We start from the raw sequence: 116,812 nt of genomic DNA on the forward strand, positions 1-116,812 counted from the left end.
GCTAGAACATAAATTGCACATTGCACATGCTAGTGATGTTCGTCATGAAGCCCCTGCGCTCATGTTAGGCTGCCAGTGCCCACTACTGCCAGTGGTTCCTGGGATCAGTGCCCAGCAGCTCTAGTTCTCTGCTCTTCTGCACAGCTAGTGCAGAGGATTCCTCAACAAGTCACTTCCTGAGACTCTGCTTCCCATCTTAACCTTTCTCCAACTTACTTAAGAGAAACACTGTAAGCCAGAATAGACATAATAATAGACAAAATCCTAAAGTTACCAGACTTTTTTGCTGTTAATTTTATTACTGAATAATATTAATATATACATATTTATAGAAAAACATCTGATGACCAAAGTTGATTCATTTTGCCTTAGAGTTTCATTTTTACTGCTCTCTATATATGTCCATATATATGGACATATATGTGTGTCTATATATATATACTTCAGATAAAAGGTAAAAACCAAAATCGAAACCTGTAACTAGCAGGTGATTTTAATTATTTTGTCGAACTTATTATATAAACCCTCGATTTGCCAATATAATAAAATATTATATATTTTATATATTTGCCAATATAATAAAATATTTATTATATTTTCAAGGAATTTGCCTAGGTTTTTTTCCATTTGCATGAGCCTTAAATTATAAAGTAGAAACTTTGTCATAATTCTCATATCCCAAACTCATGAGTTGAATACAATTTATGTTGATTCTTTTTTTTAAATCATTGGACTTTTCTTTACTAGTGAAGTCTCTTCTTTCTAGGATATGTTGTTGACTGACATTATCTGTGCCTGTTCATTCATTTAATTATTGTAGTTTTTTGTTTTAATATTTGTTAGAGCTTTTCCTCACTACCTTTCTCTCACCAACCCCCTACTGTCCTTTTGCAGAATCTTATGTATCTCCACCTATTTGTTCTTCCTATTTTTTGAAATCCAAAAACTATTCTCTTTATAGTTTTACTAAACTTGCACTCACATAGTTTGATATGAATTGACACGTTTACGGTATTTTATCTAAGAACATAGGATGTCTGCACATATTTATTGGAATTATAGCTAATTTTGGTTACTGTAATCCATTTTGGTTCAACTTGATGGCTAGTGGGTCAGAATACGATCTTCAGATTCAACAAAGTGAAGCTCCTGTTACATAACTGGCAATTTCACATTGAAGACATTATACCCATTTTATAAATGAGAACGTTGAATGAAAGAGTCTTGCCCTAACTCATGTAACTGATAAATTATTGGACTAACAATCACTGATCTTCCTACCTTCCTTATTAGAATTAAGATCGACTTTGGGCGGTGCCTGTGGCTCAGTGAGTAGGGCGCCAGCCCCATATACCAAGGGTAATGGGTTCAAATCCAGCCCCGGCCAAACTGCAACAAAAAAATAGCCAGGCGTTGTGGTGGGTGCCTGTAGTCCCAGCTGCTTGGGAGGCTGAGGCAAGAGAATCGTGTAAGCCCAAGAGCTAGAGGTTGCTGTGAGCCGTGTGACATCATGGCACTCACCAAGGGCCGTAAAATGAGACTCTGTCTCCACCAAAAAATAAATAAATAAATAAATAAAAATAATTAAGATCGACTACATATAAAAGAACCAAAATCACAGTGGTTTCCATAAGATAGAGGTCCAGGGTATGCGTTCCAGGACTGGTAAGGTGGTTCCATGGTCGTCAAGACCCGAGACTAGCCTCTAAAGACATAAAACATTTTATAACTTCCCAAATATAATTTTTTAATGTGAGCTCATTGTCTCCTAGATGTTGTGAGCAGAGGTGGACAATAATTTATTTTAATCAATGGTTTCTTAAAATTATTTTTCTCTTGACCTCCCAAAACCTTATCTTGAGGAAACAACTTAAAGTTTACATCATCTGAGCAGATTTTATGGGCTAGTTAAAATAAGAACAAATTTTCTTCTCTAAAAAAAATCTTTAATTTTACACTTGCATAAAATTCTAAGAAGCAAAAGACCAGTTATAAAAGTTATTAATAAAGAAGATAGCAGAGCACAGTGGCTCATGCCTGTAAATCCCTGCACTCTAGGGGGCTGAGGCAGGCAGTGGGCTCACAAGTTCGAGACCAGCCTAAGTATGAGTGAGACCCCTATCTCTAAAAATAGCCAGGCGTTGTGGCAGGCACCTGTAGTCCCAGCTACTTGGGAGTCTGAGGCAAGAGAATCTGTTTAAGCCCACGAGTTTGAGGTTGCTGTGAGCTGTAATACCACAGCACTCTACTGAGGGTGAGAGTGAGACTCTATCTCAAAAAAAGAAAGAAAGAAATGAACTAGTTTAGAATAAATATTTAGAGTGTTATTTCTTGGGAGACTTCCCTCATTTCTGAGTGCCTTTAGAAAAGATAACCTTTTTCATTTTCTTTAGGCAACTTCAAAGCACTCACTGGAAGATCAGTTTCTACTAGAGATTCACTTAACCTACTGGAATTCACCTCTCCTTACTCAGAAATAAGCAAATACTCACTTATGCTCCACCCAGGAATTCTTCATCTTTTATGTGTTTCTCATGATATGATTGTTCCATTTCTAAGTGTGATTTAAGTATTTAAAAAGGTGTCATTTTCTGTAAAACATAGTCCCCTAAACTTCTCAACCTTTTACACGTGGGGCACATTAAAAGAGATAGTATGCAGCTGAGCAAGAGTGAGACCCACTCTAACTAAAAATAGGAATCATTAGCCAGACCTTGTTGTAGGCATCTGTAGTCCCAGCTACTTAGGAGGCTGAAGCAGGAGGATTTGCTTGAGCCCAGGAGTTTGAGCTTGCTGTGAGCTAGGCTGAGGCCAGAGGACTCTAGCCTGATAGAGTGAGACTCTGCCTCAAAGGAGACAAAAAAGTATGCTGTGGTAAATAAGAGGAGGATGTTTCTGGTGAGAGATAGGTTGCCTGAAGGGCTAGGGAAATCTGTCTCAGGGTTCTTGTAATCCATTCATCACAGAATTTCATACAGTCCAGGTGCTATGGCTCAGGCTTGTAATCTTAACACTCTGGGAGACCTGTGGGAGGCCAAGGCGAGTAGATCACCTGAGATCAAGAGTTCAAGACCAGCCCAAGCAAGAGCAACCCTGTCTCTACTAAAAATTTGAGGTTGCGGGAGTCATGACTCCACAGCACTCTACCCAGGACAACAGAGGTTGAGACTCTTATTTCAAAAAAAAAAGGAATCCCGGGTGGCACCTGTGGCTCAGTGAGTAGGGCGCTGGCCCCATATACTGAGGGTGATGGGTTCAAACCCAGCCCTGGCCAAACTGCAACAAAAAAATAGCCGGGCGTTGTGGCGGGCACCTGTAGTCCAGCTACTTGGGAGGCTGAGGCAAGAGACTCGCCTAAGCCCAGGAGTTGGAGGTTGCTGTGGGCTGTGACGCCATGGCACTCTACTGAGGGTGATAAAGTGAGACTCTGTCTCAAAAGAAAAAAAGAATCCCACTGGATTGGTGGGAAGACTGCCCTCAGCACAGAGGCCAATTACTGTACCTTGTGCCCAACCTAGAACAACCATTTACAGTTAAAGGGAGAAATGCTTATATTAGACTTTTAACTGATAAACTTTTGTGATAGTTTAACAGTTTTCAGCCTGGAAATTTCTTATAGAATGTTTAAGTATAATTATTTTCCTAAAGAAAAAGAAAATTATGTTTTGAAATATATGACCTATATAGGAGAGTATGTAACATATATGAATCCTTAGAGAAGAATGATTAAATGAAAACATGAACCCACCACAGAGTTGAAAACTAAAACAAATTTTCTGTACCTATTTTAAATAATACTACAGTCAACCAAAGATAATAGCTGTTTGGCTGGACTTGGTGGCTTATGGCTGTAATTTTAGCACTTGGGGAGGCTGGGGCAGGAGGATAACTTGAGGCCAGGAGTTGGAGACCAGCTTTGGCAACATGGTAAGCCCATCTCTCTGCAAAAAAAAAAAAAAAAATTTAGCCAGGGGTTGTGGTACATGCCTGTATTCCCAGCTACTCAGGGGCCTGGGAGTTCAAGGTTGCAGTGAACTGTAGTAGTGCCAGTTTGGAAACTAAAAAAGTTTCCAAATAGCTGTTTATTCCAGGAATTCCTGTCTAGAAAGATAAAATTGTTAAAGCAACTAAAGCAGCTGGCTCACTAGTAATTTTCTGATAATCATCTTGTCCATTAAGATTTACTTCAAAACACTTGCCTCACTTTGTCTACCAATGCAAAGTTATTATTTTACAAACGCTGCCTAATCCCAAGCAGCTCCACCTTGTACAACCTGCCTTAAAAATCACCCCGCTGCATCCCAAAACTCTGTAAAGACCTTTCCCTAACTTACTGCCTTTGAGAACCTACTAAAATTCTGTTAAGATGGTATTTTTCTTTGCAGCAATATTTAAGGCATGATTAACAGGTTTTTCTGGTGGTATTTTGGAGAAAATTTTATAGAGTCAGGAGAGAACTTCACCGTATTGAAACCACCTTTTATAAAATTAACAAAGGGCCACAAAGTGGGAACTGTGGTAGGGGAAATACATAGATGTGTATAACCCACCACCGTTCCCTCTCTTGCTTTCTTATAATTGCTTTCTACTCAGAAGTCACATAATTGATGATCTTAAAGATTCTTAGCTTCCTTCATTGCTCCTGTAAAGAACATCACCTACCTACATACAAACCTAAGGCTAGTTTTTGAGACATCTTCCAGGCCCTGCATTCCAGTGCAATGGCGGACCCACCCAGACTAGTGACCCATACTAAGGAGCTACCTCAATTAGTATTGTAACCCCCACCCAGGAACAAGCTCACAAAAGAATACAATTTCTATATCTCATTGGTTCTACCCCAAACCCAGCCAATGAGCAGCCCCAATTCCCTATCCCTTTGCCCACAAACTATCTTTAACAAATTGATTACCACTATCAAGCACATTAACTTCCATGTGAGTTGTATTTAACTCACACTAGTTTTGATCCCAGGGCCTTGTGAAGGATATAACTTACATGTCTCTTCACCTAATAAAACACTGAGGCCCCAAGGGAAAAAAATTTTTTTAATGTGGCAGCAAATGTGCAAGTTCACTGCCTGCCCCTCCACTTCAGATCCCACCGTGCCGCTGGCATAGCCTCCATCCTGGTTTTATGTTAAGTCATTTTCTTAATTATCTCTATAGTGTTATGTATGCATAACTTAACATGCTGTATAGTTTCACCTGTTTTGACCTTTATATAATTGGAACCCTAGTATTTCTAGTCTGTTGTAATTTGATGTTTGCAACACTATGTTTCTGAGATTTATCTCCATTGATAGGTATAGTTGTGGCCCCAAGACTCATCCCATTCTTGAACATATTACTATGGTACTGATTCTCCTTCAATTGTTGATTGCCCTTTTTCAACCACCACTCAACCACATGAGATAAATGACGCAGAATAAAAAGGTCCTTGGAAATGGAGTAAACTCTGCATGGAACATGGGTGCCACACACCTTCCAAATCCCTCAGACCATCTCCTGTTACTGATTTATTTTCCAGTAAACGGTTGTCCTCTCACACTGGGAATAATACTCGCCTAGGAAATAACACAAAGGATATTCTCTTGTACACAAATGTTTATGAAGGAAGGGTAATGATTAGCTTTAGCAATTTGGGTGGGAGTAAAGTGAGTAAATGATGTTAGCTTTGGTTAAATGAAATAAGTTGAAGTAAGCTGAACTGCTGGCTCTATTTTTCAAATCCTGTGAAGACCCAAGAAACGGTAAAATATTATCTCTCATCAGTATTTATTGTACATTTGTGGTAGACTCTGTGACCTACTTATATAATAATTGAAACTTTCCAAGTCATTGTCAATGCCAGAATATTATGTATAACCAGTCATTTGAACAATTTTACCATTAAAAGAGCTAAAGCAGTGGTTCTCAACCTGTGGGTCGTGACCCCTTTGGGGGTCTCCTGCATATCAAATATTTACATTACAATTCATAACAGTAGCAAAATTACAGTTATGAAGTAGCAACGAAAATAATTTTATGGTTGGGGTCACCCCAACATTAGGAACTGTATTAAAGAGTCATGGCATTAGGAAGGTTGAGAACCACTGATCTAAAGTTATTAGATCTTTCTGTTATTTATAAAAAGAAAGACATTTAGGAAAATCACAAATTTATTTTACATGGTGAGCACACTATTTACAAATTCAAAGCCTGAATATCAGGACTGCTTGGCAAAACTCAAGCCTTGTGCAATACAAAATGTATGGACTTAACTTTTTTAAAAAATTATTCCATGGTGCTGGCGCAGTGGTAATCCTAGCACTCAGGGAGGCCATTAGGAGGATCCCTTGAACTCAGGAGTTCAAGATCAGCCTGAGAAAGCGAGCCTCCATCTTTACTGAGAATAGAAAAAATAGCTGGGCATTGTGGCAAGTGCCTGTAGACCCAGCTACGTGGCCAGGTGAGGCGGGAAGATCTCTTGAGACCAGGAGTTTAAGGTTGCTGTCAGCTGGGTTGATTCCGGGAGACTCAAGCCTGGGTGATTTCACTATTTCAATGGGCTTTTCCTGGTCCTGTAGACCAGATTTCCCCACCCTACTCTCTCACAGGACTGTGAAACTTCACTGGAGCATTACAGAGTTATAATTCTACATTAGTTATTATTTGGAATCCAGCATAAAGTACAGAGCCTAGAACATAGAAAATAGTCATTATTTGAAAAGAAAAATAAATGTTTTAAGTTTTGCTAAGTTTACTAAATATCCATTTTATGGCTTACTAAGCTATAAGGACACAGAGATGAAACCCAGTTTTATTTTAATGCCAAATCTTAAAACTTAGGAAAACTGCAAGTTAAAAATAAAGGCTATTAAAAATAGGCTAGTTATGGGCGGCGCCTGTGGCTCAAGCAGTAGGGTGCCGGTCCCATATGCCAGAGGTGGCGGGTTCAAATCCTGCCCCGGCCAAAAAAAAAAAAAAAAAATAGGCTAGTTATTTCCTAGTGTATATGAACAATTAAAAAAGGTTGTAACATTTTACCTTCTGGAAATCAATGTTAATATACTCTTGAAATGCACTGTGTCTAAAGGCAGAGCTGTTTATATGGGAATGCTACTTTAAAATATTAACAGGTCTCAGAAAACATAACAAAATGCTACTTAATATATTCCATTCTACTACCAAGGAAAGTATTGAAAAATATCCTTTAAAAATTCACTTGAAATATTTTATACCTGTGTTTAATTAATTAAACCATTCACCTCAGGAGGCAGAAGTTAAAGCTTGACTGTCATCAGCTTTATGACATCTTTTTTGGCTGTTGTTCCCTAATATCTTGAATAAGGTTAGCTTTTACTGATAGTCCTGAAGTTAACACTTTAAATTAACAAGAAAATGTCAAACTCTCGGCTTCTAAAATTATGCCAAATTTCTTTAAGTGTATCTTACAAAACAGGAAAAATGAAAGAATGTCAGTAGCTTTTGTGTTTATCATTGTCAATTTTTTTTTTTTTTTGTAGAGACAGAGTCTCACTTTATGGCCCTCAGTAGAGTGCCGTGGCCTCACACGGCTCACAGCAACCTCCAACTCCTGGGCTTAAGCGATTCTCTTGCCTCAGCCTCCAGAGTAGCTGGGACTACAGGCGCCCGCCACAACGCCCGGCTATTTTTTGGTTGCAGTTTGACCAGCCAGGTTTGAACCCATCACCCTCGGTATATGGGGCCGGCGCCCCACTGACTGAGCCACAGGTGCCGCCCTATCTTTGTCAATTTCAATGCTGCTTCTGAATAATTATAGCAGCTATAGATTTGCCTCTTCTTTTATGTGAGTTATTTCTAAACTAGATAAAGAATATAGTTAATTGTCTGTTTGTGAAAACCTGATATTTATAGAGATCCTGATTTATGGAATTTCACAAACATAGAAAACTGCTTTGCATTTTTCCTGGAATTTGGAGCAAAGACTGACACTCTCCCAATCTTTCCCTGTATTAAAGTATTCCTATTCTTACTTAGGCCTGCTTTCACTATACACCCTCCAAATTAGCACAACTTTGAAACCAATGTCTTTTTAAAGTCAAGTAATAATAGAATATTAGCCTATGTATCAGTATTTATTCCTACTTATAAACGTAATTTTTCAGAATGGATATTCTGTCCAAATAAAATACATTTCCAAAGAACAAATTTTATTTTCCACTTGGCCTTCATTATAAAACTAGTAAGTTGTTCATTTCATAAGTGGAACACATGATCAGACTGAAACTTTGTAGGAAGGAATAAATCCCAGTGTACTGCCCTGGTGAATATTTCTTTACTTTCAGCTGTTGAACTTACATTTCAATAACAAAAATTTCTTCTTTCTCTGGGTTGTGTGGTATTACTCACAATTCCTGTAACTAATTCCTTACTTTTCTCCTTTCTCACTGCTTGAAAAGCAGACTAGGATAAATATAAATCAGCAACACATACCAGAATGACTAAAACAACAAAAAAGGAAAATACCAAGTATTGCTATGGGTATGGAGTAACTGGGACACTCACACTATGTCATGGGAGTGTAAATTTGTACGACTGTTTTAAGAACCTATTTACCCACTAAGCTTAAACATACCAGCAAGTTCCATTCTTGCTATATACCTAAGAGAAATGTGTTTACATAGTTAACAAAATACAGACACCGGAATGATCAAGGAAACACTGTTTACAACAGCCCAATCTTGAAATGACCCAAATGCTCAACAGTAGAATATATACGTGTACATACGTACAGTGGACCACACAGCAGTGAGAATGAATACACTGTAACTACTGCAACTGTGAAGGTACATCTCACAAATAACGTTCAGTCCGATATAGGAGAATACGTAAATGATTCAGACTTAACATACAAAAATGGACAAAACTAATCAAGCCTACTGGAAGTCAGAATAGTGGTTTTCTTTGTGAGATGAAGTGACTGGAAGAAAGCATGAGAGGAGTTTCTAGAAATGGGAATGTTCTGTTTCTTAATCAGGTGCTATTTATATGTATAAGATCAGTTTGTAAAAAATCCCGGAGCTGCCCATGTATGGTGTATGCATATTTTTACATGTAGAGTTCACTAAAAATTCTCTCACTCCCCCACCAAGTAAAAATCTGTTATAGAGCCTTTGCATTATTTCTTTTCTTTTTCTTTTTTTTTTTCTTTGAGACAGAGTCTCACTTTGTCATCCTTAGTTGAGTGTGCGGGCATCATAGCTCACAGCAACCTCAAATTCTTGGGCTCAAGTGATTCTCTTGCCTCAGCCTCCTAAGTAGCTGGGACTACCAGCACGTGATACAATGCCCCGCTATTTTTAGAGATGGGGTCTCACTGTAGCTCAAGCTGGTCTGGAACTCCTACGCTCAGGCAACCCACCTGCCTCAGCCTCCCAGAGTGCTGGGATCGCAGGCATGAGCTACCTCACCTTGGCCCCCTTGCGTTATTTCAACAGTAATTAAATTAATATTTTCTACTTTACCACTTCAGATTTGGGAGACTATGTGCTATGTGTCGTGTTTTATAAAATTTTTGTTAAATGCATCCTTTCAGGATTATTACTCAGATTTGATCGGTAAACCTGTGTTTATCCTAATTATATTTTCATAATTAGCTTAATTATTTTATAGATTTCTAGTATATTCCAAATATCTCCTCCTCTTTCCCACATGTGACTATGTGGACACACACAAATATTATTTCACACACTTCTAAGAAGACATTAGGGCCCAAGTGCCTTATCCAATGTTACCTGGAATTTTAGACACAGGCATCCTGAGGCCTAGTGTAGCAATCTTTTCCCTGTATCTCCATGGCATCAGAAAAGAGCTATGCTGCCTCCTAGGGACTTCTCGATATAAAGGATACCATCGTCATGGTGTAACAACATAGCACTGGTTCCCAGATTGGACCGACGTATAAATCAGTCCTATGGTGGAGAGGTCAAAGAATTCAAGGAAGTTAGATTTGACTTCAAATGGCATTTAAAAATGTTGAAAGTGTTTGACTTCACAGATAATTTCTTTTGTATTCTAAAGGGAATTCTTTCTCTTTTTTTTCTTTTTTTTTTTTTTTTGAGATAGAGTCTCACTGTGTCACCTTCGGTATAGCGCTGTGGTGTCATTGCACACAGCAACCTCAAACTCTTGGGCTCAAACAATCCTCTTGCCGCAGCCTCCCGAGTAGCTGGGACGACAGGCAGCCACCACAACGCCTGGCTATTTTTAGAGACGGGGGTCTGGCTCTTGCTCAGGCTGGTCTAGAACTCGGGAGCTCAGGCCATCTGCCCACCTCGGCCTCCCAGAGTGCTAGGATCGATTACAGGTGTGAGCCACCACGCTTGGTGTTCTAAAGGGAATTCTTCAATTAAAAAAGCATGTATTTGGGGTGGGACACAATTATAAGAGGGACTTTATCTAACAAATGCAAGCAGTGTAACCTAATTCTTTGTACACTCAATGAATCCCAAACAATAAATAAATAAATAAATAAATAGCACGTAATCAACATTTTTAGAATGTCACAAGCCCTTTGAACAAAACTTGGATGCACAGTCAAGGGAGGGACACTTCAACTCTATTTACAGCCGACCCCCCATCCCCATTTTGTTTTGTTTTGTTTTGCCAGTCTCTTGAACTTTAAAAAGAAGTCCCTTCAAGAACCATTCTCTCAGAAGAGCTGTCTGTCCCCAACAAAAAAACAAATAAAAGAAACCATTTTGCAAGCTCACTGAGGATACAGGAATATCGTACAGCATCCATCCCCAACATTTTGGGCACCAGAGACCAGTTACATGGAAGACAATTTTTCCATGGAGGGAGGGGTGGGGGAGCGGTGAGAGGGCTGTTGAGACTGAAACTAATTGATTGCTCTGTGCAGTCAAACCTGCCTGCGATGGAGAAGCACCACCTCAGCCCCTCCTCAGATCGTCAGGCATCAGATTCTCATAAGGTTTACAGCAGCCGTGTGCAGCAGGGCTCGTGAGCCTATGAGAATCCCACAGGAGGCGGAGATTAGGTGGCGATGCAGGTGATGGGGGTGGGGGGTCGGCTGTAAATAGAGTTGAAGTGTCCCTCCCTTAAAAGCTGCTCACCTCGAGATATGCGGTGCGGTTGGTGGCTGGAAACTTGCTGTTGTCTGGGACTCAGGAACGCACACTACTGCCCAGGGCTCCAGAAAGCACCAGGGGAGGGCAAGGGTCTTCAATGCGGCTCAGGCTCACATCGTCTACACTGGCAGATGTGGTCCAATAATTCTCCAGGGGAACCAACACTTTCACCTAATTTGGGGGCTCTGCCAGCCAAAATAGGAGCAGTAATGTTGCCTTGAAATTTCATAATAAATTTAACTTTACAGTAATTTTAACCCTAATATAAATGGTACTATGTGTATAACATGGATTTTTTTTCTCAGAAATGTACCTTTGCTTTCCTTTTAGACCAATATCAAGCATAATTATTTCTGCTCTGTCTTCTTTCTCTTGACATGAGCCTTTTCAAATATTCCCAATAAAATGTCCTGATAGTCTTATGGGATTGGTGATGTTTCCCTTTGAGATAACTGATTCAAAAAGAAATTAGGTGGCTTTAACAAATCACTCAGTGAGAAATGAAGGTTAGCTCTGAAATTCTTCGCACTTCCATCAATGATGTAAAACCCCAACTCCTTATGCAAAAGGAAAGGTAAAGACCTCAGGCGCCTGTGAAGAACCGGCCCCACGGACCATTCATTATAAGCAAAGACACAAAAATCACAAATATAGGTCCGCAAGCTACATCCGTCATCTAAAACTAAATCTGTTCAGTTCAACACTAATTATGGATTACAGGTTTACCATTAGAACTAACAGAACAGAGACCATACACATCAGATGTTCTTCCACCTACCCAGGGATAGCTACACAATTGACGGTTCCATAACTCCTTTTTACTCTTCTAACATTCCCCTTATCCCCACATAAAATCTACATAAAATGTAGATTTCCTGGTTTTCACAAGTGTCCCCCCCCCGACTCCCTCCCCTCCCACACACATATCCTCAACTTTGGCTTAATAAACCCCAGCCATTTATTTGGGTCCACAGTGATGGTCCACAATGTTTTGAATTGTCATCAATCTCTTGACAAGTTTATTCACAGGTCTTTATAAAAAAGAAACCAAGGCTCCAAGTTAAATCCATCCTTCCTTCCTTCCTTCCTTCCTTCCTTCCTTCCTTCCTTCCTTCCCTCCCTCCCTCCCTCCTTCCTTCTCCCTTCCCTTCCCTTCTTTCCTTTCCTTCTTCCATTTCTTTCTTTCTCTCTCTCCCTCTCTCTCTTTCTCTCTCTCTCTCTCCCTCCTTTCCTTCCTTTCTTTTTTTTTTTTTTTGAGACAGTCTTACTCTGTAACCTAAGTGAGAGTGAGAGGGCCCCAGCCTAGCTCACAGCAACCTCAAACTCCTGGGCCCTTCTAATCCTCCTGCCTCAACCTCCCCAGTAGCTGGGACTACAGGCACTGGTCACCATGCCCAGATAATATTTTTTATTTTTAGTACAAATGGGGATCTGGGGGGGGGAGGGATGTCTCACTTTGCTCAGCCTGGTCTTGAACTCCTGGGCCCAAGGGATCCTCCCACCTCAGACTCCCAGAGTGCTAGGATTACTGGTGTGAGCTGCCGCCCTTGCTACTACCTATTATTTCAACAATAGACAACACCAAAGTTTTAATTTATGAGAAAATTGAAGAGTTTTTCCCCAATAAGTAGAGACTTTAAGTTTAGAAATATTATGGTAGAGGAGAAAGAAAAATACCTTTGTATGAGGTCTCCTTGGATAATAATGTCTACTATTAAAAGGAATTTCTGAGTACCCAATTGGGATCAGGAAGATAAGACTGCCACTGTTCTCAAACGATTTCCTACTGTTATGGGTGGGTAGGAAATTAAGTAAACAGAGAGGGAAGACATTTTCTCATTGTAAAATATTACCGAGTTGAAAAGGTTGAAAGTCCAGCTGTGTTCTCAAGAATTTATAACATGGCTAAGCATTTTGATGACCTTTATCAGTTTATCCTCCCTTTAGTTAACAAAGAACCTCAACCATTTCACATTTTATACAGAGCAACTCTTGGAAGAGAGCCTCTCCTGCTCAACTCAGAGACATTCCAGGCACATGTGCCCACAGAATTTTTCAAAACATGAAACCTGATCATACTTAAAATATGACATTTTACTATTAGGAATAGAGGTCCACACCTTGATCCCTTCTTTCTTTGCTATTAGAATTCCTTTATTTCTTTTTTTTTTTTTTCAGATAAAGTCTCACTCTGTTGGCCAGGCTGGGGTGCCGTGGCATCAACCTAGCTACAGCAACCTCAAACTCCTGGGTTCAAACAATCATCCTGCCTCAGCCTCTGGAACAGCTGGAACTACAGCTGGAACTAATTACCTGACTAATTTTTCTATTTTTGGTACAGATGGGAACTCACTTTTGCTCAGGCTGGTCTTGTATTCCTGAACTCAAGGAATCCTTCTCCCACCTCAGCCTCCCAGAGTGCTAAGCTAAGATTACAGGTGTGAGCCTGGCCCATATGGAACAATTCTTAAGCTTGGTGTTTTAAGCCTTACCAAACAAATTGTAAAGGGAATATTAAGTTAACATCAATTTCTACTTGGTTTTAGAGGAGAAGAAAAAAATCTTGGAGATGTTTGAAGAAGGGCTTTTTCCCATTTTCTCCTCAAAATGACCACAAATTGCTCCTAAGTATTCCTTCTAGCCAAATGTGTTTATGAATAATAAATGCAAAGAAACTTCAGGTCAAGCCTTACTTTCATATTCATGATATCGAAATTAACACAAAACAGTTACTAAATATGAATTATCATATGGATATTTGTTCCTTGTTTCTCCTTAACTGGAGATCTCAGATCACTTTGATTCAAAATCCAAAGCCTGAAGAACAGAGACTTAGCCTTAGTGGTGATATAATTGTAGGAGAGCAAAGATTTTCCCTCTACCCTTGGAGAAAGGGTTAACAGTCTCTGAAATAAACTAACCACAGGCAGATTAGCAGGAGAAAAGGTATAGAAATGTATCATGTGTGCAGGCCAGCACAGGAAAGAAAAGCAGATACTCTACAACCCAGTGAGATCTGGGAGCCTATATACCCTCCTCACAGGAGAAAAGAGAGGCGGGATTTAGGTAACTTAGGAGAGAGTACCTGATTTGGGAGAGAGCCCTTGGAAGAACAGATGACAGTTTGTGACTTTCGTCTGAGTGTGACATCAACTTCTAACCTCCTCTTCTGTGATATCTTCTCTGGTTGATGAAACTCCCAGGGAGGGGACGATGGCAACTGAGTTCTTTATAGATGATCTATCTTTAGGCACATGGAGTTCAGAGTAAGTCGCTCCTTGCATTTACTGTTTTTCAAGTGCCTTCGGCTCAAAGAAATTAATCCATATATCAAAGTAGCATATTTGGGAGTGGTATTTCTCAAACTCCATCATGAAAAGCTGGAGAAAAGTGAGAAAATAAAGAGGAATGCTATTGTAGTTAGGTGTAGGTGAAAAGGGAGATCTAGCTGGGTCCGATTTACCTCTACACACTCGCACCCCTGAGGGGATGAATGTTTCTCTCCTCCCTCAACTCTAAGTGTTGCTCTCAAAGATCATCCTTCAGATCAAGTGTTCAGTAATATTTTTCTAGAGTAAAATGAAATTCACACGTGAAAAAAGTGCCAAGAATTTCACCGGAGAATATGGCTCCCTGGTATACTGAGTACTTTGAATTAAAAGTCCTTAGAAAACAATAGACCCTAGAAGGGGCTTTTCCCCTCTCTACACAAAGACTGGACAGACCAGCCCCCAGGAGAAAGACTGCAGTCCCCCCAGCAGAAATTTCATTATCCATTGCAGAAAAGAAGACCAAGAATGTAACCACACCTGAACAGCTTTCACAAGATAATGTCTGTCTCTAAGGACCACTCAGATTCCAAAGAGAACTATTTACAAGCTAATCTCTGTTCCCCATCCGTTCATTTTCTCTCTGGTATTCATTTATTGCCCCACAACGGAGTTCCTCTTCTCCCTCTGGAGACCTATTTTGCCAGGATTTAAGACTCCATCCTTTGTGTGTGTGTGTGTGTTAGACAGAGTCTTACTTTATTGCCCTCGATTGAGTGCTGTAGTGTCATAGCTCACAGCAACCTCAAACTCTTGGGCTCAAGCCATTCTCTTGCCTCGGCCTCCCAAGTAGCTGGGACTACAGGCACCTGCCACAACGTCTGGCTATTTTTTGGTTGCAGCCAGCATTATTGTTTGGCAGGCCCGGGCTGGATTCAAACCCACCAGCTCAAGTGTATGTGGCTGGCACCTTAGCCACTTGAGCCACAGGCGCCGAGCCATAATGTTAGTTTAGTTGTATATATATATATATATATATATATATATTTTTTTTTTTTTTTTTTTTTTTTGCATTTTTTGGCCAGGGCCTGGCTCTTGCTCAGGCTGGTCTCAAACTCCTGAGCTCAAGCAATCCACCTACCTTGGCCTCCCAAGTGCTGGGATTATGGGCATGAGCCACCATACCCGTCCCTCCATTCTTCTTATAATCTTAAAATAGCATATGAGCTTCTGAACCCCATTGGGAAACTGGGCAATCACTCTGTGATTCTCCTCATGTGCACAGTAACAATAAATTTACATGCCTTTTCTCTTATTAATCTGCCTTTTTGGTGAGTTAAATTTTTAGCAAACCTTCCAAGGGCACAGAGGAAGCTTTCCCTTTACCCCTACACAGATAATATTTAAACTTTTGTCTAGCTCTAACCTTTAGCATGAGAGGCTATCAACAAAAGCTGATAATCCTGACACGGTGGCTCATGCCTGCAATCTGAGCACTCTGGGAGCCTGAGACTCTGGATGGCTTGAGGCCAGGAGTTTAAGACCAGCCTAAACAAGACCCCATCTCTACAAAAAATAGAAAAATTGAACAGATACGGTGGCATGCACCTGTACCAGTTACTTGGAAGTCTGATGCGGGAAGATCACCAGAACCCAGAAGTTTGAGGTTACAGTGGGCGACAAAGCAAGACCCTGTTAAAAAAAAAAAAAAAAGAAAGAAAGAAAGAAGAAAAAAAGCTGATAAATCAGTTTAACTCCTTGCACAGCAATCTGCACACCGAAGGGTAGCAGAGTTTTCCACCCTAAAATGTGCCACTTTGGCATAAGGGTTATTTTGAAACGTGCAGAAAGAATAGTGATTGAGCTGGTGTGGCTCACACCTGTAATCCTAGCATTCTGGGAGGCCAAGGTGGGAGGATCACTTGACCTCAGGAGTTTGACTCCAGCCTGAGCAAGTCTCTACTAAAAATAGAAAAATTAGCCAGGTGTGGTGGTAGGCTTCTTTAGTCCCAGCTACTCAGGAGGTTGAGACAGGAGGATCACTTGAACCCAGGAATGTGAGGTTGCTGTGACCTAGACTGATGCCATGGCACTCAAGCATGAGACTCTGTCTCAAAAAATAAAAATTTAAAAAACAGAAAAATGATTGATCATATAGGCTCTTTAAAAGTCTATTTTGCCCCCAAGTGCCCATCGATCCATGAATGGATTAATAAATTGTGTTATATGTACACCATGGAATATTATGCAGCCTTAAAGAAAGATGGAGACTTTACCTCTTTCATGTTTACATGGATGGAGCTAGAACAATTCTTCTTAGTAAAGTATCTCAAGAATGGAAGAAAAAGTACCCAATGTACTCAGCCCTACTATGAAACTAATTTAGGGTTTTCACATGAAAGCTATAACCAGTTACAACCTAAGAATAGGGGGAAGGGGGAAAGGGAGGGGAGGGAGGGGGGAGGTGGGTAAAGGGAAGGGGATTGCTGGGATTACACCAGCGGTGCATCTTACAAGGGTACATGTGAAACTTGGTAAACGGTCTGTGAAGCTAGTGAATGATGCCCCATGAATATATCAATGTACACAGCTATGATTTAATAAAAATAAATAAATAAATAAAAATTTTTTAAAAAGTCTATTTTGCCAGAAGTTTTAATAAGGAATCTCAGACTAGACTTTTAAAAGCCTCTCAAGTCTGGGAAGACGAGCCAAGGACTCACCAACAGACTTCTCTTCTCAAGGTTCCCAAAATATTCTTAGGTTCCTGGGACTGCCAGAAAGTGAACTACCCCCACCCCACCCAGTAAGGCTAGAAGCCCTGTAAACAAGTTACATGGCCCAATTTTTTCCAAGGGGCTTTATTGGCTCTAAAAAAATCAACCATAATTCCCTCAAACTGTCTGCTCTATCTGTCATTTGCAGATATGACATTCATGTCAAAGTCTTAATCGTGTCCTGTTAGAAGGAGAACAAATTCTTATTTAACTTATGCAAATAACTATATTGTCATGAAAACAAGAATAGTCAGTAAGTTTCTAAATTTAACAGTTTAGGGATCAGGTAGGGAGAAAAAAGATAAAAGTTTTTTTTTTTCTTTACAAGTATAGAACCTACCAAATTGCTATACATGCTTGAAAAAAAAAAAGGGTAAAATTTTTCCTAAATCTGGAAAATAAAACATTAAAGAATCAGCAAAGTTTCAAACAAAAAGTCATAAATACTGTGATCATCAGTTCACTTAGTCCCACATGCAATAATAACTCTTGTATTGCTTGATTTAGCAGTTTTATAAATCAGTTTCTCCTTTAGAGTTCTAGAAATTCTTACTTCATGCAATGGTGTATACTAAAGTAACCAGAAACCTGTACTTGTCAGTCTTTTCCATCAATCCCTTGTAAAGAAAGTGCTTTTGGATTATAGTTGCTTGGGAAAACATTCAGGATAGCACCATACTAAAACCAATTAACTGTCCGCACATGGCGAAAGACTTTAAATGGAGGTGGTTAAACATCTAATGAGAGTTCATCATAATTCAATTAACAAGAAAATTTGGTTATTTCTGTGACATATCATTTCAAGATAACTAGAACTATGACTGATAACAGTATCCTAAGACATAATCAGATTTCTAGGAATTTTATACAATTTCTAGAAGACATAATATATACTCATACAAATATGGCATAAAGAAACTTAAGCTCTGCTTCTTAATTTGATAATGCTTCTCATGCAATTTAACTTATCAAATAAGTGTAATTATTTAACATACTTCTTTTTATAGGGATCCCTGTCTGCACATTAACAATTTTTAAAAATATTTTCCATGGGCTGGCCCTCTGGAAAAATCCCAAAATCAGTTCGAGGTTAAACATCTTACATTTAGATTTTTTTTTTTTTTTTTTTTTTTTTTTTGTTGTTGTAGAGACAGAGTCTCACTTTATGGCCCTCGGTAGAGTGCCGTGGCATCACACAGCTCACAGCAACCTCCAACTCCTGGGCTTTAAGCGATTCTCTTGCCTCAGCCTCCCGAGTAGCTGGGACTAGGCGCCCGCCACAATGCCCAGCTATTTTTTGGTTGCAGTTCAGCCGGGGCTGGGTTTGAACCCACTACCCTTGGTATATGGGGCCGGCGCCTTACGGACTGAGCCACAGGCGCCGCCCTTACATTTAGATTTTGATTAGAGGAAGTTTGTCAAAAAACTCAAAAAATTTATTTAAAAGACTTGATTAAAACAGGATCTCAGGTGACTGTGAAACAATACTATTATCCATTCAACCAATGTGACAGTTAAAAGACTACAGATTACAGAAAGTTATAGTTGTAGAAAACCTTACCTCTCAGTTTTCTTAAGTAATCAAAGACCCAATAAAGACAGCATGAAACACAGAAAATTACTTTGGTAAAACAAAATAAATTATTCCCCCCAATCTTTGTTTTCTAGGTAGATTACTTAGAAGGTAAAGAAAAACCTTTTGGGGCGGTGCCTGTGGCTCAATAGGCAGGGAGCCGGCCCCATATACCGAGGGTATCAGGTTCAAACCTGGCCTCAGCCAAACCTGCAAAATAAAAAATAGCTGGGCGTTGGTTGTAGTGGGTGCCTGTACCCCAGCTACTCGGGAGGCTGAGACAAGAGAATTATCTAAGCCCAGGAGTTGGAGGTTGCTGTGAGCTGTGACACTACAGCACTCTACCAAGGGCGATAAAGTGAGACTATGTCTCTAAAAAAAAAAAAAAGAAAGAAACACCTTTCATAATCTCATAACCAGAGTAGACCAATACTCCAAGAAAACTTTGTCATTTTATATGGTACTTTTGATATTAAAGCTAATTATAAGTCCATTCAATTTTTGCCAGCTTGACCACACAAGATTCTGTCTTCCCAGCATTCTATGTCCACTTAGTTTTTGACCTTTATTCCCCTTTTTCATTCTAAAGCAATATTTAAATAACCTCCAAGCTAGAAAAAAAATTACTTTCCTCAACAAAAACTGCTTCATACCTCATACCTTTTCTTACCAAAATACATCCTACTTTCTTTGTATACAGAATTGTTTCCCTTCTTTCTAGTAGCTTTAATTGCATCCATTAATTAGAATTCTTAACCCTTTGTAGCTCTAATTTCTACTGAAAAATACAAAGTAAACAATTGTGTAAAGTATCACAAGAATGGAAAAGCAAGTATCCAATGTACTCCATTCTTTTTTTTTTTTAAGCTTTTTTTGTTTTGTTTTGTTTGTTTGTTTTTGCAGTTTTTGGCTGGGGCTGGGTTTGAACCCACCACCTCCGGCATATGGGACTGGCGCCCCACCCCTTTGAGCCACAGGCACTGCCCAATGTACTGCATTCTAATAGGAAACTAGTAGATGAACAACTACACACTGTGGGTGTGTAGTTCAGAGAAAAACTGAATTAAACTCAAGTGAAGAGGGAAGGAGGGAGGAGGTTTGGCAAGTTCTCACCAAAGGGGCACAAATTAAGAGTATATGGCATACCTCCTGAGTGAAGGGCTCAACTGCAACTTGGACTTTATATAACAAACACCACAAATAATGTAACCTAATCATTTGAACCCTCATATTAATCTGAAATTTAAAAAAAAATTTTTTTAATTGTGAACTATCTGGCACATGTTAACATTCTGTAAATTGGCAGATTTGTGAATATACAATTTCACAATTTCTAGAAACATGATTTTTCATAGTACCATTTTTCAATTTTGCACAGGACATGTTTATTAACAGACCTACATCTTTGGTGCTTCTTCTGGCAAATGAGATGCGTTATCTTTCACCACTAGATTGCTAAAACTTTTTACTAATATTTGTAGGAAAAAACTTAAGTTTTTTTTAATTTGTCTGGTTTGTTTCTAAATAATACTCTCTCTATATATATATTTATATTTTCTTTTTCCTTCTGGTGAGGGTCAGCTCTCCAAACTTTTTATCAATATTTTTAAAAGATAGCTCTCCCCCATCCCAGAGAAGACAGGGCAGAAAATTTATATCTCAAAGGTGTAGAGAAAGGACTTAAGTTTTCTCTGAGAAAGAGTTTTAGGGTATATTTGCCTGTCACCAGAGTTCAATCTTATGACGGGAATGGAATGAAATTAGGTCCAAGACTGAGGAGACATCTAGAGCTGTATGAACGTCTCCAAAGACATCTCTCTATCTCTGAATAGATACATTTATTTCCTATTAGCCTTTTTCTTTTTCAGCCTCAGGTTTTTAGGGGATGGAAGTACTTTACAGGGGCCTAATGAGACTTGCTTAGGGGCAGAAGTGAGGGAAAAAAGGTCTGGCCTGGGTGATCAAGGGATGGAGACATTAAGGGCTTAGAAGGGGACATAACAAGAATTCAAGGGAATGAGACGCAAGGCTGGAGGTGGCAGAAGGAGGGACCAGGAGCAGAGCAAGGGGATGGCAGAGGTCTTAGAGGGGACAGTGGGAGATCTAAGTTTCTTTAAAAAAGACTCATCAAGTTCCAAAATTATCCTCAGAAAAATGGTGCCAACAAGGAGATGGACAGAGTTGATGGAGCACAATAGTCAGTAGGGGCTTGGGAAGAGCGTTTTAGACAACTGAGAACTTCCCATGGAGAGGTCCAACAGAGAGAGCACAGAGGCCTTATAAAAAAAGTGCTCCGATAAGCTCTATCAGAAACTAACTTGAAAGCAAAGATCTCTCTATCAAGGGACACAAGACCAAAACCAAAATCAAAACCAGTGGGTCTTTTTTTTTGAGACAGTCTCACCTCACTCTATTGCCCTGGATCGAGTGCTGTGGCATCATAGCTCACAGCAACTTCAAACTCTTAGGCTCAAGTGATCCTCTTGTTTCAGCCTTCCGAGTAGCTGGTACTACAGGCACCCACCACAAATGCCCAACTAGTTTTTCTATTTTTAATAGAGACGAGATCTTGCTCTTGCTCAGGCTGGTCTTAAACTCCTGAGCTCAAGCAATCCACCCACTCCAGCTTCCCAAAGTGCTAGGATTACAGGCACCACACCCAGCTCCAGTAAGTTTTTTAAGACTTAAACCCAATAAGCCTTTTATAGCTGAACTATGGACACAAGTAGTATCTCCAAAGAGGATACAAAGATACAGCCCTCCCAAGATTCACAGCCACGTCCCTGAGATAGCCAAAAGAAAGACTTGACAATTCCCCAGAGAGCTGTCCACAGTTGTTAAGATGCTTGCTGCAAAGGGGGTACAGCCCCCATCTCTGTCTGCCCTTCTGTCTGCGTGGCTACCTGCACGTGCAAGCCTGATAATCTTCTCGCCCCAATATGCTGAAAGCCAAACCCAGTTCTTAGGACCCAACACAAGCACCAAAGCAGTAGCTGTTTATGGGAGGAAAGCTGAATCCTAATGGGTACCCTAAAACCAGAGTCACAAGCCAAAAAGTAATTTTTAAAACTTTTTTTTTGGGGGGGTGGAGCAAGGTGGCGGCCAAGTAACAGCTTGCTTGCATCTGGGCACCGTGAGTCTGGGGAGATGGGACTCCAGGCATCTCTGGCTGGTGGGATCTGCCTATCATCACCCCTGTGAGGATACAGGGAGTCAGCGAGAGACTTCTGGACCCCAAGAAGAGGACTAAAACAGTGGAAAAATGGCAAGTGGTCGCGTGTGTTCAATCCATCTAAACCCGCCCGCAACTCTAAGTTCAGTAGCAACGAGACTGCAAACCAGAAAGGCCTCACATGTGAACTGTTTTGGTGTCTTTGGACTTGGCACTCAGTTGAACTGCCTTGGGGAGAGCCTGAGCGGGAGTGCGGAGAACTTTGGCCGTTGTCTAGGGCCCCAGTCTGAGCCGCTGAGCCAGACGGAGCTAATAGTGTTTGGCTGTGGGTCACAGGGAGCCACTGTGAGCGATCTGCCCTGGCAAGCTCTGCCCTCAGGGTCGCAGAGCTAGAATCAGGTGGGAGCTGGTAACCCAGTGACCAAGTAGCCTAAGGATGGGGTCTGAGCCTCCTTGCAGCCCTAACCCTCAGGGGCAGAGTGAGACCGGTTTTGGCACACTGGGTAAGTGGATAGCCACTTCAGCAGTGATTCCAGTGACAAGCACTTTCCTGGGAAAGCTTCTGCTCAGCAAGTTTACAAGTTCAAAGTACCTTTTAAGTGGGCTGAAGAGAGATTTAGGGTGTCTACCTGCTGGGGTTTGAGAAATCAGCAGCCTTCAGTCATATCAGAACTGTGATTAACATCTCATACCCCAGAAGACCACGTATTGCCCAGACAATATTCAATAACATATACATACTGCTTTGTTTTTGGTTGTGATTTTTTTGCCTTTTTTTTTTGTTTTTTTTTTTCGGGGGGGGGGGTTGGTTGGGTTTCTTTTTGTTTATTTTGATGTTTTTCATGTTGTTTTGTTTTTTAATTTCAACCTTTTCCATACAGATCCTTTTTCTTTCTCAATTTTTCTAGTTTAATTATAATTTCCCATTGCTGCCTTTTTCAATAACTAGAACTTCATTTTTGCTAGTGTTTGTACCGCTATTATTTGGTTTTTCACCCAACTTTATCCTGTAAAGTTTTCTGTTTGCTTGTTTTGGTTTGATTTATAGCATTTTTGTCTTTCCTCTCTACTTGGTGGAGGTGGGGTACTGTGTCTGATCAGGTTAGCAAAGAGCTGCTGACCTCAAGGGAATCACCCAACTGGGCACCCCCAGAAGGTGGGGTTTTTTTAAGGTTGTGTCAAAGTACCCTACTGCACACCTATATAGCTCTGTCTCCCTCTTTCTGTGCCTCTCTTCTTTTTGTCAATATTCCTTTTACCCACCCCCTTTCCTTTCTCTATTTTTTGTTTTTTTTCTTATCACTCGGTCCTCCTTTCTTTCATCCCTTTTTTGCTCTTCATCCTTCTCACCCTTCTGGTCCTATAACCCTTAGTCCACAGGCACGAGAACTTAAAGAGCAAGAGGAAGTGAAAGGAAAATTAGGGCAAGGAAACAGATAAAATAAATCACTCATGAGGAAGAATCAGCAGAAAACTCAAGGCAACATGAAGAACCAGTCCAGAACAACCCTGCCAAGTGACCATGAGGTAGCTACTGCAGATGATTCCACCTATAAAGAAATGTTAGCAATGACAGAAAGGGAATTTAGAATACACATGTTGAAAACAATGAAAGAAATGATGGAAACAATGAAGGAAACTGCTAATAAAGTGGAAAATAACCAAAAGGAAATCCAAAAACAGAATCAAATAAGAGATGAACGATATGAAGAATATAAAAAGGATATAGCAGAGCTGAAGGAACTGAAATAGTCAATTAGGGAACTTAAAGATGCAATGGAAAGTATCAGCAACAGGTTAGACCATGCAGAAGAAAGAATTTTAGAGGTAGAAGACAAAGTTCTTGAGATAACTCAGATAGTAAAAGAGGCAGAAAAGAAGAGAGAGAAAGCAGAACGTTCACTGTCAGAATTATGGGACTTTATGAAGCGTTCCAACATATGAGTTATAGGAATTCCAGAAGGAGAAGAAGAATGCCCCAGAGGAATGGAAGCCATACTAGAGAATATTATAAAAGAAAATTTCCCAAATATCACCAAAGATTCTGACACACTGCTTTCAGAGGGCTATCGGACCCCAGGTCGCCTCAACTCTAACCGAGCTTCTCCAAGACACATTGTGATGAACCTGTCCAAAGTCAAGACAAAAGAAAAGATTCTGCAAGCTGCCAGGAGTAAGCGCCAGTTGACCTACAGGGGCAAATCCATCAGAGTGACCACAGACTTCTCTAATGACACTTTCCAAGCAAGAAGACAATGGTCATCTACCTTTAATCTACTTAAACAGAACAATTTCCAGCCCAGAATTCTGTACCCTGCTAAGCTAAGCTTCAAAATTGATGGAGAAATCAAATCATTTACAGATATACAAGCACTGAGGAAATGCACCAAAACAAGACCAGCTCTACAGGAAATACTTCAACCTGTTCTGCACACTGACCACCACAATGGATCAGCAGCAAAGTAAGAACTCAGAAATCAAAGGAAAGAACCTAACCTCCACACTGATGCAAAAGATAAAACTAAGCAATGGACTCTCACAAAATAAGACGAATACTACCACACTTATCAATTATCTCAATAAATGTTAATGACTTAAATTCCCCACTGAAGAGACATAGATTGGTTGACTGGATTAAAAAACACAAGCCATCCATTTGCTGTCTGCAAGAAACACACCTGGCTTCAAAAGACAAATTAAAGCTCCGAGTCAAGGGTTGGAAGACAATTTTTCAGGCAAATGGAATTCAGAAGAAAAGAGGAGTTGCAATCTTATTTTCAGATACATGTGGATTTAAAGCAACTAAAGTCAAAAAAGACAAAGATGGTCACTTTATATTGGTCAAGGGAAAAATACAACAAGAAGACATTTCAATTCTAAATATTTATGCACCCAATTTAAATGCTCCAAGATTCTTGAAACAGACCTTACTCAGTCTGAGCAATATGATATCTGATAATACCATCATAACAGGGTACTTTGACAGTCCTCTTACAGAGCTGGACAGATCCTCTAAACAGAAATTAAACAAAGATATAAGAGATTTCAATGAGACCCTAGAACAACTGTGCTCGACAGACGCATATAGGACACTCCACCCCAAAGATAAAGAATATACATTCTTCTCATAACCCCATGGAACATTCTCCAAAATTGATCATATCCTGGGACACAAAACAAATATCAACAGAATCAAAAGAATTGAAATTTTACCTTGTATCTTCTCAGACCATAAGGCACTAAAGGTGGAACTCAACTCTAACAAAAATGCTCCACCCCACCCAAGGCATGGAAATTAAACAATCTTCTGTTGAATAACAGGTGGGTGCAGGAAGAAATAAAACAGGAAATCATTAACTTCCTTGAGCATAACAACAATGAAGACACAAGCTACCAAAACCTGTGGGATACTGCAAAAGCAGTTTTGAGGGGAAAATTCATCGCTTTAGATGCCTACATTTGAAAAACAGAAAGAGAGCGCATCAACAATCTCACAAGAGATCTTATGGAATTGGAAAAAGAAGAACAATCTAAGCCTAAACTCAGTAGAAGAAAAGAAATATCCAAAATCAAATCAGAGATCAATGAAATTGAAAACAAAAGAATCATTCAGAAAATTAATGAAACAAGGAGTTGGTTTTTTGAAAAAATAAATAAAATAGATAAACCATTGGCCAGACTAACTAGAAATAGAAAAGTAAAATCTCTAGTAACCTCAATCAGAAATGACAAAGGGGAAATAACAACTGATCCCACAGAGATACAAGAGATCATCTCTGAATACTACCAGAAACTCTATGCCCAGAAATTTGACAATGTGAAGGAAATGGATCAATATTTGGAATCACACCCTCTCCCTAGACTCAGCCAGGAAGAAATAGAGCTCCTAAACAGACCAATTTCAAGCACTGAGATCAAAGAAACAATAAAAAATCTTCCAACCAAAAAATGCCCTGGTCCAGATGGCTTCACTCCAGAATTCTATCAAACCTTCAAGGAAGAGCTTATTCCTGTACTGCAGAAATTATTCCAAAAAATTGAGGAAGAAGGAATCTTCCCCAACACATTCTATGAAGCAAACATCACCCTGATACCAAAACCAGGAAAAGACCCAAACAAAAAGGAGAATTTCAGACCAATCTCACTCATGAATATAGATGCAAAAATTCTCAACAAAATCCTAGCCAATAGATTACAGCTTATCATCAAAAAAGTCATTCATCATGATCAAGTAGGCTTCATCCCAGGGATGCAAGGCTGGTTTAACATACACAAGTCCATAAACGTTATCCACCATATTAACAGAGGCAAAAATAAAGATCACATGATCCTCTCAATAGATGCAGAAAAAGCTTTTGATAAAATCCAGCATCCATTTCTAATTAGAACACTGAAGAGTATAGGCATAGGTGGCACATTTCTAAAACTGATTGAAACTATCTATGACAAATCCACAGCCAATATTTTACTGAATGTAGTAAAACTGAAAGCTTTTCCTCTTAGAACTGGAACCAGACAAGGTTGTCCTCTGTCACCTTTACTATTCAACGTAGTGCTGGAAGTTCTAGCCAATACAATTAGGCAAGACAAGGAAATAAAGGGAATCCAAATGGGAGCAGAGGAGGTCAAACTCTCCCTCTTTGCTGACGACATGATCTTATACTTAGAGAACCCCAAAGACTCAACCACATGACTCCTAGAAGTCATCAAAAAATACAGTAATGTTTCAGGATATAAAATCAATGTCCACAAGTCAGTAGCCTTTGTATACACCAATAACAGTCAAGATGAGAAGCTAATTAAGGACACAACTCCCTTCACCATAGTTTCAAAGAAAATGAAATACCTAGGAATATACCTAACGAAGGAGGTGAAGGACCTCTATAAAGAAAACTATGAAATCCTCAGAAAGGAAATAGCAGAGGATATTAACAAATGGAAGAACATACCATGCTCATGGATGGGAAGAATCAACATTGTTAAAATGTCTATACTTCCCAAAGCAATCTACCTATTCAATGCCATTCCTATCAAAATACCAACATCGTACTTTCAAGATTTGGAAAAAATGATTCTGCGTTTTGTATGGAACCGGAAAAAAACCCGTATATATAAGGCACTTCTTAGTAATAAAAATAAAGCTGGGGGCATCAGCATACCAGATTTTAGTCTGTACTACAAAGCCATAGTGCTCAAGACAGCATGGTACTGGCACAAAAACAGAGACATAGACACTTGGAATTGAATTGAAAACCAAGAAATGAAACTAACATCTTACAACCACCTAATCTTCGATAAACCAAACAAGAACATACCTTGGGGGAAAGACTCCCTATTCAATAAATGGTGTTGGGAGAACTGGATGTGTACATGTAAAAGACTGAAACTGGACCCACACCTTTCCCCACTCACAAAAATTGATTCAAGATGGATAAAGGACTTAAACTTAAGGCATGAAACAATAAAAATCCTCCAAGAAAGCATAGGAAAAACACTGGAAGATATCGGCCTGGGAAAAGACTTCATGAAGAAGACTGCCATGGCAATTGCAACAACAACAAAAATAAACAACTGGGACTTCATTAAACTGAAAAGCTTCTGTACAGCTAAGGAGACAATAACCAAAGCAAAGAGACAACCTACACAATGGGAAAGGATATTTGCATATTTTCAATCAGACAAAAGCTTGATAACTAGGATCTATAGAGAACTGAAATTAATCCACAGGAAAAAAGCTAACAACCCCATATATCAATGAGCAAGAGACATGAATAGAACTTTCTCTAAAGATGACAGACGAATGGCTAACAAACACATGAAAAAATGTTCATCATCTCTATATATTAGAGAAATGCAAATCAAAACAACCCTGAGATATCATCTAACCCCAGAGAGAATGGCCCACATCTCAAAATCTCAAAACTGCAGATGCTGGCGTGGATGTGGAGAGAAGGGAACACTTTTACACTGCTGGTGGGACTGCAAACTAGTACAACCTTTCTGGAAGGAAGTATGGAGAAACCTCAAAGCACTTAAGCTAGACCTCCCATTTGATCCTGCAATCCCATTACTGGGCATCTACCCAGAAGGAAAAAAATCCTTTTATCATAAGGACACTTGTACTAGACTGTTTACTGCAGCTCAATTTACAATTGCCAAAATGTGGAAACAGCCCAAATGCCCACCAACCCAGGAATGGATTAACAAGCTGTGGTATATGTATACCATGGAATAGTATTCAGCCATTAAAAAAAATGGAGACTTTACATCCTTCGTATTAACCTGGATGGAAGTGGAAGACATTATTCTTAGTAAAGCATCACAAGAATGGAGGAGCATGAATCCTATGTACTCAAATTTGATATGAGGACAATTGATGACAATTAAGGTTATGGGGGGGGAAGCAGAAAGAGGGACGGAGGGAGGGGGGTGGGGCCTTGGTGTGTGTCACACTTTATGGGGGCAAGACATGATTGCAAGAGGGACTTTACCTAACAATTGCAATCAGTGTAACCTGGCTTATTGTACCCTCAATGAATCCCCAACAATAAAAAAAATACAAAAAAACTTTTTTTGGTTGTTTTTGTTTTTGCTAATGCAGATTTAGAAAGGAAGGTAAGGGAAGAAATGTTGGCTTTTTTCTCTCAAGCAAGTACTACAGATAAAGACCTGGGAGTGCTGGCTTTGGGAAGAAATCTTCCCCTTTGCTGGCTTCTACCTGTTTTCCCAGGTCCCATCTGCAGGACCAGGAGCAAGTGGGGGTGTCCTAGAAGTCCCTTCGCAGTTTCCAGAACTGTAGGAGAGGAAAAATAATTTTCTCGCCATACTTTCTATTTCTTAGTTGGGATTAAATAGAAAAAAACTAAGAGAAGTTTAATAAAACGTATAGTTCATGTGTACATGGGAGATACTCATGCTAAATGAGTGAATCTGTAAGAAGTGGCTTTGAGTTCTGGAAATGCCATGTTCAAGTGAATGGGTGGGTGGGGGTGGGGAAATAATGAGGAATTATCAGGGAATTATCTTCTTCCTCTATCAAGAAGAATTTCCAGGGAATTGGAGTCAACCTCCTCCTGATCAGAGAAGGAGACTCCCTTAAAAATGGAGATTTTTCTTTCTTTTTTTTTTATAAATTTCAGATTAACATGGGTGTACAAATGATTAGGTTACATTGTTTCTTAGGTAAAGTTCAAGTTGTCATGCAGCCCTTCACCCAGGGGTGTGCTGTACATCCTGACATTGTGCCCATTAGAGGTGAGTTTACCAATCCTCCTCCTGCTGTCCCTCTCCCTCACTTGAATTTAATCCTGTTTTTCTCTCATGTATGCGTGTAGTTGTTTATCTATTGGTTTTATATTAACATTGAGTACATTGGATACTTGCATTTCTATCCTTGTGATACTTTTCTAAGGAACATGTTCTTTAACTCCATCTAGGTTAACACAAAAGATGTGAAGTCTCCATCTTTTTTATGGCTGAGTAGTATTCCACGGTATACATATACCACACTTTATTTAAAATTCATTCATGTGTTGATGAGATTTTCTTTATAAATTTCTCTCATAAACAGTAACTTCTATTTTGTCTTCAGAACTTCTGTTTCTGTTGTTTCCCAAATAAGCAGTTCAATGTAATCCTTATGCCAAAGAGGCATATTTATAGTGGCAGATTCTGATCTCCTGTAGTAATACTTTGGAGTGGTTATGTCCTGAACCCCATCAAAAGTATCATGGAAGGGTGGCGCCTGTGGCTCAGTCGGTAAGGCGCCAGCCCCATATACCGAGGGTGGCGGGTTCAAACCCGGCCCCCGCCAAACTGCAACCAAAAAGTGGCCGGGCGTTGTGGCGGGCGCCTGTAGTCCCAGCTACTCGGGAGGCTGAAGCAAGAGAATCGCTTAAGCCCAGGAGTTGGAGGTTGCTGTGAGCTGTGTGAGGCCACGGCACTCTACCGAGGGCCATAAAGTGAGACTCTGTCTCTACAAAAAAAAAAATAAATAAATAAATAAAAATTAAAAAAAAAAAAGTATCATGGAAAACAGGAGAATACCAATAAACGACACTGTAAAATAAGCAACAAGAACAAATATGACGAGTAGCTACTGAATTTGACACAAATGAGATCTCTTGCTGAGAACTGATAATGCATTTAGGTGGAAAGCCTTACTGTAATGAATTGGTGGTAATCAAGCAGTACGGAAGCAAAAACATCAAATGTAGATTACTGTTTTTTCAAATCAGCTGACAGCTAAGGGAGATAGAGATCAGTAGAAGATAAGGCACCATTGAGGAAGAGTAAACAACTGAACAACCAATCGAGTAAGATTCCTGAGGACAAGGATGGGGGGGGCTATCATTGCATGGAGACGTAATAACCACTGAGAACGGGGACCAGAGGTACACAGAGCAGGGAGGATGCAGAATTGTTTATGGGGGCCCTAGTCATCCTCTACTGCCGTGTAACAAACGCCCACAAATGTAACAACTTAAAACAACACCCTTTATTAACTCACGTTTCTGTAGATCAGAAACATAATGTGCCTCTGAAGAATGACAAGGTTTATACAGCTAGAAAGGAGAGCTTGGTTTTTCCTAAAGAGTTGCAGCCTGCTGGGTAATCATCCTGATAGGTTGGGAAGCAATAGCCTTGGGCAGAAGAGAGAAAGGCTGTGGGAAGAGGAATTTAAGCTGAGGAGGGTGAGTGAATGTACACCTTTAACAAGGTATGGAAGGAGTCATCAATATTATTAAAGGAGAAATATCCACATGTGCAATTCTGTTCCATGCCCCTTCATACAGAAAAACGGCATGGTGGCTCATGCTTATAATCCTAGCAGTCTAGGAGGCCAAGGTGGTGGGATCACTTGAGCTCAGGAGTTCGAGACCAGTCTGAATAAGAGCAAGACCCCGTCTCTACTAGAAATAGAAAAATTGGCCAGCATCATGGGACGATAGTCCCAGTTACTCTGGAGGCTGAGACGGGAGGTTGGCTTGAGCCCAGGATATTGAGGTTGCTGTGAACTACGATGATGCCCCTGCACTCTAACTACACTAGCTGGGGCAACAGAGTGAGACTCTCTCTCACTCCCTTTCTCTCTCTCTCTCTCTCAAAAAAAGCAGCATTCGCATGACCCAAGGGTGGAGTTTTCAGCCTGTGACATCAACGGGTAAAGCAGAAGACGCTGAGGCCAGCGGTTCCCTTGAGCCCAGCAGTTTGAGGTTGCCGTGAGCTAGGCTGACACCATGGCACTCTAGCTTGGGCAACAGAGTGAGACACTGGCTCAGAAGTGGGGGGGGGGGCACAGAAACCTTTTGTGTGCAGCCTCCAGAGACTGGCCATGGTCAGGGGCCCCTTGTCAGAAAGGAAAGCTGGTCAGTTGTACCAAAACCACAAAAAGAAAGGAGCAGAATTAGGTGGATGATTGAAATCAGTGGAGGAAGTCTTTTCAAAAGGCTGGTTCTGTTAAATCCTTAGGAAAGGGGGTTATTGAGAGAAAGGGTATGACAAAGTGTGTCGGACCTCACATCCCACCATGGCCAGGAACTCAGTTTTAAGGTTTTGCTATGGCCCCCTTTGCCAAAAAGGGTCTGTTCAGTTGGCTTGGGGCTTAGAATTTTATTTTTCATTTTTACTGGTTGCTCTGGTGTCTCACAGGGTGAAATCAGGGTGTTGGTCAGATTGTAGTTCTCAAATGGGGACTGGGAAGCACTTCCAAGTCCTTTTAAGTTGTCGGCAGAATTCATGTCCTTGCAACTGAAGAGCTAAGGACCCATTCTTTGGCTGCTTATTGGTTGGGGGCCACTCTCAACTCCTATGGGCCTCCTGCAGTTCCTTGCAAGTAACTTACAACCCAGAAGTTTGCTTCCGTGTAAGGCAGCCAGAGTACATCTAGCTGATCTCTTCAGTGACAACTGAGAAAAGTCTCTGCTTTGAAAAGGCTCACCTGCTTACGTTAGATCCACCAAAGACAATTTCCCTATCTTAAAGTCAACTGATTAGGGGGCTTAAACACATTGGCAAAATCCCTTTTGCTATTGCGAAAAAACAAAAACTAGACAAGAAAGGACACCATTTTATTCAGGCTATTACAATAGGCAAAATACCCCAGATCTAAAAATTAGAGTATCTCTGCAGGTGGTTTGGCCTTGGAGTTCAGAGAGAGGGGTAAACAAGTTGCAGTTAAAGTGATTGATATTTGAAGTTGTTTACAAGGAGGGAAAGTCTCAGTCCATAAGCTGAACAGAAAATATTTTTCTGTCTTGTTGTCCTGGGGACAAACAATTCTCATTTCATTATCATTCATCTCAGTTAATTAATAATGAGACAAAACCCCAAGAAATTTGTGGATCTGGGTTTGGTCTTGTTGATAAGTTCATGCAAAGGGAGAAAGGTCTGTGTTTGGTCTTGACAGAGTTAAATAACAGGGTCATGGCTGGGCACGGTGGCTCATGCCTGTTATCCTGGCTCTCTGGGAGGCTGAGGTGGGAGAATCAATTGAGCTCAGGAGTTTGAGATCAGCCTAAGCAAGGATGAGACCCCCTGTCTCTACTAAAAATAGAAAATTAGCCGGGCATCATCATTATAGTCCCAGAGATTGAAGCACGGGGATCACTTGAACCCAGCAGTCTGAGGTTGCTATGATCTAGGCTGATGGGCAGCAGAGTAAGACTCTGTCTCAAAAAATTAAAAAAAAAAGAAAGCAGAGTTACACTCTAGTCTTACAGGAATCATAAGAAGGGTTATTCTTTACAGTAACCCCTTTCCTGGAGCACAGAGTTTAGGAGTAGAGGGTGCTTAACTGTTGCTGTTCTCCAAGAGCACCAAGTCTCAGGTAAAGTTCAACATGGTCAGCCTTTTGTTCAAAATAAATGAATATAATTTGCACTGAACAACTCAGAAGGGAGAGTAAACCTTCTGTATGGGGTCAAGCAGACTCTAAGAAAGTCTCTCGAGGATCCTTATTGGTGCTATTTCTGTAAAGTCAGTTGGATTATCTATGGAGAGGTGGTAAAGAAAGGTCAGTTGTTTCAGAGTCATTAGACATCAGACATCTTAAAAGAGGGTGCGTACAATGAAAAAGAGAAACAGTAATATGAAGTATGTACTGAAGTAAATACCCTCAGGAGTTGAAGCAGGCTAACCAGTCCAGTGAATTCCAAGAGGTTGGTGGAACTCAGTGAGTTTCTTTTCTTTTTTCTTTTTAGCTAAGAAGCTGATGTTCTTGGTGATGTGGTAAGCATGATCAATATTTTGCCTTCTTCGTGGCCCTCACGGCGACTTGTTCAGGAAGACATCCATGACTAGTCTGCTATGGTGATGAGTCCTTGAGACCTTCAAGGTTTACATGAAGTCATTGGTTTTCAACTCATAGATCCTGAAGAGAAAGGCTGATGCAGCATCTGAAAGGGGTCTGGGTGGTCAGGTTTTAGTACTGGATGCTGAGCAACAACAGGGGTAAAATCAGAAGGCTTTGTTTAGAAAGTTCTAGAGAGATATTGAAAGAAACTAGAAGACTTGAACATTTGCTGAGTGTTGATAATTTGTACAAGGTAACAGGATCCAATCCAAATTACAGATAGCTACCTAAACCCATTTTTCCACAAAGAGGGTGGGGTGAGGTATCGGGGGAGTTTGCATATCCGTCAATTACCTGCAATTTACAGAATACAAATAGCTCAAAGGCAATAACACTATTGCAATTTAGTACTAGAGGCAGAAGTATGGGTCAAAGTGCTGTAGTTTTCCACTGAAACACAAAATCGCTTTCAGGTCTCTCCCCTCTTTAATCAAAGATAATCTTGAAGTTAATCCACATTCTTGGTGTGGAAAGTGGCTCACACCTGTTATCCCAACATTTTAAGAGGCCTAGGTGAGAAGATTGATTGAGGCCAGGAGTTCTAGACTAACCTGAGCAAGAGTGAGACCATGTCTCCATGGATAAATAAATATATAAATGAAAAAAGTTTTAAAAATTATTCTTGATTGGGTGGCGCCTGTGGCTCAGTGAGTAGGGCGCTGGCCCCCTATATCGAGGGTGTTGGGTTCAAACCCAGCCTGGCCAAACTGGAACAAAAAAAATAGCACCTGTAGTCCCAGCAAGAGAATCGCCTAAACCCAGGAGTTGGAGGTTGCTGTGAGCTGTGATGCCACAACACTCTACCGAGGGTGAGAAAGTGAGACTCTGTCTCTAAAAAAAAAAAAATTATTCTTGATCACAAATAAAATTGGTCTCATTGGATTTGACCTGATTATTTATCTAGGTGCAACAAAAATTGTAATATATAATCCTTCTTAAAATTGCTTTCTTGAGAGTTTCATAAGAAATGTCAGGCTGTGCACAGTGGCTCACACCTTGTAATCCTAGCACTTTGGGAGGCCAAGGCAGGAGGTTAACTTGAGCTTTGGAGTTTGAGACTAGCCTGAATAAGAGCAAGACCCCCATTTCTACAGAAAACAGAAAAATTAGCTGGGCCTACCATCTACCCACGAATGGACTAGCAAATTGTGGTACATGTATACCATGGAATATTATGCAGCCCTAAAGAAACTTTCCCTCTTTCATGTTTACATGGATGGAGCTGGAACATATTCTTCTTAGCAAAGTATCTCAGGAATGGAAGAAAAAGTATCCAATGTACTCAGCTCTACTATGAAGCTAAATTATAGCTTTCACATGAAGGGTATAACCCAACTATAGCACAAGACTATGAGGAAAGAGCCAAGGAAGGGGAAAGGGGGAGGGAGGTTAGAGTGGAGGGAGGCTACTGGGTGGGGCCACACCTACAGTGCATCTTAGAATGGGTACAGGCGAAATTTACTAAAGGCAGAATACAAATGTCTACATACAATAACTAAGAAAATGCCATGAAGGCTACATTGAACAGTTTGATGAGAATATTCCAGATTGTATATGAAACCAGCACATTGTACCCCTTGATTGCACTAATGTGCACAGTTATGATTTAACAATAAAAAAAAAATTAGCTGGGCCTAGTGATGCGCACCTGTAGTCCCAACTACTGGGGAGACTAAGGCAGGAGGATCAAATAACATACCATATACTGAGCATTTAGTTAGAGAAGAATGTATTAAGTTTATCAATGAATTTGGGGTAGGTCTTAAACATCTGTTTCAGCCCAAGAGGTTGAGGTTGCTGTGAGCGAGGCTGCCATCATGGCATTCTAGTCTGGGCAACGGAGCAAGACTTTGTCTAAAAAAAAAAAAAGGAAAGAGTCAGGTAGGGCATTTGAAAGCCTTTGAAGCCTGGTGTCGTGGCTCATCCCTGTAGTCTCAACCACTGGGGAGGCTGAGGTGGGAGGACCACACAAGCCCAAGAGTTTGAGACCAGTCTAAACAACATAGCAAGACCTCATCTCAAAAAAAAAAAAAATCCTCTTGAGCTTGGAACCCAAGCCAAGAACTACCAACAGATTTCACCTATGTTACCTATAAATTTTCATGAATTCCTCCGTTTTCACAGCCTATAAAATAACCTAAGATTCCTTGGCCTGCTGGGAAGTGACATTCTCTACTCACCCTGTAAACCAGATACCAGTCCAGTTTTCCTAAGCATGCTTTGGAACCATTAGGACCATAAAATTGATCATATTTCCTTGAAAGTGTCAGGTCATAGCTGATGAAATGTCAAATATGACATCTCATGCAAGGCCTTGGTTGCATAACCAATGTTTCTAATGAAGTCTTATTAACAAGAAAGACAGACTGTTATTGACATTGTGCAAATAACTATATTGTCATAAAAATAAGAATACTCACAAAGTTTCCAAATTCTGGAGGGATCCAGCAGGGAGAAAAAGATAAATGTTTTATTTCTATGTACAAAAGCTTAGATTACTACATTATCATTTGTTACAGATACCTCAGAAGAAAAGAGAAAGGAGTTCCTTGTAATCAGAAAATACAACATCAAACATCAACAATATTCCAAACAAACCCCACAATTATCTACCAGTTTATCCAGTCATATGTAACTAATTCTTGTTCCACTTAATCTTGGGTTATTTCAGGAGCTTTTCTGCTTCTGGACTAGAGTTCTGGAAATTCTGACTCAGCTCATTGGTATAAACTCAAAGTTGTTTAAACAATGTCATAAGTAGCCTGTGCCCAAGTGAAGCTGGTCATAGGGCTTTTTTTCCATAGGGCTTGGAAACAGTCTTTGTTAACTCACTCTGGCCTGTGGCTGATTGCAAGTGCTTTATGAGATGCATCAGACTAAAACAAAAAACTATAGATGACAAAAGACTTGAAATGGCTATAGTTATTGCTGATAACTTTCCAAAGCAAAAGATCTCATGAGAGTTTATTATAATAACAATGCCGCTGGCAAAGGAATGTTTCTATGATCTGAAAACAAAAATAATGTCAGCCAAAAAACGTTGTAGACAAAATATGTACAGACATAGTGATTAATCCTATGTTCAAATAACATACCATGAATATACTAAGCATTTAGTTAGAGAAGAATGTGTTCAGTTTATCAAGTAAAGAGACTCAGTAAATTTGGGGTAGGTCTTAAACATCTGTATATTAACGAAACGCTATATGATATTAATCCCCACTTGAAAATCACTGAACAACAGGATGCTAGATTTAAATTAAAGAAAGATGATTGGCTGGGTGCAATGGCTCATGCCTGTAATTTTTTTTTGAGATCACATCTCACTCTGTGGCCTTAGGTCAGCGGTTCTCAACCTGTGGGTCGTGATCCACAGGAACTGTATTAAAGGGCCGCGGCATTAGGAAGGTTGAGAACCACTGCCTTAGGTAGTATGCTTGGCATCATCATAGCTCGCAGCAGCCTCAAACTCTTGGCCTTGAGCAATCCTCCTACCTCAGCCTCCCAAGTAGTTGGGACTACATACGCCCACCACTTCCCCTGGCTAGTTTTTCTAGTTTTAGTAGAGACAGGGTCTCACTATTGCTCAGGCTGGTCTCAAACTCCTGAGCTCAAGCCATGCACCCACCTTCGCCTCCCAGTATACTAGGATTACAAGCATGAGCCACTGTGCCCAGCCAATCAATCCTAACACTCTTGGGAGCCTGAGACTGGAGCTTGAAACCAGCCTGAGGAAGAGCAAGATCCCATCTCTACTGAAAAAAAAAAAAAAAAAAAAAACTAGAAAAAATTAGCTGGGCATTGTGGCAGGTGCTATAGTTCCCACTGATAAGCGGCTGAGAGGCAGAAGGATCCCTTGAAACCAGGAGTTTGAAGTTGCTGTGAGCTAGGCTGAGGCTAGGCATTCTATCCTTGGCAACAGAGAATGACTTTGTCTCAAAAAAAAAAAAAAAGATCAACTTAACATTTAAAAAAATCACTCAAATTATGACCAGTATACTTTTGTTATCAAATATCTGGCAAAGCAGTGCTGAGACTCTGATAAATAGGAACATAACATGGACAGTGAAGACCCTGACAAATCTCTAGGAATTTCTTATATAAGCATATAATTTCTGAAATATTTATATTAATAGCTTTTTATCCATACAAATTTAGCCTAGGGAAGGTAAACACGTCCTCTGATTTGAGGGACCTTGTTGCCTGGGTGAGCTAAACGGGCAACCTGCCTGAAACTCTGAGAGGACAAAACACAATAACTAAACAAGTAAGAATTGATTTTATTCAAGTCATTGCAACAGGAAGAGCACCCTAGGGGCAAGGATCAGAGTGTCTCTACAGGTGGTTATGCCTTAGGCTTTTTATAGGGAAGGGTAAACAAGCTACAGATGGATGATTCACACTTGAAGTTCTTTTGTAATGTGGGAAATTTCAGTGGGTTAGGTGATTTTTTTTTTTTTTTTTTGAGACAGTCTAGAAGCCCAGGCTAGAGTGCCATGACCTTAGTTAGCCTAGTTCACAGCAACCTCAAACTCCTGGGTTCAAGTGATCTTCCTGCTCAACCTCCCAAGTAGCTGGGACTACAGGAAAATGCCACCAGGCCCAGCCAATTTTTCATTTCTTTAAGTAGACACCTAGTCTCACTTTACTTAGGCTGGTCTCGAACTCCTCAGCTCAAGGGATCTCCCCACCTTGGCCTCCCAGAGTGTTATGATTATGGGCTTGAGCCACCATGCCTGCCCTTGGCTAGGCGATTTTTCTGTGGATAACTAGTTTCAGGGAGAAAAACAGTATTAGTCTCAGCTAGCCGATCATCAGGCAAAGACTGGAAGTTGGAGGGTCTGTATCTACCCTTTGAGCAGATTGGTGTATGCTAAGGAGCTTGCCATAGGTAAACAATGGAGTTACTGGAGACTTTCATGGGAACCACAAGAAAGTTAGCAAGTCTGATTTAAGTTGGATACAGGAAAGTGGTTGTGTGATAAACCCAAAGAAATGGGATAATTTTGGAAAACAAAAGGACGTGGGGATTTCTTAAGTATCACTGTCTTCCCGGACACAAGGCTCAAGTAAATTTCTATGTTGTCACTACATCTCATAACTTGATCACAGGCATGAGCACAGGGGTGGCGATCAGGAGACTGTCTTAGAATTCTTTCTGCCTGCACAGGAGTAGTGCAAGAAACCAAGAAAGTGGTTGCCTGATAACTTCGGTTTTCTCTTAGAGGTATGTATGTGAGGGGATGGTTGACATAAGGGGGTTGAGGAGATTGGTGAAGGTTAGAAATGAACATGTGAAGAATAGAGAGAAATGACTGAAGATACCAAAGATCACCATGAGGTAGATATTTAATATTGAAGACCATAAATTTGCAATGGCTTTAATCCACTAAACTGTGTGATTCTGTAGTTTTCTCCAGAATCCTCATCAGAAGGGTTCCTTGAGCTCATGAGTTCAAGACCAACCTGAGCAAAAGGAAGACCCTATCTCTACTAAAAATAGAAAAATAGCTGGTCATTATAGCTGGTGCCTGTAGTCCCAGCTACTTGGGCAGCTGAGGCAGGATGATCCCTTGAACCCAGGAGTTTGAGGCTGCTGTGAGTCAGGCTCATGCATACCTCAGGCAACTCAGATGCCGTGGCGTTGTAGCCTGTGTGACAGAGTGCAACTCTGTCTCAAAAAGAAAAATAAAAGTTTTCTTCTGAAAGTTTTTTTTTTTTTTTTTTTTTTTTTTTTTTTTGTAGAGACAGAGTCTCACTGTACCGCCCTCGGGTAGAGTGCCGTGGCATCACACGGCTCACAGCAACCTCTTAACTCTTGGGCTTACGCGATTCTCTTGCCTCAGCCTCCCGAGCAGCTGGGACTACAGGCGCCCGCCACAACGCCCGGCTATTTTTTGGTTGCAGTTTGGCCGGGGCTGGGCTTGAACCCGCCACCCTCGGCATATGGGGCTGGCGCCCTACTCACTGAGCCACAGGCGCCGCCCCTCTTCTGAAAGTTTTATAGTTAAAAATAATAAAAGTTTTATAGTTTGTATCTGTTTTATAATTAAAGCTATGATTCATTTTTGAGCTAATTTTTATGCAAAGTATCAAGTAGGTTCATTTTTTTCTTCCTATTATTATTTATTTATTTATTTATTTTGTAGAGACAGAGTCTCACTACTTTTATGGCCCTCAGTAGAGTGCCTTGGCATCAAACAGCTCACAGCAACCTCCAACTCCTGGGCTTAAGTGATCCTCCTGCCTCAGCCTCCCGAGTAGCTGGGACTACAGGCGCCCGCCACAACGCCCAGCTATTTTTTGGTTGCAGTTTGGCCGGGGCCGGGTCTGAACCCGCCACCCTCGGCATATGGGGCCGGCGCCTTACCGACTGAGCCACAGGCGCCGCCCTATTTATTTATTTTTGTAGAGACAAAGCAAGTAGGTTCATTTTTGCATTTCGATGTTCAGTTGAACCCCTGAGTCTAATGATTTGTTGAAAAGAGCATATTTTCTCCATTAAATTGACTTTGTGCCTTTGTCAAAAACCAGTAGACTATCTATATCTATTTTGGACTCTGTTCTGCTCCACTGATCATGTATATGGTTTTGTTGGTGTCATACTGTCTTGATTACTATTGCTTTATAATGATTCTTAAAATTGGGTACTGTGTGCTCTCTAACTTTGTTCTTCAAATATTTTTCTCTAAACTAATTTCATTCTCCTTTCCTTCTGGTAACTCCAGTGATGTGAATGTTAGGCTATCTGATATTGTCCCCCAGTTCCCTGAGGCTCTGTTCAATTTTTAAAAATATTTCTTGGGCGGTGCCTGTGGCTCAAAGAGCAGGGCACTGGTCCCATATGCCGGAGGTGGCAGGTTCAAACCCAGCCCCAGCCAAAAAAAAATATATATATTTCTTTCTGTGGTTCAGACCAGATAATTTCTATTGATCTTCAAATTCACAGACGATTTTCTTTTTTCCTTGAGTCTTGGTCTGAAAGTTATACAAGATACAATTTACTGTATATACCGTATATATACAAGATAATCTGAGTTATCTTGACCTGGGGTTTGTTGTTTTTTCCCGTGAGTTGCTGCAATTTTCCTGTTTTTGTTTCTGTTGTTTTTTTCGCTTACTGAGCAATTTTGCATTGTGTTCTGGATGTTTTAATTATGTTATGAGACTCTAAGTCCTGTTAAAATCCTCTGGGAAATGGTGGGGATTTTCCTTTGTTTTGTTTTAACAAACAGTAGTCCTGGTTATGTTCAGGCCAGAAGTCTTGGCCTGCCTTCTGCGGGTCATGGTTTAAGTATAATTTCCGTTTTCAAGCTTTTGCTGAGTATTGGATCTCTTCTATGAGTATTTCCCCAACCAGCTAGATGGGACCTGGACAGTGGTCTACACCACACATCAATGTTTGACTTCTTTGGTCTTGAAGGAGTTTGGGATATGCCCCTTCAAAATATACTGCTGTGCTGTATTGACCATTTTGAGCTAAAGATAAGTCGTGACAAACAACAAATGCAAGGAGAGGCTTCCTCTGCACTCCCCTTCACTGCCTAAAGACAGCTCCTCCAAAAGGAGCTCAATGTCATCAATCCCCTCCCAGGTTTCATCAACGGGGCAGACTGACTGTTATCACAAGAGGGGAAAATAGATCTCATCCCCAGACAAACTTTGTCTCAAACTGTTGTATCTCCCATCTATTCATCTAGGGTTGCCTAAATTCCCTCTCTCCTTCCCCTTGTAAAGATGGTACATAAGCTCCCTAATCTCACTACTTTCTTGGGTATTCACTTTTTTCCCTGTGATGTCCCCAGGCATGGAATAAATGTATGTATTCTTTCTCCACTTGATCTTCCAGTTGTCAGTCTATTTCATAGACCTTGCTATCTAACCTAGAAGGATAAAGTCTTTCCTCCCCTGAAGTCTTCTACTTCAAATTACTTTCACATATGAACACCTTGGGGGTGATGGTAGGGCTTCAACCCTTGGTGGGGTTGAATATTCCCTGGCTCTCTGGTCCTCTGACCCAAATATCTGGCTCTTAGCTTTCCTGTGCTGTCAGACCTCTCTCAGAATGGGCTCTCTATCTGCTGTGCTTTGAATGTTGTTGTCCCCCTTTTTCTTTTTCTTGGGTGGAGCCCTCATGAAGGGGACAGCATCCTCTATAAGAAGCTTGAAGGGAGCCCCTCCAACTATGTGAGGACACAGAAGGCACCATCTATGAGGAACAGGCTCTCACCAGACATTGGACAGTGCCTTGATCTTGAACTTGCCAGCCTCCAGGACTGTAAGCGATAAGTTCTGCTGTTTATAAATTAGCCAGTCTAAGATATTTTATTATAGCAGCCCAAAGAGACTAAGGCAATCTTCAAAGCAAATCAGCAAGCTCAGGGGAAGTGCAGCCTTAGAACTGGGGCCCTACAAAGCAAATAGAGGAAAATAAAATTAAAAAACAGGATATTTCCCATTCTCCTTATTCTTTAGAAGGTCCTCTTTCCAGTCCTCTTACTAAAGAGAGAGGTTATCTCTTGGCTATGCCTTTTGTAGTGTTCCAGAATTTGGATTGACTTGAGATAATAGAGGGAAAAAATATTAAACTCACCATTTTGTTGGTCTTTCTTTGAGTTTGATTTCTCCCCTAATTTGTCTGTTAGTATTTACTTTATTACTTTTATTATTTACTATACTAATCTCAGTATTCTGCTCCATGTATTCTGGCCAGGGTTTTGTTGTAGTTATTGGGAGAAAGAAATAGGATACAGTAGGTTATGGCATCTTAACCAGAGCTAGAAACTGTATGTTTTGAAATAGTTAAAATTTATTATATTGGTGTGAGCTATTGAAATACACGTCAAGTTTATGTTACATAGCTCTATTGCTTTAAGTATATTTGAATCAGAAGTTATCTAGCTTAAAAGTAATATCCTGTGGTAAAAGACACTTTCATTTTTATAAGTTTTTATAAACTGCTTAGCTTTTTCATAAATTATGGCAATGCTTTAAGTCATATGATAGACATTCTCTCTGCATTATATCATAGAATCAAGTTGTGGTACACAGGAACAGGCAGCAAAAATTATTATCCTGGTCTTCAGTTTAAAACAGCTGAACTCAATCCTGAATATGTAAAGAGCTGTTTTGTTATGTGACTATATTTAATAGAATTATTTCACAACTGTGCCTGCTGGGAGACTATTGTCTTAAACTGCTACGATGAGCACATAGGTTTCTGGGTAGTATAAAACATTGCTGCTGGGTGGTGCCTGTGGCTCAAGGAGTAGGGCGCCAGTCCCATATGCTGGAGGTGGCGGGTTCAAACCTAGCCCTGGCCAAAAACCAAAAAAAAAAAAACATTGCTGCTTTAATTGGGTGCTCCTTTTCTTTCTTTTCTTTTTCTTTCTTTTTTTTTTTTTTTTGAGACAGAGTCTCCCTTGGATGCCCTCAGTAGAGTGCCATCGTGTCATAGCTCACAGCAACCTCAAACTCTTTGGGCACAAGTGATCCTCTTGCCTCAGCCTCCCAAGTAGCTGGGACTACAGAGACCACCATAACACCCGGCTATTTTTAGAGACAAGGTCTCTAAAATATACCAGCTCAGGCTGGTCTTGAACTCCTGAGCTCAAGCAATCCATCTGCCTCGGCCTCCCAGAGTGCTAGGATTACAGGTGTGAGCCACTGTGTCCAGCCTTCTTTCTTTTCTTAATTGCTATTGGACTCTCTATTTCCTACACTCTGTGTGTGTCTTGCAGAGTTCATTTTATTAAACAACTTCAAGTTGGTTAAAATCAGGTATGTTGGATAATTTTTTGTCTACTCTCACTTGAAAGGAACCACAGTGTTACATAAAACCAACTTACATTGACCTTATGTTTTCCAACTTGCTGACAATAAAGGAAAGAGAGAAATAAATACAATTTTAAAATCATAATCTTAGTTTCTGTTTGAATTGTTAGCTTATTCCATGAGCATTTTGGGCACTTTCCTATCAGCTTTCCGGCCAGTCTGGGTCATTGGTTAGTAGATGAAGCACTTTGATTCTCCGCACTTGTCATTCTCTTTGATGTCCAGCTAATGATACCAAGCAGTTTGCCAAACCTCTATCCCAGTGGAATGACAATATAAAATCTAGCTTAAAAGCACGGGTAATTTTCATGACCTTGGATTTGGCAATAAGAGTTTACTATCCAGAATATATATAGAAGCCTTACAAGTTAACAACAAAAAAACAACCCAATTCAAGAATGGGCAAAGGACTAGCATATGCATTTCTCCAAAGAAGATATAGAGATGACCAATAAGCACATGAAAAGATACTCAACATCATTAGTCTTTAGGGAAATGCAAATCAAAACCACAATTAGTGTTCAGGCATTTGTCTGAGTTCTCAGTTCTTGGTGAGCTCTTGGCTGAACAATGACCAGACCCACCAAAATCAAGGCAAGTGTGAAGCAAAGTTCATTGAGGAAGAGAAAGATAGGTTTGTAGAATAAGAGGAAGACCATAAGTTTACAGAGCAAGTTATTTTCACCTAGACAGAGTATGGGCCCCTGTGGAGCAACAAAAAAAGCTCTGCTAATGGTTTGGGGTCCTGTTTTATGCTGTCTGGATTGGGCCCTCTTTATGGTTCAGATGTCACTATGGAACTGCTTTGATGAACAGTTAAGGTGATGGACACCTTCTTCCCAGGTGAGGCAATCGCTTGAGGCAGCACCAAGACAAAGCACCTACTATGTCCCTTAGATCTATTATAATCTACCTAACACAATGAGGGCCAGGTGTGGTGGCTTAGTCCTGCAATCCCAGCCCTGTGGGATGAGGCCAAAGTGGGAGGATTACTTGTGGCCAGGAGTTTGAGAGCAGCCTAGGCAACATAATGAGACCCCAACTTTACAAAAAATAAAGAAAATTAGCTGGATGTGACAGTAAGTACCTGTAGTCCTAGCTACTTTGGAGGCTAAGGCAGGATTGCTTGAGTCCAGGAATTCAAGGCTTCAGTGAGCTATGATTGTATCCCTGCACTCCAGCCCGGATGACAGAGAAGAGCCCTGTTTCAAAAAACCCATACCAAATCACGATGAAATATCATTTCTCACTTACTAGGATAGCTATAATAAAAAAGGATGGAAAATAACAAATGATGGTGAGAAGGTGAAGAAATTGGAACTCTTGTACATTGATGGTGAGAATGTAAAATGTACAGCCATTTGGGAAAAGTTTGGCAACTCTTTAAAAATTAAACATAATATTACTTTATGGTCCAGCAATTTCACTCCTAGACATATTCCCAAAAGAATTGAAAACAATGACTCAAACAGATACTTGTATATAAATGTTCACAGCAACATTTATCCACAATACTCAAAGGGTGGAAACAACTCAAATGTCTACTGATGGATAGCGGATAAATAAAATGTGGTATATAGCCATACAATGGAATATTGTTCAGCGTAAAAAGGAATGTAGAACTGGTCAGTGGCAAGATATCGCGAGGTCCTACTACTGTGGGTGTTGGGAATATCCTTTGAATTAGATGCTAATTCTTCTGTCTAGAAGGGATTTCCCAATTCATTGCTCTCTAGGTTACTTGACTTTCTGGGAGAGAGTCCTTCCTATATCACCTTTTTTAGTGATATTGGAAGTAGACATTAGAGAATATGTCCTCTTTGGAGACTAAACAATGTCCCGAGCTCATTACCTGTTTATAGAGGGCTGGAGACGAGGGAGATACGTTAAGTCTTATCCAGACTCTTGGTTCCTTTGGCAGCACAATTGTCAAGATTACTGGCTTCTTATCTATTTGATTACAATCAGCTTCCTGTACCAGTACTCACACCCATAGTTTTTTCCTTGATTCATCTCTGTTTATCTATCTATAGTACTTAATTCCTGGTACCTTGAGACCATCAAGCTTAGTGAAAGAACAATCCCATTATTCTATTGTTAATGAGCCATTTCATCAAATTTAAAGGTCTTACTGGGTGACATTTCAATCCATTTAGAGATTTTAAAGACATAAAGGAATGACAGAGATATGCTTGATTTGGTCTTTAACTATGGGCCTCGTTCTAAGAGTTTTTTTTTCTGTTTAAAGGCCTCTATTTGAAAAGCATTTGCCACACTCTTGCCCTGCAAGTTCCTGAATTTCTATGTTCTCTTACTCTTTTCCATTCTTGCTTACAAATTAGTCAATTCTTTTTTATTTTTTTATTTACCACTATACTAATGAGGATAGTCAATTATTTTTTGAATACTTATCTTTCATGATATGTCTTGTCAAATACAGCCAACATTAACCTACATGTGCCAGTAACATTTTGTTTTCTAATTCTTCTCCTGGAGCTGCAAGCTTACTTGGTTCATTTATTTTATTTAACTTTCAAGTTATTGCAGGTCTTACTTTTTTGTTTTGTTTTGTTTTATTTTGAGAGTCTGCTCTGTTGCCCTGGCTAGAGTGCAATGGCTCATCATAGCTCACTGCAACCTCAAACTCCTGGGTTCAAGGAACCCTCCTGCCTCAGACACCCAGATATCTGGGACTATAGGTGTGTGCCACCACACTTGGCTAAGTTTTCTATTTTTTGTAAAGATAGGATCTCTCTCTTGCTCAGGCTGGTGTTAAACTTCTGATCTCAAGCTATCCTCTGGGCCTTAGGTCATAGTTACCCATAGCTAGCATAACATGGATTATCATTCTTCCAGTTTCTATTAATAAAATCAATTTACTATTTACTTGACACCTATGTCAATGCCATAAAAGTCATGTTTTTATTAAAATACGTTCATCTCTAGCTATCAGCTTCTAAATTAATCAACATCTACTCACTTTTGTCCAAATCTCAGTGACATAAATAAATAATAAAAACATATTTCTTGTTCATGCTGTGTGTTTATTGGATGTTACTGGCGGTCTTCTCCTTCTCTCTCCTCATTCTAGGATACAATTTGATGAAGCAATCATAGTCATGCACATTGCCAGACTCAATGGCAGAGAGAAAGAGAATTCTGGACAGCACAAATTGGCAATTTAATGCTCTGGCCCAGAGGTGACACATATCACCAAATTTGAGACTCTGTCTGAAAACAAAACAAAATATCATAATTCACAGGCCAGAACTAATCATGTGGTCCCACCAACCATAAGAGAGCCAGGAAGTGCAACCTACTTTAGGAAGTGCCCTAAGGTAGAGAGTGTTAAATAATTGGTGAACAGCGCAATCCAATTGCATATGAACTTCATAATCAAACGTATTCTAAGACTGGTGAATAGAAGCCCACCTTTGTTAGAGTTGCAGGCACCATCCCCACATATTCCGGGACTTAAGAGGTCCTTTTACCAGCACAAGTACATACTGTACATATTGTGCGCTTTTCTCTTAGTCTTCCACACAGGAACCTTGGTCTTTTTGTCAGGTTATTGCACAAGATAAAGGGGAATCCCCAATGCTTTCATTTATATTTAACCCCGACGCTGAGATAAAACCAACTCATTGGTACTTGGTAGCAACAGACTTAGAGCTTCAAGTGAGAACTGAAGCTTTGATCAGGATCAACCAGCCCCACAGGGAAGCAGTCATACAGAGTAATTTCCCCAGTTTCTGAAAGTACAGAGGAAGAGAGAACCTCCCTTCCCTGAAAATATCCCGTGGGCCCCAACTTTAAAAATCAGTCTATTATAATAGGAAAAGCCATGTAGAAACCACTGAAGTACCCTTCTTTGGCCAAAGGAGAAAATGAATAAGAAGTAAGTTCATTTAAAATCTGTAGATGCTCTATAGAGTGTTAAACTCTAAGATCCATCTTTGAATGAAAAGATCACATGGCAGTTGGAAGTAACCTCATTCAACTCCTCTTGGAAGCAAATGATGGACAGGCAGATAATCCTTGGCAATCCTTTCCAGCCTGGTTTATGTCTAGGTTCCTTTCCCTGAAGAACAAGACCAAGCCAGATTCAACTAGTGTAATTTGGCAGCCTAAAACATCAGACTGGTTTTTCCTGCTCATGAGCTGTAATTTCAACTCAATAGTTTTAAGAACTATAATAGTATAGGAACAAAATATTTGGTAAAGTGATAAGTGGGAACCTGAGGCTCAATTCTCTAAGAACTGAATTTTGGGGTTTTTGACCATTTTGGATAGAAAGCCTTTACAAAGGACTGACACCATAGTCCCTGCCTCTTTCTTTCTTCTGTGTTGTCTTGTCTTTATTTCCTGCTGGGTCTTCTAACAACCTCTTACCTAAAGCCATTCAACTCCCTAAACTACCAGCCTTGGCTCTGCCTGAAGATACCAATCTGGGGAATGTCATTTTGTATGCATAATGCTTGCAGTGTAAACTTTACCAAATACTGTATACTTTGATTTGGTCTTAATTTCTCTTGGGTACCATAGGGAACCCCCATTATTATAATGCATTCATGGCTTCCATAGGGTTGTCAGATTTACTAAATAAAAATATAGGACATTCAGAATTAGAATTTCTGATAATCAATGAATTTTTAAGTATATTGCATACAAAACAATTATTCATTGTTCATTTGAAATTCAAATTTAACAGGTCTTCTGTATTTCACTAGCAACCCTAAGGAGGTATCACTGACATACATAGTTCTGTTAGGCTCTTGTGAGCCCTTAGACTGATCTCTTGATCTCATTTATCTGTATCTCTTTTCTTTCCCTTCCCTTTCAAGATGGGTCTCACTACATTACCCAGACTGGAGTGCAGTGGCCACTCACAAGTACAATCATAGCACCCTGCGGCACCAGATTCCTGGGCTCAAGCTATCTTCCTGCCTCAGCCTCTGAAAGTAACTGGAACTACACACATGCACCATCATGTCCAGCTTTGGCTGTGTTTTTTTTTTTTTTTGAGACAGAGCCTCAAGCTATGGCCCTGGGTATAGTGCTGTGGCGTCACAGCTCACAGCAACCTCAAACTCCTGGGCTTAAGCGATTCTCTTGCCTCAGCCTCCTGAGCAGCTGAAACTACAGGTGCCCACCACAACGTCCAGCTATTTTTTTGGTTGTAGTTGTCATCGTTTGGCAGGCCTGGGCCAGATTTGAACCTGACAGCTGCTTGAGCTGTGCCAAGCAAGGCGGTGCCTTAGCCGCTTGAGCTACAGGCGCCACCAGCTTTGGCTATCTTCAGAGTGTCAAAATTTTACCTTTAAAATCTGTTGTGATAGAGAAGCCAAAACTAGTCCTCTGACTGGTGTCCCAGATTGCTGTTTTTCTCTTTTCCTTCATGGTTGCCTCTGTTCTTCACTGATACTTCTTACCTCTATTGCTACTTTCTTTTTTTCTTTTCTCCTCTTCTCTCCCCTCTCCTCTTCTTTCTACCCCTTCCCTCCCCGCTCCTCCCCTCCTCTCCTCTCCTCAAGTCTCACTTTGTAGCCCAGGCTAGAGTGCTGTGGTGTCAGCCTAACCCACAGCAATCTAAAACTCCTGTTTCAAGCAATCCTCTTGACTCAGCCTCCTGAGTAGCTGGGACTACAGACACCTGTCACAATGCCCTGCTGATTTTTCTATTTTTTGTAGTGATGGGGTCTTGCTCTTGCTCAGGTTGCTTTTGAACTCCTGAGCTCAAGGGATCCTGAGGTCTCAGCCTCCCAGAGTGCTAGGATTACAGGTGTGAGCCACTGCACTCAGCCATGTCTACTACATTTCTGTATATTATGCTCTTTCCTCTTCTGTCCCATGTTTTCTTCCTTTGACAGCTAAGTGTGGTGCTTAAAATATGCACTTTAAAGGGAGACAAAAATTTTAACCTAGGCTTATCTTTCATATAAGGAACATATGGGAAACACAGTAAGTTATTTAATGTCTGTAAACCTCAATTTCATTTTCTGTAAAATTCAGGTACTAAGCTCACTTTATAGGACTGATGTTTGAGTTAATTGAGATAATGTAGGCTAACTACTAAGGGTGATAGGATTGTTATTATCAATAGAGCTTCAGACTGTGGATACTGACTTGAGATGCTGGACGTCCAGATTTACAGTTCAGGCTCAGCTGAAATTCTTGCCCTGGTGAGCATTTGTAGTGTCTGTTGTCTCATCATTACCACCCAGTCTAGTTCACTTCAGGAAATTTTTATTGAGTTTCTAACATGTGCTAGGAGCTAGAGAGCCAAAGATAAATATGATAGCACTGACCTCAAGGAAAGTATTGGGAGGAGAGGGTAAATACAAAACAGAATCACAATACAATGAAGTAAGTACAACTACCTAGATACACGTGGATGCCTCTATATGCTATGGGAATGCAGAGTGGAGTTCAGAGGAAGGAGACAAAAAAGAATGTTTCAAGTCTGGGATGATATCTGAGCAGAGAATTAACAGTTGAGTGGGGCCTGCTATGACAATTATGAAGGAGTAGTGGCAAAGTATTCTACACTTTTTCAACAGCGTGAGGAAAGGAATGGAACTATGAATGGTATATACAGGGAAACTCAAAGCAGTTCAGTATTATCGAAGGATAAATTATAAAGCTGGGAAAGGCTAATGAAAGTACTACTTTATTTTAGTCCTCGCCTTTGGGGCTCATGTTTTTATTTAACATTATCAGTTGTGGTTTGTATATGCTTGGCCTTTTGTTTTAATTGTTGTTTTTCTTTGCACAGATTTTTGGTCATTTTCCGTTTCATGCCTGTTCAAGGTACCAAAATGAATGTTATGGTTTTGTAATTATTACAAATTCTAATTTTAATATTTTAGAGCTTTCTGAACAAATTCAAAGGTCTTTCTCTTTTGTAAAGAATATAAACCATAAGATGTATTTTTTTTGCTGGTGTATTTTTAAAATATTTTAAATCTTTCCTTCCCCTTACAACTATATATATTTACTCATTACCTACTATTTTTTAATGTATGTATGTGTACACACACACATTCTCATTTAGGCAATATTGTAGGTTCAATTCCAGACCACCACAACAAAGCAAATATTGCAATAAAACAACTCAAACAAATTTTTGGTTTCACAGTGCATATAAAATTTATGTTTACAGTATACAGTAGTTTATTAAGTGGTCAACTGCATTATGTCTATAACAATGTACACACCTTAATTAAAAATATTTTATTGCCAAAAAAGTGCTAATCATTATTCAAGCCTTCAGTAATTCCCCATCATTTTGTTTGACATTAAAAATAGTAACATCAGAGATTACTGGTCACAGAGCACCATAACAGACATAATAATAATGAAAAAGTTTGAATATTGCAAGAATTATAGAATATTGTGTGACAGAGACAGAAAGTGAGCACATGCTGTTCCAAATACGGCACCAAGGTTGCCACAAATCTTCAATTTGTAAGAAAGGCAGCATTTGTGGACCACAACAAAGTCAAGCACAATGAAATGAAGCACAAAAAAATGAGATGTGTCTGTATATAAATGGACCTTAGAATGGTGCCTAGCTGTTATTATCATGTTATCAGGCACATCTAATTTCAAAAAAATTGGACATATATTAAGATCTACTATATATTTCACCATCCAGAAATTTTCTGGAGATCATATTAAAATAAATTTGAAGTTAAAATTAAAATTTAATTTAAAAAATTAAAATTAACTCAGTTAATTGATTTTATTTTTCAACTTTCTCTTTTTCCTAAGTATGTTTCTCTTAAACATGGTTTTAACCATTGCAGTGTAGAAACAGGCATACTTTATAGCAGCATTGTGTTAATAGGAAAGGGATAATCCTGCTCTATTATTTGATGATTCTACTGAACCTAGAATACTAATTTCAGCTTGTCCATCATCAGAATGGATTATAGAAGTTGGAGGGTTTCCAACAAAAGATATTGGAAGGCCTTTAAAGGGTGATGTGTAAGGGATCCGTGAAACCAGGAAGGGGTGGACGCTGGCTCCAGCTTTCTCTTTTTCCCCTCCCTCTCCTGGTTAATGGCCCTAGGCCCATTTGGGGCACCACTTCGGGTTCCCCTCAGTCTCAAGGTCTCAGTCAGGGTGGGAGAAGTGGAAGAAGTCTTCTTGCAGACTACTGGTTGGCAGCCCTTATCAGAGCTAATCTGGTTTGTTTTCAGGTAGGTGTCCTGTTTATGAGCCGGTTCCTTTCCTTTCCAGATCCTCCTCCCAGCTCATCTCTGGGTCCTTTGCCCCAAAGGACTTTGCCCTTCCTTTTGCAGCCGGACACCGTGGCACTCTGTAAACGGACAGCCCCGCAGATTGCCGCGGCAGGAGTCACCCCAAGTGCCTAGCCCTCTCAGGAGGTGTCCAGCAGGAGGCAGTGCCCCAGGCGGTCACCCTCAGGTGGAAGAGGACACCGGGGGCTGCCAGCTGAGCAGCCCAGGTGCGTCCCCTTAGAGACCGAGCTGGTGAGTGCCAAGCTGGGGCAGCCGGAGCCAAGCCGGGAACGGCGTTTGCCCGAGCCGAGGCGGAAGCCGGAGCATTTGGGGGACGGGACCGCGGGAACCCGGAAACGCCTGGGCTGCACCGAGCTGTCGGCAGCGACGGCGGCGGGAACGGGTGGCGCTGCGGGTCAGCGGTCGCGGAGGAGCCGGAGCGCTCGGCAGCCTGGGGCACCCGGCGGAGCTGAGTTGCCGCCCCCGGTGCGCGCAGCCGGAGGCGCTGCGCGGAAGGTGAGTCCGGGGCGTTCCGGGGGAGGGCGGGCGCCCGGAGGCCAGCGGCGGCGGGCGGGTCGGGGCAGCTGCCCGAGGAGGAGGCGTGCATGGGGGCTGCGGTGGGTGAAGGGAACGGCGTCGGAGACCTGGAGTACCGTGCGAGCTAAATTGGAGTGGGAGCAGATGAAGTGACACGTTGTAACTCCGACGGACTGCGTGCGGAATGTGCTAGGTGGAGGAGGAAAAGGGCCTGAGGAGAGGGGTGTGTCAAGAGAGTGAAAACGGCAGTGTGTGTCTCAGTCCCGGGCGGGCAGAGCGAAATGACAGTGGGCAGTCTGGCGGTCGGGCATGCCTCAGGCTCGCCGTGTAATCCTGCGGGAGGCACGGAGCCACCAGATCTGGACCTTGCGCTCCAGAAGGCGCGGGGACTTCGCGAAATAGAAAGGCTGCCCTTGGTAAGGCTAGAAAGAGGGGCGGTCTGCGGTGGGCTGAGATTCCCATCAGAACAGGTGCGTGCGTGCGTGTGTGTGTGTGTGTGTGTGTTGGGGGGGAAGGTTCCAAGTGTTGAGAAAAGACCGATTTTAATTAACATTTATTTAAACCAACTAAAGCACGTCTTAGTTTAGGAAGGCTTGTTTCAAATTAAAGAAGAATATTAAAGGTAGTAATGGGCCTTGCTTTAGTAAACTACTTAGCATTTCCTTGCTTTATAGTAGAAGACTGAATCTCTTTATGTTTTCTTAGTTGCAGTATTTGAAAAGTAAATCTTTTTTTTTTTTAAATCAACACTTGACTTTGGTAAAGATGAAATTTGGTAGTTTCTAACTTAGCTTTTACTCGCTTTCACTGGTAAATTAAGTTTGTTTCCTTTAAGGAATGACTTCTGAATTTACATTTCTGAGCCTACTTTTCCTCCTATGTGTTGATTCTACTCCTTAAGCATTTCAGATTGAGTTCTTCCTTTTTTCATTCTCACTGTCTCTAAGCTAAATAGGCACTTCTTTCCTCATTGTAAGCAGTAGCCATAACTTCCCAACTGGACTTGCTCCCCCTCAGACTGGCCACCTTCCAGTCTCTCCCCTTAACACTGCTTTGTAAAGCCAAAGGTCTTATGCCATTCTTTGGTCATTTTTCTATCAAATACTCAGTGACTCTCTATTGGCTTCAGAATAAATTTTAATTTATTTAGCATTCAGAGCTCTTTAGAATTTGAGACTGTCCATGACTCCAATAAAATCAATATGATCCTTTACTTTTAAAAATTATTATTTTGGGTGGCGCCTGTGGCTCAGTGAGTAGGGCGCCGGCCCCATATGCCGAGGGTGGCAGGTTCAAACCCAGCTCAGGCCAAACTGCAACAAAAAAATAGCCGGGTGTTGTGGCGGGTGCCTGTAGTCCCAGCTGCTCGGGAGGCTGAGGCAGGAGAATCATGTAAGCCCAAGAGTTAGGGGTTGCTGTGAACCGTGTGAGGTTATGGCACTCTACCCGAGGGCGGTACAGCAAGACTCTGTCTCTACAAAAAAATAAAAATAAAAATTATTATTTTATCCATGTGCTGGGCACCAGAGGATTGCTTGAGCCCAGGAATTTGAGGTTGCAGTGAGCTATGATAAGGACAATACACTGTAGCCGGTGTGACAAAACAGGATTCAGTCTCCAAAAATATAAAAATAATAATGTTATTGTTGTTGTTTTGAGACAGAGCCTTGCTTTATTATCCTTGGTAGAGTACTGTGGCATCATAGCTCACAGCAACCTCAAACTCTTGGGGTCAAGTGATCCTCTTGCCTCAGCCTCCCAAGTAGCTGGGGCTAAAGGCACCCGCCACAACACCCAGCTATTTTTATAAACAGGGTCGTGAACTCCTGAGCACAAGCAATCTACCTGCCTCAGCCTCCCAGTGTGTTAGGATTACAGGCGTGAGCCACCGCACCTGGCCAATAATAATAATAAATTATTATTATTTATTCCACATATCCTATTTTTTAGCCAAACTGGAGTTGTTAGTCTGAACTCTTAATTTCTGAACATGCTATATACACATTTGCCTTGGTCTTTACTTACATCCTTTCTTCTTACAAGAAAGGTCTTCCCTACTGTCTTTGTAGAAATTGCATTTACTCTTTAATGCCTTAAATACTACCTCTTTCTTTTGAAGCTTTCTGAAATCTACCATGATCTTTTTCTGTTGTGTTCTGAGCTTTATAAATCTTACAATACTTGTTAAATTTGCATCCTACCATTGTTATTTGGGAGTTTTCTTATCCTTATTAGAATATAAGCTTTCTAGGGAAAGTAATTGTGCCTTTTAAAGTCTTTAGCACATCATGATTTATTAGACTCTTAAAAAACATTTGTTACATTAAATCAGGGGTCCTCAAACTCTGGCCCGCGGGCCACATGAGGTGGTGTGATTGTGATTACTTCAAAAGAAGATATGTGCAGTATGCATAGGAATTTGTTCATAGTTTTTCTTTTAAACTATAGTCCGGCCCTCCAACAGTTTGAGGGACAGTGAATTGGCCCCCTGTTTAAAAAGTTTGAGGATCCCTGCATTAAATCATACAGTGAAACAATCAAAATCTCTTAAAGTGCTCCTGGATCCAAAATTAACTGTTAATTAACTCTTGAGTTGTGGTATAACTTTACTATAGATTTTATTAATAATCTTATATTTCAAAGTGTTTTTCTTTTAGTACCTCATTCCCTCTTATGTATTGAGTCTTTGAGGTAGGACAGTTATTATCACCTCCATTTTATACATTATATTGAAGGTCAAACAAGTCAAATAATTTGTCTTCAGTCCTTCATACACTCCTTAGGCTGCTTCAGTTATTTATGTATACACACAGTGTGTGTATATACTGTCTCTCTCTCTCTGTGTATATATGTGTGTGTATATATATATATATATATATATATATACTTTTTTTTTTTTTTTTTGAGATGAGGTCTTACTATGTAGACATCACCCATGTTGATCTCAGACTCCTGGGCTCAAACTGTCCACCCACCTCAGCTTCCTGAGTAACTGGAATTATGGATGCCCACTAGTGTACCCAATTTGCCTCAACTGTATTCGAAATGGACATGTCTTTTACTTAGTGGGAACTCAATATGTTGAATGAATGACTAGATAAATAATACAATCAATGGAAATAATTTCTGTTGTAAACCTAATCTTATAATTTAGTAGCTATGAAGTGTATCTTTTGCACTTGTTTCCCTTTCCTGAAAATTTTAGAGAGTGAAGTTTCTATTTATGTTAATTAACTGTGTAATTTTTTTGTGTGTGAAATTGCCAGAGATTTAATTAGAGTAAATTCTACAACTGTCTGGGTAACTGAAACAGTGTGAGTATCATCAAACTAGCAATTAGTATGTCATTCGTGGGTAAGAATTTATTATTAAAGTTTGGATCAATATGAATTGATAGCCTAACATTAGATTTTAATCCTCTTAAAAACAAATGCATGCTAATTATATTCAACTTAATTGTCCATTAGTAAAGGAGATAATGGTTATATATTTTTAATCATTATTTTTTAATGTGTTTTGTTATGTAAATCTTAGAGTGTTTGGTATATAAATTTGAAAATGATTTTAGAAACTAGCCTTTCTACCTAGACTGTTTACCCAGAACTCTTACTAGTTTATAATCTGTATTAGAGATACCATCTCAAATGAAACCAAAGAACCAGTTTTAAGATAAGTTGCTGTATGTTTAGAGATAAGAATTTTCATTGAAAAGGTATGCTAGGTCAGGTCTTATAGTAGAAATTAAGAGTTAAGCTGAAGCTGAAACTTTTAGGTCATATCAGATAAAATGCTAGGAAAGTGTCCACATAGGACTCTAGAACTTTATATCTACTCTGCCTAGTTTTTTTTCTGTGAAAGTTGGATAAGAAGGTTTTTTTCTAAATTCATATGTGCTATGAAGTTAATTTAAAACAGCATTTCTGGTAGCTTTTTCTGTCATGAGTAGGTCTTATAAAGGTATTTTATGAATAAGGCATTATGGTATAAAAACCACTTTATCTGATTTATATACTTTATAGTCATCCTGTGAGATACATAAACATCCTCATAACTATCCTATGAGATACATACTATTATTTATCCTCATTTTATAGATGAGGAAAAGAGACACAGGTTAAGTAATTTGCTGCAGTTATTAAGTGGCAGAGACAGAATGTGAACTCAGACTGAGACCAGAGTCATACTCTTATATACTGTGGTGACTGACCCTCTAATACTCAGGCATGCTTAAACCCAGGCTTTACTGCAATAACCATGGATTTTGACCAAGAGAAGTCTTAGTTCATATCTGAGCTCTGCTGTGTTATGCAGGACAACCCATGTGCTTAATATCTTAGAACCTTAGTATCTTAATCTATGGAACAAATGAAACATGTATTTCCTTTTATATATTAAATTAAATTTAAAGAAGATTATGCTTATAATTCAGCTAGCATAGTGTCCATTAAACTTGTAGTGTTAAATTTTCTTTTATTTATTTCTTTTGTGTAGTTATAGTTATTAGAAAACATTTATTGATAACAAGTTTTGGGTTTGCATATGTCTTTTACGTCCTACACAGAGATTTATAAAGAGATCATTCACCCCTTCTGAGGATTTACATATTGTGGAGTTTATCCATTTAGAAATCCAACTTAGAGTAAATGCCTACTGTATGACACGTGCTGGTAAGGAGGTGCAAGAAAAGAAGGAAATGTAGGTATGTCAACAAATTAGTCTGATAAACTTTATGAGCGCTGGTATAAAGGATATTTGCAAGAATGCATGGTAGCTTAGTAGAGGGAAGGATTCAGTCCACTTGGAGGCCTTAGGACACTTCACTAAGAGAATACCTGTGTTTCAAGTCCTGTAAGATATGTAAAAGTCTGAAGCAAACTTTTTTTCCTCTTCTATACATTGGAAGAATAAGAATTGTCTTGGGCCACACATTAAATAACAAACACTAACGAAAGCTGATTAGCAAAAAAAAAAAAAAAAAGGTCTATGCATACTTTTCACAATATCCAACACTATAAGCAAAAAAGTCCTAAAAAAATCAGCATGTGGCCCCCAGGCCTTAGGTAGAGAAGGGAGAAGAGTTTTTTTTTTTTTTAAAGAAATATTTGTTCAGAGAATGCTGGAAAGAATGTGTTTGAGACAGGTAATAGTTTATGGCAGGAAGTTTAGATTAGGACTAGATTATGATGGCTGTTCTATGTGAAGGAGTTTGGACTCTATCTATTTGGTAAGGAGTCAGTTAACTTTACAAACGGAAGGAATATGATTAGATCTATATTTTATTAAGATATCTATTGTATGGAGTATGATTAGAGTTGAGAGTGTCTGAGCCTGTCCCCATCAGGAGGGCAGAGTTCATAAGACTTGAACAATAGGGCGGCGCCTGTGGTTCAGTGAGCAGGGCCCTGGCCCCATATACCAAGGGTGGCAGGTTCAAACCCGACCCTGGCCAAACTGCAACAAAAAATAGCTGGGTGTTGTGGTGGGTGCCTGTAGTACCAGCTACTCAGGAGGCTGAGGCAAGAGAATCGCCTAAGCCAAGAGCTGGAGGTTGCTGTGAGCTGTGATGCCACAGCACTCTACTGAGAGTGACAAAGTGAGACTCTGTCTCTAAAAAAAAAAAAAGACTTGAATAATAAACACTGAATAAGCATAATTAATGTGTATTCTTATTCTACCATATATAGTTTAAGCCGATAGTATATATCACTTTCTAGTAACAGGTTTACCTAGGAGGGGTTGCAAATTCATGTTTAGATAGTATGGTGGTTAAAAAAACAAAACTATACAGCATTTGAATTCTAATATTGGACTCTTGTTCTTAGGGGAGGATAATCTTCCATTAATCATCTAAGTACAACCCACTGCTAGCATTAAAAAAATTTTAAATTCTTGACAGTTTGTCAGATCATAAACCTATAAAAACCTGCTCATTCTATATGTTCTATTAAGTTTCCATGAAATTATTTTCACATTTTCCTAAAATTTTTATCATTTATGAATGCTACCATAAAACATTTTATGGCGCTCAGTTATTAGGTTTGTGCTCAGGCTGAATTAAATAGCTAAATATTATTCTTGATTAACCTTGTATGCTTTAATACCTAAACATTTGAAAAATTGTTGGGAAATGCTGAAACCTACTTATTAATGTTCATGATTGAGGACCAACTCTGTCTTATAGAATGATTATGTTGTGTTTGAATTTCTACATATAAATAGATTTCGGATCACATGTTTTGACTCGTGCAGTATATCTGAGACTGGGCAATAATAAAGGAGTCAATTTGAATAGTCTAGTATGGACAAAAAACTTGAACTTGGGAATTTTTTCTGGCTTATAAGCTTTATATTTGTTTATATGTTATTACTATTTGAAGTTATAAAAACAGATTGTGAAAATAGTGACAATCTGTACATTGTTTTGCTTTTTTTCTTTTTTTGAGACAGGGTCTCACTCTGTTGCTTAGGCATGATTATAACTCACTGCCTTCTCAAACTCCTAGTTCAAGTGATGCTCTTGTATTGGCCTCCTGAGTAGCTAGGACTACAAGGAAGTGCCACCATGCCTAACTAATTTTTCTATTTTTTGTAGGGATGAGGACTTGCTCTTGCTCAGGCCTGTATCAAACTCCTGGCCTCAAATGATCCTCTTGCCTCAGCCTTTCTAAGTGGGAAGATTACAGGTGTTAGCCACCTTTTTATTTATTTATTTATTATTTTTTTTTTTTTGTAGAGACAGAATCTCACTTTATGGCCCTCGGTAGAGTGCCGTGGCCTCACACAGCTCACAGCAACCTCCAACTCCTGGGCTTAAGTGATTCTCTTGCCTCAGCCTCCCGAGTAGCTGGGACTACAGGTGCCCGCGACAAGGCCCGGCTATTTTTTGGTTGCAGTTTGGCCGGGGCCGGGTTTGAACCCGCCACCCTCGGCATATGGGGCTGGCGCCTTACCGACTGAGCCACAGGTGCCGCCCGTGTTAGCCACCTTTTATGGCTTTTTTAATAGCAAAGAAATTGAAGCTTTCTAAAGTAAGCAGTAGAAGTATTACTTTGTGACATTGGTCAAGCCCTTATCTTCCTTATGGAAATATTATTAAACATTTAGCTTTGTGAACAAAGTGGATGGGCTTTGGCTTTAACATTAGAGAGGATTATGAGAGTAATTTCTCACTTATGTGGTATCTTTCTTTTGTTACTGAGTTAGGCATTTACCTAGGAAATATTTTGAGTGCATACTATGTGCAATGATTGTTCTAGGCACTCGTCAGTATAACCCAATTTTCCTAATTGATTTTTTTTTAAGTATGGAAATATAATTTTAACCAGTCTCCCTTTGAAAGGTATTTAATGCTTTCTGCTCAAATAGACATAGGGAACAATTAATTTTTTTTTAATAAAAGCTTATATGAGTTACCTGTGGCTTCTGTAACAAATCACCACAAATTCGGTGGCTTAAAATAACACCAGTTTATTCTTTCATGGTTCTGGAGGCCAGAAATCCAAAATCAGTTATCACTGGGCTGAAATCTAATCATCAGCAGAGCCTCACTCGTTCTGATGGCTCCAGGAGAGTGTCCATTCCTTTCTTCCAGCTACTGATGACTTTGTCACTCTAATATTCAAGGCCAGCATCTTCAGATCTATGCTCTATATTCATATTGCCTTTTTCTCTTATGTATCTGTATTTTCCTCTTAAAAATCTTTTTTCCAGCTTTATTGACATATGATTGATAAAAATTATATGTATGTAGAATGTGATAATTTGAGCTACATATACATTGTGAAATGATTACCTTAATCAAATTAAATAACAAATCCATCTCTACAAATAGTTACTATTTTGTGTGTGTTTCTAGAGGTGTGAGGATGTTTAGCAAATCTCAAGTAAACAATGCAATTATTAACAATTATTAACTATAGTTACTGTCTTAGTTTGATTTTTATTGCTATCCAAGGCTGGGTAATTTATAAAGAAAAGGACCTGTACAAGCATCAGCATCTGCTTCTGGTGAAGGCTTCAGGCTGCATCCACTCATGGCAGAATGTGGAGGGGAGCTGTTTTGTGCAGAGATGGCATGGCAATAGAAGGGGGAGGTGCCAGACTCTTTTTAACAACCAGCTCTTGTGGAAACTGATAGAGCTTGTGGAAGTTCACTCATTACTGTAAGGGCAGCACCAAGTCATTCATGAGGGATCTGCCCCCATGACCCAAACACCTCCCATTAGGCTTCATCTCCAACATTGGGGATGAGATTTTAAGGTGAGATTTGGAGAGATCAGATTTCCAAACCTTAGCAGTTACCATGTTGTGCTACATTCCATGTTGTCTCTTATAAGCACACTTGTGATGGCACTTACAGTCCACCAAGAAAAGCTAGGGTCATCTTCCCATATCAAGATCCTTAATTTTATCTGCAAATTCCCCTTTTTAATAAGGTAATGTTTACATCTATGCTATTACTGTTCAGCATAGTTCAATTCTCAAGTAGATTTTGTTGTACTAGGATACAGAGATTGTAAAAATATGTAGAATATAGGATACTGGGATCCTATAAAATTATTATTATTATTATCATTATTTTATTGAGACAGAGTCTCACTTTGTTGCTCTCGGTAGAGTGCTATGGCATCATAGCTCACAGCAACCTCAAACTCTTGAGCTCAAGTGATTCTCTTACCTCAGCCTCCCGAGTAGCTGGGACTATAGGTGCCTGCCACAATGCCTGGCTATATTTAGTGACAGGGTCTTGCTCTTGCTCAGGCTGGTCTGGAACTTGTGAGCCTCCCAGAGTGCTAGGATTACAGGCGTGAGACACCGCACCCAGCCTATAAAATTATTTAATATAAACTCAATTTGCTTTTTACTTCAGCCTACTGTGGAATCAGACTTTTTTATTTATTGTTGGGAATTCATTGAAGGTACAAAGAACAGGGTTCCACTGCTTGGATTTGTTAGGTAAAGTCCCTTTTTTTTTTTTTTTTTTTTGAGACAGAGTCTCACTCTGTCACCCTGGGTTGAGTGCTATGGCATCATCATAGCTCACAGCAACTTTAAGCTCTTGGGCTCAAGCGATCCTGCCACAACACCCAGTCAGTTTTTCTATTTTTAGTAGAGATGGGGTCTTGCTCTTGCTCATGCTGGTCTCGAACTCCTGAGCTCAAGCAATCCACCTATCTCAGCCTCGCAGAGTGCTAAGATTACAAGTGTGAGCCACCATGCCAGCCTGAATTCAGACTATAGATTTGGTTTTGTTTTAGGGCTGTCATTGAAGCTTTCTGGTTCCTTGCCTGGACCTTGGGCTGTGAATTTTGGGCCTCAATTTCATTATTTTCTTTGTCCAAGTTTTCTATCTAACTAGAAACCTCGAACACCCTTATATCTATTTCCGATAAAATGTCTGTGTGAACAACTATTTGATTGCCCAAATCCTTATATCGATGATAGATGTCTACAAATCCTTATCTCAATTGTAGATATCTACAGGTGAGAATTTACTTAACTTTTACCGCTGCATAATAAACTACCAGGGTTTCCTTTGCCACTGCTAATAGAGTCATTAATGGTTTTAAGTCTAGTCAGATTAGAAAACTGACTACAGATTCCTGTCATTATAATTCTGTTACCCTGGAACCACATTTGGTACCCAGAACTATATCAGGGTTCAATCAGGGTTCAATTCTTATTCAATAATGAATAAGGATTCATCATTGTTATGGAATAAGAGATTTATAATAGGAATAAGACCTTTCACAATTGTGGGGGAAGTAAAGGTCAAAGAGGAGAGTATTGGAAGATTACTGAAAAGTCACTAAACAGCCCTCCTAAAACACTGCTATATGTAAAGTCAGAGCTTTCGAAAGAGAATCTAGGAAGCCAGCCATGTCCTGCTGCTGCTTGAAAAGGACCATGAAACCAAGCTGATGGGAAAGTACATGGAAAGCTGTCACCCTGCATAGCGTCTGTGTTCATGGTCAAGAGTCTTGTGGAAGGTCTATGCCCACTGTTGCTCACTAGAGTCAGCAGTTGTGAAGAGAGAATAAACTGGAACCTGCCAGCACTTTTGTTTCTGTCTCATCACATTTAACCCTGACAGTCTTCAGAGAGTAATGGCTCTTGCTTCACTTCTGCCTTCTAAATCTTGTGCAGATTTTGTTTAGTCAGTTCTAACCCAGCACCGTGCAGAGAAGGGTTTCTGGGAACTATTGTTTGTGCTTAGCCAAGTTGCCTGAGTATAAAGCAGGGTACCATAATTTCCCTTTAATATATTCTTATTGCATCCTGTTTTCCTGTTATAATAGTTGACATGCTTATTACTATTTCTTGAATTATTGGAGTATCTTCTGTAGAGAATAAGCTCTATGAGAAAACAAATTGTCTTATTCATCGTTATGTACCCATTCCTCACCACTGTGCCCTGACTATAGTGTGTCTTAAATGTTTGATGGCTGATTGCCACCTGTAGAGTTGTGTGATATTTGTATTTTTTACTGCTGTTCCCAATCATCTTTGTTTTGAACCTTTACTAATGGTTAGTGCCTGTGATCACTACCCAGCTTTTACCCTAGTCTCATTCTTTGTAGAATACATTTTACTCCTGCCTTTAGCTGTAAGTGGTAGGAAATGACCATACCAGAAAGTGGTAGGGCAGAATAGGGTGGGGCTGGGGAATGGGAGAAAGGGAAGGAATTCATTTTTACGTGGCACAACACCTTGAAAGGGGGTCTTAAAGATATCCCACTAGGGCAGTCCAAATCACTTTCTGTAAAGAGTACGATAATACTGAACAATTTTTATCTAAAAAATAGAAAGCAAATAGGTTTTATATTTGTGAAGAAATATTTGGATACTATTTGTTTTACTTGGAAGTAGGAATGGAAATTGAGTAATCTGAAAGAACAAGTTAAAAATTGACAGTACTGTAACTTATATACAGGTGAAATTGTCTTATATAAACAGACACCTGACACTTTGAGGAAGATTGGAAAGGAGAAACAATGAAAAGTTTAACTTGAATGTAACAGGAACATGTAGGTGGTAAAGTATTAGTTGTTAAGTGTTATTGTGCAAGATTTTGCTTTTCTTAAGCACTTAAGGAAGGAACTAATTTAGTCAAGTTATTGTTGGTATCATAGAAACAGAACTATTGTATAAATTACTTTCTAGTCATTTTTTTCTTATGTGAAAAATAAGATTTTTGTATTTTCCATATGATTATTGTGGATTTCAAGTACAGCATATTCTTTTTCTTGAGTGCTCTACTTCTGAGGTAGTTAGAAAAGAAGATATACATGTATAAATACCAGTGTCAAGAGTAATCCGTTGTGATGAATATAATTTGTCATTATTTAGTGTATAGTTACAGGTTATACTTTTAAAATTTTGGCTTCACATAAGATAATGGGCTAAAAATTGCAACCGGGCTCAGCATTTCTGGATGTATTTTCTTTTTCTGTTCACTTACTTGGAAAATCTTATTTTTTTTTTTTTTTTACAGCAATAGTTATTTCTGACTGGTATATAATGTATATTTGTGTAAAACTTTATAACTTGTGTGTTTTCATACATGTTCTGTCATTAACCTCTAGGAAACTATTATACTAAGAAAGTGTATTTTAAAACATGTTTAGAAACTGTAAATATAGCTCATGCTAAAAATTAAAACTTGGAGATTTATAGCCGGGCGTTGTGGCGGGCTCCTGTAGTCCCAGCTGCTCAGGAGGCTGAGGCAGGAGAATCACTGAAGCCCAAGAGCTAGCGGTTGCTGTGAGTCCTGTGACATCATGGCACTCTACTGAAGGCGGTAAAGTGAGACTCTGTCTCTACAAAAAAAAAAACAACAACTTGGAGATTTAGCCTTTTGTTTTTACAATAGAAGGAAAAATGATTTACAGAAGATCTTTTGAAATATGCATTTTATTACAGTTTTAAAACATTGACTAAGCATTTTTTTTTTTAGTACTTTTAGTGTCTGGAGACATATCAGCAAAATACAAATACTGTCTCAGAATGATAGCCTTCATACGCAGACCCAAAGATTATGTGTATATACTGTACATTGGTAAATCACTGGGAATAAGGGTAGCAATACTGATTTTCAGCCTTTCATACAAGGACCTATTCTGTCTTTGAAAAATAATAATTATTGGATGGAGGGAGGGGGGTGGGGCCTTAGTGTGTGTCACACTTTATGGGGGCAAGACATGATTGCAAGAGGGACTTTACCTAACAATTGCAATCAGTGTAACTGGCTTATTGTACCCTCAATGAATCCCCAACAATAAAAAAAAAAAAAAGAGAAAAAAAAAAAAAGAAAAATAATAATTATTAGCATATGGTGTTTTGAATATTTCAGAACTTAGTATGTACCTATGATGTAATTAATGATGGCTTAAATGACTATTTTCTCAGTTATCCTGATTAATTTGGGGATAAGGGTGGTGGTAGTAGTCTGAATTAATGATACATACATATTATGTAATGTATATTTTTTAAAACATTTGAACTTAGAATTGGCTGATAAAGCCTTGTAAAGTGAGGATCTTTAGGAGCTACTTTAATAAAAATGAGGGTAATTAGCACATAAAATGTATTAAATTATAGTTTCTAATGTTTGAAAACCTTTTTTTCTCAAGACTATTTTTTTTGTTTTTTTTTGAGACAGAGTTTCACATTGTTGCCAAGGCTAGAGTGTCAGCCTAGCCCACAGGAACCTCAAACTCCTGGGCTTAAGAGATCTTCCTGCCTCAGCCTCCCCAGCAGCTGAGACTACAGGTGTCCACCACCAGGTCTGGCTAATTTTTCTATTTTTAGTGTTGATGGGGTATCACTTTTGCTCAGGCTGGTTTTGAACTCCTCAGCTCAAGGGATCCTCCCTCTCCAGCCTCCCAGAGTGCTAAGATTACAGACCACGCTGGCCTGTTTAGTTTTTTTTTTTTTTTTTCAGTGAATGTTAATGATGTTAGTGTTTTGAGTTTGTTTTTTTTTAATTTCATATTGTTATGAACAAAATGTTCATACGATTTTGTTACACAGTTTGCTTTTGTAAGGCTGAAGTCAGAATTATGGGTGTGTCCTTGTCCCATGAAGTGTGAAATACTCCTTTCAATATTTCTTTTATCTTCAAGTAAAGAAAAAAGTCATTGGGGGCAAAGGATCCTTATATATTCATCAGTGGGAAAAAGGTAAATAAAAGGTCCACCCATGTGATGGAACATCATGGGGTTGTTAGCTATGAACTAGGTCCGTAGGTCAACATAGATGTCAAAGCAGTGCTGACTAAAATAAGAAAGATGCCAAATAATATCTACAGTTTGATGCTTTGTATGTTTATTCAAATATTTAGAGCTTATAGGTAAATATAGATACATACATAAAAATTTAAAAAGTTTACCTGAAATATAAACTTTAAATTCATGATAATTGATTTCTCTGAGATAAGAGGAAAAGAACAGGACTTGGAGTTGGGGATTAAGGAGGACTTTGACTTTAGTTGTAATTTTATACTGTCAACCTCAATGATGAGATTCAGGCAATATGATTAAATATTGAGTTTATCTGGGCACAAAGTTTGAGGATAACCACCAGGAGGGCACAGACTTCAAAAAGATGGGATCAGTGCTCTGAAACAGAGAGGTTTGAGGGTTGTCTATACAGGCAAGGTCCAAGCAAAGTTATCAAAATTATGTCAATTTCCATGCATACTTATTACATAATTACAGCAGTCTTCTTGGTTATAAGCAGTGTTTCCTTGTCTGAGAAAGGTATATTTAACATTCACCAATAAGGATATAATAGTCGAGAATTTTTTTTATCTCAGTGTAGGGGGCCTTCTACCTCAGGGCCATCTGATCTGAACTAGGAACAAGGAAATAAGGAAGGAATAATCTATAACAAAAGGTCATTAATTAACAGGTCCAACTCCCTAACTTGGTCTCTAAAGTTAATCTTCTCAGGGGCTAATAACTTTTAAAGGCCCCAAATAGACAAACTATGCTTTTTCTTTCACAAATCTCATTAATATTTTAAGTTTTGTGAATTTTCACATTGAGAATACACTGCTTTTTTTTTGGGACAGAGTCTCACTTTCTTGCGTTGGTAGAGTGCTGTGGAGTCATAACTCACAGCAACCTCAAACTCTGGGGCTCAAGCGATTCTTTTGCCTCAGCCTCCCGAGACTGAGTTGCTGGGACAATAGGCACCTGCCACACCACCTGGCTATTTTTAGAGATGGAGTCTCACTCTGGCTCAGGCTGGTCTCAAACCTGTGAGCTCAGGCAGTTCACCCACCTCAGCCTCCCAGAGTACTAGGATTACAGACGTGAGCCACCTTGCCCAGCCAAGAATACACTACTTTTATTTTATTTATTTATTTATTTTTGGGGGGACAGAGCCTCAAGCTATCGTCATGGATAGAGTGCTGTGGCATCACAGCTCATAGCAACCTCCAGCTCCTGGGCTCAAGCGATTCTCCTGCCTCCGCCTCCCAACTAGCTGGGGCTACAGGCGCTCGCCACAATGCCTGGCTATTTTTGGTTGCAGCCATCATTGTTATTTGGCGGGTCCATGCTGGATTCGAACCGGCCAGCTCAGGTGTATGTGGCTGGCACCTTAGCTGTTTGAGCCACAGGCGCCAAGCCAGAATACACTACTTTTAAAAGTAAATAAAGTATAAAATGTTATTTTTAAAAAGAACAACAAACAAACACCATCAGAATGAAGTAGTGCTTTTACCTAGTAATCAAGAAGAATGCATTTTTGAGGTCTTAGCTACTAACTATGAAAGTGGGGACATCTAACCATCCTGATTTCTTCTGACCTTGTTATAAATCTAAAAGTCACCCTAAATGGGGTCAGGGACCTTAATAACCAGGCCCCTTAGAGAAATGTGGACAGTAATTTGTTGACTGGTTTTTGACAATCATAAAAACATGATGTTTTTGACAGTAAATTGGATGAGGTTACATATGTGGAAGAACCAAGCACAGCTTCTTCTTGATTATTCATATGTAAATTTATTATAGGAAATTTTTATGAAACAAAGAATAATCTGGAAATGAGGATTGGAAATACCTGAAAGGATAAAAGAAAAGTAGTAAGAGAAAAAAAAATGTAGCAAGGACTGAAATTAAATCTTAAACATGAAATTGTTTCAAGTTTGTTTTTAGTTATAATGGGAACATATTGTAGACTTTTAAATGAAGAAATAAGATTTTTATAAATTTTAAAAGTAGAAGATAATGTTGTTTTGGCTGACTTTTATGTTTATGGTTTGGCTATGCATTTATTATGTGTATTAAGTAAACTTAGAATTTAGGTTTATCTACATTGTGTTCTAATACCAAATTATGTATTTTTTAATTTTAGAAATATTAGTATCTTTATTATTTTCATTTTGAGTTTATTCTGCCATTAAATTTTAATTCTTTATGGGTAATCTGGTACAAATAAACAATGGTGACATTTTCCAGGAGAATTAGATACCTCTGCCAATTATACAAGGCTGGCAACTTACTCTGCTTCCATATAAAGAAAATTTCAGGATGTCCTAGAATTTTATAGTGGCATATAGTGGGAGCCAGGGAGCCTGATAACTTAACTGTGTAAGCTGGTGTGACCTTGAACAAATCATCTTAACTTGTCTATTTTCTTCATTTTAAAAATGAAGAGATTAGGGCGGCGCCTGTGGCTCAGTGAGTAGGGCGCCGGCCCCATATGCCGAGGGTGGCGGGTTCAAACCAGCCCCGGCCAAACTGCAACAACAAAAAAAAATAGCCTGGCGCCTGTAGTCCCAGCTGCTCGGGAGGCTGAGGCAAGAGAATCGCGTAAGCCCGAGAGTTAGAGGTTGCTGTGAGCCGTGTGACGCCACGGCACTCTACCCGAGGGCGGTACAGTGAGACTCTGTCTCTACAGAAAAAAAAAAAAAAAAATGAAGAGATTAGATGATTTCTATAGAATCTTCTACCTGTAAAATGCTGTGATTTATTTCACACAAGGACTCTTTTTCTATTACCTAATTACAAAAATGAGAATGATGATTGATAAAGAAATCTATGTATTCCTTTCTTTAAGCTTGATCCTTTATATGTAACAAAGAGATATATTACTCAGTTTTTGTCTCTGAAATTCAAATAAAATGGTCATTTTCCTCAATAATTATGTATGTGTGGGGCTGGGCGTTGGGGCTAATACCTATAATCCTTGTGTTCTGGGAGGCTGAGATATGAGGATCCCTTGAGGTCAGGATTTCAAGAACAACTGAGCAAGAGCAAGACCCCATCTCTACTAAAAATAGAAAAATTAACCAGGTGTCAGACTCTTTTCTGGTTCCAAACAAGGTGTAGAATTACTTTTTCCAGATCTGTGAAATATGCTGTTGGTACCTTGATGGGGATTGCATTGAATCTATAACTCACCGTGGGTAGTATGGACATTTTAACAATGTTGATTTCTCCTGACCCATGAGCGTGATTATGTTTTTCCATTTGTTTGTGTCCTCTGTGATTTCTTTGCTCAGTGTTTCATAGTTTCTTTGTAGAGCTCTTTCACCTCCTTGCTTAAGTATATTCCTACCCCGTTTCCCCGAAAATAAGACATCCTCCGAAAATAAGACCTGCTTACAGGAAAGCTAAGACGTCCCCTGAAAATAAGACCTAGCGCATCTTTGGGAGCACACCTTAAAATAAGACACTGTCTTATTTTCGGGGAAACAGGGTAGGTATTTTCTTGGTGGCTACTGTGAATGGTATTGAGTCTTTAATTTGACTCAGCTTGACTCTTATTGGTGTATACCAGTGTTTTTCGATCTTTGTTATCTCATGCATTTGAACCTATAGTTAAACTTCCAGGGCACACTTAAATTATGTTAACCCCCCCCCCAAAAAAAAGTATTGAAAAACAAGTACACTTACTGTGCTTTGAACTTCTTTCAAAAATAATTTAATCTTTAAAAATTTTCATGGCACATCTAAGATACTCTCATGGCACACCAGCGTGCTATGGCACACCACTTAAAAATCATTGGTGTATAAAAATGCTTCTGATTTGTGTACATTGATTTTGTCACCTGAGACGTTGTTGAATTTATGTATCAATTCCAGGAGTCTCTTGCTGGAGTCTTTGGATTTTTTAGGTATAAGATCATATCATCAGCAAAAAACGATAGTTTGACCTCCTCCTTCCCAATTTGGATACCCTTTATTTCTTGCTCTTGCCTGATTGCCGTGGCTAGGACTTCCAGCACTTTTTTGAATAGAAGTGGTGACATTGGACACTCTTGTGTGTGTGTTCTAAGTGGGAATGCTTTCAGCTTTTCCCGATTCATATCATACGGGTTTGTCATATATGGCTTTTATAATCTTGAGATATGTTCCTGATATGCCTACTTTGTTGAGAGGTTTTGTCATAAAAGGGTCCTGACTTATCTTTACTGGTGAAATATGTTTTGCCTGTCTTAAACTTGGGTTGCTGGTACTTTACTTATTGTTAGATTTCTGTTTATATTATAGACATAAGGCTGTTGTCAGACATATATATTGACAGTATTTGTCCCCGTAAAGTGGTTTACCTTTTCAAATTATTTTTACAGTTTTTGGAATAGTGGTTTTAAATTTTAAAATTCCTAGATTATATGTTTTTTAAAAAATCTATGGTTTGCATTTTTTGTATCCTAACTAAGAAATCTTTTTCTATCTTTACATGTTATGATTTTCTCCTGTGGTCTTCTTATTGAATATTTATAGTTTTAGCTGTTGTGATAGGTCTGTGATACATTTCTAGTTGATAGTTGATGTGAGGTAGTTAACGTTAGAGGCTCATTAAAAAAAAGGCAGATATCTCATTGTTCCCCAACTATATGTCAAAATGACTGTCATTTCCCTTTGGAACCTTTGTCAAAAATCATTTGACTAAGACTGGGTGTGTTGGCTCACCCCTATAATCGTAGTACTCTGGGAAGCCAAAGAGGAAGGATCCTTTGAACTCAGGAGTTTGAGATCATTCTGAGTAAGAGTGAGACCTCATCTCTACTAAAAATAGAAAAATTAGCCAGGCATGGTGGTGGGCACCTGTAGTTCCAGCTTCTTGGGGGGCTGGAAGATTGCTTGAACCCAAGAGTTTGAGGTTACTGTGAGCTAGACTGAAGTCATGTCACACTAAGCTTGGCAACAGATATTTTGTCTCAAAAAAAAATCATTTAATGAAATATATATGGAGTAATAGACTGAATATTTTTGCCCTACCCCCTTCCCAATTCAGATGTTGACATGCTAACTCCCAGTGTGATGATCTTAGGAAGTAGGGCCTTTGGGAGGTATTTAGGTCTTAAGAGTGGAGCCCTCCACTTGGTGAATGAGAGTAGAGTCCTCATGAATGGGATTAGTGCCTTTATAGAAAGGGACCCCAGAGAACTCTCTTTGTGAGACATAATTAGAAGAAATATTATGTGAGACATAATAAGAAGACAGACATCTGCAAACCGAGAAGAGGGGCCTCACCAGAACCCTATGCTGGCACTCTTAGGCTTCTAGTCTGTAGAACTGTAAGAATTACATTTTGGTTGTTTGTAAGTCATTTAGTCTATGGTACTTCGTCTAGCAGCTTGAGCTGAAACATAGACCTAATTCTGTACTGAATTCTGGTCCATTGTACTATACTTCTGTCATAATGTCAATACCAGTTTTGATTACTGCAGTTTTATAGTGAGTCTGAAAGTTCAACAGTTTAACTCTTTCAACTTTGTTTTCTTTTTCAGAATGATTTTGGTGGTCTAGGTCCTTTGTATTTCCATAGGAACTTTAAAATCACCTTGTCAGTTTCTACCAAAAAGCCAGCAAGGATTTTGCTTGGGTTTGAACTGAAACCCAGGGCAGATAAATCTGCGACAAAAGATGTAATCTCGGTGGCGCCTGTGGCTCAGTGAGTAGGGCGCCGGCCGCATATGCCCGAGGGTGGTGGGTTCAAACCCAGCCCCGGCCAAACTGCAACAAAAAAATAGCCAGGCGTTGTGGCAGCCTCCCGAGTAGTCCCAGCTACTCGGGAGGCTGAAGCAAGAGAATCACGTAAGCCCAAGAGTTAGAGGTTGCTGTGAGCTGTGTGACCTCATGGCACTCTACCCCAGGGCAGTACAGTGAGACTGTCTCTACAAAAAAAAAAAAATGATGTAATCTCATATGGGAAACAGCCAGCTGGCCACATTAAGCCCTTCCTTGAAGGGAGATAGTGTAAACCATCTCTGCGAATATAGATACTACAGTTATGGTGGTTGATAGTGTTCAGATTTTTTATATCTTTATTTTTTGTCTGAAAAAGGTAGGATATTACCTAAAAGGGTAGGTTAAAAAAATCTCTAATTATGACTAGATTTATCTGTTTTTCTTTTTAGTTATCTTTTGCTTTATGTAATTTTTTCTTTCTTTCTTTCCTTTTTTTTTCTTTTCTGAGATAGAATCTCACTCTGTTGCCCAGGCTAGAGTGTCATGACATCAGCCTAGCTCACAGCAACCTCAAACTCCTGGTTGGGTGTGATGAATGTATTCAGGTTGGACTGTATCTTGGACATTTTGAGTATTCTATCATAAGACTCTAGTTTCTTCCTAAATTGTCTACATTAATAGCCACTGGGGAGGGAGGAAAGTTAATGCCTGTTTGCTGACATTCACCTTGTATAGGATACGAATAGTTGAGAGGCTTCACCCCATAGTTCCTGTGGCTATAACTCCAGTGGGAGGGAGGAGGGAAGGAGGATCACCATCTCTACTCTCATTCTGGTACAAGATGGGGTGGTCAGCAAAGCTTTGTACAGATTACACAGTATCCAACTGAAAGGATTTCTTCCTGCAGGATTGCTGTCTTCTCAGTCCTTTGATTAGAAAGAGTAGATATTTCTTGGGGGCTTTTTGTTGTTGTTCTATTGCCTCTTGATAATTCCAGGTTGTGAGTTGCTGTAACATCCATGGTGGGATAAATAGTGGAAAAAAATCTTCAGACAATTCCTTACCTGATCATCCCTCAATACCTGAAGTCTCAAGCCAGTTTGCCTCATTTTCTTTACATTTCAGAGTCTTCTGGCAGTTGCTCTTTCCCTTTGGTACAAGGTTTTGGGTTGTAATTAGCAGGAAGAATTGTGTAAATGTGCTTATTCCATCTGTCTGGAAGTTTGGTATTTTTTAATATACTAATTTCTTTGTTGTAATTTTATTTATTTGCTCTGTTTATTTTGTTTTTCAGGCAAATGAAGATAAAACAATGTCTGCCAACCTAAAATACCTGTCCTTGGGAATTTTGGTCTTTCAGACTACCAGTTTGGTTCTAACGATGCGTTATTCTAGGACTTTAAAAGAGGAGGGACCTCGTTATCTATCTTCTACAGCAGTGGTAGTTGCTGAACTTTTGAAGATAATGGCCTGCGTTTTGTTAGTCTACAAAGATAGCAGTAGGTATCTAGGTTTGTTTTTAATCAGTGCTGTTTCTCAGTTTACATATAAATGTAAATGTATATTGGTAATTACACATTTGAATTCTTACGTTATCTAATGCCATAGTATTAAGAACATTTCAGTATTTTTTTTTTTTTTTTTTTTGTAGAGACAGAGTCTCACTGTACTGCCCTCAGTAGAGTGCCGTGGCCTCACACAGCTCACAGCAACCTCCAGCTCTTGGGCTTAAGCGATTCTCTTGCCTCAGCCTCCCGAGCAGCTGGGACTACAGGCGCCCGCCACAACGCCCGGCTATTTTTTGGTTGCAGTTTTGGCCGAGGCCGGGTTTGAACCCTCTACCCTCGGTATATGGGGCTGGCACCCTACTCACTGAGCCACAGGCGCCACCCAGAACATTTCAGTATTTAAAAAAATATTTATTAAGACAGCTTAAGTCTAGTAATAAAGACATTTTATCTTAATCTCTGTCATGATTCATATCTTTTGGTTAGTACTGTAAATATGAAACATAGTTTCTTGCATTTATAATAATTTGAGATATGGGTACATTTCATAATCATGTGACTGTTAGAACTTTAGAAGAAATAATAATTTTGCTAAAGTAAAGGTTTTTTTATTTTATTTGCTTCGTTGATTAGTCAGCAGTACTTTTATAGTTGCTTAAAAACAGTTTTTTTTTTGAGTTATAATTCACAAACCACATAATTCACATATTTAATGTATAAAATTTAATGGTGTTTTGGTGTATTCCATTTTTTAACTTTTTAAGTTGTGGTAAAATGTGTATGTGTATAAATATTAAAAAAACATAAAATCTGTCATTTTAGCCATTATTACTATACAATTCATTGGTGTTAATTACATTCACAATGTTGTACAACCATCACCACTATTTCCAAAACATTTTCATCACCTCAGACAAAATCTCTGTAACTTGTAAGTAATAACTCCCCATTCTCCCTTGCCCTCAGCACCCTGGAATCTTTAATTTACTCTGTGTCTCTATGAATTTGCTTATTCTAAATGCTTTAGATAAGTAGAATCATATAATGTTTTCCCTTTTAGCTCTGGCTTATTTCACTTAGCATAGTATTTTCAACCCATGTCGTAACATGGATCAGAATTTTATTCCTTTTTATAGCTGAGTAGTAGTCCACTGTGTAGATATACCTCATTTTGTTTAACCATTCATACGTTGTTGGACACTGGGTTGTTTCTACCTTTTGGCTGCTGGAATGAACAATGAGTAATGCTGCAATCGATGTACAAGTATCTGAGTCCCTGTTTTCATTTCTTTGGGGTATGTATAGATGTGGAATTGCTGGGTCAGGTGGTAAGTCTATGTTTATTCTAAGGAACCTTCCAACTGTTTTCAACAGCAACTGGATCATTTTACATTCCCACCAACAATATACAAGGGTTCTAATTTCTCCACATCCTCACTAACATTTGTTATTTTCCATTTTAAAAAAATTACAGCCATTCTAGTAGGTGTGAAGTGGTGTCTCATTATAGTTTTGACTTGTGTTTCTCTAATGAGTAATGAAAATAACTTTTAATGTGCTACTGGCCATTTGTATATTTTCTTTTGAACTGTATCTGACATTTCTTCTAATAGATTGGGTATGTGAAGGTCAGGATAAAAGAGGAATCCAGTTTGAGGAATAACTGCTGGGTTTTTAGATTAAATTACCAGGTGAATGGGTACTGCAATGAATGATATAGGAAAGATAGACTTGGGGAAATTAAGCCTTCTCTTTGGGCCTTATTAAGTTTGAGATGCCTGTAGGGCATTCCAACTGCGATATCAAATAGTAAAGTCTTATGAATATGAATTCATGTGAACTACAAGATTTGTCATTTTATATATTGCTTTTAAGTTAAGGATTTCAAGTCTTAATCTAGTATACACTAGAAGAGAAGAAGGCCAGGCTGAGCTCTGTCACATTCCTAATATTTAGAGGTCAGATTCAGGAGGAATCAGCAGAAGAAGACTGTGAAGGAATCACCAGCAAGAGAGAATGAAAATATACTAGGAAAACTGAAAAATAATAGTGTTTTTGTTTTGTTTTTAAGGTATAGATGAGCAGAAGTATCCACTGCAGTTAACATTGTGGAACCAAGATATCTTGGTACAGATATACGGTTGCATTATAGAGAGATGCAGCAAAACCAACTTTCAGTAAACCAAAGCACAAATAGATGCACCATACACAAAAATAAATTCCAAGTGACTTAAAATTTGACATTTAAAAAGTAAAACTTTATGTCCTTAACACTATGAATGGTTTCAAATAAGATATAAAAGGCACAAATAAGGCTTCTGGCAGCAGGGCCATGGCTGCTCTTCTCTGAGCTGTGCTGAGGTTGTGGGGACCAGCTGCATGGGGAAGGCCTCTCTGGGCTGTGGTGCTACAGTGGGCTAGAGAATCCCATGAGGTGGGTGGGGAACATGTTGACCACCTCTAAGCAGAAACTGCCAGGCACAGAGACTGAGAAATTCCAGGTGGTCTACCATTTTGATGCCATCAGAGTCTTTGTGTACATAGCTTAAAGATGGCACAGACTGCCCTGACAGGGGTGGCCTTGCCACTGGGTTTTGGCTACTACTCCCAGGGACTCATGACTCTCAACGCCCTGTGCCTTGTAAACAGGATAGCCAGCTTTGCCCTGGTTGTGCTGTGCTGGATGAGCTGTTTCTTTTGGAGACTGGATGGAATCTTGTTTGTGAATGAGTCTGGGACTATGCTTCTCATGGCTCACTGACCAGGGCTAGTGGCAGAGCACATACTGTCCTGTGGCAGATGGGATGCTCCTGACAGAACCAAGGATCAGCCTCAGGAGTGTTTATGCATATCTAGCAGTACAGTGGGAGGCAGACCTTCTAGCTCACCCTGCACTATGGGACACATCCTGGACAGGGCATTTCCCACAGATGTTTGGGCTTCTGGACAAGCTCAAGTGAACACCCGGAAACCAGGCCTCTGAGGAGGGCCATATGCAATGGCTCACACCTGTAATCCTAGCACTCTGGGAGGCCGAGGTGGGCAGATTGCTTGAGCTCAGGAGTTTGAGACCAACCTGAGCAAGAGTGGGACCCTGTCTCTATAAAAATAGCAGGTGCCTGTAGTCCCAGCTACTCAGGAGGCTGAGGCAAGAGAATCAATTGTGCCCAAGAGTTTGAGGTTGCTGTGAGCTATGATTCCACAGCACTCTCCCAAGGGTGACAGGGTAAGACTCGGTATCAAAACAACAACAAGAACAACAGGATCAGACACCTGGAGAGTTTGCCAAGGCCCTGGGAGCTTGTCTGTAGGGAAAAAGAAATTCATAAGGCAGAAGCTGGTGACGAGGTTTAAGAAAAAGGCTCTTAGTGCAAGTTGTTACTGCACTTGTAGATGACATTCATTCAGAAATGACCAGAAGGTTCTGTTAAGAGCAAGGTCTTGGAGGCAGCTGTGCCAAGGTCACCAGACAGTCCACTGCTGTGAAACTGGAAGACAGAGCTGTGGTTGGGGGAGTATAGGGTTTAGAGTCACAAGTATTAGCTTCCGTCAGTTTTCTTTTTTTTTTTTTTGTAGAGACAGAGTCTCACCTTATCGCCCTCAGTAGAGTGCCGTGGCATCACACAGCTCACAGCAACCTCCAAATCCTTGGGCTTAGGCAGTTCTCTTGCCTCAGCCTCCCGAGTAGCTGGGACTACAGGCGCCCGCCACAACGCCCGGCTATTTTTTGGTTGCAGTTTGGCCGGGGCTGGGTTTGAACCCGCCACCCTCGGCATATGGGGCCAGCGCCCTACCCGCTGAGCCATAGGCACCGCCCAGCTTCCCTCAGTTTTCAACTCCCTGTACTTGGGCAGGTTATTGAGTCTCTTTGAACTTTGATTTTCACATCTATGAAGTGGCTAGTCCTGTTTGTCTCGTGAGATGGATGTGACAATAAACAATAAATGTCAAGTGTGTTGCAAACTCAATAGCCTAGAATAAATATTAGACATTTGGTCAGAGTTTATGGTGTGGTGAAAAGATCCTAGGCAGTGAGTGATGATGTCCAGAGCTCTGTGCTGTGCCCCCTCCAGTATCCAGGAGAAGGGACTGGGTGAAGCCTGGATCTATAGGATAGTAACTGTACCTTGACTTGGGCTGGATGTCATCCAAGTGAGCACAACATCCCACCTGAGATTTTATTTACCACTCAGAGGTCTAGGGGCTTTTTCATTGGAAGGCTTTGCAATGTAATGAAGCCAGATCAGGAGGCTGAGGCAGGGGCAGCGCTTGAGTCCAGGAGTTCCAGCCTGGGTGACAGAGCAAGACACTGTGTCCTAAAATAATAAATGGATGCAGGCAAGAGGCAGATAGACTGTAACAACAACAGAGGCATAAATAAGCCATAAAAGAAAAAATTGATAATTTGGGGTACATTAAAATGAGAAATATCTGTAAATCAAGCCAAGTGAGAAGACAAGACACAGATTGAGAGAAGATGTTTCTATCACACGGAACCACCAAAATCAACATCCAGAATTACAGAGACTTCCTACAACTCAGTAAAAAAAAAAAGAAAAGAAAAAAGACAACAGCTCAATAGAAACGGGGACAAAGGATATAAGTAGGCAATTCATGGAAAAGGAAACCTGAATGACCAATAAATTATAAGATGCTCAACCTCACTGGCAATCAGAGAAAACCAATTACCACAGGGACACAATTCCACTGCCCTCAGATTGGCAAAAATAAAGTCTTAACAATACTAGGAATTAGCAGGAATGTGTAGCAGACTTTCCCTAATGAAGTGTGAGAAAAATATGTCACAGCATCAATTATTTAAAATTTTAATTAAAAAATTTAAAAATGTGCTAATATTTGAGATTTCTTTCTGGTAAAGCTAAGAAAAAATCTTTAGTAACTTGTTTTAATTAACAATTTTTTGACTTATTTTGGAGTGAGGGAATGATGGGTATCAGGTAGCAATCTTTAAAGTATTTTTCATTTCAAAAGACTTGCTAATCAAAGTTTTCCTGTTTTATATTGGGAAAGAAAATAATCTACAAAGTGTTATTGTTGGTAAAGTGTTTCCTTAGAATTTTTTCTTTCTTGAGAGGTTTTTATGTCTCTTAAAATTCTTTAGACAGTTTTTTGTGACTGATAATATCGGTTGGCTAGCTCAAAGTCCATTTCTAGTCCCTTTCTCCATTTCCTGTCTCTAATATGGAAGAAATAAAGGAAAAGACAAGGAATTGCAGCTAGGGATAGCTATGCAACACAGTCCTGTTCAATAAGTACCAAAAAATAAGCCTGCTAATTTCTTCTTCCTTCTTGCTGCCTGAAACAGGAAACAGAGAGGTGCAGCAGACATTTGATGACTTTGTGATAATAGTATGGAAAATAGCTGAAAGGACGAAAGTAAAAAGTCAATATACTATATACAGAATTATAGGAGAGTATCTTAGAATAGTGTCTGTTACTATATGCCAGGTATATTTTGGTTTCAAAAAAATTGGATATATATTATTATCTAACTATTTTAGCATCCAAGAATTTTTTCAAGATCATATTGCAGAATTAATCATTTGCAATATAAAGAGACATAGGCTTAATTTACAGCAGGATTCTGTTAACAGGAAAGAGATAATCCTGTTCGACTATTTGATGATCCAGCCAGGCCTAGAATATTAATTTCAGCCTGTTCATCACCAGAATGGGGTGCAGTGGTTGGAAGGTTTCTAACAAAGATTATCGGAAGGCCTTTACGAGATGATGTTAGGGATCTATGCAACGGGGAAGGGGTTAGTCTCTCATAGCTCTGAGATCCTCTGGCCCTAGCTTTCTCTTTCCTCTCTTGGTTAATGGCAGTAGGCCCATTTGGGGCACCACTTTGGGTTTCTCTTAGCCCAAAGGCTCAGGGGAGGAGAATAGAAGAACAAGCCTTCTCTCACACTACTAGTGGGCAGCTCGTCCCTGAGCTGATCAGGTTTGTTTTCAGGTCTGTGACAGTCATTTTTAAGAGTGAGTTTATTTGCTTCCAGGATCCACCTCCCCACTCCTCTCAGAATCCTTTGCAGTCCTTTGCCCTTCTTTTCCCAGCCAGACACTGTGGCACCTTCTGCAGCTTACTTGATGCAGCATTGTCACAAACCTTGAATTTGTAAAAAAGAAATGCGGTATCTGCAACTGCAATAAAGTGAAGCACAATTAAAGGAAGTGTGCCTGTAGAGAGAACCCCAATCCCTGGGCTGTTACAGAAGCTTTAGGTCTAGACTCAGCTCTGTGAGACAAATCCCTGCAGGACTAACCAACCAACCAAAGCCACTCCCTAATTGATTTGCCTATTTTTATGATTAAAATCTCACAGTTATTAATTGACATGAATGAATGATATATGGAATACACAGAATACAAGTTTTTATAATATTGTTATAATAAAGAATACTTAATTGATAAAGTAATCCTTTGAACTTTTAACATCACGAATGTGTATAGATGTATGTATGAGTTGTGTATATGTATAGATACATGTATATAATCAATCTGATTATATATCAGAATGAAAGAACATAAGGATAATACTCTTCTTATTATACATATTATACATCATCACAAAGTTATATTTTAGACCTAAACATATTTTAACATATACCTCTGTTTTCTGTTTACATGAATGAGAAAACAGTTCTTGAGAGAAAGGATATTTAATTTGTTCAGAGTTACTTAATTATTGATTTTTCCCATTTCGTATTTCTTCTAGAATGTAGTCTAAGAGCACTGAATCGGGTACTACATGATGAAATTCTTAATAAACCTATGGAAACGCTGAAACTTGCTATTCCGTCAGGAATATATACTCTGCAGAACAATTTACTCTATGTGGCACTGTCAAATCTAGATGCAGCTACTTACCAGGTACTTAAAATATGTATCTTTACTTCTTTAAAAGATTTTTTATTGAAACGTAATGTGTATGCATATTTATGAGACACGTGTGATGTTTTGATACATGCATCCAATGTGTAATGATCAAATCTGGGTACTGAGGATGTCCATTACCTCAAACATTTATCATTTTCTTTATATTGGGAACATTTCAAATCTTGCTTCTAGCTATTTTGTAATCTATAATAAATTGTTATTAACTGTAGTCACCCTATTGTGCTAGCAAACACTAGAACTTATTCTGTCTGACGATAACCAAGCTCTCTTGATCCTTTCCCCTCTGCTTCCTTCCCAGCCTCTGGTAACTATCATTCTATTCTCTACCTCCAACTTTTTCAGCTCCAATATGTCCATGAGAGCATGTCTTTCTGTGCTTGTCTTATTTCACTTAACATTTATGTTGTGCAAATAACAGGATTTCATTCTTTATTTGTGGTTGAATTGTATTCTGTTGTATACACATTTTAAGAAAGGAAAAACTGTATTAAAATTGTAACGTGTTGCGTTGAGAATCGCGGAGTGGGAAGGTTCACAGTGCTGCGTGGGAACTACAATGGACACCCAAAAGGACGTTCAACCCCCAAAGCAGCAGCCAATGATATATATCTGTGAAGAATGTCACACAGAAAATGAAATAAAATCCAGGAATCCGATCAGATGCAGAGAATGTGGGTACAGAATAATGTACAAGAAAAGGACTAAAAGATTGGTGGTTTTTGACGCCAGATGAAACGTGAATTCAGAAGATTGTCTTCATTTATATTTGGATTTGCCCCATTAGTATTTCTCATTATTATATATATATTTCTGTTTAGCATACAGTAATACTCCCCACTTATCCTCAGGGGATATTTTATTTTCCAAAACCCTTACTGGATGTCTGAAACCTCAGATAATACCAAACCCTATATACTTTATGTTTTCCTATATGTACATATCAGGTGATAAAATTTAATTTATAAATTAGACACACTAAGAGATTAACAATAATAACTAATAAAATACAATAATTATAACAATATACTGTAGTAAAAAAGTTATGTGAACATAAAATAAAATTGTAACATGCAATATATACTGATAACATTTGTTATCTTGTATAGTGTATCTTTTATAATTGCAGAAGTCAAATGTGACTTCTGTATTACAATTTTAATACTTTTTTTCTTTCTTTCCTCATTCTTCCTTTTCTTTCTACTCTGTCACCCTAGGTAGAGTGCTCTGGCTTTATAGTTCACAGCAACCTCAGTCTCTTGGGCTAGGGTTTGCCTCAGCTTCCCGAGTAGCTGGAACTATAGGCGTGTTATCACTACACCCAGCTAGTTTTTCGTTTGTTTGTTTGTTTGTTTCTATTTTTGGTAGAGATGAGGGTCTCACTCTTGCTCAGGCTGGTCTGGAACTCCTGAGCTTAAGCAATCTATCTGCCTTGGGCTCCCAGAGTGCTCAGATTACAGGTGTGAGCCACTGTGCCCAGACCAGTTTTTTTCCTTTCATAAAATGTGTATACATTTTTGTGGCACCCTCTATATGCCGCATTTCCTTTGTCCATTCATTCATTGATAGACATTTAAATTGATTCCCTATCTTGGTTATTGTAAATAGTGCTGCAATAAACAGTGCAGGTATCCTGTTGACAGACCGATTTCCTTTCCCTTGGATAAATACCCTGTAGCGGAATTGGTGGGTCATATGTTAGCTCTATGTTTAGTCTTTTGAGAAACCTCCATGCTGTTTTCTATAGTGGCTGTGCTAATTTGCATTCCTACCAACAGTGTGTGAGTTTCTTTTTCTCTGCATCCTCAGCAGCATTTATTTTTCATCTTCTTGATAATAGCTGTTCTTATGAGATATCACATGGTGGTTCTGATTTGCATTTCCCTGGTAATTAATGATGGTGAGCATTATTTTCAAATACCTCTTGGCTGTTTGTATGTCTTCTTTGGATAAATGTCAGGTCCTTCGCTTGTTTTTTGATGGGATTATTTGTTTTTATGCTGTTGAGTAATTTGAATTCCTTGTATATTCTGAATATTGGTTCCTTGTCAGATGTATAGTTGCAAATATTTTCTCCCACTCTAAAAGTTGTCCCTTCACTTTGTGGATTATTTCCTTTGCTCTGAAGAATCTTTTTAGTTTAAGATTTGTCTATTTTTGTTTTCTTTTTTCTGTGCTTTTGAAGTTATAGCCATAAAACCTTTGCCTAGATCAATGCTCCAGATCAGTGTTTGTCTATCTTTTTTATTTCACATCACAACTTGAACCTATAGTTAAACTTCCACAGCACACTTAAATTATGTTGATCAAAAAAAAAGGAGTTAAAAGAATATACTTATTGTGCTTTGAACTTCTTTCAAAAATAATTTATAAGGATCTTTAAAATTTTTCATAGCACACCAGTTGAAAATCATTGCTCTAGATTTCCCCTCTTTTTCTTCCAGTAGTTTTATAGTTTTGAGTCTTAAGTCTGTAATCCATTTCATGTTGATTTTTCAGTATGACAAGAGATAGAGCCTTGTTTCTTTTATGTGTGTATGTATTGATACACAATTTTCCCAGTGTCATTTGTGTTTCAGAGGGTGTTGTTTCCCCAGTGTGTGTTCTTGGCACCTTTGTCAAAAATTAGTTGGCTGTCAATACATGAAATTTATTTTGGGGTTCTCTATTCTGTTTCATTGGTCTTTGAATCTATTATTACACCAATACCATGCTGTTGTATATTTTGAAGTCAGGTAGTGTGATACCTCCAGATTTGTTCTTTATGCTCAGGATTACTTTGGCTATTCAGGGTATTTTGTGGTTCCATACGAATTTTAGGACCATTTTTTCCTAATTCTGTGAATAATGTCATTGGTATTTTGATGGGGATTGCATTGAATTTGTAGATTGCTTTGGGTAGTAGGGTTATTTTGCCTAATTTTTTCCTAGGTATTTTATTTTTTGGTAACTATTATAAATAGCATTTCTTTCTTGATTTCCTTTTAGCTAGTTTGTTACTGATTAATAGAAATACTACTGACATTTGTATGTTAATTTTGTATCCTGCAACTTATATGAATGCATTTATCTGTACTCAGAGTTTTTTGGTGGAGTCCTTAGGTTTTGCTATATATAAGATTATGTTGTCTGAAAGAGGAATAATTTGACTCCCTCCTTTCGAATTTGAATGTTTTTTGATTCTTTTTCTTGCCTGGTTAGCTAGGATTTGCAGTACTTTATTTAATAAGAGTGGTGAAAGTGAAAGCATCTGTCTCATTCCAGTTCTTAGAGGGACAGCTTTCAGCTTTTCCCTATTCAGTGTGAGGTTGGCGTTGGGTTTAAGTCATATATGGCCTTTATTATGTTGAGGTATGTCTCTTCTATGATTAATTTGTTGAGAGTTTTTATCATGAAAGATGTTTTAAATTTTATCAAATGCTTTTTTGCATCTGTAGAGATGATCATATAGTTTTTTGTTTTTGTTTTTGTTTATTTTTTAAGGCAGAGTCTTACTTTGTTGCCCCTGGTAGAGTGCCGTGGTATCATAGCTCTTAGCAACCTCAAACTCCTGGGCTCAACCAATTCTCTTGCCTCAGCCTCCCAAGTAGCTGGGATTACAGGGACCCTCCACAACACTGGGCTATTTTTAGAGGCGGGGTCTCACCCTAGCTCAGGCTAGTCTTCAACTCGTGAGCAGCTAATCATATAGTTTTTGTCTTTGATTCTGTTGATGTGATGTATCACATCTATAGATTTGCATATTTTGACCCATCCTTGCATTCGTGGAATGAATCCTGCTTGATTGTGGTGAATAATCTTTTTGATGTGCTGTTGGATTCCGTGGGCTAGTATTTTGTTGAGAATTTTTGCATCTATGCTGTCCAAAGATATTGGCCTATAATTTTCTATTTTTGCTGCATCTTTGTCTGGTTTTAGTATCAGGGTTATGCTGGCCTTATAGAATGAGTTAGGAAGAATTCCCTTCTCTTCAGCATTTTGGATAGTTTGAGAAGAATTGGTTTTAATTCTTCAGTATAGGCTTTGTAGAATTCAGCAGTAAAACCATGTAGTCCTTGGCTGTTCTTTGTTGGGAGACTTTTTATCAATGACTCAATCTCATTACTGTTCGGGTTTTCTATTTCTTTTTGGCTCAATCTTAGTATCCAGGAATTTACCTATTCCCTCTAGGTTTTCCAGTTTTTTCGTGTATAATTGCTCATAACAGTCTCTAATGGTTCTTTGTATTTCTGTGGTTCTAGTTGTTATGATCCTTTTGTGTTTCTGATTTTATTTATTTGGGTCTTCTCTTTTTTATTGGTTAGTCTAGCTAATGATTTATTGATTTGATTTTCTTTTCAGTAAACTAACCTTTCATTTCATTCATCCTTTCTATTATTTTCTTTCTCTTCTCTCCTCCTTTCCCTTCCCCTCCTCTCCTCTCTTCTCTTTTCTTTCCTTTTTTTTTGAGGCAAAGTCTCACTGTTGCCCAGGCTGGAGTGTGCTGGTCCTAACAGAGCTCCTGCTGCCTCCTGAGTAGCTGAATTAAAGGCACATGCCACCACATCCAGCTAATTTTTCTATTTTTTTGAGAGACAAGATCTTACTCTTGCTCCAGCTAGTCTTCAACTCCTGACCTGAAGCAATCTCCTGGTTTGACCTCCCAGAGTGCTAAGATTATGGGCATGAGCCAGTGCACACAGACTAAATTTTTTTTAGAGAGAAAGTCTTGCTATTTTGCCCAGGCTGGTCTTGAATTTCCAACCTCCAGGGATCCTCCTACCTTGGCTTCCCAAAGTTCTGAAATTATAGGCATGAGTCACTGTGGTTGACTGTCTTAATTTTTTTCTTTTTTGTCACCATTTTTGTTACTTTTGCTCCGATATTTATTATTTCTCTCCTTGTACTAACTTTGGGTTTAGTTTATTCTTCCTTTTTTAGTTCCCTAAGGTACATCATTAGATTATTTATTTGAAATCTTTCTACTTTTTGATATAGGCATTTATTGTATTAAATTTTCCTCTTAGCACTGCTTTTTCTGTATAGCATAGGTTTTGGCATTTTGTGTTTCTCTTTTTATTTGTTTCAAGAAATTTTTTGTCTTCCTTTGTAATTTCTTCATTGACTCAGTGGTTGTTCAGGAGCATGTTTTTTATTTCCATGTATTGGAGAAGTTTCCAAAGTTCCTCATTATTAATTTCTAGTTTTATTTCTTTGTGGTCTGCAAAAGATACTTGATATGATTTCAGTTTTTAAAGATTTGTTAAGAATTATTTTGTAGCTTAACATAGGCACCTGATCTATTCTGGAGAATGTTTCGTGTATTGAAGAGGAGGATGTATATTCTGCAACTGTTGGATGAAATGTTCTTTTATTGTCCCAGCTACTCAGGAGGCTGAGGCTGGGAGGTCTCTTAAGGCCAAGATTTTGAGGTTGCTGTGAGCTAGGACGCCATGGCACTCTACCCAAAGCCCAGAGTGAGACTCTGTCTCAAAAAAACAAAAAAAAAAAAGAAAAGAAACATATAAAATTCACACAGCACTATTCACAACTGCCAAGATATGGAATCAACCTAAGTTTCCGTTTATGAGTGAATAGCTAAGGAAACTGGTCACAATTGACTATCACACAGCCACAAAAAATGAAATCTTACCATTTGAAACAACATGGATAGAACTGTAGACTGTTATGTTAAGTGAAATAAGCCAAACACAGAAAGACAAACCTCGTGTATTCTTACTCATATGTGGGAGCTAAATATTAAGAACAGTTGATCTCATGGAGACAGAGAGTAGAGTGATGGTTACCAGAGGCTGGGGAAGGTAGCAGGGAGCGGGGAATAAAGTGGGGATGGCTAATGGGTACAAAATTATAGTTACGATAGTTAAACAGAATGAACAATATTTGATAGCACAACACAGTGATTATAATCAATAAGTTAAGGTATACTTTAAAATAATTTAAAAAGTGGAATTGGAATGTTCTTAACAGAAAGAAATGTTAAAGGCATAAGGTGATGGATACTCCAACTACCTTGATTTGATTAATTTACATTGGATGACAATATCAAAACATCTCACGTACCCTATAAAGATATATACCTATTATATATCCATAATAATGAAAAATTTTAAATTAAAAAAAGAAACATCTAAAAAACAATGTTGCTGTTTTCTTTTTCAGGTCACATATCAGTTGAAAATTCTTACAACAGCATTATTTTCTGTTTCTATGCTTGGTAAAAAATTAGGTGTGTACCAGTGGCTCTCCCTAGTAATTTTGATGACTGGAGTTGCTTTTGTACAGGTAACTATTCAAGATAAGTACATCTTTCATTTTTCATCATAGTTTTAAAACCTTATTTACTTTGCATGAAGAATATGGTTCTATTATTTGTTGAAGCAAACAAATGCTTGTTTCTCACAACTGGCAGATATATTTTCGGGCTTTCCGTCATATGAGATACTGTATTGGAACTGTAAGTGTCACAAAGAAGTTATTAAAAATAAAATTTTATTACCTAAAGAAATGAACAGTCTAGTTAGGGAAATTAGATACCGTATATTGACAAAGCTGGTTTTATTGGCTGGCTGTAGCACTGGAGATTCTTAGCCACGCTTTTATTGTCTGTCAGCTTCACTAATACCAGTCTTTCCTTGTTGTAGCTTTCTAGTGATTCCTCATTGGTTTCCTTCTTGGGATTATCTTCCTTAATATTCTCTTTAGGTATTGGGGTTGCTTGTAGACTTTTATTTTTTTCTAATTTATGTCCTTATTTGGGGGGATTTCATACATTCTAGAGATCTTTATTAACATTTAATGCTGGTAATTCTTTGGTTTCTGTCATTAGCTCTGATTTTTACCTGTAGCTTCAGATTTGTGTATCTAAAAGTCTTGCATATCTTCACTTGGTTATTCAATAGGGCTTATAAACTCAGCACATCTAAAATTGAAGTTTACCTCTTCCCTGCAAAACCTGTTCTTAGTTCTGTGTTTCCACTCTTTGCTCAGCCTGGGAGCTGTCCTAGGTGCTTTTCTTCTCCCTAATTATCCAACAATCACTAGATCTTACTGATCCTGCTTTCTAAACTTTCTGATGTTGTCCTTGTCTGTTCTCTATTATCGTTTTCTCAGTTCTTCCTTCCTTGTTATGTTATCTTTTCCTCCTAACATTATTTCCACTCCAGTTTTACCCATCCCCCAAAATCCAGCCTCTGCTTAGTTACCACAAAGGTTTATCTAAAAACAAATCCAATCATATCACATCCTGCCATTCAGAGGGTCCCCATCACTCCCCCCAGAATGTGGTGTGTATTTCATAAATAAATATTTTTAATATTTATTTTAAATAGATATTATGACATTATAAATGGCGCATCAAATTCATTTTTATAAATATTGCTTAGGGTAAGATAAAGTAGGTATTATTTTAAAAAGCGAGGTATCGTCAATTAAAATATGTAATTAATTATTCAGGTGGAACATAGTCTTGACAAAACCATGCAAATCACAGGCAAATAACTGACACTTCAGGAATACCAATCTACAGGATAAAGCCCAGAATGGTTAGCACAGCACTCGGGACTTCTGGTGATGCGTCTACATCTCCAGGCTCATTTTTGCTGCTCCACACTTCACAATCTGAATTTCTGCAACTGAACTGGTTTTTGAGGCTATTTTGTCCATCTGTGCACTTATTCATCCTCTTGTACCTATAATGACTTCTCCCCTTTCTTTGCCTGGCTAGCTCTTACTTATTTTTTAAGACTCATTTGAAGTGTTATCTCTACAAGAATACCTTCCTAGCCTCACAGGCATAGTCTTTATCTCTTCTTCTCTGCTACCATACTACTTTGTACATATTTTTTCCGGTTGACTTATATTATATATAAATGCTTATTTATATGTCTGCTTTGTCCCTGCAACTTGAGTTTTTTGAAGGCAGCACCTGTATTTCACCGTTCCTTCCATTTCTAGTGCTAATCAGCAAATTTTAAACATAAAGATTAGGAAAAACGAATAACATTCATTTTTATGTAATTAATTGTCAACTGATTTTATGCATTGTAAGTACAGATAATGTTTGGGAAAGTTTCGGGAGAAGTTTGTATTTAGGTTTGAAAGATAATAGTTATAATCAAATCTGCATATTGAATATTTATATGCCAGGCACCTTGCTGGGTGCTTATTCTGTACTAGGTCTAATATTTAAGTGTGTTAATGCATCCTAGAAAAAGTGCTGCAGGCCTCTTTGCTGAATATTACTAAAGTCTCCTTCTAAGTACTCCCCTTAGGAAGCTAGTACTGATGCCAGCACCTAGTCCACATTTCAGAACAATTTTGGAATTCTTTTTCTGGATGACCATCGAAGATGTCATTGTATGGCACACAAAAACACACAACAGCAATAATGAACGCCACTGAGCAAAACACCACCACATACAACGCAGACACAGCTGTGGGACACAAACCTGCAGCTGTGAAGTTTATGGAACCGGATCCTTTTGTAGTTCATAAGCGTGATAATTGGGTTTTCATGTGCTTGTATGACATGTGCCTCCCACAAATCTTGTTACAATGTGGGCACATTACCCGTCTGACATGAAAAAAAAAAAAGAAAGAAGGTTATGAAACCTTACCGAGGCTCGGCGCCTGTAGCACAGTGGTTATGGCACCAGCCACATACACAGAGACTGATGGGTTGGAACCCAGCCCCGGGCCAGCTAAACAATAATGACAACTACAACAAAAAAATAGCTGGGCGTGTGGTGGGCGCTTATAGTCCCAGCTACTCGGGAGGCTGAGGCAAGAGAATCGCTTAAGCCCAAGAGCAAGAGTTGGAGGTTGCTGTGAGCTGTGATGCCATGGCAGTCTGCCCAGGGCGACATAGTGAGACTCTGTCTCAAAACAAACAAACAAACAAACAAAAAAGCCTTACCGAATTGTTTGTACAGTGGTGCCAGTGTAAGTGCATGGTGGCAAGTTCCTGAATTTAATTGTCAGAACTTATGTAATACTTGTTTAAGGTAGATATTATTCTTTCCAACTTAACAGAAGAAGAATTGAAGCTCAGAAAGGTTAATTAAATTGCTTAAGATTATAGATCTAGTAGTGGCAGAGCCAGAATCAAAACACCTTAAACATTCTTCACTATTGTGTTTCAGTAGGTCTGAAGCACCAGATAAAGTGCTGAAAAAGGATGATTAAAAAGAAAATGGATGGTGCAGCTGTGGATAAGATAAGTTTAGGGATGATAATAAGATTCTTGGGAACAAAGGGCTGACAAAAGATGTGGTGAAAGATGAAATTAGAAAATGTAGATGCTGGCTCGGCACCTGTAGCTCAGCGGCTAGGACACCAGCACATGCACCAGAGCTGGCAGGTTCAAACCCAGCCCAGGCCTGCCAAACAACAATGACAAGTACAACCACAAAAAAATAGCTGAGCATTGTGGTGGGTGCCTGTAGTCCCAGCTACTTGGGAGCCTGAGGCAAAAGAATCGCTTAAGCCCAAGAGTTTGAGGTTGCTGTGAGCTGTGATGCCATGGTACAGACAAGCAATCAAGAAAATACAGATGCTATCAGTTAATACGTGGTCTTCACTATTGAGCTAGGAGCTCTAGATTTGATGGCTTTTGGCTTTAAGGCCTCCGTGGAGATTTGGAAGGGTGACAGGCAGATCAGAGGAATCTTGTAGGAATCCTGTGCAAGGCAGACTGGTGGAGAGAAAGACTGAAGGAATGGAGAGCATAATGGGGCCGGTTAGCAGGGCTGAAATATCTCACAGTAGTGATGTAAGAGTTGTTACAAGAGAAGAATCAGAATGAGTTTGAGACTAATAAATATCATAGGGAAAGGAAATTTATATTTGGTGATTTTTAGTAGAAATAAAGGCATCAAAAGCTATGTTTGTTTGGAGAGGAATGAGTAAAATTTTAGTCAAATTGGCTTGAAGGAGAAAAGCTTCTGGACAGCAGCAGACTTGAACTCACAACAGATGTCAGTGCTTCTGACAGGAGATTTATTGTAAACTATGCTGTAGTGTAGAGCTTTGTTTCCAATGAGGTAGCCATGAGCCAAGTGTGACTATTTCAGTTTAATGAATTAGGCCAGGGGTAGTGGCTCATGCCTGTAACCTAGCACTCTGGGAGGCTGAGGCATGTGGATTGCTTGAGCTTGGGAGTTTGAAACCAGCCTGAGCAAGAGTGAGGCCCCATCTCTAAAAATTAGCCGGTGTTGTGTGTGTGTGTGTGTGAGGAGGGGCGGTAGTCCCAGGTGCTTTGGGAGGCTGAGACAAGAGGATCGCTTGAGCCAGGAGTATGAGGTTGCTGTGAGCTATAATGCCTTGGCAGTCTGTGGAAGGGTGACAAAAAGTGCGACTGTCTGGGAAAAAAAAAAAAAAAAGCTGTTTAACACATGATTGAAAAGTCTTTGGTAGCCGTGAAAAGTACAGTTTCAGAAGTAAAAATGGCTTTATGAAGTCTAGGTAATAAAAGATCAAGCAGAAGAATGAGGAAATGCGAAAGAAAATTTAACTAGATGTAGTGTATCGATTGATTAGATCAAGGGTCAGTAACATCTATCTAAGCCGTCGAGTCCCTTCCAACACATTTCCTTTCTATTGTAAACAGGGTTTGCCTTCATTTTCTGGTGGGCTGTCTTTTCCTGACAGTGTGTGGGGTTTACTTCCTACCTTTATTGATGCTCAAGTGATGCTTGCCAGTTGATCTCTGCTTTTGCTGAGGCAGCAGAGGGAATGTTAAGGCTTTCATCCTTTCATCCAAATATATTGAACTTTAAAGAATTTTCTCAAAATAATAGACTGGTCTTTGTAAAACATGAAATGTAAAGTATTTGTTATTTCTTAGGGTTTCTTAAAAATTGTAAGTTGTAATAGCAATATATTATCACCATGGGGGGAAATCAAATGATTGTAAGGTTTTCTTTCAAAATCTCTCCTCTGCAATTCCCAAGAATGATATTATTGGTTACCTTTTTATTTTAAGGTGTAGGAGTAGGCTCTTAATATGCAGTTTGTAAAGTATTACAGGAATTAAGCCTCAACTCTTTTTTTTTTTTTAGTGGCCCTCAGATTCTCAAGAGGTTGAGTCTAAGGAACATTCAGCTGGCTCTCAATTCGTAGGACTCATGGCAGTTCTTACAGCATGTTTTTCAAGTGGCTTTGCTGGAGTTTACTTTGAGAAAATCTTAAAAGAAACAAAACAATCAGTGTGGATAAGAAATATTCAGCTTGGTAGGTTTTAAATTTTTTTAATATTGTTTTTAAAAGTGATTTGAAGATTTCCATACATCTTTAAATAAATAATCCTTGCATAAACCTGTTTATCCAAATAGGTGGCAATGTTTTTATCTTTTAAAAAAACATATTTTAAATGAATGCCTTTTATTTAGGAATATGGAATTTTAGGTCTGTGACATAAGGAAGTAGCTTGTTTCTGTCTTCGCCATTTGGAGTCTTACTAAATTTATCCTTCATTGCTTCTTCTTTCCCAGAAGGTGCTGTACATGACTTACATGTTTTACTCTGAGAAAAGGGAATTAAGGTATTGAGATAGAGGAAGTTTGAAATGATGAACTTTTCACCTCTATTTTAAAATCTTATATGCCTTTTTATTTCAAAATGTTATGTTTTCAGTCTTAAATACTTAGCATTTTTCTAACTGAAGGTAAACAGTTTGAAAGAAAAAAATTCCACACATTGAAGGATGGCCTTTGAACAAATAAATTCTTTGTAGTACTGTAATATTTAAACCCCCATGCAAAGATGCCATCACTTAGCATTCCTGGCATGCATTTATTTTTGATGATGATGCGTAGAACTGCCATATGCTGGGCATGGTGGCTCACACCTATAATCCTAGCACTATAGGAGGCCAAAGTGGGAGGATTGCCTGAGGCCAAGAATTTGAGATCAGCCTTGGCAACATAGCAAGATCCTGTTAGTACAAAAATTAGAAAAATTAGCTGGGCATGGTGGTGTGAACATGTGGTCTCAACTACTTGGGAGGCCGAGGCAGGAGGATGGCATGAGCCCAGGAGTTTGGCCAGCCTGGGCAACATAGGGAGAACTTGTTTGTCTCTGTAAGCAAACAAACAAGCAAAACAACTGCTCATGTGAGAAACAGCTCATTTGCAGATTAGTACGTTGTATTTTAAGCCTCTGTACTTGTGACTTTAGGACTTACCTTTGAAACCATTGTTTTTGTTTTTTTTCTTTTCTGTCCATGTTAACTTTTATATACCATTTTACAGATGAGGAAACTGAAGTGCAGAGAGGTTTTTATTTTTTATTTTTTTTAATTTATTATTATTATTATTATTTTTTGTAGAGACAGAGTCTCACTTTATTGCCCTTGGTAGAGTGCCCAGCGGTCACAGCTCACAGCAACCTCCAGCTCCTGGGCTTAGGCAATTCTCTTGCCTCAGCCTACCCAGTAGCTGGGACCACAGGCGCCCGCCACAACACCCAGCTATTTTTTGTTGCAGTTTGGCTGGGGCCGGGTTTGAACCCACCACCCTCCGTATATGGGGTCCGTGCCCTACTCACTGAGCCACAGGCACCACCCCAGAGAGGTTTTAAATAACTTGTCCATGCTTAACCTATTCATCAGTTGTTGACACAGGATTTGAATCCAGGCAGTATAGATCGGGTTACCACGTCTCTCTGAATCAATTGTCATACAGGCCCCTCCAAGCCATACACAGTACATTGTGCATACTCCTAACAGCCGGTATTTTAAGTCAGACCTTCCAAATTTGATTAAAGTCCATCCTTCCAGCTCTTTTCAAGTAATGAACCTTCATTTTATTACATAGGATTTAAGTTTCTCTATAGAATTTGTAGAAAATGTATCATTTTTTTTTTAAATAATCAATGTAAATATTTTTTTTTTCACAGAGCAATCATGATTGCTTGACACTTTTTTTCATGTCCCCAAGATGGGGAGACAATGGAGGTGCCTGGGAAATAAGCATGTTTCCAAATCTTGCTGCCCCTCTAGAGGCAGCCATTTTGTCTCTTTCCCATTGTTCCCCTCTTCCTGGTGATTCTACCCGTGTCTGAGGGGGAGGAAGTCGGAAGTTGTTGGTCAGGAGCTCTTCCTGGTCTTCAGGGCTCCCTGAAGTCACTGCTGAGGGAACCAGTGTCAATATTTTTAAAGCAAAATTGTATTTGCATCCTTAGTTTGCATATGAAACAAATTCACAGGCTTGAAAAAATTTCAAGAGTTTAATTCATCATTTCAGAAAAAGTGTAATCTATAGCAGAGTAGTTAAGAATACCTTGTTTTGAAGTTAGGCACTCAAATCTTGATTTCATCACTTACCGCTTATGTGGCATTAGGGAAACTACTTAATCTTTCTCTGCTTTTCCTTCCTCATCTATAAAATTTACTTAATTATAGTACTACCTTATATGTTGCTGTGAAGATTAAATGAGGTTAGTATATTTAAAATCTTTAGAATAAGGTGACTTACACATAATAAGCACTAATAAATGTCAGCTATTTATATAAATATGCAAATATCAGAAAAAATATTTAAAGTATGTGAGGTGCATAAAATTTTCCTGACTTGTAAGATAAAAATGGAAGACAATGATTTGTGGTGCTTGATGGATTTCTTATTCTTGGTAACCTCATGGTGGAATGCTCATAGAAACAATGGTAAGCTGACTAAAGTTTTGAAACAACACTAAAATAAGTGATAGATAACTTGAAATTATAACAGAAATTCAAACAACATAATATATTTCAAATATCAAATTATTAAACATTAATAACTGATAAGATCCAATTTTAGCCAGAAAATGGAGGAATAGTAGCTCTATTACCTATTGTTGCTAGGAATAAAGATTGTTATAACTTTGTTGTATATAAATTTGGGAATGTTGACCAAAATACTAAATAAATAAAGGCTTTGATATAAGAATTCCCAGTCTGATAAGAATTTATCCTACAAGAACATGAAGATAGATGTCTAAGGCTATTTATTTTAGCATTGGTTAGAATTATAAAAAATATAAAACATTTGGAGGACTGGTTACATAAATTATTTGTATATAATTAAATAATGTAGTGGTTAAGATCATGGACTGCAGAGCCGCGCTATGTGGCTTCGAATTCCAAGTCCCATTACTTACCAGTAGTATGAGATCAGGCCAGTTATTTAACCCCTCTGTACTTCAGTTTCTTCACCTATAAGATGGGCATAAAAATACCTACACCTCATGGGTTTGTAGTGAGTGTACAAAATGCTTTCTGCATTTTGTACATACAGAAAGCATTTAGAGTAATTCCTGGCGCATGGAATTACTGTCATCCACACAAGGGAATATTAAGCTGGGGTTACAGTGCAATGGGTCTGTTCATGCTGAGGTGTATGATATGTCTGTGTCCTTCTGTACTGTATACCTTTTTAAGTAATTATGAAGTGTTACTTTTATAAATTAAAAATATTTAATATCCCTGTAAGCATCTTCTATAATTACAGTGATCTCCCCATTATGTGGCATCCATGGGGAATGGTAGATTCTGAGATAAATGTAGTTTCTGGTTGTTTGAGAGTTACTATTTAAAAAGGGCCTAACTAGCTCTATACCTCATACTATACCACACCATAGCATGCCATAAACTCTGTACTTGATATTAATATTGAAATACACTAATTAAAAAAGACAAATTTATTTACTGTAACATAGTTTTATTCTCTTATACCAATGTGTGTCTACAATGTATGCACCAGTGTGTATACAGAAATCAAATATCACAGAATTAGGCTACCTCACAGCATTAAGGATACAAAATCTACATAAATGGGTAGGATATAGGATACCAAGCTTTGGGGACTACAAGTTCCAGTAAGCCATATCACAGTACTGTCTATGCCATTCAATAAGACACTCCATTATTTAACCTGATATCAATAGAGGCACAGTAGCAAGGCAGCACAGTATATGTACAGTATGACCAGTTAGAAATCCAATGATAGTCAAACATATATACCTGGATTGCATGATCAAAATGTCCCACCAAAAGCACAGGGCAATATAATGTCAGCTGTAGAAAGTCCATACCCAATTGTAAACCAGCCAAGAAAGCAGTAGTGGTCCTACATATGGACACGTTGGGGTGCTGAGAACACGCAGGAGCCGTGGGAGTGATGCGCGGAGTGTTGGCTCCCTGATGACGTGGGGCACCACGTTTAAACTCTGACTTTTTCTGAACAGGTTGTGTGGTGGTGCTTGAGTTCCAGATGTCGGGGAGTTTACTGTAGTTAAAAAAGGAATAAGGATAGATATAAATTAAATTTTAGAGTATTCTCATCCTTTTTAGTTCCTTTCCATCATGGAATACCATGATTAGTTATGGCTTTATTTTTAAAAAATTGCTTTCCCCCTGTATCTTTGCATGTATTTCAAAGAGATGGCTCCTTTGGGCATGCATTTCTTTATAGCCTAGCAGTACTCCTAAAAATCTCATAGATCCTAGTCATATGGTAGTCTATGTTGTAGAGGTGAGAGAGTCAATAGTAAAGATTTAGTTTCTCCTCTCACTGAATTGGCTTTCCCTTAGCAAGACTTCAGTAACACAGACTCTGATGTTGCCTACGACTATTTCTTAGCCCTAATTTTTTGTATATTAAATTATTGTACTTTTAAAACTTCTTAGTAAGGAAAAATCCTATATCAAATGCCTGAGCTTTTATATTTGCATATATGAATGTGACTATATGAAAATCTGGACCTAGTAGTAGGAAGATACAAGACACAATGACATATGCCAAAATTGAGCATTTGACAGATATTTGAGCCATGTGATCGTGTATTTTATACATCATTTTTTTTAGTACTCCAAAGTTGGTAATTTCTGTTCTTTTTTATATTCTATATCTTTATCTTTTTATATCCTTGTGTCTTTGTCTTATATTTACAATATAGTATTAAAGTATACTTTTATAGGTAAGTTTATATAAACCAAGTAAAAATTTTAAAGAATAGTCAAATTATATCATTATTTGGAATATCAGTGGAAAAGTATCTTTTCAAACAAGCTAACCGACATGTGATGCAGATGTTATATTTTTTTTAGGTTTCTTTGGGAGTATATTTGGATTAATGGGTGTATACATTTATGATGGAGAACTGGTATCAAAGAATGGATTTTTTCAGGGGTATAACCAACTGACCTGGATAGTAGTTGTTCTTCAGGTAAAGCATTTTAAAGTCTTGTATTTAATGCTAATAAACTTTATTTAAATATAGAGAATCAAACTAGTTACTGATATGTGAGGAAAAAATATCCCTCCTGTTAGTATTCTCAATGTATCTAATTTATTTAAGAAAGTTAAAACAGAATTGGTCTGAATGGCCCAATGAAATCTTACTTTGAAAGGGGTCTTGAATGTACATTGTTGTATTTAAATTGGACTTAATGAAAATACAAGTTTAAGAATAAAATAATGGAGGCTAAGGGCAAATGCAACTTTTGATTTTTCTAAAACTCCTATCTTTGTACAGGAAATCTGTAGTTCAGACATTAAGACCCAACATGTGGTCTTAGACATTTCATCTGTGACAGTGTATAGCCTCCTATTGTGGTCACATATGGGACTGTTCCTCTAAAATCACTTCAGTTCATATATAACTTGAAATTAAGGATAAAGAAATTCATTTCATCTTCAAAAAATACTTATTGAGTATCCTAGAGGTTATAAAAATGAAGATACAAACGATTGCCCTCAGAGCCTTTTTCTGTTCTCCTTGACATACACAAAACCTAAAGGAGCAAGGTTTCAGAGCACAGGTGAAGGTGACAAAGGATGGTTGTGTTTTGAAAGCAGGAAGGATACTTCTATTTTTAAGAAGGAGAAGGGAGAAAAGGAGACAAGATAGGTGAAAATTTGAAAAAAATATTTGAGAGAAAATTTGAAGTAGAGACAAGGTAAGTCAAGAGAGTTTATGTGTAATATATTTTATCCTAACAAAGAGAGGAGGCCGTTTTCCCTTAATAAGGGCCTGAAGACATGAGCAAAATAAAAGTTTGATGTAACTGTTACAAGGGATGCAACAGAGAAGAAACAGATGAATGGCAATATTGCCAAGAAAAAATGGGACCCAAACATTAATTTGTAGTGAGCTCAGTTGGCGTAAATTCATGACTTTTTGTAAATAAAACTGCCATCACAGAAGAGGTACAGTGAAAGTCATTAAGGTAGGTAACCCAGATTTGATAACTGATAAGTAGTGTGGCAGAAAGCAAAACTATGTAGTATAGAATATTAAAGTAGTCACAATTTGGAATTTGCAAAGGGGTGAGATAGAAACTTCTTTCTACACTCTTAAAAAAGAAACATGATTAAAACTGTGCTTTGGAAGAGCAATCTGATAACAGTGAGAGGTGGATAAGATTGGGAGAAACTAGAGGAAGAAAGACAAGTTAGGAGGCTGTTGAAAGGCTTGTAAAATAACTTTTGAGTTGCTTTCTTTTACTTAAAAGTAAAAATATTTGACTGTTCCTAGTGACCAGACTTCCCACATTGTCTAACCAAGTGATGTTTAATTATTAAATTGGATGAGGATAGATGTTTTATTTGTAATATGGTCAAACTCCATCACAGGTATAATAAACTTCAGATTTCCCTAGTAGTTACTTTATTAAGGTACATTTTGAAATAAGAGGGCTATTGATAGGCATGATACAAATGTAGAAAATTAAAAAAGAGCTGTTGAATAAAGCTTAGAAGTCTGTTCCTTACAAGAGATGTTTAACAGAAATCACTTATAATGAGATTGAATTTATGGGAAAAAAGCTTAAAGGTTCATTAAGTAGTGAAATTGTTTGTAAGGCAATTTTATATGTTTGGTTTTAAAAATAATCCTTTAAAACTTCTGCAGGCACTTGGAGGCCTTGTAATAGCTGCTGTTATTAAGTATGCGGATAATATTTTAAAAGGATTTGCAACCTCTCTATCCATAATATTATCAACACTGATATCCTATTTTTGGCTACAAGATTTTGTGCCAACCAGGTAAAATCTTCTTTTTTATTTTTTTAAATCCCCAAGAGTATATACAAAAATAAGAATTCTTCATAAGGTGATCTGACAAATTTTGTTTCATTACAACTTTTGAAGAACCATTGAAATGTAACTTAAAAACTCATTTAACTGTCTTTTCAAAAAGATTTCACACTAAATGCGTGAAAGATAAACTTCTCCTGGGAAATTTTTTGTATAAATTTGTCTGGACAGATTTTTTGTAGTGGGACTGAATGTTTTATTCCAAAGTCAATAGTCATGTAAAAAAGTTAATATCACATAAAATCATAAAATAAGTCATATGATAGCATTTTTAATATAGAATTTATATAACTAAAGCCAAGTGAGTAGATGCCATTCTTGAAGAAGATAGTTCATGTAGCAAAGGTAGCTTATGATTAAGTGATATGGTCATGCAATGAAGCGACCATTTGAAAAGGATTTTGAAGGAGTGATGATAAGTAAGACAGGAGACGTGGGACTGTAGTGTTATTGACGCCAAGGGAGGACAGAGTCTGGAGGAATTAAGTGTAGTGAATACCCATTACAGATGGGACTGAAGGTTCTTCTTCTTCTTTTTGTAAAATTATTAATTTATAGTCTCAAACAGTGGGATTATATTATTTTAATTGCTTCCAGGACACCATTCTTAGTCTTCCTCCAACTTTATACTTCCTAATTTTTTTAGTATCTAAACTTTGGAGTCTCCCAAAGATCTTTTATCTGTACTCATTCTTTTAGGTGTCCTCATGGCTTTAAATATCATCTACAGGCTAACAATTCTCATTTAAATTTGAATTCCAGGTTTACGTTCCTAACCTTCTATTCAACATTTTCACTCTAACGTCTACTAGGTAACTCATTCCCTATTCCTAGCTGGTTTTCTCGTTTCAGTAAATGGCAGCATCCTTGGCTTAGATAGGAATATAGTTAATCCACAGGAACACAATTTAGATAGGAATATCAGTAGGTCTGTAAGAGGTTGAAAGGTTTGAAAGTTCTTTATTTTCTGAGTGTGGTAAGAAGTAAGGTTATCGGCTTCTCTCATATGTCTTTCTAACCCAGAGACAACCTGTCAGCTTTTCCTTTTTAACATCTGAATTAGACCATTTCTTACAATCTCTACTGTTACCACCCAAACTGCCTCATTCTTATCTGGATTAAGGAACTAGTTACCTGACTTGTCTCTTTGCTTCTCTTGCCCTGTACGTCTAGTCTTCTCTATTCAGCAACTAGAATGATTCTTTTCGGTATAAATCAGGTCATATCACTACTCTGCTTGGAAACCTTCTCATTGCTTTTGCTCACTCAAAATTTGTCATTAGTCAATGGCCTCTCTTTATCTTTTTGGAATACTCATCTCTTGCTTATTTTTTTGGCATATCCTCTTACTTCCTCAGGACTTGGCTCAAAGAGATTACCCTAAATAAAAGAGTATCCCCCTCTATTCCAACCTTTTCTTTCCTCCTTTCTTCAGAAGATTTATCACCGTCTTGTAAGCAAGACTGGTGCTTGGCACCTAATGGGTACTTGGTATGTCTGTTGAGTGAATGTTCAAGATTTAAAAATTTTAGTACAGCTAGTAAAATTCTTTTGTGTTTTTGAAGGTTAGTAAAATAGGATTATGGGTGGAATTTGGTAGTAGAAAAATATAATGGTTTTTCTGTTTCTGCATTTGACATTTGTGGTTTAAATCCTTTTCTGTCAACCTGCATAATAGGTCTGGGACATGCATGTTGAAATCTGTAATTTTTATGAGACAAAATTTTAAAGTATTTCTGTTTTTAGTATGGTATGAGAATAAATCACTTAGCATGTGAGACTAGCCTAACAACACCTATGTCTTGATGCTTCATTTCTTGTTCATTAGGTAAGGAAATCATTTGCTTTAATTTGAGAATGTTTTGAATGTGTAGATTTTTAGGGTACCCTTTTAAAAAAAATTAAATCTCATATAAGGCTGAAGTAATTAAATGTTTGAATTATTCAGGGAACAAACAAGTAAATAAACAAGTAAACCAGTAGAAGAACAAAAGAGGAGTAGTTTTTTCAATAAGGTATATGCCTGCATGTGAATTCATGTTTCTGAGGGCGTGTGTTAGGTATATTGGGATGAAGATAAGAAAAGACAATAATACTATTGTGATTTAATGAATGTTTTGAGAATATGTCCAGGACACCACGCCAAATGGATACGATGGATTGTTTTTCCTAAAATAGATAGCTAAACCCTCTATCTTTTTGCAAAATTGCCTTTGTGAAGAATCCATTTTTTTTCAGAATTGTAGAAATTTTATTATGTTAAAATATTCTTTAATGAGAGAGCAATTATTTGTGTGAGGGAGAGTACAGAAAATAGATTTATGACTGAATTAGCCTTGTCCTTGATTACAGAGATTTATGAATTACACATATAACATTATCTCATATAGTAGTTACTGAAGGTCTAAGAGTCTGTGAACTTGGAAGAGCTTCTTCCTGTCAGGCTGCTTCCCATGAGACCACAAGACAGGATGGGCATATTTTTCTCTTGTGAATTTGAACCTCTGTAACAGTTCGAATGCTTTCCCCTGAATGCATCAGCTCAAAGGCTTTGTTAATTTTGTCAAAAGACAGATTGTGAGTCACAAATTCATCAACTTTATTTTTTTGGACATGTATTCAGACACTTTGGAACACTTTCTACACTCTTACATCCTCCAAAGGCAGTGCCTTTCCATGTATGACCTGTAACCAGCTGGAATGGACGGGTGGATATCTCTTCACCTGAAGCAGCTACTCTAACCACCACACTGACACCCCACACTTTGTGGCACGCCTCTAGTGCTGCTCTCATGACCTTCACGTTACCAATACACACGAAGGAATAGTCCCCTCCTCCATCAGTCATCCCAGCAAGCACCTCCTGGATGGGTTTACTGATATCCTGGGGGTTAACACATCAGGGACTCTAAACTCTTTGGCCCTTGCAAATTTATTTTTATTGATGTCCACGCTAATGATCCGACATGCACCAGCCACTTTACAGCCCTTGATCACAGCCAATCTAAATCCTCCCACGCCAAAGACGACACAAGTAGAGTCAGGCTCCACCTTAGCAGTGTTCACAGCAGTGCCGCAACCAGTTGAAATGCCACAACCCAGAAAGCAGACTTTATCCAAAGGTGCTAAAGAATCTATTTTAGCAACAGAGATATCAGTCACAACTGTGCATTCAGAATATGAGCTGGTTCCCATGTAATGTAAAATTGTCTTTCCTTTGTAAGTAAATCTAGTACCATCTGGCATTAATCCTTTCCCTTGAGTGATTCTTATCTTCTGGCAAAGATTTGTTTTAGGATTTAGACAAAATTTGCATTCTCCACACTGTGGGACATAAAGTGGGATGACTGTATCACCTGCCTTCAGCTTAGTAACTCCTTCGCCAACACTTTCTATGATTCCAACACCTTCATGTCCCAAGATCACTGGGAAACACCCCTCAGGGTCAGCTCCACTCAGCATGTAGGCATCAGTGTGACAAACTCCAGGGGCAATGATCTTAATTCGAACTTCATGAGCCTTGGTGGTGCCACCTCTATCTCCTCTATGGAGAGACGCTTTCCAATTTCCCAGGCAACTGCAGCCTTGCACTTGATAACCTGGTGAGCCTTGTCCATGGATTCAGGTCTGCCTGAGGGGGATACCCAAGAAGGGCCGTGATGAGACAGGTTGTGCCTTTTTTTTTTTTTTTTTTTTTTGAGACAAAGTCTCACTTGGTAGAATGCTGTGGCATCACAGCTTACAGCAACCTCAAACTCTTGGGCTTAAGCCATTCTCTTGACTCAGCCTCCCAAGTAGCTGAGACTACAGGCACTTGCTATTACACCCGGCTATTTTTTTGTCGCTGTTGTTGCCATCGTCATTATTGTTTAGCAGGCCTGGGCTGGGTTCAAACCTGCCAGCCCTGATATATGTGGCCAGGGCCCTAACTACTGAGCCATGGGCCCCGAATCTGAAGAATACATTTTAAGCAATAAAACTTTATTCGACTCTCTTCCAAATGTAATAATATATTTGCCTTTGTTACCTCCATCCACCTCCTGAAACAATTTCTTTGGCTTCTCTGAAGTAGTGTGCTTGTACCTTGTCTCTTCGGTAGCTAATGGACCATTGCGCACTTCCTTGGCCATCTCATCCACTGCCATGTTTTCCTCTTTATGAAGATAAGCCCCAATTTTACCTAAACTCGAGATCCTTATATTTTACTGACCTCTAGACATCTGTACTGATATCTTGTTAGAAGTACTCACTTTCCGGGCGGCGCCTGTGGCTTAGTCGGTAAGGCACTGGCCCCATATACCGAGGGTGGTGGGTTCAAGCCCGGCCCCGGCCAAACTGCAACCAAAAAATAGCCGGGTGTTGTGGTGGGTGCCTGTAGTCCCAGCTATTCGGGAGGCTGAGGCAAGAGAATCACTTAAGCCCAGGAGTTGGAGGTTGCTGTGAGCTGTGTGAGGCCATGGCACTCTACCGAGGGCCATAAAGTGAGACTCTGTCTCTACAAAAAAAAAAAAGAAGTACTCACTTTCCTAACTTATTTTCCTTGTGCTTTCTATTTTATTTACTAGTATTATCATCCTTCCAAATAGGCTTGTTTGTTCTTTTTTTTTGTGGTTTTTGGCTGGGGCTAGGTTTGAACCCACCACCTCCGGCATATGGGACCGGCGCTCTACTCCTTGAGCCACAGGCGCCGTCCAGGCTTGTTTGCTCTTTAATCATAGGTTTCATATGTGCCCACTAGGTGTCTGCCAGTCACTATGCTAGAGCCAGGGCAAAAAGGAGAGCGTGAATGAGACACAGTTTCTTGTCTCTCTTCAATCACAGTGATTCGAGAGACACTTGAATAAATAAAGTATAATGGTGTGATCAATATAGCAATGGAAATATATATATTTAACTCTGTTAGAGGGACCTCAAATCTTTGAACTAATCATTCTGATAGTTTTTTTCTAATGTTCTCTTTTCTAACAAAATCTTTTCTCTCCTAGCCATTTGAAAATTGCAGGGATTTCCTGACATTACTAGGTATTCAAGTAGTTCCTTTTAGAGCTGTCATAGAAGGGATTCTTGCAGAGGGTGGAACATTGGATCAGACAGCTTTCAGTTGAGCATGAACTTTCAGTCTGTGCTGTTCCTGATGAGTTCAGAAAGCTAAGAAAAGTTCATAATGATTGAAGAAAAAGTATGTAGTCAGAAGCTTTTCCAAAGCTTCAATAATTATCAGGTATTTCTATGGTGGTAATTTCTTCAAGATATACTAAGTTTTATATTATCATAATCTTATGTGTATGACTGAAAAGTTAATTATTTCCATCAAGTCAACACTAGTTTTTAATAATAACAAATAATTATTGAGCTCCTTATAAATGCTTGGCTCTGGGGGTATAAAAATGAACGAAGAGTACATGGTTGGGCAGAGGAGCAGACATGTAAATAATGCATAATTTACTAAAGTGTGATAAGTGTTATGATAAAGTAACACTACCGAGGGCAGGCATCCTCAAACTTTTTAAACAGGGGGCCAATTCACTGTCCCTCAGAATGTTGGAGGTCAGACTATAGTTTAAAAAAAAAACTATGAACAAATTCCTGTGCACACTGCACATATCTTATTTTGAACTAAAAAAACAAAACGGAAACAAATACAATCACACCACCTCATGTGGCCTGCGGGCTGCAGTTTGAGGACGCCTTTCCTAGGGGAATGAATTTGGAGGCACTATACCTGAATTGTTACGAATAAGCATTTTCTTGGAAGAAAGGACATTGTAGCCAATGGGAATAGCATTATAAAGACACTGTTGTGAATGAGCATATTGTGTTCACTGAGTAGAGTATCTGAATTATAGATTGGGTGGAAGTAAGGGGGGATTTGGTTCGAGGGACCATATTATGAAGGGCCTTTTATGTCATAGTAAGGATTAATGATTTTTTTCTTTTGCAGAACAAAAAAAAATTTTTTAAATCAGGAGAATGACTTTGAACTGTTAGTAGAAACTTTAAAACCAAGACCAATTCATGTGTCCGCAATAGCATTTAAAGAAAAAACAGTGCATGGTGCCCCATGATTGCATTAATGTACACAGCTATGATTTAATAAAATATAAAATTAAATTAAAAAGTATATGTTGGGCGGCGCCTGTGGCTCAGTGAGTAGGGCGCCAGCCCCATATACCTAGGGTGGCAGGTTCAAACCCGGCCCCAGCCAAACTGCAACAACAACAACAAAAAATGGCCAGGTGTTGTGGCGGGCACCTGTAATCCCAGCTACTCAGGAGGCTGAGGCAAGAGAATCGCCTAAGCCCAAGAGCTGGAGGTTGCCGTGAGCTGTGATGCCCTGGCACTCTACCGAGGGCAACAAAGTGAGACTCTGTCTCAAAAAAAAAAAAAAATGTATATGTTAAAAAATTAAGAGTGCTAGTCTAGTTTACATACAGTCCAAGTTCATTTCCAGTTTATAGTAGGGTAGATTATATATACAGATAAATAGAATAAAGAAGAAACCTAGAACTTCTTTCATTTAATGTAATTTCCTTTTATTAAGCATTTTGTAAAAATCAGTCCTGAGATCTGCTTATTACTTTACCTTGGCTGACATGGAAGAATGAAATTTGCCTTTTATATTTTCAATTATTTAAAGAATTAAGACCTTTTATTATTAAATGTATTCATGCAAAATGTATATTAAAGTAAAAAACAGCATTTAAAACATTTTGTTTTGGGAGACAATGTAGTGCAATGGAAGAAAGGCTCTAGAGTCAGACATGCATGGATTTGAATCCTGTTTTCCAGTTAAAGTTATGGGATTTATTTTTTATTTTTTTTATTTTTACATATACATGTGTTAATTAGGTTTCCTTTTTTTTTTTGCCTTCACAAAATTAAAAAGACTTAAAATTTAATAACAATAACAATGTTTAAGATAAGGATTAGAAACAAAAAACCTTGTAAAGAATGAAGGAACATAAATACACTCAGAAAAGGAATCAGACAATTGCTTCATCGAAATATTGACCAATAATAATGATAATAATAATGCAAAGAAAGTAACATTCACACCGTCAAACAAGAGTATGGCTATTATAGAATGCCCTGACTCTGAGATTCAGTATAGAGTCATCGGTTAATTTATTATTATTTTTTTTAAGTAACAAAAAATAGACAACTAATATTTATAGACAAATAGAAAAAGAAGAAATACATCAAAATCATTCTACTTGATCTGGGTACACCTGATATTAAAGTTGGAGAAAGTATATTATTATAAAGGAGAAATTATAAACATGTCACTTATAAATGACATTTATTAATTTTTTTAATTAAGTCATACACATAGATCATGAATACACTTATGCATATGTGGGGTACAGTGTGTTGATTTTTTTATACAATTTGACGTGGTTACATCAAACTAATATAGCTTTCGCCTCATTTACTTGTTTATTGTGTTAAGACATTTATGTTCTCCACTTGATAAATCTCCACTTTGGGATTTAGAAAATTATATTCTTTAAACCTATTTCTTCATGTATAAAAAATTAAGATAATACCTGTACATCTTCATAGGATTGTTGTGAGAATGCAGTGAGATAATACTTGTAAAACACTTAACTGAATACCAAGAATTTAGTAATTACTCAGTATTTGTTACCCATCTTACTGAGACATTTCCCCTCAAATTATGATTGTTATAGTAAAGAAATAGAAAGCACTTGTTTTGCTCTTAATCTGATTTTCTCTCTCTCTCTCTCTTTCTCTTTTTATCTTATTTAGTGTCTTTTTCCTTGGAGCCATCCTTGTAATAACAGCTACTTTCTTATACGGTTACGATCCCAAACCTGCAGGAAATCCCACTAAAGCATAGTTGCATACTGTCTTTAACTGGTTTTCCACGATGGTGCACTAGGAAGCTCAACGTTGATCTTGCACAGAGAACTCCTGCAGAATCTGTGAAGATATCATCACGCTGAATTTGATCATATTGGAATGGTTTAAAAATACAAAAGTTTAAAGCTAAAATATGTATATATATGTAACACAAAACCTGGCATCTAGAAATCAAAACTTGAAAGTATTTCCAGGGATTAGAATTAGAAGGAATATTAGAGTAAACTTGAAATTTGAAGTTTAAAAAGATTTTACCTTTTTGATTGCTGCAGAAATGTACTATGCACTCTTTGCAAGAGCACACAACAATTATCATATATCAATTTTTGCAAATTAGATCTATTCAGGTATTTTTATCTTACTCTTTCTGTACAGATATATCAAAGCACATGGAAAATCAAAGTTTGAAAATTGTAATTACCTACAAATCTGTGAAAAAAAGAAGTATGATTTGAAAAAAACATTTCACATACCTTAGATTTCTATATTTATAGAAAAGTTTACTAAACAAAGAATTGCTAAATGTTTTTTGTTCAACTACATAAAAATGGATAAAGTAATATTCTGGGTCTGATATGACAGAGAATAAAATTCATATTTAAATGTATTATAGAGATACACACATCTATTTCTCCATATACATTTTAAAGCCTTTTAGTGTTTCAAGACTCCTATGCTAGTTAGTAGCCAGTGACTTTTGCATTAATGGAGTCTTGCCCTTAATCTCTTAACTGCATTGCTTTTATATAAATCAGATAAGTCCTTAGTATTACTTTAAATTTGTGTATGTGTTAATTGCCATTAAAGTTTTAAAAGTAATTTAAAGGAGTTAAATACTCATTTAATAATTTAAAATAATTATTGTCTAATAACTCCATTTGGAGAATTTTGAACTATCAAGCATATATTGTACATAACTAGAAATTTTTTAAATGAATATTTTATTCATTGATCTGTAATAACTTCCTTTAATCTGTAACTATTGATAAAACAACAACCAAATAATAGTACAGATGTCAGTGGACTGAGACCAAAATGACTTTTCTTGGAGACATTCTGGATTGCTGTATTACATTATTTTAAATAGTGCTATAACTTTAAATTCAAGGCTGCTCAGAAGAACTTTTTAAGCTTATCATAAATCCAATGTTCCAGTACTACTATGATCACATGACTAAGATTTTTTTTTTTGAGACATAGTCTCACTTTGTCACCCTCAATAGTCTCATGGTGTCAACTCACAGCAACCTCAAACTCTTGGGTTCAAGCGATTCTCTTGCCTCTGAGTAGCTGGGACTACAGGAGCCTGCAACAACACCTGACAATTTTTAGATAGAGATGGGGTCTCACTCTTGCTCAGGTTAGTCTCAAACTCCTGAGCTCAGACGAGTGCTAGGATTACAGGTGTGAGCCACCATGCTCAGCCTTCAATTAGACAAATTCTGAGTCCCCTTTTTGTGTCCTCACAGGAGTTGCTGGGAAGGAGCCACCATTTTTCTTTAAAATAGTGGGGGAATTTTCTTTTTGATTAACACTGGACCTGAGAATGCAAATTACATGAGTTATTTAATAAGTTGCTTCAAGGGAGAGAAAATGTATTAGAAAGGGTAAGATGACTTGGTGGGCAAAAATGCTTTCTATGTTTGGAAAATAGATTTAATTTAATTATTGACTGTAGGCAGAATTGCTTACTGAGTATAAGAAATATTTTACTTTATTTTTTTCATTCACATTGTTTATATTTTTAAGTCTATTCTAGTAGATATAAAAACTATAAAAAATATTTTTATATAGTTCTAATGGACTCTGATAACAGAATTTGGCTCAAAAATAGTATATTACAAACTTTTGGACCCTTGGCTAATGTAAACTGGTAGTGTTACCATGCTACTGCAAACATAGCCTACAGATTGCAGGCCTGATCAATTCCATTCAGAGTTTAAAAAGTTTAAAATTATAAAATATTTAAAATCAGCTTTCTGGTGATTCCAAGCCAACTTTCTGGATGCTCTGCTTAGAATTTTCAGGAATCACCCTTTATAATATTTGCTTAATAATTTGCCACATTATGAGTATGGTGTTTTTAAATTGCAACAATATTCAGACTTACATCTTATTACCTACTGCTAAGTGAAATCTAAATCCTGCAAATGCTTGGAATTCAAGACTAAATATTAATATAACAATTTATGTTCAGTTTACATTGAAGTGTTGGTTGGGTTATTACGTATTAATGCAGTGTGCATTCACAATTGTCAGTTTAGGTTTAATGTTAACACTTTAAAAAAGTGTAGATAAATTATTGGATATTAGACATATAAGTTACAGTAATAACATTTTCAGGTGTTCAAAATACAACATTTTCAAGATTCTTAACAAACATAAGAACGTAATCAAGGATTGTAAAAATGGACACAATCGTCTAATGTATATTTTCAAAGCTAATTTTATTAGGCATAATTTATATTTTGCTTTACCAGTGTGTTTGAAAATGTTTGTTAGAGATTGGGTTATGTAGTGTAAAAGAAGTAATCATATTTAAGAGGACAGTCCTGTGTCCTGGATCATGTCCTGTATATAGATAATGCCATTTTCTTGTGTGTGTGGTGTGTGTTTTTATGACCTCCAAGGGCCTTACTGTATCAAGATTTTATAATGATGACTCCTTGATTATTTAAATTCCTATGCTAGTTAAAGTTTATTATATCTCAGCTACTTTGTTCAATGTGAAAATATATTAATTCATGGGAGAAGAGTGTCAATTGATAGTTGTATTAAAATTCAGAATATGGTATTTGGGAAGAAAGACAGTAGGTAGATGTTTCAACACAGTAATATTATGAGTTCTTTAAAAGTGATTTTAGGGGCAGCGCCTGTGGCTCAAAGGGATAGGGCGCCAGTCCCATATGCTGGAGGTGGTGGGTTCAAACCTCAGCCTTGGCCAAAAACCACAAAAAAAAAAAAAAAAAAGTGATTTTAGATAAGTTGTAGGTTACTTTTATAGTGGAATATGTAGTTTAGAGAGGCAAAACGTAATGTTTACATCAATTTATATTGAATGTCACAGAATTTCACAGTAAGAAAGGAAGTTTGATATTTAAATTAGATTCTAAGGAGTTAGCATCTGAAAGAAAACTAATTGACTTTGTGCTCTCTATGCTTACTGTAATACTGACTTCTTATTCAAATTATTGGGCTTTAAAAATGTCATTACATATTCAAATTATTGGACTTTTAAAATGCCATTGTATAGTCATTCCACTGATTTTTTTTTTTTTTTTTTTGAGAGAGAGTCTCACTATGTTGCCCTCGGTAGAGCGTTGTGGGATCACAGCTCACAGCAACCTCAAACTCTTGGGCATAAGCGATTCTCTTGCCTCAGCCTCCCGAGTAGCTGGGACTACAGGCACCCACCACAACACCCGGCTATGTTTTGGTTGCAGTTGTCATTGTTGTTTCGCAGGCCTGGGCCAGGCTTGAACATGCCAGCCTCTGTGTATGTGGCCAGCGCCCTGCTCACTGAGATACAGACACTGAGCTTCCACTGACTTTTTGTTAAAAAAAAACAAACCAGAATTTAGCATTACTCATTTCATTTACGCATTCATTGTTGTATTATTTAATTACTTATAGTAATTACTAAATTACTATAAGTAATTAAATAATATAACAATTTCCTGTGTACTTTACACAGGAAAAGGTTCGTAAGTTATTTATGCTATATTGAAAGTCATCTTTAGAATCTCCAGTATATTTAAAGTAGTCAAAGGAACAAAAAAAAAAAAAATGTTCCTTTATCAAAATCTGGTCCTTTGTGCCTTGCTTTACCAAATACATGACTTTTCTGGAGGATATTTCTGTAATCCATGACGTTAGACACATGGGCAAAATTAGAATGTTTAAAGAATATAATTCTGGGCAGCGCCTGTGGCTCAGTTGGTAAGGCGCCGGCCCCATATACCAAGGATGGCGGGTTCAAACCCGGCCCTGGCTGAACTGCAACCAAAAAATAGCCGGGCGTTGTGGTGGCGCCTGTAGTCCCAGCTACTTGGGAGGTTGAGGCAAGAGAATCGTTTAAGCCCAGGAGTTGGAGGTTGCTGTGAGCTGTGATGCCACGGCACTCTACCGAGGGCCATAAAGTGAGACTATCTCTAAAAAAAAAAAAAAAAAAAAGAATTCTATTTTTTGGTTGTTTCAAGATTCGATCTTTAAATCCATTAACAAAATTAAAATAGATATACTGCAAAAACATTAGTGAACAGTACTTATTTAAATAAATGGTAGCATCATTGCTCCATCATTGAGCTTTTTGAAATTTTAACAATTGTGTAAAACTGTCATTTTGTTTTGTGGTTTCTTATTACAAGATATAATTTACTTTAATTTTTGAAATATTTTTTAAATGTTAGATCCTGAAGTTGTCTGTGTCTGTATTTTCTTTTGGGTTTGTAAATGTGATTTTTATACTGAAATTTTTTATGGAGATAATTCAAAGGAATGTATAAACTGGTCTTTTGTTAAATGGGTTTTTAATTGATAAATTTATCATCTTTTTTTTGGTATCCTGTTTAATAGATTTGTTGAAATAGATTATTTTCTTAAATAACTCTACATAGATTTTTTTCTATATTTTCTTGTTTCCTCATTTACCTGTGTCATGACTTAACCCATGAATTAGTCTTCTCTCTTTATATATAAAAAAATGAATCGCTGATCTTCTTCTTACCTCTCAAGTTAACTTTATCTCATGATCTTTTTTCCTGTTCTCTAGCCTATGCCCTTGCATGAAAGACTGGGTTTATTTAAACTAGTTAGAATTTCTTATATGATGATAACAGCCTAAAAGATTTTTGTTTTTAATAAACTATCTCTTTGCTAGCCTCAGGGTTAAGTAATTAGTAATTTGGTTTATATTTATAATTTGAATGTAATTGTTTCCGACTGTGACTATCAATTCAATGCATAGAGATCAAATGTGATAAGCAATAAACAGGAGTCTGTTCCCACTTCAACTACTGAAGTAACTTTACCCAAAATGCTTTGCTTGAAAAGATCACTAAAATGTTAGCATTTTATAAATGTATGTTTTTCTTTGGTAACTTCTCATGAAGCACTAACTGAAAACCCTTAATGTTCTTTTTTGTATTAGAATACTTTTGTTGTTGAAAATATATCACATGCATTCATTGTTATAATATTTAATTACTATGAGTGTGTACTTTACACAGGAAAAGGTTTATAGAAGTTATTTACGCTATGTTGAAAGTCATCTTTAGAATCTCCAAGATATTTAAAATCATCATAGGAGCAAAAAGAAAGTTCCTTTATCAAAATCTGGTCCTTTGTGCCTTGCTTTACCAAATACCTGACTTTTCTGGAGGATATTTCTATAATCCATGACTTTAGACACATGGGCAAAATTATGTATTTGGCGCACCTTTGTATGTGGGACATAACCACAGGAGGGACTCTACCTAACAAAATCAAATATTTTGACCTGGTTGTTTATATCCTCACATTAACCTGAAATAAATTTACTTAAAAAAAATCACAATCTGCAAATCCCAGTACCCTGCAAATATATTTTATAATTTGAATCTTAAGGATAATATTGCCTTTCAACAGAGTCAGATAGTGACCAGCATTAGTGATCATACTGATCTTTCTTACTGTTATTACAAAGGGTCTTTCAAAATAGGACTGACTATATACACATTCCAGAAAAGAAAATAGCAAGAGAGAAATAAATTGCCTTCAGTTACCAAACATTTGTGTTTCTACTGTAGTCGAGAGGGTTTGGATGATTGCAAATTCAAGAGTTTCCCAAGTCTACCCTCAGTTTTGGCTAGAAAGACAGAACTGAAAGCAATTATACTCACATTCATTACAAGGTAAAGAAATATAAATTAAAACCAGCCAGAAAAAGAGACATGTAAGGTAGGGACTAGGAGGGGTCCAAACGCAGACTTCTGATATTTTCTTCCTATAGTCATGGATGGTTTTGTCTACTCCTGGCCATAATGTGTGACAGTACCCACCAAGTATCGCCATTCAGCTAACAATGTGAACTCAAGCTTCACACTTTTATTGAGGCTTTACTTGTTGGCATTATTTATTGATTCTTTGCCCATGTGTTTGTACTCTGTCCAGCCCCAGCTGTTTCTGGAGATGTAGCTGACATCAGATTCCAGGGCCTCACCATTGGTCATCTCCTTAGCATAAACTGTCAAGCGTGGTCTGAAGGGCCCATTGTTAATAACAGATATTACTATCACTGAGACCTCCCAAAGACTTAGGCCAGAATTTTCTTTGGGTGAGGCCAAATTCTTTTCTACACAGTGACCATTTCTTTACACATTCTCGTGAATTGATGAAGATAATGCAAGCAATGAAGATTTTAAAGAATAATGATTGTTGCAGTGTTTGGGGATAATCATCTGAAAATTTACTCTTGTGAAAATGTACTTTATTTGCTGATATTTAAGAGGTTTAGTTAAATAACATTTGTTTTCAACAAAAAATCTGCATGGATTTGCTCTTTCTTTTAAAAATGAGTGTGCTTATACAAATATGATTTCTAATAATTCAGGGTTTATTAACTTTTTTGCTTTAGGCTAAAGTTTTATTGTGTTTTAATTTATATATATATATTTTTTTTTTTTTGGCCAGGGCCCGGTTTGAACCCACCACCTCTGGTATATGGGGCCGGCACCCTACTCCTTGAGCCACAGGCACTGCCCTTATTGTGTTTTAATTTATTTTGCTTGCATAGTAAAGACAGACTTAAAATTGTGATGCTAAGTGGTTTTTTAAAATATATGCATGCTGGGTGGCGCCGGTGGCTCAAAGGAGTGGGGCGCCGACCCCATATACTGGACGTGGTAGGTTCAGGCCCAGCCCCAGCCAAAAACCGCAGAAAAAAAAAAAAAAACAGTTAAAATATATGCATGCTGATTTAATAGATTTAATAGATCTTTTAAATGGAGGAAGTCAAGGTAATTATTTCCTGGAGAGCTGATGGTATTACAGAAATCATGAAAGATGTTAGTCTGTCCATGTTTATTTGTTTGTTTCTTTAAGTATTCAAATAGTATTGCTATGGATTCTAGTATTCTAAAACTTGCAGCTTAGGGTGGCACCTGTGGCTCAGTGAGTAGGGCGCCGGCCCCATATACCGAGGGTGGCGGTTTCAAACCCGGCCCGGCCGAACTGCAACAACAACAACAACAAAAAAAATAGCCGGGCGTTGTGGCGGGCGCATGTAGTCCCAGCTGCTTGGGAGGCTGAGGCAAGAGAATTGCTTAAGCCCAGGAGTTGGAGGTTGCTGTGAGCTGTGTGATGCCATGGAACTCTACCCAGGGCCATAAAGTGAAAGTGAAACTCTGTCTCTACAAAAAAAAAAAAAAAAAAAACTTGCAGCTTAATTTGGATATTGCATATATAATGCCTCAAATTTCTATTCTTATAATTTGTCTCTATTTTCCTCACAGGCCAAGTTTGTTTTGTTTTGAATGTTTTTATTTCATCATATTGCCCTTTTAATGGCTTCAATCATGCTATCACAGATTGTGCCAGCTTAGCTTTAAAAAATTAATGAGTTAACTGCATGAGCTCAAAGATGTGGCAATATTAAAAACCTTTTAATTTTTTTTTTTGAGACAGTCTCACTTTGTCACCTTTGATAGAGTGCATAGTGTCATAGCTCACAGCAAACTCAAACTCCTGGGCTTAACTGATTCTCTTGCCTCAGTTTTTCTATATTTAGTAGAGATAGGGTCTCACTTTTGCTCAGGCTGGTCTCAAAGCTGTGAGCTCAGGCAATCCACCCACCTCGGCCTTCCAAGTGCTGGGATTCCGAGCATGAGCCATTGCGCCTGACCCTAAAAAAACTTTTTAAATTTAAATGTTCTCTAGCTTTTCATTTTGCACCAACTGTTAACATTTTGCTACACTAATTTTTATCTCCAGAAGACATTTTACCCCTAAATACTTTAACATGCATGTCCTAAAAATAAGGACATTTTCCTTTAAACCTCAAGACCATTTTCACACCTTAGAAAATTTAAATTAATTATCTAAATTCAAGTTCAAATACAGTTGTTTCCTTGGTATATTCTGAGGATTGGTTCCAAGAACCCTACGCCATACCAAAATTGGCACATAAGTCCCAAAGTCAAAAAAAAGTGCCTGGGAAAAAAATCCTATAAATACTTTATTTTTCATCCATGTTTGGTTGAAAAAAGTCCATGTGTATGTGGACCTGTGCAGTTCAAACCTGTGTTGTACAAGGGTCAACTGTATTTCCAATTGTCTCAAAAATAACTTTTTACAGCTTTTTTGTTTTAGAATCAGTTTCATGCTTTGAATTGGTCTCTTTTAGTCTAGAAGACCTCTCCCTGCACCACCCCCCAAAGGCATTTTTTTTTTTAATGCTAGAAGACTTAAATGCTACCCCCAATGGCTTTTCCCCCCATCATATTACTTTTTTTTTTTTCTTTTTTGAGACAGAGTCTCACTCTGTCACCCTCGGTGCTGTGGTATCCTCATAGCTTGCAGCAACCTCAAACTCTTGGGCTCAAGCGATCCTCTTACCTCAGGCTCCCCAGTAGCTAGGATTATAGGCACCTGCCACAATGCCTGACTATTTTTAGAGATGGGGTCTCGCTCTGACTTAGGCTCCTCTCTACCTCCTGAGCTCAGGCAATCCACCGTGCTCTTCAGCCTTCCAGAGTACTGGGATTATAGGAGTGAGCCACAATGCCTGGCCCATATTAAAGTCACTTGACTTCTATTCTAGATCTTGGTGCTTTGATTTGATTCTCTTTAGTCTTTGCATTTCCTTTGAACTGAAGTCAAGCCTAGGTTTGACTGGCTTCAGCTTAAATGTTTCTGGTAAGAATATTTCACTTTATGTTGTATTATAATGAAAGGCATGTAATTCTAGATTGTCTTATTACTAATGTTGGTGATCAATCATTTGGTCAAGGTGATGACTACCAGATCTCTTCATTGTAAAAGTCCTTTTTCCCCCTTAGTAACCTATGGAGTAAAGTTTTGGCACCATGGGAATATTCCATTTCCCAATAGCCTTTCATTCAGTGACTTCAGCATCTTTAATTGATGATTCTTGTCTGAATCTTTTACTATATTGGGTATAAATGACAATGAAACTTTACAAAAAAATTCCCAAGTTGTCTTCTACATTTATTTATAATCTTCCACTTTTAAAAAGTATATTTTCGACATACAGCTACTATGTAGCCATAATTAAAAAATTTAAAGTATATTCCCTTCCTTTAACCCTAATCTGCCCCCTTTTTTTTCAGATTTCACTATGTCTCCATGAATTTAAAAAAATTACACAATGTATTAATCAGTCACAGATCTTTTTTTTTTGCAGTTTTTGGCCAGGGCTGGGTTTGAACCCACCACCTCCAGCATATGGGGCTGGTGCCCTACTCTGTTGAGCCACAGGTGCCGCTCAGTCACAGATCTTTTTAATGTTCATATTGTGAGCAGTAGTCAGTGGAAGTCACTGCAGGGTAGGCTCCTGTGTCTTTTAGATGTGAGCATGTTAGCTTTGAGTTAGCTATGCTTCAGGTGCAAGATATCCAGGCTTACCTTGTACTTGTCTTGTTCTGAACGTGGAATATCAACTATTTCTCCAAGACATTCTATTTCTATTAAGGGGAATAGAGTTTATTTTTTTCTTTGGAATCTTTCTAGACAGGGAATGAAATTTAGAATCCATTGTTAACTGAAGTGTCATTGCTTGCAGGCCATTTCAGTGGACAGAGCTAGGAAATACAATTTTCAAAGATCATGAATTCAAATTAATATTTGTAATTGAAATTTATTATCATACCTTTTTCTATTTTATATTTGCCTCTCTTTCCTGTTACAGTAAAAGTCTTGGTTCCTAATAATATCATTTACTTATATATAGTACTTGTTTCAGGTTAATAGCAATATTATTACATGGTAAACATGCTGAGTAAAATTTAAGATTTCTTTGCATTTTTCTTTATCCTTAGAATATAGCCCACTAAGGATGAATAGTCAGAGTATGTGTTCAAAAGTTAATGGAAGTCACTTTTCTGTATGTGATTGGTTATCAGTGTGATATAATTAGATTCGTTTATGTTTGTATTAAAGTGTAGAATTTACTTTAAAAATTTTATTCTGCTTTTGAATATATGAATCATTTATATGATTCAAGAGTTGTGCTCAGAAGATTCTAACTCTCAGGCCTATCCCTACTCCATTCCTACCTACCTCCTACAGTTAATTTCATTAATGTCTAGCTGACCCTGTGTTTCTTTTTAAAAAGTAAGTAAATATGTATATTCACTATAATTATTATGTTTCTTTCATAACGTGGGAGTCTGTTCTGGTTTGTAGAATTTCTTTTGATATTTAGTATTATTATACTGTATATTGAAAACAAAATCATCTTGTGGTTATCTTTATACTGATGACATTTTATATATACTTCTAGAGCCAGGCCCCGTCTTGTTTAGGCCTCTGCTGTTTAATAGGTATAAATGATGTTGTCATCTAATTGTCTGTGTGATGGTCAATGAATGTATTCTCCCTTTGCCCATCATATTTTTTTAGTCGCCTTACTTCTGTTGGACTATTTTCCAACCCTACTCCCTGTCTTTGTTATGAAATTAAAATACATGTATATTAAAATCTTAAAAATACTGTATATTTAATAGTCAGTACTTTACCTAAAGTGTCCTCAAACAACTCGGCCAGATGAAGCTCTTCTAGTATTCAAGAAGGGCTTGTAAGTACCGTACCCTGTTCTCTGAGTTCTGGCATGTTTAAAATTTCTTCTTTTTTGGCTTACACACAAAATTCTTGGCTAATGCTCTCTTTGTTTTTTGGAAAATGTTGCTTCACTCTTGTATTGCTTGGTGTTATCAAGAGGTCTGACACCACTTTTTTTTTCCCCCCTTTTGGAAATGACATTTTGTTGATTTTTGCCTGGAGGTCCGGATATTTTTTTCTGTATCAATTTATCTCATATCTTTTTATTTTTGTTTTTCTTTTCACAGCTCTTGTACTCCTGTTTTTTATATTTCTTACTTTAATTTTATTTGTGTCTATTCTTTCAGGTACTCTGTCATTTAGTTTTCCTTTTTCAGAATACAGTATTGCCTAAGTTCAGTCAACTTTTATCTTACATCTTACTGCTGAATTTTTAAATATTTGTCATGTTCTTTCATATCTGTAGTTGCTGATTTAATGATATTTAACTTGTGTTTGGAGTGTTTTCCTCTCATTCATATTTTCTGAAGACTTTTTCTTTTTTCCTTTTCTTCTTAAGAGATGGGGTTTCACTCTGTCACCCACACTGGAGTGCAGTAGTGTTTTCATAGCTCACAGCGACCACAATCTGCTGGGCTCAAGTAATCCTCCTGCCTCAGCCTCCAGAGTAGCTGGGACTATAGACACCACTACACCCGGCTAATTTTTTGTATTTTTTGTGGAGAACTCCTGGCCTTAAATGAAACCCTGTCCCTTACCCAGCCTGGTAGGATTACAGGTATGAGCCATTGCAGGAGGCAAGAATATTTTCTATTAATTGAAGTTTGCATTTTGTTTTGTTTTTGT

At 38.3% G+C, this 116,812-nt stretch overlaps 2 protein-coding genes, 1 non-coding gene and 1 pseudogene across 6 annotated transcripts; 3 read left to right on the forward strand and 1 right to left on the reverse strand.

The window, feature by feature from the left end:
• The first annotated feature begins 51,568 nt into the window (after window positions 1–51,568).
• SLC35A3 (solute carrier family 35 member A3) lies at window positions 51,569–106,142 on the forward strand. Of its 4 annotated transcripts, none has more exons than XM_053592099.1 (8): window positions 51,569–51,853; window positions 72,098–72,302; window positions 79,051–79,205; window positions 85,392–85,514; window positions 90,290–90,461; window positions 95,317–95,435; window positions 97,122–97,255; window positions 105,077–106,142. In XM_053592099.1, exons 2-8 carry the CDS (start codon window positions 72,116–72,118, stop codon window positions 105,165–105,167), a joined length of 981 nt encoding a protein of 326 aa, XP_053448074.1. In that variant the 5' UTR covers window positions 51,569–51,853; window positions 72,098–72,115; the 3' UTR covers window positions 105,168–106,142. The 4 variants fall into 4 exon arrangements, with proteins under 4 accessions (XP_053448074.1, XP_053448076.1, XP_053448073.1 ...); XM_053592101.1 differs by lacking the exon at window positions 51,569–51,853 and adding an exon at window positions 52,049–52,067; XM_053592098.1 differs by lacking the exon at window positions 51,569–51,853 and adding an exon at window positions 52,154–52,290.
• On the forward strand, window positions 79,230–80,285 carry LOC128586358 (DNA-directed RNA polymerases I, II, and III subunit RPABC4-like). The gene has a single exon (XM_053592110.1). The coding sequence runs from the start codon at window positions 79,789–79,791 to the stop codon at window positions 79,963–79,965; it is 177 nt and encodes a 58-aa protein (XP_053448085.1). The 5' UTR covers window positions 79,230–79,788; the 3' UTR covers window positions 79,966–80,285.
• On the forward strand, window positions 87,707–87,810 carry LOC128587071 (small nucleolar RNA U13). The gene has a single exon (XR_008380493.1). It is a non-coding gene; the product is annotated as a small nucleolar RNA U13 (small nucleolar RNA).
• LOC128586421 (alcohol dehydrogenase class-3-like) lies at window positions 99,746–101,451 on the reverse strand (annotated as a pseudogene).
• Window positions 106,143–116,812: the final 10,670 nt, after the last annotated feature.

Source organism: Nycticebus coucang, chromosome 5 (genome assembly GCF_027406575.1).
Source record: "Nycticebus coucang isolate mNycCou1 chromosome 5, mNycCou1.pri, whole genome shotgun sequence".
NCBI classification, from domain to species: domain Eukaryota; kingdom Metazoa; phylum Chordata; class Mammalia; order Primates; family Lorisidae; genus Nycticebus; species Nycticebus coucang.

Bases quoted from the DNA above. Each gene is read 5' to 3' on its own strand.
- SLC35A3 (XM_053592098.1), top strand. From the start codon at position 52,156: ATGACAGTGGGCAGTCTGGCGGTCGGGCATGCCTCAGGCTCGCCGTGT. The intron at 90,462-95,316 runs GTAGGTTTTAAA...TATTTTTTTTAG, and splicing joins GATAAGAAATATTCAGCTTG to GTTTCTTTGGGAGTATATTT. The intron at 95,436-97,121 runs GTAAAGCATTTT...AAACTTCTGCAG, and splicing joins GGATAGTAGTTGTTCTTCAG to GCACTTGGAGGCCTTGTAAT.
- LOC128586358 (XM_053592110.1), top strand. From the start codon at position 79,789: ATGGACACCCAAAAGGACGTTCAACCCCCAAAGCAGCAGCCAATGATA.